This window comes from Diospyros lotus, chromosome 7, assembly GCF_014633365.1.
Source record: "Diospyros lotus cultivar Yz01 chromosome 7, ASM1463336v1, whole genome shotgun sequence".
Taxonomy (NCBI): Eukaryota; Viridiplantae; Streptophyta; class Magnoliopsida; order Ericales; family Ebenaceae; genus Diospyros; species Diospyros lotus.
Window position 1 is genome coordinate 3749795 of NC_068344.1, and position 105440 is coordinate 3855234.

A 105440-nucleotide genomic window follows, 5' to 3' on the forward strand; every position below is an offset into this window, starting at 1 on the left:
TTTTGGTTATATGTTGATGGTATTCTCATACGAGATGGGTATAAATAATCCTTGGACCTGAGGTTGTCATGGTCATCTCATAAGAAGACCGGTATGCTTTGACATTGTTTCGATGGGTCTAGATAAAGGTTGCACGTGGGCGATCGTTGGGCATATCGTGAGGCTTATGGAGATGGGTGTATAACCAAGATGGGACTCGTCTATCCCTTGATAGAGGATGATGTATCTAAGGCGCCTTCGGTGGATATTCACTTTAAATCCATGGTCGTGGTGAAAGAGATCAATAAGGACTTATCGATTCACTTTCTATTAAGTAAAGATATCCGTATGACCGAAGAAAAACTCATGTGATCATAATCAAGCAACACATTTCTAGACTTGAGATCACATAAGATACATTGACGAGAGGATCGAATTACATAGTAACCATGCTCGTGAAAGGTTATTTGCAGATTATGAATCATTCTGAATAATTGGGTAGGCGTGACGCCTTGTTAGAGGACAATCTTGTCTTATGTGTTCGTACCGACACATTGTCAATATATTCGGAAGCCTAATGACTCATACGCAATAGGCACAGTCCCTAGCTTAAATCAGGAGAGCGGACGTATGGTTAAGTGGGACACTTTGGTACGAAGTTATGCCGTCATAGGTTCTCACGGAAAAAGAACAAAGAGACGTAATGACGTTGATATGATAAGGGGTTGTCATAAAGGAAAGAGTTTCCTAAAATGGTAATTAATTAAATTAGGAAGGAGTTTCTAATTTAATAATTTTTTATTTGTTGGAGTGGCAAATAGGAAATAAAATATATTTGGGCTTAAATTAATATTTGGACTAAATAAAGTATTTGGGTCAAATATTAAATTAAATATTATATTTAGACTAAATTAGATTTGGACCAAATATTAAATATTATATTTGGGCTAAATTAGATTTAGACCAAATATTAAATAATAAATATTTGGGCTTGAATTAGATTTGGGCTAAATATTTTATAAATGGATTTGGGCCACTAATTATATTTCTAGTTGGACTAGAATAAGCCCATTTAAGATTCTAGTTGAACTATGATTAATGGGCTAGCCCAATCCATTAGGGTTTAAGAAACCCTAGGATGTAACTCTATAAGTACCCCTTTATGGGTTGCCCAAACTAGTGATTATTTTGGTATAGTTTTTCAAGAGTTGAAAAACAATTGTTGTTCACTCTTCCCTGTTTCTTTTTGGCATCGATTTGAAACGTGGGTGTTCTTTTCCATCCATACACAAGCCGCAAAAAAGAATGGAGCTAGCACTCCTATTCCGCTCTCCTTGCCAACGGACGATTACCACATATCACGAGTTAGAGGCTAGACACTTGGACAAATCGAATCTGCAAAAGATTCGAAAATCTAAAGGTTAGATTTATTTTATTTGTATGTTAATGATTTGATTTCGATGTTAATCCAATCGCAGGGATCTGGGTAAGGTTCAAAAATTTTTGAACTACGCTGTTTGCCCTAGAGCGATCTTGCTTTACTTTCAGTAAGTACTTCTCTTGCTACTCATTTCAAGTTAAGTAAAGAGCAAAGCCCATCAACAGAAAAAGAAAATGAGGATATGCAACGAGTTCCTTATGCATCTGCTGTTGGAAGCCTTATGTACGTAATGGTATGTGTTACGAAAAATTGGGATAAAAAATAAACCAATAATCAAACCAAGAACCACAAACACATGTACACAAAGATTTACGTGGAAAACCCTATTAGTGTAGGTGCTCTAGACCCAATCAGATTGGGCATGTTATACACTGACAATTGTAATCATGTTTATTATTTGAATAAGGAGTTGTTCAAATTCACAAGTCATTCTATTAGTTTCTTGTTATTATTGTAATAATCGAATAAAACTAGGTAGACGTACATATGATGTATACTGTGATTAATCTATAAAGACGTGAGATGATGCATCACAGTTTCTAGACATCATTAAACGTCCCAAGTCGTAGAAATGTCAAGAATGGACATTGACAATTGCGGTAAGACTTGTATGTGCTATGTTTTTGCTATATGATAGCAATGGGGATCTCACACCCATAGGCATGGGGATGACTAGACAAGTACATAGGTGACCAATGTTGGAGAACGTGTCACTAGACATGACTCGCCATGAGAATCCATTTTTGTTATATGTTGATGGTATTCTCATACGAGATGGGTGTAACTAATCTTTGGACCTGAGGTTGTCACGGTAATCTCATAAGAAGATCGGTATGCTTTGACATCGTTTCAATGGGCCTAGACAAAGGCTGCACGTGGGCTATCGTTGGGTATATCGTGAGGCTTATGGAGATGGGTGCATAGCCAAGATGGGACTCGTCTATCCCTTGATAGAGGATGATGTATCTAAGGTGCTTTCGGTAGATATTCACTTTAAATCTATGGCCATGGTGAAAGAGATCAATAAGGAGTTATTGATTCACTTTCTATTAAGTGAAGATATTCGGATGACCGAAGAAAAACTTATGTGATCATAATCAAGCAACACATTGCCAACTTGAGATCACATAGGATACATTGACGAGAGGATCGTATTACACGGTTACCATGCTCGTGAAAGGTTATTTGCGGATTATGAATCCTTCTGAATAATTGGGTAGGCATGATGCCTTGCTAGAGGCCAATCTTGTCTTATGTGTTTGTACCGATACATTGCCAACATATTCAAAAGCCTAATGAGTTATACACAATAGGCACGGTCCTTGGCTTAAACCAGGAGAGCGGACGTATGGTTAAGTGGGACACTTCGGCAAGAAGTTGTGCCGTCGTAGGTTCTTATGGAAAAAGAACAGATAGACATAATGACATGGATATGACGAAAAGTCATCATAATGTAAAGAGTTTCCTAAAATGACAATTGATTAAATTAGGAAGGAGTTTCTAATTTAATAATTTTCTATTTGTTGGAGTGGCAAATAGGAAATAAAATATATTTGGGTTTAAGTTAATATTTGGACTAAATTAGATTTGAGCCAAATATTAAATTTAATATTATATTTAGACTAAATTAGATTTGGGCCAAATATTAAAATAAATATTATATTTGGACTAAATTGGATTTGGGCCAAATATTAAATATTATATTTAGACCAAATTAGATTTGGGTTAATTATTAAATATTATATTTGGCCCAAAATATTTTATTTAAACCTATAAAAAGATTTGGGCTATTTAATTATATTTCTAGTTGGACTAGAATAAGCCCACTTAAGATTCTAATTAAATTAGAATTAATGGGCTACCCTAATCCATTAGGGTTTTAGAAATCCTATGATATTTCTTTATAAATATCCCTTTATAGGTTACCCAAAATAGTAGTGAGTTTTGGTGTCGTTTTTCAAGAGTTGAAAAACGTATTGCCGTTCACTCTTCCCCGTTTCTTTTGGCATCGATTTGAAACGTGGGGATTCTTTTTTCGTCCATACACAAGCCGCGAAAATGAGAAGGAGCTAGCACTCCTATTCCGCTCTCCTTGCCAACAAATGCGTGCTGCGTATCACGAGTTAGAGGCCGGACACTTGGATGGCTCGAATCCGCGAACGACTGAAAAATCTAAAGGTTAAATTTATTTTATTTGTATGTGAATGATTTGATTTCGACATTGATCCAATCACCGGGATCGAGGTAAGGTTCAAAAATTTTGAACTACGTTGCTTGCCTCGTAGCGATCTTGCTTTACTTTCAAACCCAAATCGAGAAAAAAACATAGCCAGAAAGAACAGAATATCACTAATCAAAGTTGGGAGTACAAATGTGAGATGGCGCATTGAATATAATGCCTTGGGCACCTATTTATAAACACGGGAAACTTTGTTTTGATCAGAAGATGACTCGTGAGGATATTCCTCCAACATGAGATAAATCTCGAATAAAAATAAATTTATCATCATCATAATCTCGGTTAAACTAGGATACCCAATCATAGATAAATTAGGATTTTGAGTCATAATTATCACAAATCTCCACCTTAACTCCAAATCCACGCAATGCTCATACTTTGCAATAGGCAAGGACTTAGTTAACATATCTACAGGATTGTCTTGAGTGCTAATTTTCTTCACAGTAACTTCACCACGAGCAATAACATCCCGAATGAAATGATAACGCACATCAATGTGCTTCGTTCTCTCGTGAAACATCTAATCTTTGGTAAGGAAAATAGCGCTATAACTGTCACAATAAACTGTATTGTCTTGAAGATTATCACTAATATCACCAATCAATCCTTTCAGCCAAATAGCTTCTTTGATAGCTTCAGTAATTACCATATATTCTGCTTCTATAGTAGATAGGGCAACGATGGACTGTAAAGTAGCATTCCAATTTATAACATAACCACTAATAGTGAACACATACCCAGTGAGTGATCTTCTCTTATCAGGATCACCTGCATAATCAGAATCAACAAAGCCAATAACTCCATCTCTAGTATTTCTGTACTGTAAACCAGCATCAGTGGTACCACACAAATATTGAAGATTGGACTGCCTTCCAATGTTCTTTACCAGGATTAGCCATGTACCTGCTAACCATGCTCACTGCATGAGCCAAATCAGGGTGTGCACAAACCATAGCATACATGAGACAACCACTACGTTAGAGTATGGAATCTTCGACATCTTGTCAATTTCATCATCAAACTGAGGAGATAAGCTCGATGAAAGCTTAAAATGTGCAGCCAATGTAGTACTCACAGGTTTAGCCTTCTGCATACTGAATTTATTTAAGACTTTCTCAATATATCCCTTTTGAATTAGATATAATTTACCTGCCTTTCTGTCTCTTGAAATTTGCATTCCAAGTATCTTCTTTGTTGTTCCCAAATCCTTCATCTCAAATTCTTTATTGAGTTGAGCTTTCAATCTCCTTATTTCATCCTTATCTTTTGATGCTACTAGCATATCATCAACATATAGAAGCAGATATATAAAGGACCCATTCTTGTTCATTTTAAAATAGACACAACTGTCATAACTGCATCTATTAAAATTGTGCTTAATCATAAAGGAATCAAACCTTTTATACCATTATCGAGGAGACTGCTTCAGGCCATATAGAGACTTCTTCATCAAGCACACATAGTTTTCTTTGCCTGAAACTTCAAAACCTTCTGGTTACTGCATATAGATATCCTCATCAAGTTCCCCATGTAAGAATGCTATCTTAACATCCAACTGTTCTAATTCAAGATCTTGAATAACCACAATACCAAGTAATGCTCAGATGGAACTGTATTTCACAACTGAAGAAAATATATCCGTGAAATCAATACTTGGAACTTAACTGTACCCTTTAGCTACGAGCCTAGCTTTGTACCTCTATTCTTTAACTCCGGGTGTATCTTCTTTCTTCTTGAATATCCATTTGCACTTAACTTCTTTCTTCTTCTCTGGTAGTTTCGTCAATTTCCAAGTACCATTCTTGTGTAAGGATTCCATCTCTTCATGCATCGTTGTAATCTATCTCCCAAATTCATCACAACTAACTGCTTCAGAATAAGTGGAAGACTCTTCACTATAGTCAAAATCTTCAGCCAGACTCAAAGTATAGGGAACAAGATCAGCTTCACCATACCTTTGAGGCGGTTTGAAATTTCTTTTGGGTTTATCCTTAGCAATACAATAATCTGATGGATTGACACTTTCTTTCGGGCTTGACTTAATCTGAGATGATGACTGCTCAGAAGTTTGACTCATGTCAATTTCAAGCTCCACCTGAATATTAGAACTCTGACTACCTTAACGCCAGGCTTATAACCAAGGAAGATGCACTGCTTAAACCTTGGTTCTAATTTTCCATTATCAATATGAACAAATGCAGGACATCCAAAAATTTTCAAATTAGAATAATTTGAAGGAGTACCTGACCATAACTCTTTGGGAGTCTTTTTATTAATGGCAAATGAAGGAGACTGATTAACTAGAAAACATGCTATATAAGTAGCTTCTGCCCAAAAAGATTTAGATAAACCAAAATTGGATAGCAAACACCGTACCTTCTCCATCAAGGTTTTATTCATCCGCTCGGCTACACCATTTTGCTGTGGTGTACCTGGAACTGTCAAATGCCTTAGAATTCCTTCTTTCTTGCAGAAATCATTAAATTCACGTGAACATCTAGGCCATTGTCTGTGCAGAGACGCTTAATCTATCTGTCAGTTTGCTTCTCAATCATCGTCTTCCACTGCTTGAAAGTAGCAAAAACATCACTTTTGTGTTTCAAAAAGAATACCCAGACTTTTCTAGAGAAATCATCAATGAAAGTCAACATATATCTAGCACCACCTGCAGAGGGTTCTCTGGCTAGACCCCAGAGATCAGAATGGACATACTCTAGTATACCTTTCGTATTGTGAATGCCTTTAGTGAATCTAACTCGTTTTTGCTTATCGAAGACGCAGTGCTCACAAAACTCCAGTTTTCTAGTATTATGCCCTTCAAGAAGTCCTCTTTTGTTCAATTTAGCCATACTTATTTCACTCATATGTCCAAGTCGCATATGCCATAACTGAGTGATGTTGGTATCAAATAAAGAAGAAGTAGAAATAGAAGCATCACTTGTAACAGTAGAACCTTACAGAACATACAATCGACAATATTGTTTTGTGCCTTTCATCATAACAAGAGCACCTCTACTGACCTTGATAACTCCACCTTCACCAATGAACTTATACCCATTTGAATCAAGAGTACTCAATGAAATAAGATTTCTTTTAAGATCGGGAACATGTCTGACATCAGTTAAAGTTCGGACAATACCATTGAACATCTTAATTTTAACTGTCCCAATGCCAGCAATTTTACAAGAAGAATCATTTCCCATCAACACATCGCCAGAAGTCAAAGTTTTATATGTCGAAAACCAATCCTTATTAGGAGACATATGAAACGTGCATGCTATGTCGAGGATCCAATCTTCACTAGGTTTAAGAACCTCATTAGATACTATCATAAGTTCCCCATCACTACTCTTATCTTCAACAACATTGGATTCACCGGAATTTCTACTTGTTTCCCTTTTTGGTCAGATTCCTGTCTCTTAAGTCTGTTTTGCAACTTATAACACTCTTTCTTTATGTGTCCCTTTTTCTTGCAATAATTAAAGATATTTTCTTTATTCCTAGACTTGGATCTTCTTTTCCCTTTTCTATCATTTGTTCTTCCTCTAATCAACAAACCCTCCCCCTAATTTTCAGAAGTCCCTATTAATTGCTTATAAATTTTTTTCTTTCAAGAACAAAGTATCATAAACTTCATCGAGGGTGAGAGTATCACAACTATAAAATAGGTATCTCTAAATGTTGAATACGAGGCCGATAGAGAACATATGAAAATCAACGCCAAATCCTCATCATCATACTTAACTTCTAGGGACTCCAAATCAAAAATAATTTCTTTAAAGATAGTTAAATGGCTTTCAGTAGTCGTATCTTCACTCATTCGATGAGAATATAGCCTCTACTTGAGATGCAACTTACTAGTTAAGCTCTTCGTCATGCATAGCTGTTCCATTTCAACCATAGCTCAGTAGTGGTTTTTTCTTTCAAAACATCTTGCAAAATTTGATTCGATAAATGCAGATGTATTTGAGACAAACCCTTATGATCCTTACACTGCTTTTCCTCAGTACTCTATGTTTTTAGCATTTTGTCAAAGCCCAATATTGCATCATCTAAATCCATCTATGCCAAAGTTACATGCATTATAACCTTTCATAGTGAGAATCTGATATTCTGATCTAGAACGGGAGGTGCTATGGCACACACTAAGAGTGGGGGTGAGTTGGTTATTTTAAAAACTTAGTTTGAAACTTGAAATCCTTTTAATGGAAATGCTAGCAATGATAAATAAACAAAATAACACAAGGACAAGAGAAGAACACAAAGGATTTATAGTGGTTCGGCTTAACCCAAGCCTAATCCACTACCTTAGCTACTCACTAAAGATTTTTCAAACCATCCATTAAAACCCCCTACTTAAACCAAGTAGGTCCTCTAGTCCGAGACTAGGAATTACAACCTCCCACTCAAATGAGCCCTCTAGCTACACAAGTTAGGAAATACAAGAAATGTACAATTGGAGAGAATCTAAGAGATGAATATCTTAGTTATATTGTCTCTCAAAAATGATACAAGGCTTAAATGAATGTATACAGATTAAGATCACAGCCTTGAAGAGAGAAAATATAAGCACAGTCAATGTAAATAGAAACGAGTATAAAATGTAAGCTTAATTCAATTCATTCTCGTTCATTAGCCATCTCTTGATCTTGCTTGAGTTGTATATATAGGCTTCCCAAAAGATTGAAGAGAAATGTAGCCGTTTGTGACCGTTGGGATTTGAAAAACTAACTGTTGGAAGCTTTCTGCGAAAAGAGATAGTCGACAGAATATACTGGATAGTTGACTATATTTTCAAGTAAAACTAAGACATAGTCGACAGACAAGAAAGCATAGTCGACTATCTTTGACACAAATTTTTCATAGTTGACAGATACAAAAATATGAAGAGGATTTTGAAAATCATGAACAAATATAGTTGACAGAAGAAAAGCCATAGTCGACTATCCTTACATGATAGTCGACAGAGTGAAAAATAGTCGATAGAAGCTTTAAATAGTTGACGGATCAAACCAGCATAGTCGACTATCCTTATGCATAGTCGACTATTTTTAGGCATAGTCGACAGCATTAAACCACATAGTCGACTATCCATTTGAAAAGATTCAAAACTTAACAAATCTTCATTTTGATGCTTTTGAAAGCAAGTTGAGATTATCAAAAATATATTTTGAAACAAACCACACTCAACCACACTTCAACATTCTCCTATATAAATTTTCATAACTTTGCTTCAAGGAGATTTAAAGATTGTTTTTCACAAACTTATCCATAAATATTTACTCATAAAGATTTAGAGATTGATTTTCATATAGTCATTATCAAAACCATTATTTTATTATCCAAGAGTAAAATATCAATCTCCCCATTTTTGATGATGACAAAACAAATATGAAAATCAATTTACTCATTTTATCTCCCCCTTTTTGTCAAAATCAAAAAGATTAATACTCCCCTTTTTTGGAACATACTGAGAGCAAATAAAAAGAGGCTCCACCGAAAACCAAAACCTTATAGAAATCATTCATTAATTTAAGCATACAGTCAAAGGCAAACATTCATTGGCAAGAGTAAAATGTCAATATTTATCCATATTTCAGAAACTCGAAAGCAAACATCCAAGACTGCCAAGATAAGCATACATATATCAAAAGATTTGTTCTCCCCCTTGATCAAAGCATAAAATTTGAAAATCGTAATTTGAAAATCATTTTAATACTATAACTCCCCCTTAATTTTACAAACTAATCATGGAGAGTTTAGGGATAGAAAATATACCACCAAGATTGAGTTTAACAATCTTTCTTAATCTTGGTTGGCAAAAAAAATGAACATCTTTTGGAGTTAATTTTCTCTTCATGCTTGATACATCCATACAAATTTTACTTTGAGTTCCATTTAGATGTCAAGAAACCTGCAAAAAGAGATCATCCACAAACTTTTTGTGTCCAAACCACTTTGGGTTCACCAATGTTAGCATAGAGTTCCTTCTTAGGAACCCAAATTTGTTTAAACTTATGTGGATTGTTTCTTTCAAAGCCTTTGTTTCTAAAATGATACCAATAGCTAGGATGTGAAGTAAAAGATTTTTTATTCCTTTTTATGAAGATTATTTGCTTTTTATCCTTATGCACATTTCTCTTAAAATGAGAATTTTTAGGTATCAAAACATCCTTGGATCCTTGGGGTTTAATATTGGAAACAAGTAGACACCTTAGTTCCCTTTGGAATCCATTTCAAATTAGGACCACTAGATGATTTCCTTTTAAAAGGACAACAAAATGCAATGTGGACTTTCTTGCAACAGTAAAAACATTTAACGTCATGAGAGGTCTGTGAAGGTGAGCTTTTGACATTAGCTCTTTGACTATTGAAATTTTGAACACCTAGTTCATGATCACATGAATTTGTAATCTCTTCTTTTAAAATGGATCTCTCATTTAATGCACTGTTCGAGGATTTCAATTCAAACTCTTCCAAAACTTTTTCCTTTAAAAATTCTTTATTGGAAGTAATCAAATATTCATTCTTAGATTTTAAAACTTGCAATTCTTTTGACAATAATTCTAATTTCTTTTGAACAGTTTTATTTTTCAAACATAGCTTTTCAAAATTTTCATATAAATCATTCAAAGCATTTAATAACTCTTCATTTGAAAAATCATTCTCACTGTCATCATTATAAGCATACGAAGAACTAGACTCAAGATCAATAACAATAACACGAGTAGAAGTAGAGGTTACCTCATCTTCTTCATTTACCATGAAATATATGTTTGAGCTTTCTTCACTAGAGGCACGGGAACTTCCTTTCTCCTCTATTTGTTGATGATTCAATGAATTTTCAACCTGTGAATTTTCATCAACTTGCTCACAACATTTGTTAGAAAGATATAATGAATCAAGAGTGTTTAGAATATCTTTAGCATTGGAGCATTTAGAAACTTTAACATAAATATCATCACTTAGGGCATGTTGTAAAATATGCATAACTCTAATATTTAAAGAAAAATTCATTTTATCATGATCATCCCATTCTATCTTTGGTTTTAAAATAAAACCCTTTTCCACAATATACCACAAATAACAATCAATGGATGTCATGAATACAAAAATTCTTTTTCTCCAAAAATCATAAAATGAGCCATCAAAATACGGTGCCACATTTATAGGATAACCTTCTTTAAGAGTCATGGATCTCTCCTCAGGTTGTTAAACCTTGAAATAAGGAGTTAGACTATGATACCAATTGTTAGAACGGGAGGTGTTATGGCACACACCAAGAGGGGTGAATTGGTTATTTTAAAAACTTAGTTTGAAACTTGAAATCCTTTTAATGGAAATGCTAGCAATGATAAATAAACAAAATAACACAAGGACAAAAGAAGAACACAAAGGATTTATAGTGGTTCGATTTAACCTAAGCTTAATCCACTACCTTAACCACTCACTAAGGATTTTTCAAACCATCAATTAAAACCCTCTACATAAACCAAGTAGATCCTCTAGTCCGAGACTAGGAATTACAACCTCCTATTCTAACATATTGTACTTCAATGAAGCCATTACAAATTTTTAGATAATTATCAGATATTAATAATAAGAACCCAATCTAAAAATGGATCAGAAATACCAAAATTGGGTAAAAATCTAGGCAAAGAACCAAATCTGATCTGGCGGGTCGGATCTGGCCAAGTGGGTCAATCTCTGGGTTGAACCCAATTTGAGTTCTGAGTTTGTTGGAGGCTTCAAGCTTCTATTAATGGCAGGCCAACAATAGTGGAGGAACCCCAATGGTGACGTGGCTATTGCTGATGGCGGCTGAGGCGTTCATAGCAATGGCGGTCAAGGCCGCCGGTCAAGTCGACGGTAGTAGGTGACAGATCGGCAGACTACAAGGATGGCGAGGCGGATGCTGCAAAGGCCATGTGATGGCGGCGAAAGAGGCAGCCGAAATAGAGCAGAGACGAACGGTGGAGATGGAGGTGAACGGTGGTTTCGGGGGTCGTCAATCGCGAAAGCACAGGTGACTGGAGGAGAAGCGGACGTCGGTGATGAGGTTTTAGGCAGAGGAGGCCGCGAGTAGGAGGGTCGGTGATGGGAGAGGCTGGAGCGCGATCGTCGGCGATTGGTGGAGGAGATCGATGGTCACATGATGGTCGGATCCGGTGCTTTAGGTCAGCCGTGGAGAACAGAGGCAACATGATGCAGGGGAGGCGGCTCGTTGCGTTGGTTGGACAGCGGCGAGGCAATCGATTGCGAGGAAGCCCACAACCAGGTAAAGACGAACGGTGACAACAGTGGAAGTGGACGCGGTCGACAACGAAGGCAGTGGCGGCCAGGTGTTGGTGGCGGCGTGGCTGTGGGCGGCGGTTGCTGCTTTGTCTTAAACTAGTGCTAGGCATTCAAGGAAGAAGATGATACTGTGCTGCTACTTCTGAATTTCTCTCTTTTTTTTTTTTCTCTTTCAAATCCAACGGCTTGGATATTGCAACCGATTGATGGGTTTAATCTAACGTATCTGATACCACTTTGTTAAGAAAAATTAGGATCAACAATAAACCAATAATCAAACCAACAACCACAAACACACGAACATAAAGATTTACGTGAAAAACCCAAATCGAAAAAAAATCTCGGGCAGAACAAATAGAATATCACTAATCAAAGTTGAGAGTACAAAAGTGATATGGAGCACTGAATCTAATGCCTTGGGCACCTATTTATAGATATAAGAAACACTATCCTGATCATAAGATGACTCATGAGGATATTCCTCCAGAAAGAGATAAATCTCGAATAAAAACAAATTTATCATCATCATAATCTCAGTCAAACTAGGATACCCAATCATAGATAAATCAGGATTTTGAATCATAATTATCATAGTATGTACTAGACCAGATATAGCACATGCTATTGGCACTGTCAGTAGGTTCCTTTTGAATCCAAGGAGGGAACATTGGAATGCGGTGAAGTGAATCATGAGATATCTTCGAGGAATCGGTCATTTGAAACTTTGTTTTGGAAATGAGAAACACATTCTAGTTGGCTATATTGATTCTAATATGGTTGGAGACATTAACACAAGAAAGTCTTAATCAAGATATTTAATCACTTTTCATGTAGAGTAGTTGCTTGGCAATCTAATATACAAAATGGCGTGGCATTTTTTTACTATTGAATGATAATTCATTGCAATAACTAAAGCAAGAAAAGAATTACTTCGGATGAAGAGACTTAGGCAGGAACTTGGTTTTCGTCAAGAAAGGTATGTCCTATTTTGAGATAGTCAAAGTGTTATTCATCTTGGTAAGAATCCAACTCTTCATGCTAGATTAAAACATATTGATGTAAGGTATCATTGGATACGAGATGTTCTTGATAATAAGTTATTAGAACTTGATAAGGTTCACATTGATGATAATGCTTCTGATATGATGACTAAAGCATTACTAAGAGAGAAGTTTGATTTATGTTGTTCTATTGTAGAAATAGCAAAATCCTCCACATAGTTGAGAGGGGGAGAATTGTTGGGTTTTTGGGTCTCTTTCTTTGTGGACAAACCCAAAATTTTTATTTTTATTTTTGGCCCATGATTAAGAAGCCCAAGGCCCTTTAGGGTTTCTAATTTTTTAGTATAAAAGGAGTTAGTGTGTGTGTGGGTAGTTAATTATTCCAACGTGAGAAGAAAGGAGAGAAAGAAGAGAGGGTGTAAAGGAGTGCACAATTTTGATCAAGGCACCATCTGTGGTTCGATTTTTCTGATTTTTGTTTAGTGTGTAGAAGAATCTAGATCTTCATTCTATACGATAGAATTGGTAATTTGAGGTCTGCAGCTCCTGTTATCGGTCTCCGAACATAAGGTCTGTTGTTTGGAATTTTTTGAGTTAAAGAGCAGCAAATAGCTTTCGATCGTCTGCAGTTTAAGGGTCATATGTGGTTTGATTTCTCTAATTTTTGGTCAGTTTGTAGAAAACATATGTAACACCTTAGGCGAATCCCACATTGGCCATGAAAATGGGGGATGCTGGGCTTATATGTGTGGAGGGTTCTCTACACAGTAACATGTATTTTGGGATTGAATCCTAGAGTGACAAAATCGGGGATTGGTTGCGACCTGAACCGGATAATACGTTACTGTGTGGACCCTAGCCATTATAGAGTGGTATCAAAGTCGCCCCTAAACCTCTGAGTGCGGTGGTGGGGTAAACCTCAGCGAGGATGCTGAGTCACTAGATAGGGTGTATGTAACGCCTTAGGTGAATCCCACCTCGGCCATGCAAAGGGAGGATGCTGGGCTTATATCTGTGGAGGGTTCTCTACATAGTGACGCGTGTTTTGGGATTGAATTCCAGAGCAAAAAAATCGGGGATTGGTTGTGACCTGAACTGGACAATATGTTAATGCGTGGACCCCAGCTATTACAACATATGGTTCTTCAATCTGGATGGTCAGATTAGCGGTTTGAGGTTTGCAGCTCTGGTTATTAATCTCTAAATAGAAAGTTTGCAGTTTGAAATTTCTGGGTTAAAGAGCAATGAACCGTTTGTGGTCATCAGTAGATTGAACAGTCATCCGTGGTTTGATTGGGATAATTTTTGTACAGAAGATAGAGGACATTTGGGACTTCAATTTGGACGGTTAGATTGTTTATTTGAACTCTACAACTGCAGTTCTGAGCCCTATAACATCAGCCTATTTTTGGTGATATCTCTCTAGCCTTTCTTTGCATTATGTTTTGGAGTTGTTCATGATAGCCAGTTGATTTGAGGTTGTGTACCTACTATTACTAATGAACAAACACTTATGGTTTCTCATTAGTCATAGTGGAATTTTTTAGAGTGGACCATTAGGTCTCCTGATTTTTATCCTTTCACATTGAAAGAGATTTTTCACGTTAAAAATTACTTGTCCCGTGCGTTGATTGATTTGTTCTTGCGTATAGGTTGTGGTGTTTGTTATGTTATTTTGTTCACTCCTAGCAGGTTCAATCAGACAGGGAGAGTTGATGAGTGTTTGGTTGCTCTGTCTCGCCTATCAATAAGAAACAACGTACCTGATGCGATGACAGCAAGCAAGATGAATGTCTCTCGATTTCTTCCTTCTAATGGAAGCTAAAAGAAATAGAAAAAAGATAGGTGAGAGACGAGAGACGAGAGGAGTAATCTTTTAAGGCAAGGTCTAGGTAGAACAAATGGATTGAAGACCGTATCAAGGAGGCCTCGAATGACCAAAAACTTGTCACTGAGTACTTCACTTTTCCTTGAACATCACCAAATAAAGACCTTTTATAGCCCTAAGGCTGCCCTTGTTGATGGAGCCTGACAGATGACTTCATTTATCTGCAGATTAGTTTAAAAAAAATGGTATAACAAGGTTAAACAAACTTCTTACAGAAATTTCTCTACTAAACATTTTCATGCTCAAGTAAATCAAATAATCTGATCCCACTCAACCGAAAACTTAAAAAAGTAACTAACTATTCCCTTTTTTTCTTTTTCAATTTTACTTTAAAAAACCCAGAGCTCCAACATGTTCATATAACAAGCCAGGTCTATGTCACCAAACTATTCAATGATGCAATAATTCATTAACATCTGATAAAATAATTGTGGGGGGAGCAAGAGAAGGAAAGCCTCTCTAATATTCCTAATACCCAAGAAATTACTTTCATAGTAGCTATATCCTAAAAGTAACCACAGGCTAGTACTTGGCTTTCAATCTATGGATAATGCTATGAGTAATGCTATTCGGCCCGAAGTGGTGCCCGAAGAAGTGCCACCCCAGAATCTCGCGATAATTCGAGACGAACTTATTGGGAAATCTCGCGATATGGAGTGAGCCCAAAAACCCAATATTTCAAATTTTCGACCCCCTCCCCCTCTCACTTTGGCCCTAGTTGAACGACCCGATTCCTCCCTCTTCGGCCCCCTCCCCCTCTCACTCTCACCCTGGTTGAACGACCGTATCCCTCCCTCTCCTTGCCCATCGCCCGCTCCCTCCCTCTCCTTGCCCCTATCTTTGTTGTCCTCTGTCTCCATACTGGCCTTGGGTCTCTTTCTCCCTGTCGGTCGTCGATCACTCTGTCTCTTCCTTCACTCTCGCCCCCGCTGAAACGATCGTCTCCCTGTCATCGGTCTCTATCTACCTGCCAGCCGTCACTTCTCTCACTCTCGCCCGCACTAAAACGACCCTCTCCCCCCCCCCTCTCTCTCTATTGCAACAGCTTCCTCGCCTCCTCCATTGCAGCATCTTGCATTGTATCTGAAGAAAGTAAGTCAGATCTTCGATCCGAGCCGTCTGATCTTCGATTCAAGCTGTCGATTTTCGATCCAAGCGTATTTTCAAGGTGTAAGTGGCCCAGATCTAGTTTGCAAGCTTCAATTTATTTTCTGTTTTTTTATTACATTATATTTATTGTAAAATAAGAAGGTGCTACTTGGGGTTATTGCTAGAATTGTGGTATGCAAGATTATTTGGGTTGACTGAAAGTTTTAACTGTGATTTATGGGGCATCTTTGTGATTTATTCTCACTTTGATACTCGGCATACATCCATGATTTATATATAATTTTTATTTATAGGATTCATGAACCCCTTTTGTTTGATATATATTTATTAATACATTATGGGTAAGCAATTTTTAATTTGTGTAACATCACTAGTAAAAGTTTAAGATGGAACTAACGTACTGATCATTTCTATCAATTAGAAAATTGTGCCATATGTATGATACTAATCTCCCATGACAAATTTATTGAACTCTTTTGTGTTTTTGTTTTTCAATTTTTATGTTTATGACAATACCTTAATTTTCTCTATCTTGATTTAAACAGTATACCCTCTAAGCCCGATCAGTAAGCTGTGTGTGATAGCATGTCATTAATTTAAACCCTAAGACTTCTGGACCAACCCTAACTCCCACTAAGCAAGCTACTACTTAGGTGATTTTCTTCTAAAGCCACAATCTTTTAGATTTTGGGAATTTGATTTTTGGAATTCCTTTTACTGTCTCAGGATTTATGGCTTCTTATTTGGAAATGGATGAAGCTTCAATTAACTCATGTAGTTCGCATCAGACAATTGTGTGTAAACACGGTGTATCTGTAAAGTGCTACACATCTTGGACTAAGAGGAATCCTGGAAGAAAATTTTTGCGGTGTCAATTCTGGAAGGTAAATTATTTTCTTATAAATGTATAAATTGTTAATATGAATGAAATTAATTGATGGATGATTTGGTGGACAGGATGATGATTGCAGATGGTTTCAATGGATCGGTGATGAACGCACATCTCGTGAAAAAATATTATGTGGTGTATTGTTGGATAAGGTGAAAGTTTTAGAAAAAGAAGCCAAGGTTTTTGAAGAAAAGGCTTTAAGAAAAAAAGAAAAGTTATTGAAGTTTAAGAAAGAACATAGTTGTATTGTACAAGAAAATATAAAATTAAAAATGAAACTTCTAGAGTTTAAGACAAAAGAAAGTAGGTTTGTTAGAAGTATGATAGTGTTAGGATTGAGTTGTTTTTTGTTCAGTTTATGGGTGATGAAAAATGACAGAAGTAGATTTAGGTATTTAACTTTGGTATAATTATGTACTTGTAATGTATTGTTTAAACTCAACCTCAATTGCAAGGGTTTCTTTTATCGTATGTGTAATTTTGGTTGAGATTTGTTTAGGGGTTGTGTTTATTGTTCGTTGGTAGTAGTGGCCTCTATTATTTATATTTGTTCTATTTCATTTTTGTTGGGTTTCCTACCAAGTTTCCTAAGCGGGAATATTGTAACCTTATGGCATTTGAGTCCGCAAGAAAGTATTTAGGTACAGATGCAGTTAGTTCAAAGAGCACCATGGGATGTTTGGATGATTCTCAAGGATTTGAGACTTGAGGTCCTGAGGGCTTTTGAATTGTTCCTTTTTGGCGAGTAGGAATGGCTACATCCCCATATAATGACAATCAGGACATTTGCTCTATATGAGATTTTTCCAAATTTTGAACACTGCACTGCTCATCTGGCCAGGTGAACTGCCAATTTTTGCCATCGGATCTCTGTATTAATTGCATTTCTACTGCTGGATTTGAGGGAACGATGTGGACAGTGAAGCTGACCCATTTTGTTAATCATTTTCTCATTTTGGCAAAATCTGGGGGCAACTTCATCAATAATTAATGGTTTAATATGACATTGTCAATGGCATGGGTTATGCCTTCTTATACCTAAACCATAACTAATTAGCTGACTATTTAAGCACATACGATGCAATCCCTTGTATAAAAACAGTTTTTAAGAACCAAAACTTGATCTAACATTGAAAAGCGGAAGAAATTAACATTTAATTACATTTGCTTGAATTTATTCCGGACATCCGATCGAATTACTGCAAACTAAGCAAAACCAACACCGGCGAAACCTACTCCAATGACTAGCAAATAAACAGTTTAATTTGGAACCATATATTTGCAAGGCAATCCTACAATGACAAGTCCATCTGTTCCTTTTGTTATACACCTCATTTCATCAAGATAACAGAACATTAATTGTCCCTAACACACTTCAATCTAAAAAAAACTAGATAACAGAACATTAAAGAACCTGCATGCAAGCACAACCTATGCAATAATATGCTCTGTTCTTAGCATATGAACCCCAAAAAATACTGCACTGACAAAGTTCAACAAATCTCCAAGAGCTTGCATTAGATAGCCTAAACTGACCAAAAATCCCAACTCAATCCCAGCATTACGAGTTTGAGCATCACATCGTGCTCGTAGCACCTTTTTTTTTTTTTTTTTTTTACAGTAAATTTAATGCAATAAAAAAAACAAAAAATAACAATATCAAAAGAAAGGCTACATGGAATGAATGCCTCAAACATCCGGTGGGTTCTTATCAGGCCGTGGATGGGGCGTGTACACTGGCATAAAGGGCTGAGCCGTATCAAAAGAAGCCTGCAAAAGAAAATAGTAAGCACCAAGATATAACCTAAATAAACATTCGAAAATTTAAAAAATGACAACGTAGATTATTACCCAAATGTCATCCAAGTACTTACCATTAATTCTGAGTACGAGATTGATGTCAAACCGTGATACTGTCCTTGTGTAAAACCTTCACTGAATGCTTGACCGTCTTGAACAATGTTTTGCATCGGGGCATTGCCTTCATTTACTTTCGAGGATTCCACCTAGACATCAAACGAAAGTAACAATCATTATAATTGAGAATTTGAGCACTACATTATTAGGTAATTTTAAAAAAATATTAGAGCATACATTCGCTTTCTTGGAACTCCTTCCCAATGGCACCTTCTTTGCTTTCTTGGAACTCGTTTCCAATGGGCCCTTCTTGCGAAACTTCCTAGGGGCTCCCTTTGTCTGCGAGCATCTTGGATCCAAAATTTGCACGCTTGAAGCTGTAGCTGCCTCTCCAGAATCTAGAAATTGTTCTTGCACACTATCTTCAACATGTATATTACTACCACAACTAGACTTCGTATTAGATTTCCTCAATGCAGTCAATTGAGATTCCATCCACTCCAGAGTTGCCTGGGTACTATCTTCATCATCTGCAACCACGTCTGCAAGCTTCACAAACACACTGCACAGCTTATCATATCTTAACTGACTAGGAGTACTAATCCAACTATTGTAATTAATCTTCACTCTTGTGTAGGATCTACTGACATCTCTCCTCCATCGCCTTAAGATATACTTATCAGGAAGTGATCTGATACCATCTCGAATCAATACTGTGATGATATGTCTGCATATTATTCCCCTAAACTCGAACATGTGACAACTACAAACAAAATTGCATTTCTCTTTGTCAATATCAACTAAATATTTTGTCTCCTTGAATCTTTCGTCAAATATAATATCTTCGCGCACCTCGTATCTCGTACCAAGCGATCCCTCCTTGATAGACACAACCTCGCAATACATTTTCCCTGTGAACTCATTTTGAAACTCCTTGAATTTTGAGATTGTGTACACTCTTGAAATTGTTTCTCCATGGGATACCTCGATACGCATGGAACCATCTGAGAAAATGACTTAACGTCTGCCTGAAACTCTTTTTCAACTTTAGACCTCAATGCACGCTCATATTGTTCAACAAATTGCTTCAATGAAGTTTTTGAGTGTACATAACCATCGAAAAATGCATTCATGCTCTCACTCCGCTGGGTTGTTGACATCTCTGCCCAAAAACTAGTTTTCAAGAAACATGGCACCCAATGAGCTCTTTGTGTGTATAGTCCAGACAACCAATCGTTGTCATGCAGTGCATATTTCTCAATCATTAAACTCCAACCTTGCTCGAATACTTCAGGACTATGTGATTCGTACACAACATCATGTACAGCCGAAAGAATTGAAGCTTTGTAACTATGGTTACCAAACTTTTCAGGCAACTTCTTTAGTATGTGCCACAAACACCACCTGTGCTTCGTGTTAGTGAAAACTATCTCAATTGTATTTTGCATAGCCCTATCCTGGCAGTGATTATTCCAGTGGGAGCTTGATCCTCCATGCACTGAAGCCATGTACTAAACAACCACACAAAAGTCCTAGTGTCCTCGTTCGAAAGAAGACCACATCCAAACAGCGTCGACTGCCCGTGGTGATTTACACCAACAAACGGAGCAAATGGCATGTCGTACCTATTGGTCAGGTATGTGGTGTCGAATGTCACAACATCGCCAAATTCCTTATACGCTTGTCTACATCTATTATTCGCCCAAAATACATTCCTCAATCGACACTCTTCGTCCAAGTCAACACTAAAGTAGAAACCCGAACAAAGGGCTTGCATTTTAGAAAAATACGCTTGAATAGCAGCAGCATCTCCTTCCCCAAATCTTAACTTTCTCACCTTATCAATGTAATTTCTACAATCATTTTCCACAAATGTCAGATTCTCATAGCCACCAGCCTCAACAACAGTTGAGTTATAACTTTTCTGTAGCGAGATTCCAGCTATATCATTAACTTGAAGTTGTCGTTTCACCTGTTCGTTCACCTGTCTATTACATTTATACAACCTAGATTTGCTTGGACTTGTTTCATGGTTATGCTCAAGATGGATGGTGCTTATTTTCCATGTTCCTAAAACAACCAATATGGTTGTGATCTTAGCTTTACACCCTATTCGAATTGTTGGTTGAGGCTTCAGAGAAGTGCTAGCTTGACTAGTTCTTTTGCCTTCTCGGCTACATGCATAAGTCACATATCTTACGACCCCATCCTCACCCTTCTTTGAATTCCTTTTTTTTATTGGAAAACCCACATGGTAAGCATATCGTTTGTAAAATTCATAAATTTCATTATCATCATTGAATTTCATTCCAACCTTAGGGACAAGATCATTGTATTCTCCTACTACTTCGTTATTTAACGGAGGACCCTCATTATCTTGGCAATTTTCCTCATTGTCTTCGGCTGATTCCGAAAGCACACTATGATTCACTAGATCAAAACAAGGTACAAGCATAAGAGAATACAATGTTACCTATATCATTTGCATAAACATTTTGTTTTTCTTATTTTAAATCACTAATTTTCTCATACATACCTATGTTACTCATTGGGGCTTTCCTTCGTCTCCTAAATTAGAATTGATTGCCTACAATGAAATTAAAAAAATTATACAAAATCAATACTTTATTAGAAGTATAATATGGTACATGAATATATATAGAGAAATAGAAACAATGGAGACCAACAATAGAAAAAATGTTAGACATTTTAGTCATCTTTGTATCTGATGTGTGCTAAACTCTTTGTATCTGTGTGCTAAAGTCTTATTCATGTTAGATTATTCATGTGCTAAAGACATTTTAGTCATTAGCACACATTTTAGTCTTTGTATCTGATTTGGGCTAAAGTCGCAACCCTGCTCATTTTAGTCATATTTGTATCTAATGTGTTCTAAAGATGAAGTCGCAACCCATCACATTTGAATAATCTTTGTATCTGATGACTAAAGTCTTTTAGACACAAAATGTGGTCTAACACAATAGAAACAATGTCTAATACATCAGATACCAAGACATCACAACCCAAATATGGACTGCCAGTCGCCACCAGCCACCGTGGCCGGTGGTTTCTGGCGGTCATAGGCAACCACCAGACACCCAAAGGCCAATCGACCAACATACCCAAAAACCAGCAAGTTCCAACGGCCTAATCTCCCTAGATCTAACATTAAAGTCTCGGCCAAAGCAAAAAAATGCGTATATACGTATATAGGATGGATGTGTGCTCGTGACTAAAATGTCTAAAAGACTTACCTCCCTGATTGTAGATCAGAGCCAATGGAGCCGAGAGAGGGCCGGAGATGAAGTCGCACGGACGGAAGAAGACGACCTTTCTTCGATCCGAGAAGAAGGGTCACACTACGGCCGGTTTCGTTTTGAGTGATAGGGGGGTCGATCTAGAGAGAAGAAGAGAGAGCAAGTAAGAGAAGGTAGTGAGAAGAGTGAGAGACTTCGCGATGAATAGAGTCGAACAAGAGAGAACGCACAGACACAGAGAGAGAACAAGTGAGAGAGAAGAGAGTGACAGCTTGAGCGTCGGAGGGAGGGAATGACTCAAATTTGAACAAGGGCATTTCTGTCACTTGGACCATGGGTGAGATTGTAATTTCGTTTCGGGATGGCACTTCTTCGGGCACCACTTCGGGCCGAATAGCATTACTCTTACTCTAATGCTATTGGTAAATCGTAGGCTACAACCGAGGCTACCGAATGAATTTTAATTTTTTTTAAAATCATTTTCTTTTACTATTCCCAATATAATGTTGCCTGCCCACCCTTCCCGCTCGCTACTATTCCTCCCCCATGGATAGTCCCCTCACTCTCTCTCCCGTTTACTGTCTCACTCCATCCCTCTCTCTCTCTCTCTCTCTCTCTCTCTCTCTCTCTCGCACGAAAAGGACCTAGATGATCTAGCCGCCCTACCCCGCCATCGTCGACCGCCGATCTCACCGCGCCACCCTACCACCACTGCCCGTCTATCTCGTCGCCGCACCCACCCATCTTCGTTGCCCATCAATCTCACCACTATAAGTCTTTTCTCTCTCTCTCTCACCTCGCCACGCACACCCACCGTCATTGGCCCACCCCTATTCTCTCTCTCTCTCTCTCTTCGTCGTACCCACCCACCGTCGCCCCCACCCACTGTTCGATAGTCGTTCCTGCTATCGTCGCTCTGTTGATTGCTGTCAACAAAGCCTTTGTAATGTGGGTATGGTTTGGTTGCTAATACCCTTAAAGATTCCTTCTTTGGATTACTAATTTTGTCGATCGATAACAAAATGACTTGTAACTAAGAAAAACTAGTCAGGGGCTTGGTCTAGCCTCTTTCTTCGCTAAAACCTCCAAATGAAATACTTTTTTCCTTTTGATGTTCATCATCATCGTCGATCTTTTAATCAAATTTGTTGCGTGCCAAGCAAAACCACTGCTAGAAAAGAGCAACATTAAAGAGATAGTTGATGGTGGGCTGAGAGAGGTTACGATGCAGGGGAGATGAAGCGCGCCATGCTCACTGCATCGACATGCCTGCATCATTTGCTCACTATGAGGCTAATCATGAACTAGGTATGGAGTGTTTAGCCTCATCTTATCTGATTCATAAGAAGTTCAAATCAATAGACTTGTTGGATGGATGTAGGTTGTGGACCTATTAACCACGAAGGAGGACGACAGAGCTGAGGGAAAAGGCTGCGGGAAGGAGAACAATGATTTTGGATGCCTGTAACATGAAAGATTACCCTTCCGTGGCCTATCTCAATTATCTGCATCACTATAGGCAGCTCGTTTTGGAGTGAAGAATGGTTCCCATTTCCAAAAATCTGGGTCTTAGTGATTTTTTGATGTTATTTGTTGATAGCAAAGAAGCCTCCATTCACATCAAAGGAATATGGGGAGGAGGGCATGATGTTGGAGCTCTTTGAGCATGTAATGGGCTATGGTCATGGTTATGGCATGTGTGAAATCAAATTAAGTTATTATTCATTAACTTTCACTTTTATCATGTAAAATATCTACCTTCTTTTCGTCTCCTCTTTCTTTGTAATTTAGATGAAAATACTTACATGAATGAATCAACAACCCTAGATGATAATTTGGTTGAATAAATGTCTATGTTTTAAAAGACTTCAATGTTATTTCGCTTATTGTAGCCTTTCGTGGGATGGACTTGCAAGATCTTAGTTATTACTTATTCTTTGGTATGCTTATCATGTTCCTCTTACTCTGCAATAAGTGATTTAGGATTGAACTGTGGCTTTTTGGGCATTGTGTGTCGTAACTATAACACTAAATTGAGCAAACATAGGCCAAGATTAGGCCTCCAACTAAAGGTAATTTCATATATTGGTATAATCAAATTGCTTAAGTAATCAAGCTTACAACAAATGTAATATGCCCACCACTGGTAATGTCATCTAATATTGAAACAAATGGATAACTCTGTATTATTGAAACAACATATTTCTGAAAAGAGTATACGAATAATTAATTACATTACTCCATAATATGAAATGAATTACATTACAGGGATTCTAGCTTTCAAGTACTAAATTCACACACCAAAATATCAAAATGGATCAATAGTTGTGCAAGAATGTTAAGGTTGTGCCTTCGATCAGCCTTACATTCAATGTTTCGCTGTGCTTACTCAACCACAAAATAAAGCCCCGGTGATCTAGTTCAATGCTCCTTTGAACAAACAATTCTGTTTGTTCAACAAGAATTAGGAAGGCTAGCCAAAGATGCCAAGTTTGTTTTACAGTGCATTCAACAGAATAAAATAAGCTTTTATTTTTCCACTTTCATTACAAGTAACAAGAACATACAATAGTTAGTGATCCAATTCAAACCCCATAAACAATTGAAAAGAACTTGGATTAAACCAAAACTGACATGGCAATTCTAGCAACTAAGAGAAGCAAGCCCCAATTGAAGCATGTCTATCTACATTCCCATGATCCACCATCCCCCATTAGTCCACTGATCATCAGCCTCTTAAACTCAAACCTTAGAGATCAAACAACAAAATGAGCCTAAACATACATCCATCTAGGAAAACTAAATTCACAAAGCCACACCCATAATCCACAAATCTAAAAATAGCTTCAAAATTGATCAAGTTAGCACTTGAGTTAAATCAAAATTGCATCCCCTAAGCTGAGTAATCAAGCCTATCTATGGATTGGATCAGGCTTGCACCGACCAAACACCCAAAATTAATTTTTAGGGTTTGAAAATTGGTCGCCAAGTTGTGCGCTGTGACGGGGTTGGGGAAGGGGTGTCGGTTGGCGGCAGTGGCTTCCAACCACTGTTGTTGGAAGCTGCTAAGCCACAACTATTGTTGTTGGGGGATTGGGCTCTTCACATGAAAAAGGAAAGAGAAGGGGAAGAAGAATAAGTCGTAGGGATGAAAAAGAAACTACGCAGTAGAAATCCAACGAGGAAGACGACGCAAAAAAGCCTAGGAAGGAGATAAGATCAAACATGGCGTTCGACAAGGCACAATCGAACCAAGGGAAAGTAAGGGAATTAGAGCCATGAACCAAGGTACCAACAACCTTAGCCATGGCGGACCCCTAAACCAACGAAATTGACAAAATGGTGGTGCAAGGCTACTATATTTACCTGCGATTTTTGGCCACCCACAGAGAAGAGAGAGAGAGAGAGAGAGGTCTGCGCGATACATATATCTTGCAAGAGGTTGAGGGGGGGGGAATCATTGCTGACATGGAATAAAGGAAAGGAGGTGGACCGCGACTGCTACTGAGACACTAAAGGTGAGAGAGAGAGAGAGAGAGAAGGCTTAGGGGGGTGCAACGACAAGATCGATGGGTAGCGACGACAAGTGGGTGAGGCTGCGAGATTGATGGGCAGCGATGGTAGGGGATGATGCGATTAACGGGCAGGATTGGGGGGGGGGGGGGGGGGGGGGGGGGGTGACAGTGGGGTGGGCGTGGGCCGGTCAGATCATCTGGGTCCTTTTCGTGTGTGTGTGTGTGAGAGAGAGAGAGAGAGAGGGAGAGGGGAAGGAATGAGATAGTGAACGGGGGAGAAAGTAAAGGGATTATTCGTGGGGGAGAAATAACAGCAGGCAGGAAAAGTGGGCGGGCAACATTATATTGGGAATAGTAAAAGAAAAAGATTTAAAACAAAATTAAAATTCATTCGGTGGCCTTGGTTATAGCCTATGGCCTACCAATAGTATTAGGACCATGCTATATGGACAATTTTATGAGTGCGAATTTCTTCACTCCTTATGGGGGTGGACATAACCCCATCAGTGGGGTTAAAAAAGTAATATTTTTTTTAAAAAATAATATTTTATCTTTATGTTAAAAATGGTAAAAACTACCCATATTTAAAAAAAAAAAATTATTTTTAACTACTTTTTTGAAAAAATCGTTTTCAATCACTCAAATAAATTAATCGCTGAAAACAACCATTTTTTAGTTTTGACTCAATTTTACCCTTGTCAATTATTTTTGTAAGTCTGTCATTTTTTTATAAGTTCTAATCCATCCAATTTTAATTCTGTCATATTTTCAGTTAAGTTTTAAAAATATTTTTTTTAAAATATGATTAATTTTTGTAATTTTCAATATAAGAATAAAATATTATTTTTTAAAAAATGGATTATTTTTTTAACCCCACTGACGGGGTTACGTTCACCCCGTTAAAGAGGGTGAATAAAATCGCACTCCAATTTTATCGGGACAACTTTTTTGATAATGCTAAATATCATGAGATATTGGGATTAAAATATCGCGATAACTTCAATTGATTATCTGCCTGCCAAAAGCATATTATTTCCTCTCCCAAAAATACCCTCACGGCGAAAGACCTACTCGTTCCTGCCAAACCCATTCCATTTACTCCTCTCAAAGGAGTGCGATTTTGTTCACCCTAAAAAACGGGGGTGATGGTCACCCTCGTTATTTTTAGACTTAAGGATGACGGAGGGCAAGGTAGGGAAATATTACCGCCCAAAATTTTACCCCCCCAGGCAGCCAAATATTACCGCCCCCCCTTCCCTCCATCTGGGTCTCTCTCTCTCACTCACTCTCCTGCTCCCCAACAATAGCACCGGCGTTCTCACCAGCATCACCACCGACGTCGGACCTCCGGCGTCCCCCCAGCAGCGGCGTCTCTCTGTTCTTGCCCTTCTTCAGGTAAATGTTACTTTAGTTTTTTGTTTGGAAATGCTCCGACGTCTCCCTGTTCTCTTTTAACGATTTGCTTTCGTGCATCTTTGATTTTTTGACGTTGTTTCACTCGTTTTCGTGCATCTCCGAAGTCCTATTCAATATTTAAGTTTACAGTTAAGAACATTGATTCAATTGGCTTACCAGTAGAATATTACTGAATATTTAGTTTTCATGTTCATTGGAGCAATTTCTCGGAGATGGAAGCCACTGTCTTATATGTATAGCTCAAACAACTACTTATACTTTTGTCCGCTAAACTTGAACCATTATTTTCTGTTTGAAAAATTTTGTGGTTATTATGATTTTTTACTCTTTCTTGAAATATGATATATGTACCCTTAAAATTTTCAGATGTATAATGACGTAATGGGTAACAAGATGCTGACTTGAATGTATGTTGCAGAGTACTTAATTAAACTTTTAAAGATTATAAGAAATAAGAAAGAATGTGGAACTTGCCCAAAACCTAAACTATATCCTCTTAATTTCTATTTATCATTCGATTACCATTGTATGGGCTTATGTTATCTACCCTCTCTCTCTTTCTGCTTCCGAACATCACCTTAGTATGTTTCATCTGAATATCAAATTCATAACTTATTCTCTTTGCAAACATTTGTTGACTGTTATCAATCTTCTTTCACTAGCACTGACAACATTCTATGATTGTTTGTGATTATGGAAGTGCTATTCTTTTAAGTATCAAGTGCTAAAAAGTCACAAATGCAGTTTATCTCACTATTTTATTTTCTTTCATTTGTTTAAAACATACAGCCTAGTTTGTCATAGTTAAAGACTTGGATTTTAGTGATGGATGCAAATATCACTAGTTCTTGTGAGGGAATGAGTATTCAAGACTTGAATTTTAGTGATGATGAGAAATCTCCTATAGTTGATGAAGGATATGGGGTTTCAAATGATCAGTTTGAAGAGGATATAAATTGCGAGGTAGATCCAAAAATTGGAATGACATTTGACACAACAAAAGAAGCATATGATTTCTATAATACATATGCAAGGCGAGTTGGCTTCAGTGTTAGGATATTAAGAACAAACAAGAATAGATCTGACAAAAATAAAATCCAACGGCAAGCACTAGTTTGTTCATGTGAGGGCACTTCCAAAAAAATCAAGACACTTGGAAAAAAAAAAAGATATTCGGCGATTTGACTGTAAGGCAAAATTTGTGATTAAACTGGTTCCCGACGATAAGTATAGACTAATTGAGTTCAAATCGGAGCATACTCATGATCTTGTCCCACTTCAGCATTCCCATTATTTGAGGTCTCAAAGGAAAATCGATTTTTCACAAGCTGAACTTATGAAGAAAATGCGTTCCTCTGGAATAAAACAAGGACAAATTTTCTCCTACATGTGTGAAGAAGCTGGTGGAGCCCAAAACCTGAATTTCACAAAAGCTGATTGTAACAATTTATTGCAAAGAATACGGGCTAAATTTTTCAAGATGGGTGATGCCGAATGTCTCCTTGAATACTTCAAACAAAAGAAAGGGGAAAACAAACATTTTTTTTACTCTTTTCGAACCCATGAAGATGGTGAGATATGCGGTGTATTTTTTTGTGATGCAAAATCGAGACGAGATTATGGGATATTTGGTGATGCGATATGTTTCGATACAACATTTCGAACAAACAATTATGATATGTTATGTGCACCAATTGTTGGTATCAACCATCATGGGCAAACATCAATTTTTGGGTGCGGTCTACTAGATGGTGAAACAATTGATGCGGTAATGTGGTTGTTTACTACTTTCTTTGAGGCTATGGGAGGAAAAAAACCGAAAAGCATATTTACAGATCAGTCTGCAGCTATATCAAGTGTTGTTGATACGGTATTGCCTGAAGCCCACCATGGATTGTGCTTGTGGCATTTATGTCAAAATGCTGCAAAGAATTTGAGTAATAATGGATATAAAACATTTGCACCACAATTCAAAGCTTGTATTTACAATCCAGAAACAGTTGAAGAATTTGAACAAAGTTGGGACAAATTGCTTGAAGATAATGGGCTAAGAGGTAATGAGTGGTTGCAAAGAACATATAAGTTGAGAAAGAAATGGGCTCAAGTGTATAGTCATTCTCACTTTTGTGCTGGCATGACTACTTCACAGAGAAGTGAAAGTATCAATAAGTTTTTGAAGGATTATTTTAATCATGGTAGAATTGTTCTTCGGGAGTTTGTAAGTCTATACTCTAGGGCCATGGATAATGGCCGTGAAAAAGAAAGGGAGGCTGAACATTTAACACAACAAACAACACCTAATTTTATTTGTAATTGGTCTGTAGAGCGTGAAGCAGCAAAAAAATATACAAAAAAAATATTTTACTGGTTTCAAGAATGTATTAAGCAAACCATTGATTTGTCATTGGAATTGGAGAATGATGATGGAACTATTCGTACCTATAGAGCTAAAGAGATTGAAGGTCGAAAAAGGATTTGCACACTTACATACAACCACTTGGAACAAACAGTGTCATGCACATGTAAAAAATTTGAGTTCGATGGAATCCTTTGTTCGCATACATTGAAGTTGTTCCGCCACTTAGAGTTCAAAAGTTTACCTCCTGAATACTATTTGAAAAGATGGACACGAGCAGCTACATATGAAGTTATTTGTGATCCCATGGGAGAGATAATTCCAAATGACAACGATCCAATGCTAACAGCTCATTATAGTGAGTTATCACATATTTCACAAAGAATTGTGTCCAAGGGTTCAAGGTGTATTGATGTTTTTTCATAAAGCAAATCACTATTGGTAGAAGTAGAAGCAAAGATTGACACCTTTATAGCCTCCGATGAAGATGTGAACAAGAGTATTCGAATCGACACACATCATAAATCGGTATCAAACATGCAGCAGGAGGCACAATTAAGAAAGCCAACAAAAAGACGCTTGAAAGGCCAATCTAGCAAAAGAATTAAAGGTCCATTGGAAAGCAAATCACGAAAGAATAATTCACCAAAAGTAATGGGTCAGTTGCTAACCAAACCTACTTGTATACTTGCATTAATATATTCATTTACACTCATTTATGTTTGTGATAAAGAAAAATAACACGATGTCTTTTGAAGATGGCATGACAGGTAATAGGGATGCAGGCCATGTCATGACTGGAGGAGCCTTAAACTCTAATCATGTTGTAGAGGCGGTAAACAACGATCTTATTTTTATAAAGGAAATGTTTGTTGTTAATTCTCCTTTTAATTACGCTATTTTTTGTGAATGATCAATATTTTTCTCTTATATTTATGTAGGGAGTGTTTGGAATGGTGCAACAAGGATATTGTAACAATAATAGTTGGCAATGGATACATCTAAGAGACACACATCCACATGCAAGCTTACCACTTCAAGGCATGTTTCAACCGTGGAATGTTACAACGTCTCAACAAAGGGAATTCCTCTCAAATTATTTCTTAATGTCACAGGAGGTACATCAATTCTAGATGTATTAATAACCTATTTTAACTTGTAGGTCTTCATATTGAGAACACTTTTCTAATAGACTTGTTAACATAACCCATGATATATATACATATATAGGCTTCTTCATTACAAATGTTTGCATCTCCGACAATAACTACAAGCCAACAAGTTGTGAGTTCGTCAACATCAAACATTATGAAGTAATCGACATTGTAAAAAGCAGTGGTTCACTAAGTGTAAGTTACTAAGTGTAAGGTTAGTTTGTTTGAAAACTCAAAAATTCCTTGGAAAATCTTTCTTTAGCTTTGGTTTTGTTCAGATTTTGAAGTTGCTAGTGTGAACTAAACAACGCATCCTAAGCTTAATTGGGCGAGGCCACGGAAAAAGAAACCTTCTTCTGCCATGCAGCGTAAGTCCGTGCCTATCCGCAACTTGTTTGTTGCAAATTTTTCATACGAAATCACGGATGAGGATCTTAAGGAGTTTTTCAATTTTGATAATGCCAATGTTGTTTTTGCAGAAATTATATTTCATGAAAATCCAAGGTCTGTTGGGTATGGATTTGTATTCTCCATTTCCAAGGAGGCTGAAGCTACTCCCACTGCTTTTGAAGGAAAGGTATGTTTTGGAGAAGTTACTCGTGCTTGCCTAATTTGTTCTATAAGATGTCATTTCCCTATATTGTGCTGCTTATCTTCTTTTATTTATTTATTTGTCGGTTCAAAGCATATTAGACTTTGTCTGCTGTGCAAAACTTTATTCTTGAGCACCTGTTTTATAACAGTTATGTATGGGAAGACCAATTTGAGTGGCTCCTAGCAGAAGATTTTTGAGACAAGCAACGAAAATGAGTACTCAATTGGCGAATGCGTCAAATAAACCAAACCCTGATGCTGAACAAGCAGAAGCCCTTGAAGCTTGATGGTGAATTTTCTTGGACAGTTTAGGTTTTTCAGTTTTTTCTTTTGAGGTTGTAAAAGATACTAAGATATGTGTAACCAGTTATTTGTTTAATTAATGTATGCCCCCACTCACCCAAAAATGGGGGTGGGAGGACTCCTTTTACTCCAGTGTAGTTTCTTTTTTCGGGGGACTATCCATGTATATAGTAAGCATAAGATTGATGATCATTTCTACCTTTTGTTTAGAAACAAAATATGCTGCATTCACTGTGTTTTTTAATCTGTAATGTGACTTTGGTGTTCTATTTCCTCTACTGGAACAGAACAGGGGAATTGCAAACTCCAAAAGGAGAAAACAAGAATCTGATACAGTTGGTTATCTGTCTTCCCAATACTTGGGTAAGAATATTTGTAGTGGAACTGATGTTGATCCTTCAAAGCCAATAGCCCAAAAAAGGAAGTTAACATTGAGCGTGTTAATTGAAATCTCATATAATATTTTGTGTACATTGAGTTAACTTTCTTTTTTGCTTTATTATTAGTAATTTGACATATGGTGTAATTTTTTTTTTTTTTTTATCAAAGGTAAATGTGTATGGATCAAAAAGTGTACAAGATATCACTGGGCATACCTAGGTGTATTGATACAATGACAAGACCCAACGCAAAAGCCAATGGCCCGCAGACGCAGTGAATAAAAACATACAATACAAGGCCATGTTTACCTTGTATCCTCAGGTTTTAGTTCAGTTTGAGGCAATTGCTTTGTTTCCCGGGTATGCCCGGTGTACATTGTACATTTTGATCTATATATTTACCTGTTGATAAAAAAAAAAAAAATACAATACATATGGCATAGCAGGCTTAAATGCATTGTGTTGGGCAGCACCATTTATCAGATTTGGATTGCTCGTAACCATCTTAATTTTGAAGGGCTTCCTGCCCATTCGGATTGGTCGACAAATAAAACATGTTGGTCGACCAAGTCATAAAGAGAACATGTCACTTAGTCGACAAAGACCATAACAAGGAAAGCAGTTAGTCGACCAAGGGAACCCATCTGTCGACAGACTCAAAGAGTTAGTCGACCAAGGGTTAAGGTTAGTCGACCAAGATTTAAGGTTAGTCGACCAAGACCGCAACATATATACTGTTAGTCGACCAATGCTTATAATCAGTCGACCAAGACAAAAACAAACACACTGTTAGTCGACCAAGGCTTGATGTTGGTCGACCAAGTCAACCTCTTCAGAAAATAATCATAATGCTTAGAAAACCACACTTGTTAAGAAACACTTGAGATCTTTTCAACTTGTTGGTCGACCAAGTCAACTTCATTTCGTTTTTCACAACTTCATGAAATTGATTATAGATGTATATAGCTTAAATGTGTTTCCCCCTTTTACATTTTTGTCATGATCAACAAGAACAAAAAATGTGTCATGACAAAACACAAAAAAAATCAATTTACATTTTTTCACATAATTAAATGTGTCTCCCTCTTTTTGTCATGATCAACAAGAACTATGAAGAAGTGATGACTCCCCTCTTCTTAAGAAGCTACGCTGGATAAGGGACAAAATTCTGCTACAAGCTGGGTCTAATGATGCTGCCATAGCTCGCTTAGATAGCTGGGTCAACAATGGTCGCTTCTTCATCTCGGCCGCTTATAATTTCTTTCGCGACAAAGGCCCTTTGAGGGTTTGGGCATCTGATGTATGGCACCCGAGTGTGGTGCCTAAGCATGCTTTCACCCTTTGGCTGGCTGCCAAAGCAAAGCTTCTTACGAGGGATAGGTTGCTTTATCTTAATATTGACAGAAATTGTGCACTATGTGGGACTGATGTGGAGACCAACAGTCACCTATTCTTTCAATGCCCTTTCAGCAAATCAGTTTGGGGCAGCATCCGTGAATGGCTGGGACTATCGAGGCTCATGAGCACTATTCCAAGTGCTTTAAAATGGTTAAAGAAAGAAGCTCGAGGATCATCGTGGCAAGCCAAGGTCAACAGGATTGCTCTTGCCTGCACTGTTTACTACCTTTGCAACACAAGGAATAGGAAGATTTTTGAAGACAATATGCCTTGTATTGATTCTGTCATCTGTAGGATCAAAACACAAGTATACAGGGTCACTTTTACTTTGTATCCTCATGTTTTGATTCAGTTTGAGGCCCTCTCTATGGGTCACTGATTGTTTTCCTGGGTATGCCCAGTGTACTTGTACAGTTCTTTTGATCTTTATACATTTACCTTTGATAAAAAAAAAAAAAAAAAAACAAGAACTATGAATGAAAAGACTCCCCCTTACGATAAGGCTGGATAAAGGTAACAAGAGATGCTTCATTGCATGAAATAGAAACAGGCACTATGCATGATGTAAAGTCAGAAGACATGCATACAAATAAAATATTTCTAAGATTACACATTAAGCTGAAGTACCAAAGAGAAATACTCGAGAGCTAAATGTCTGACAAAAGCAATATCTAAGAATCAGGGGAAATGGAAGAAGGAGAGGATGGATCTGATGGATGAGGAGAAGCAGACGACAGAGATGCGGATGAAGTAGGATGAGGAAACTGCCTGTGCATCATTTGCACTAAACTTCCCAACTGGGATGACATCTCCTGCTGCTGCTGATGCAAGCTCTGCAAATCAGCTCTGACTTCGTCCCTGAATTCTGAGAAGTTATGGTCCACTCTTGCAATATCCAATTTGAGATCTGCTAGCCCCTGAATGACTGTCTCATATTGAGAATCCACTGATGGTCCTTCAGATGTTTTTCTCTTCTTTTTCTCATTATTCTCTGCCTTCTCATATCTTACCCAGTCCTCTTTCACCCTGTGATATCCAATTCTAATAGCTGTGTTTCCGGTGATGTGTTGAAATGGAGATAAGTAGGTTTTTCTCTCATTGTCCAGATTGCCTACATCTTTATCCAACAATTCACTAATAGCCATACCATAGGGCAAAGTTCTATTTTTTCCCGAAAATGATTCTATCATCAAGTGGATCATTAACAGACACAAATTTGGCCTTCTCTTTTCCTTAATGCATTGTAACAGCCATAAATCCATTCTAGTGACAAATGAAAAACTGCCATTTCTAGGATATATCATCTAGCAACAAATAAGATGTAAGAGCCTAGTGTTCAAATCCATCAGGTTTGTGTCAGTGATTCTATTAGTGAGGGTGTCATCTCCAGTGACTTCTTGACTAGCCTTGACATAATCCTGGGTCCAAAAAGCATAATCTTCACCATCCAAAGGAATTCCAAACTTGTTATGGATCACAAGAGTAGTAATTTCAAATTTCGTATCCCCTATATTTGTCTTGAATTTGTCATGTGATTGACGTTTATGATACGAATTGCTGGCATTTGAATAAAAAGCCCTAACTAGATCCTCATAGATACTTCTATGGATAATCAAAAAATTCCACCAACCAAATTCCTTAAGGGTTTCAATATATGGAAAACCAGTTGATTGCAAAAACCCTATATCCAAATATCGTCCTGCCATAATTTCCCTGGATTCAAGATTAATTGAATACCTTTCTTGTTGACTTGCTGAGATGAAAGGACATATTTGAGGCATAAATGGAGGCGATGGATGGCTCGAGGATGCAGTTTCCTTGCCTTTCCGTTTGTCCTTGCCCGGATTCTTTGTTCTGGCCATGACAAATGAAATAGATGCACGTGTCGTCAGATTGTCGGAGACAAATGTACGAAGGAACACCGATGAGATGAAGGATGAAAGGAGAAATAGCCGAGAATGGAGAGAAATCACACAAGGGCGGGAAGAGTTCGATCAAGGGAGCCAGATAGAGGAAAAATCGGCCGGATTTAAAAGAAAAACTAGGGTTTCGAATGCGAATGGTCGCCTAACCCTTAAATAGATCGACCCATTTGGTCGACCGATATCGAGTGCTTTGTCGACCAACAGCATTAAAAACGCACACATGGTCGACCGATGCTATGATTCTGTCGACCAACAGAATACAAAATATAGACTTGGTCGACCAATGCTAGTATTTTGTCGACCAACAGAATACAAAATGTAGACTTGGTCGACCGATGCTAGGATTCTGTCGACCAACAGAATAGAAAATATAGACTTGGTCGACCGGTGCTAGGCTCTTTGTCGACCAACAGAATACAAAATATAGACTTGGTCGACCGATGCTAGGATCTTTGTCGACCAACAGAATACAAAATATAGACTTGGTCGACCGATGCTAGTATTCTGTCGACCAACAAAATACAAAATATAAACTTGGTCGATCGATGCTGTTTTTGTTGACCAACAGAATAAAAAATGCACGTTTGGTCGATCAATGCTAGGATTCTGTCGACCAACACAAGACAAAATATAGACTTGGTCGACCGATGCTAAAATATTTGTCGACCAACAGAAAAGAAAACATATGCTTGGTCGACCGATAGATGACATTTAGTCGACTAACTTATAAGTTTTGTCGACACATAGAGATGGTTTTATCATATAAAATCTCAGACAATGAACACTTTGTCGACAAATTATCTTATTTTGACGACAAATTATGATAATTGGCCGTGGAACCATTTAAATACATATAACATTTAAAAAAATGATTTTTAGAAGAGTATACAAACTTAGAGACCATCAGTCATGACATAAGTAATCATAATTAACTTCTAAAGAATTCAAAATTTTATTTATGAAGGGGCTCCGATTTTTCGTTGGTCGATCCGATAGTGTTTTGATGCATAATGACACATACGGCGTTATTACAAACTAAAACGGCTTATCTGCTGTTATGGTCATATCTTCCTTGTCTTCGATTATTCGTTGCCCAAAAAATTATTAATTTGGTTATAATAACATCTTTAATAGAGTTTGGATGCTTAGTTGTGATCATGATCTCGACAACACTCATTTCGGCCTCTTACGACATAAGCGGCGTTTGGTGAAACTAAAACGACTTATGTACCGTTATTGTCATACTAGCCTTCAACTTGATTCCATCACCTGAAAACATCTAAATTTTGCTTAATTGGAATAAATGTACTGATTTTTCCAGTGTAGAACTGATCCGATAGTGTTTTGATGCATAATGACACATACGGCGTTATTACAAACTAAAACGGCTTATATGGTCATATCTTCCTTGTCTCCGCTTATTCGTTGCCCCAAAAAATATTAATTTGGTTATAATAACATCTTTAATGGAGTTTGGATGCTTAGTTGTGATCATGATCTCGACAACACTCATTTCGGCCTCTTACGACATAAGCTGCGTTATGGTGAAACTAAAACGACTTATGTACCGTTATTGTCATATTTAGCCTTCAACTCGATTCCATCACCTGAAAACATCTAAATTTTGCTTAATTGGAATAAATGTACTGATTTTTCCAGTGTAGAACCGATCCGATAGTGTTTTGATGCATAATGACACATACGGCGTTATTACAAACTAAAACGGCTTATCTGCTGTTATGGTCATATCTTCCTTGAGATAATGCATTTCACAAATGATATTGCATTCATTATCATTTAACCATGCATAAACATGAGTTACAAAATAACTTATAAGACAAAATAAATGATGTATATAGCTTATGTACCATACATAAACATGCATTTTCCACGTCGAGGATAGCGTCAAGAATAACTTATGTGCCATTATTGTCATATATATAGCTTGCTTCTCGCTTTTTACAAAATAAATATGTAACAAAGTGTCAAAAATATGTCCACAAAATTGCCCATAAAACAGCTAAGTTATGGCAAAAAAAGGCTAGCAATGTGACAAATTTTACATTAGCAATGATAGAAGCAATTTTACAAAAGAAATTCAACCATACTATCTGAGCTAAGGGTCAAAATGCCATGCAAAAATTTCAGCTGCCATTTTTACCCTCCACATCATCATATGTTCAGCCTGAACAAGACTCAGATCTAGTCCTGCTAATGAAAATTCGATGAACTTCACTGTAAAAAGCCCACAATCAGATCTGCAAAGCAATTGAGAGATATTTTTAGTCAAACAATCAACGCACACAAACCAATGTTTCGCTAAAAATACTTACCCATTGTTTTGTTCAGGAAGTGGTCTGACCCTTTTATACTTTAGCATTGATGTGTTGTAGTTCTCATTTACGTGTAGTTTCATAAGCCATGGTATGACCATCCGTACGGGCTTCATGTAATTGCTAAGCTGGGCATCATGTACACTACTCGGTAAGCTATCCAAGATGTTGATTTGTCGCTCTTGCAGGTCGACCTCGATTGCAAACCAATGTGATCTCGGGATACAATATGGAAGATAAAGATAACGACAAATACTCCAAGGTTTTCCTAGACTAGGAATTACCCCTTTGACGTAATTAACCAACTCTTTGCCAAATTCATACTCCAAATTTTTCCTACCAGGATTCCCCATTTCATGGTAGGCCTTCTTCACAAATTGCCAAAATCCAGAGTCCATAATGGCACAATCTTGTCGAAAGAGTTTTTCATACTTCACTGCTCGCTCTCTTATATGAAATAATGCCGAATCCACATGCTGTACGTAAAAGCACAATTAATAATTTGAAATCAAATATTAACAGATAAGGGACAAAATTCTGCTTACGTCATTAATAAGCCACCCGTTCTCATTAAGCAAATCATCAAAAAAATTCCTCCGAACGTCACAGATTGCTAATGGCATATCGTCACTGTATAATAGAGACGATAGAAAAATCAAAACTTCAGTGAAGACCGAAGAGCACTAGGAGAAGGTTAAGAAGAGAATACATTACCTTGGTGAAGCTTTTTCCAACCACTTTGTGAGATCATTGACTTTTGCAGGATCCACTTCTCGAAACGGTTCAAACACCTTCACATTCAACAACTTCCTTCTCTTTAAGGGATTGGTGAATGGGGAACACAATGCATGTGCTCTCCTCTTTCTCCTATGCCCTCTTCCTTTAGGTGATTTATCATCCATATCATCCTCAACAAAAATAACACAACATTCTCCCACTTCACCTATAAATTGGGTAAAACAATATTCAGTCGACAATCATTTCATACATCAATAGTTGCTTTCGTATTCAATTTACAAATTACATACATTTAGTGCAACTTTCTGCAGGCTGCTCTGGTTGATTTGGCATCACAAAGTCAACAGGATCTTGCTTATCCAAATTGTGCTCAAAATCTGTGATCAACATACGAGGCATTCGTTAGTAAACAATTATGGCAGTTGAAGGGTTTGAGAGCTTGCCTGCGAAATGAGATCAATCAAAATTTAATTATTTTCAAGACTTTGCGAAACGAAAAAATAAACCAACCCTCAAACACATGTTCTTCCTCTTGGCCCTTGTAATCTTCACGGACATTGCTTCTTTCTGACTGAAACCCATCTTTTTCAACCAACTGGAGTAACCTATCAATTTTGGTCTCCATCCGATCACATCGGCCTATTAACTGATCAAATCGATCTGTTATCACACGTAGTAGCCTCCTCTCAAGTTCTTTCATTTCTTGTCTATCAACCTGAGTTACATTATTATTATGAGAAGAGGATGGTCGATCGCATGGCTGATGATGCATGGAAATAGATGGTGCATCTTCATTAGACTCTTTTCCTCCATCTTCATTCAAGCTGTTATCCACTCTGGAATCTTCTACATCATCAAGAGGGGTCATTCCCTGCCAAAATTCTTCGTCAGCTTCTTTCAATGTAGGAACTAATGTGCGATTTACCTTGACCTTCCTCATTGTAATTTCATATTCTAAAAACCTATTAACTTTTTCTCCCTCTCGCATAGGCTGCTCAAATTCCCACCCCAACATTCTTGGAATTCTATCACCTTCTAGTTTGTGAGCAAACTCCTCCCCAAGACCGGGAATTGCTTCCAATGCCCAAATCTGTAGAAAGGAAAACATTTCTTACAGTTTACAAGTTATACAAGAAAAGAATTTCTTACAGTTTACAAGTTATACAAGGAAAACATTATACAAGAAAAGAATTTTGAAAACCATTACCATGATTGCAAATGGAAATCCATGAAAGTTGTATGGATATCGATCATTTTTTCCACATTGCTTCAACTTTTTCCCCAAATCACTTTTGAATATCGCAATTGTATATTTATACGATCTCTTTCCCCAGGCGTAGTTGTTGAATCGATCTAGATCATCAACCAAATAAAACCACCACAAGTTCAAATTTGTATTCTCTTCAGTGGCCAACAAAACATATGCCAAAATTAAAAGAAGGCCCAGCTTGAACTTGTCAGGCTGATCACTACATTTTTGGAACACACTCAACAATTGTTTTCTCGTTATTTTTCCTTTATTCTTCTTGAAGTGATTCTGCAAAAGATGGCATTGTAGGCCTAAGCTCTCATCCTCAAATTCCAATTCTCCAGCTTTAAGGCCTGTAACTAAAGTGAACTCTTCGAGCCCAAATCTTGCAAGCTGGTTTCCAAATTTGAACCATACTTCATTCTGTTTGGAGGTCTTGACCGACCTAAGAATCAACTGGTGAACCATTTGCAGAGCTATTTTCGTGTTTGCAACATTTAATAAGTGTCCAAAGCATGATTTTGTAAAAAAGTCTTTGTGTTCGGCATCTAAACTGTAATACACATCATAAATCATTTGTATCCTACATCGGTTGCTTATTTTGCCACGTACCCTGTCTTTAACATCAACTACATACTCCATCTTTATGTTCTGCAGAACACAAAAAAATAAATAAATAAATACATCAATTTTAGGTCTTAAAAGCAGTTAATATGTATAGTTGACGAATCATATATAGTTAACTCACAAGTGAATAAGCTAATCTTGTGGATTTATTAGATAAAAGTTGGTCTGAATTTATTTCCTTAGAAGTAAGTTCTAATTTTACTGACAAATTAATAAAAAAATAGAATAGTTCCATACCAAAGTGCAAGTGAATCCTGATTACAAAAATAGAATAATGACAGATGATGCACATGTGTTCTTCATATGAACTGCATCCTTAGAAGTAAGTTGCACTTTTATTTTAGTTAACAGTGCTATGCAGTTCATAGGTAACAACCAATTGTGCATAATTTCCAAGTTTTGGGTAGGTGTCTGCATTTTTACCCATGCATTTCTTTTTACTGTTTGTTTGTAAAATAAATCTATGATCTATAATATCCTTTCATAAGTCAATAGGGTTGAGTGAAGATCATTGCATTACTAGATTGACTTGCAATAAAATTTTGCTAGGTTTTCATCTACTTAATATGTGTGATGGTAGGGTACCCTAATAAAGTAAACTCTCATCGGCAATCTTAGCCATCAATTATGCGTTATTATCATTGCTGTCAAAAAATTTTAATAAAGAAACCCTCTAAAAGGAAAATTTTATAAGATGCCTACAAGGCCAGCTATGTTATATGGAACATCATTTTGAGCAGTAAAGCATCCATATGTGCAAAATATAAACGTAATAGAGAAGAAGATGTTACGGTAGGGGTGTAGCAATACAAGAAAAGATAAAACTAAAAATAAGGTCATTCATTTATAACAAGGTTGGAGTAGCTCTTATTGACATGCTCTTTTACCCATTTGTGAAGAATAATGCAGATTGCCTGTTTTCAAGTGAGGGTAGATAAAATTATGGTGAATTCTGCATTACTGTAGTTCAAGAAAAGTTTGGATTGCTTTGGTGAAACTCTCCTGTCAAGTATGAACATGTAACTAACAACATATCAAGAATCTCACAATGTGGAAAGTATGAAAATGTAAAGTTGCTGATCCTGTTATCTCACCATCTATTCTCTCATTATAGTTCTATTAGTTCTAATTAGTTTTGAAAAAGACCATCTCTGATTACAAAAGAAACAAAAACAAAAAAGCAAAACAACTAATCAACATTAATTGTAACATTAGTTTTATACGGTTAGAGTCTTAATTGTAACATTACATTCCCTATTAAATATATATTAATTGAAAATTTTAAGGGTACATATATCATATTTCAAGAAAGAGTAAAAAATCATAATAACCACAAAATTTTTCAAATAGAAAATAATTGTTCAAGTTTAGCGGACAAAAGTATAAGTAGTAGTTTGAGCTATACATATAAGACAGTGGCTTCCATCTCCGAGAAATTGCTCCAATGAACATGAAAACTAAATATTCAATAATATTCTACTGGTAAGCCAATTGAATCAATGTTCTTAACTGTAAACTTAAATATTGAATAGGACTTTGAAGATGCACGAAAACGAGTGAAACAACGTCAAAAAATCAAAGATGCACGAAAGCAAATCGTTAAAAGAGAACAGGGAGACGTCGGAGCATTTCCAAACAAAAAACTAAAGTAACATTTACCTGAAGAAGGGCGAGAACAGAGAGACGTCGCTGCTGGGGGGACGCCGGAGGTCCGACGTCGGTGGTGATGCTGGTGAGGACGCCGGTGCTATTGCTGGGGAGCGGGAGAGTGAGTGAGAGAGAGAGACCCAGATGGAGGGAAGGGGGGGCGGTAATATTTGGCTGCCTGGGGGGTAAAATTTTGGGCGGTAATATTTCCCTGCCCTGCCCTCCGTCATCCTTAAGTCTAAAAATAACGAGGGTGACCATCACCCCCATTTTTGAGGGTGAACAAAATCGCACTCCTCTCAAAGGCCTGCTCGCTCCTCTACAAACCCGTCGTCGTGCTAAACATTGGGCCAGACATTCGTTCAATTGTACGACCTCCAACCATGCGACAACAACTGGCGCCTACCCCGTATGACCATCCCTACCAACAAGGTTAGACTTTGTCTCTGTGTTATTTTGATTTTCCTTTTTTTTTAAATGATAAAACCCACCAGCGACCCTCCAATTCTATCACCAACATGTTTATGTTTATCTTTGTAGTTTTGTTTTTATTAGTTTAAACCCTAAAATCACCGGTGATTATGCAGTGTACCCTCTTCAACCGGTGACAATGTTAGGATTATCTGTGTTAGTTTTGCACTGTATGATGATGATCATTTACGGAAACCATAACTGACCCTTTGAAACTGGAATATCGATAACATAACCCACTCGGATGAAGCATGTGGGGTGGACTTTGTGTTAGAAACCGGGCAATCGTGAAGTTTTGATTCTGCCTTGTTTGATCCGTAGAGTCGCAAATACGAACTCCTCCAAGTCGGTCCACACGATCGATCATTTTCACGAACGCCTCGAGTAATGCTAGTAACCCTAGGCACCTTTGAGAGATCTGAATTTCTCTTGTTGTTTTCCAGCTTCTTAAGTGACATATTTATAGAGTAAAAAAAACCTTAATTATGCCTTTGAAAAACCCCTAAATGATTTAGGTCACGCCCATAATCATATTGGGCCGAATCTCTCTTTTAAATTGTGGAACGGGCTCCACCTAAGTGTGTGACCCCTTAGATCCACCATTGGGGTAGAAGTAGGCCAACTCTATTGGGCTATATGAAGCCCAACTCATTAAATTAATTAATCTCTTTAATTAAACTTATGGACTTCTTAATTAGCACATCTTATGAGCTTCTTAATTAAACTTTTTAATTAATAGTTTTAGAATTAATCAAATTAATTCTAAAACCCTACATATCATGGTTAATGTCTAGCAACATGCAATGAATACCTAGCCAACGATGAAAAACACGAACCTTTTCAATTGCAAATACCGTGCAGTAAAATCCTTTCATCAATTTATGTCCCGATTGAATTTAGGGTATGGTTTTATGACGAAACCCTAATCATTCAATAACTATGTATCCATTCCAGATTTATGACTTGATAAGTGAAATCAAAACACCTTTTGATTTCCACCTCACCTTGGCCAAGGATTTCCTCAGTCATGAAATCATCGGAATACATAGGACATCTTCTCATCTTATCGATAAGTGATGAATCCTATTTTGACATTCATAAACCTTCATATGTGATAAGGTTACGCCCAGTGATAATTTGTTAATGACTCAATTGGAATCCAAAAAGAACCAAAGCGTAACTAATCAAATATAAGACTACCATGATGTCTCAAGTTTAAGGATCAATCTGCACTATTACAACACAGAAATTCCAATTCAAAATTAAAAATAACCATTAGGAATTCTATAGCGGGTCAGTTCAGTGTATTTATTCTTATAATAAGCACCCACATATATGCACTAGTGTCCCCACACCAATGTCCATGAAACGAGACATTCTCCCAATTGAGCATGCATCATATGTGCTAGTCTATCCGAGTTATTAGTGTCCAATCCTAATAACTCTATGACTAGGAACATTTAAGATCAAGGCTTGTAAGGAATATGTTTCATGATCGTCATCTCAATGCACGACCATATTCCATGAGCCTATTTGATTTATGGACTTTGTCAATAATGGATTACAATAAATAATGACAACCATCAATGACAAACAAAAACATAAATGCCTTGCAATAATAATTGATTGTTCCTAAAGAATCAAAATGTAAAGTACGATCAATTACATGTAAATATAATTGGCTTGTGGGGCATAACTCTAACACTTTGTTGGCGGACTTAATCGATCATTTAGCCTTACACACTGTTGGCAGACTAGATAATCGATAAAGTCCGCCAACATAATTCTGTTTGCGGACTAATTGACCTATAAAGTCTACCCCATGGTCTCACAGTCTTGGGCAGACTTCATAGATCATTTAGTTCGCTAACAAACTACTGGAAGACTTTATCGCTTGTAAAGCCCACCAGTTGGCTTGTTGGTGGACTTTTTCATTGATAAAGTCTGTCAACTTTGATTTATTTGCATAATTATACTGAATAATTGATGCTTATGTCTTTTTTCCTTTTTTTTGTTTTATTTTTTTGGGTTTCACAAAGATGGATGACCAGCAGAGTAGGCAATTCACTTATGTTCACGATAGTAGGGAAGTGCTAGCCAAAGCAAAAGCTATTACACACTATGGGATTAACTAACTTAGCCCAGTTGAACTCGCTCTTGCCTGATATAACGTGTTGGATACATTTTTGAAGGGGCCACTAGGACATTTCTTGTAAATCCCTTTGTCCTTCCAAATGTCTGCATCACAACTGATCTATCGATCGTACTTCTAAGGGAGGTAACATTCCCTGGTGCTCGAGATGATGAATTGTGGTTTGAGATTGGTGGCAAATTGTATAGGTATGGGAAGTAGGAGTTCATCCTAGTAAGTGGACTTCGATTTAGCCCAATCGACAAACAAACCCTAGTAGCGAAGCCCGTGGGGGATGATAGTTTACGGGTACGACTATTCCCAAGTCTACAGTTGGTGTGTGTTGCTCACATCAAGTCCGTACTCACCAGAAAGAATCTAGCTACAAACAATGTCCTTAAGATGGGATACATTGCTTTGGTCAACATGATATTACTAGGCTGTGATGAGCGAAAAAATGTGCCTAATCTCTTGTGAACTATGATCAAAGATTTAGAAGCATTTAAGGCTTTCCCTTGGGGTATGTACATATATAGTCAAAGTCTATATTTCCTTCGTTGGGCAACTATTGCTGACAAGTTGCATAGTAAGGTTGGGAAGAAAGTTAACATTTATGGCTTTGTCTGGACATTTCAGGTACAATTTGTATATGAATTGTCTATAATAATTATTGTTTTGTTATCTTATGTTTTTTGTAGCTTAAACTTTTTTCTATCAATAGTAGTGGCTAATTGAGACATTCCCATGGGTTTAAGCCAAATGGGCCAAAAGAGTACCTGATGCAGTCATGATTCCAAGGTGCAAGAATTGGCTATCTAGCAAAAAGCCAAAAAGAATCAATTACGTTGAATGTTTTAATAAGGTAAGTGTGTCACTTTTTAAACTGGCCTATTATCATATCTTAAGTGGTTTTTTTCATGTTTGTAATTTGGATATGCTAACATTTGTAGGCAAAAGGTTTGAGAAAAACGCTCGAGCCTATAGAGAAAAAGCAAGAGACAGTATTTTGGAGGTCTTTTAACCCCATGCATTCAGTCGGGGTTAATGTCTTTAAAAATGAGCACGAAGGGGGTGATAGCTGATGATAAGGTTGGATGTAGGAATGGCAGGGAAGAAGGTAGGGAGGAGGTGGGGGAAGAGGATGCAGCTAAGGATGATGATGCAACCAAGGAGGGTGGGCAAAGGGTGGAGAAGGAGGAGGAGGAGGAGGAGGAGCTTCCGCAGAGAAATGATGAAGGCAAGATTGCCCGAGAGTAGGCATCGTGGATAAGATGAGGTTGGGGTAGTCCTTTTTGTTTCCTATGGCAAAAAAATGTTTGTTTGTAAGAGTTTAATTGCTTAGTTTTTTTTTTTTTTTTTTTTGAATATTTTAGGTCACCCATATGCTGTTAACTCGAGTGTTAGAGAAGTTGGATAGCATTGACACTCGGTTGAGGTAGGTTGAGAGGAATCAAGAAGCATTGTTGGCTAAATGATGCAAGCCTGATCAGCAACGAGATCAAAAGGACTGTACATGCCATTTTGGAGTAAGCCCCAAATTTTTTATTATACCTTTACATATGATTTTGAAATACTACAATTTGTTAATGATTGATTGAAAACAGTTGCAGTAGAAAAGAAGTGGTTTTGCTGGCGAACGCTCTGATTTTGTTTTGGTTGGCGAATACTTTGATGAATTAAATGATCAGCAGCGAGATGTGGATGACCAAAAGTCTCGTTCTGGATTAAGCCCCTAAACTTTGATTATACACCCTTACTTCTTATTCTTCATACTTTACTGGTTGGTTAATAATTGTTGCTGCAAGAAGAAGTGGTTATAGACGGCAGACAAAAGTTGCGAGCATAAGCACCCTCATAATATCGTCATCCACCATTTACTGATCCGACGTGACGGAAGAGGATGAAGAATAAGGTCAAGTTGGAATGGATGAAAGTGGACCTGATAATAGACTTGACTTCACAGCAGCCTGCGACAACAAAGGGAACAAGACTTGTTGGTCCTCCTCTGGACATAATAACGAGCTTGGAGGAATTAGAGTGTCCCCTTGAGGGGTATACTCAGTATATAAGTTCAAATGATGACATCAGGTAATTATAAATAATCGATTTTTTATTTATTTACATTGGTAATGCATTCTCACCGTAACTATAATTGTTGGTTAATTATGGTCGTAGCACTGGTTATGTGCTCCACCTATTGTCGTTCCATCTCCGTGAGTTAGAACACACGGATGGTTGGTTGAACTGATACCACATTGACATGTTTTTGTGTTGTCTCCATCGAAGGAGAGATACAGAGCCTTGTCCTCTATATGATACCAAATAAGCAGTGATGTCAACTACGTTCTTTGTAAGCATCACATGTCATTTTACTTTGTTATTTTTTTTTTTCACTTGTCTTGTGTGATTAATGCCCAACATTTATATTGCAGGGGTTGTATCCAAACTATAGTAAAAAAAGTACCCTAATTACTGAAGCAAATGTCCCATCAAAGTGGGACAATTATGTCTTAGGGAATACTGATGATATACCTTAACAACAAGTTAACTATGTAAGTCTTGCTCTGATGTTGTATAATAACTTTAGTTTTAATGATTGATTCTAGCTGGTTTACTCTATGTTATTATGTTACTTGTAGGTCTTACTCCCATGTAGTGTAACTAACCAACACTGGATTCTCGTAAAAATTTGCCTGAGTGAGATGAAGGTTGTCATATGACTCCTTAACACATAATGATGACAGTAGGACGTCCAGGTTCAACTTCATGAAACCATTTGCAAGCCTTCTACCCTTGCTCCTAATGCGCAGTGGATATTATGATAGTAAATCCACACCTGTGCCCAAATACGGACAATGAGATGTGGAGATTGTTGATCCGAGCAAGGTTAACATTCCACAGCAACGAGACGAGTATTGCAACTTTTAAATTATCATTTACTTCTAGCTAAACAGTTGAATACATTAAAATGGTGAAATTTTCATTAGATATTTTGACATTGAATTTTGTTTTGTTATTTCTAATGCAGTAGTAGTTGAAGTTACTACATAATAAAATACGTTGAGGACATTTTGAGGCACAAAGAGGATCGTTGGGTGATTGATCAGTTGTTGGATGATGCTATTGCCTTCCAGAAGAAAATTGCTTATTATTTGTATACAGTTAGTAAAGCCATTCTTGAATGATTTTAACACTTGTAAGAACATACTTGTAAGTAAAGCCATTGAATGTAAGTGGCATTATATTAGATAGATCTTATTGTGAGAACATAATGTGTTTATAGGATTGCAAATTTGTGTTAGGGTGTATTTTAGATGCGTGTATGTAAACAGGTCAAGATGATCGTTGGCGGACTATAACGTAAATATAGTTCGCCCACATTGTAACATTGGTGGACTTCATCTGCCCTAAAGTCTGCAGAATTAGGGCAGACTGGACTACATTATGTAACCTTGGCGGACTTTGTCTTGTATAAAGTCCGTCAGGCATACTTTGTAGCTGATAAAGTTTGTCGGGTATAGAATTAGTCTGAGACATTGTTGGGCAGACTTCATGCATGACAAAGTCCGCCCGTCGACGTTGGTAGCGGACTTTATAGCAGATAAAGTCCGCTAGGCATTGAATTGGTCCGGGACTTTGTTGGGCGGACTTCATGCATGACAAAGTCTGCTCGTCGACGTTGATGGCGGACTTTATGGCCAATAAAGTCCCCAAACATTGAATTGGTCCGGGACTTTGTTGGGCGGACTTCATGCATGCCAAAGTCTGCCCATCGACGTTGGTGATAGACTTTATAGCCGATAAAGTCCGCCAGCATTTGTGTTCCATGAAATAGTTCGCCAAACTTTCATTTTAAGCTGTACACCCCAAGAAATGACTTCAAAAATGAAAAAAAAACAAAAACATGGTACAAACACAAATGAAGAATGCTTCAATCTATTTTTCTGTACGAATGCTTATCAAACATAATAATGCTTCTCAAACATGAGCTCATTTAGGGACGCAAGCGGAAACACACTGAACTCCAATTGACTTCAAAAATCTAATTGGCTGTCATTGGGCTATTACGGGTACATTGGCATAAAGGGTAATGGGTTCGATTGGGTCATGCCAAAGGTAGGCACAATTGGCATTCCATGAGCAACATTCCAAGTATGAAAGTGAGCAGCCTACAACTAAAAAGTATGGGTAGAAATTTATATTTAAACATAAAAATAAAAATACAAGTACTTCATTGATCAAAGTACTTACCATCAATTGATGTGAGTATGAGCTTGGTGTAAACGCATGATATTGTGCTTCTTGTAAAAAGGCTTGATTGAATGCTTGAACTTCTTCAACAATATTTTGGCTCAAGGCCTTGCCTTTGTTTGATCTTGACGATCCCACCTAGACATCAATTGAAATGACAGTTCATATTATAGAATTCCATTACAATTGAGAAAAAAAAAATACATTCGCTTTCTTCATAGTTATTTTCCAATGGGCCCTTCTTGCGAAGCTTCTTAGGTGTTCTTTTTGTCTGCAAGCATCTCGGACCAAATATTTCCTCGCTTGAAACTGTTACTGCCTCTCCATTAGGGACTTCATCTTGCACACTATGCAACACATATACATCACCACCACAGCTTGGCTTTGAATTAGATATGCCCAATTTATTCATTTGAAATTGGAGCCACTCTTTAGTTTCCCAAAATCGTTCTTCATCGTCTGTTACCTTGGCAAAGTCACTGTAGAGTTCATCATATCTTAATTGGCTAGCTAGGCATGCTAATCCATCCGTTGTAGTTAATCTTAACCCTTATGTAAGATCTACTGACATCTCTTCTCTATCAACATAAAATATACCTATCAGGAACTGATCTAACACCATTTTGTATCAGTATTATTATACAAATTGTTCCCCTAAACTCAAGCATGTAACAACTACAAATAATATCACATTTATGTTTCTAAAAAACCATCGAGTATATTTTTTCGTGGACTCTTTGTTAGACAAAATAAAGCAATACATCATCCCAATAAACTCATCTTGAAACTCTTTGAATTTTGCAATTTTGTACACTTGCTGAAATTGTTTTTCCATTACATATTTTGATGCACAAGGGACCATCTGAGAAAATGACTTAGCGTCAGTCTGAAACTCATTTTCAACTTTACATCTAATTGGTTGCTCATACTGTTCAATAAATTTCTTCAAGGAGGTTTTCGAGTGTACATATTCATCGAAGAATGCATTAATACTCTCACTCCGTTGGGTAGTTGACATCCTTGCCCAAAAACTTATTTTCAAGAAATATGGGACCCAACAGTCTCTTTCTCTATAAAGTCTAGACAGCCACTCATTGTTATGCAATGCATACTTATCAATCATTGAATTCCAGGCATGTTTGAATTCTCCAGGACTTTGTGATTCATACACCGCCTCGTGTACGGTAGAAAAAATAGAAGCTTTACAACTGTGGGGACCAAATTTTTTAGGTAATTTCTTTAAATATACCATAAACACCACCTATGTTTCATGGTAGGGAAAACAATCTCAATAGCATTCTGCATGGCCTTATCTTGATCAATAATTATTCCTACAGGGGCTTGACCCCCCATGCACTAAAGCCATGTACCAAATAGCCATAGGAAAGTCCTGGTGTCCTCATTGAAAATTATACCACATCCAAGCAATATAGACTGTGCATGGTGATTCACACCAATAATTGGAGCAAACGACATGTCATATCTATTGGTTAGGTATGTGGTATCAAATGTCAAAACATCATCAAATTCCTTATATGCTTCTTTACGCCTATTATCAGCCTAAAAAACATTCCTCAACCGAGATTCTTCATCCAAATCCACACTAAAGTAAAAATCCAGACACAATAATTGTATTTTTGAAAAGTACAATTGAAAAGCAACAGCATCGCCTTCCCCGAGCCTTAACCTTCTCAACTGATCAATGTAATTCCTACAATCCTTCTCCACAAAATTTAGGATCTCATATCCACCAACTTCAACAATAGCTGAGTTATAACTTTTGTGTAGCGGAATTACAGCTATATCATTCACTTCTAGCTAGCGCTTCACATGTTAGCTCAATTGTCTGTTGTATTAATATAACCTAGATTTTGATAGACTTGTTTTATGATTATACTCAAGATGGACCATGATAATTCACCATTTTCCTAAAACATTTGAGGATGCTGTCATCCTACCTTTACAGCCAAACTTAATAGTTAGTTGAGGTTTCAAAGAATTTCTAGCTTTACTATTTCTTTTCTCTTCTCAGCTGCATGAATACTCCACATATACTGCCACCCCATCATCACCCTTTTTGGAATTCCTTCTTTTAATAGGAAAACCCACATGGTATGTATATCTTTTGTAAAATTCAAAAAACTTCATTCTCGTTATCGAATCTCATTCCAATCCTAGGGACAAGCTCATCGTTTAATGCAACACATTCATTACGTTTGATATTAGTGTCGTTATTGTCAATGAAGGTTTTGTCATTATCTTCAATTGATTTTGTAAGCATTATATGATTCGCTACATAAAAAGAATATAATGTTAGCTACAACCAGTATGTTTTATAACTTTGAGGCAGGCTTAACAGGTGATAAAGTCTGCCCTAATGTGTTAAGACGGGCTTAACAAGCGATCAAGTCCACCACAACATGTTGGGGCGGGCTTAACAAGCGATCAAGTCCGTCCAACACGTTGGGGCGGACTTGATCAGTTGTTAAGCCCGCCCTAACATGTTGGTGCGGACTTTAGCACTTATAAAGCCCAACAACATGTTTGTTGGGGTAGGATGGCGGACTTTAGCACTTATTAGGCCCGCCCAACGTGTTGGGGCGAACTTAAATAATGCTATAGTCTGTCATGCCCTCATCGTTGATTAAGTTTTGGCGGGCTTCTTGGACTTTAGAAGCTATAAACTCCGCTCGGGAGGTCTGAGTCATATAAAACATCATATTTCCCCAAAAAACAAAAACATGCATACATACCTTCATTACTCATTGTTAGGTTTCAAACGTTCTATGAGCAATAAAATCTGAAAAATGCAAAACGAGAAGAAACTTAAACCAAAAATCCAACAAATTAGCTCAAAGCGAGGGGGTGAGAAATACTTGAGAGTGGGATTTGAGACCGACAAGTAAGAGAGCGTCATGCAACCCGCCACCAGGCGTCTGACAAGAGAGATCCCTGGAGACAATGATAAAGAGAGTTGAGGCCAGCGAGCTAATGAGAGCACCGACGAGAGAGAGAGAGGGAATTTATTTCACTAGGAAATCTGGAGGGTAGTCACGTAATTTGATGTGCAAGGGTAGATGTGTTATTTTGCGGCATTATTGCCCAAATTGTCGCCGAGATTGGCCATCTAGCATTTTCCATAGCATTATCCTTCAATCTATATATATGGAACATAAAGAGATCCAGCTTTCTCAAGAATATCATGCAGTGAAGCACCAAATAGAATGCCATCCATTGTATGGTCTCATAAATCTTGCAATAGAGTATTAAAAGGCTAGCCATTGAAGGATTCAGTTTTTCATCGTACAAATTGAATTTCTTTACAGAGAAACCACTAATGGACCAAAGAAAACTTGGTAAGAAACACTTAAAACATGACATGGAATATAATGGGCTTACAAAAAATATGTCCATGGGTAGAAATGGTAAGAGGTCTGGAATTTAGGTAGCCAACCCTACCACCTAGTGGGCTTAGGGATTGTGATTGTTAGTATTGCATGCTGGAGCATTAAGCAACTGACTTGAATGAATGTTCATAAAATTAACATTCGTCCTACTAACTACAATGGAAAAAAGAAAAAGTATATAGTATGACCAACTCCAAAAGACAAAGGAATTAGGTAATTTTAAGTATAAATGGATACAAGATCCACATAAACGTCAAGAAAAATCAGAGCTCCATTAAGCAAGAAGAAGGTGAACAGTATTAATGTGAGGAATAGGATACTCCGGATGGACAACATTAAAATGTATTGAACTATATGCAAACGATAATTCTACGTAGACTTCAACTTGAGTATTCCAAAAATGATTATCTTCAGTTCACAAGATGACATCCAGATTTTAGACTTCGCAATACATATACCAGAACTGGGACCAGTGTGTTGATTTCAGATATTTTGCAATACATCTTTAAGCAACAAAAAGCATCTCAAATATAATTTTTCAACTTTAGGTATTTCGCATTTCCTGGGCATGTGAAATCTACATATGAGAATTTTAGTTTTCTCCAATAAAAGAAAATACAATTACCATTGCTGCAAAAGTAGGGCTTTTTTTTTATAAGTTACAAATAGGCTAAGCAAACAATTCACATTGATCTTTGTCAGTGCCACCAGGATCTGATAATTAAGCAAAAAAAATTTTGAGTTCGGACCATATGCCTGATTGGATATTTGCATATTTCAAACAAATAGCAAAGGCTGTCTCCTTATGATATGAAATAGCTACCATAATCAACATTTTCAAAGAAGTTATCTTCAAAATGCTTGATGAAGATCGTGTTCATAAGAAACTATCGACGTATTTTACGCATGGACCAAATACAAGTGAAGTCTTATACTCCCCTGTATAGCGGCCCTCTCCCGTAGTAATTGCACTCTAGGTGACGTACTCCCAGATGCCTGCATCATCAGAACTTACCTCTAAGAAAATAATTTGAGTAATAATTGGAAATTAGTATTTCAACCTTTCTTACCTTGTACTCGCTGATATCATCTCTAACAGAGCTAAGAAGCTCCACGTGTTCTCTCATTGAGTTTATGTTTCCCTTTATTCGTCTAAATTCCTAAAAGAAGCATATGGCATTCAGTGAACAGGAAGAAGCCATAATCCATAAGCCAAATCATTAACAAAGAGGAAAAATTGCCATTTAAAGCCATAATTGCAATACCCCATATTTTTGTGATGATGTCACGTTATTTAGATGAGCTTGGGATACCAAAAAATTGGCATGAGAGAGTAATAAGTTATCGAATCGACTGCAGGGAATGCCCTGAGACTTAGATATCAAAGGAAAATGATATGGTGTCGTCAAGCATCCTGAGATAAGATTTATGACATCAAAAGAAATCAGATCAAAGAAGATTTTTGGTGTAGCTATAAGTCGGCCTGAAAAACTGAATCAACGGCAGGGAACGTCTCAAAACCTAGATTTCTAAAGAAAATGGTATGAAATCAATGAGTGTCTTAAGGTAAGATTTATGAAGCCAAAAGAAATCAAATCAGAGGCAGTTTTTGATATAACTATAATTCAGGCTGAAACATTGAATGGTCGTAAGGGACTTCCAAAAAGTGGGTGGAACCCTGAAGGGACTCTGTTTTTATTTAAGGATCAACCCTGAAGTGGTATCGGGATGAAACAAAGGTCTTGTAAGGACACTAGGGAAAAACGTACTTTTCAAGTAACTTAGAATTATTAATTTTGAATTTTAAGTAATTGATGATTATTAATTCGAGATTTGAGAATTGTGCAAAGTCTAAAATGAGATTATGAAGTTAATTAAGGTTAATTGTGAGGGTATGACCTTGGTTAATTATGAGGAGTAATGAGGTAAGGTGTTAGGTATGGGCAAAAGTGAGTTGGTAAAAGTAATGATGGCATCAATTAATTAAAAGTATGGTGAGGTGAGGTGAGGCATGGTGAGATATGGTGAGGTGATGAGAGGTATGGTGAGGTGATGGTGAAGTGACGTGAAATATGGTAAAGTGATGTAAGGTATGGGGTAAGGTATGGTGAGTAAGTAAGAGTTATGATGGTGGATCTCAAAAGTGTTTCATTTTAGCTTTGTATCACTTTGGAGTCTAATCCTATAAATAGGGCCATGGGGGTTGTTCTCAAATCATTCAAAGTGAGTTTGAAGATTGAAGGATTCTAAGGTAAGGATCTTATTCTTAAGGCGCGTAGTTTGGGGAAAAGCTTGTATTTTCGAAAATGTTGGAGGGACTTCATCGAGGTGAGTAAAATTTCTCGTAAATTTACATAAACCATGATTTGTTTCGATAAGTATGAGGATGCATAAGGAGATGTTATTTAGAGAAAGATGAGCTTTATGGAAAATAGGAAATATTAGAGAAAAATCCTAGAAAATAAGGACGTTGATTCTTATTGGAAATTATTGGCCAGGGGGTGATTTGGCCAAGTGATTTGGAGATTCGTGCTAATTTTGAGGAAAATCGCCGTTAGGGTCAAAATCATCTTTTTTCCAAGGTGAGTTTTCTCAGTACTCTTGCTCCTATTGCATAAGATATGTTTTGTGAGTGATTCAATCCAGTTATTGTGCATATTCTTATTACTTTTGATCACTCTTGATTTATTGTGAGTGGTTCTATCCTAAAACTGTTTGTTTCCTATGGTTATTCCACAAATTTCTGTTGTTCTCATGCATTGAAATCATGTTGCATATATGAAATACGTTTTCTTGGAAAACATATGATATTGGCTTTCAAACTGTTGCATTTAAATCTGTGTGGCCCCTTATTCGTTGAGAGACCCGAAAGCAAAAGCTAGATATCCCCCGAGAGGAGCTATGAGTGCGCCATCGAGAAATCTCTCATGGGGAAGACCATGAGCCTAAGGGACAACGTGTGTGGTACTTTGCATGAATTCTATGAGGTTGGGCAGAGGTGAGATGGTTCGGGACCTCCCAACAGGCGTTATTTGTGAGCCATTTAAAAAGCTCTTGTTAGAGGAAGTTGACATGTTCAGAGGCACTTTGGAATAGTTCTCATTTTTTCTCCATTTATTTTATACTTATTCATGCATGTATATAAACTATTTTGGAATCCTCGCTAGAAGTTTCATCTTCTAAACTTTGTCCCTGGGATATTCAACGTCTCAGGCGAGACACTAGAATATTCCCCATTCCAGGTGAATCGAGCTACAGTGGTTGAGATGTAATGGCATGAGGTGACGTGTCTGATAGGTTATGGCATGATGTTTTTGGTAGTTTGTTTCTTCATGAAGATTCAGATATATTTTTAGTCATATTGAGAAGCTTATGTTCTATTGGTAAATAGTCTCGTGGAATGAAAGATCGTTATGTATTTCGAAGAACGTTTAAGAAACGATCATGTAAAATTGTTATGTTGAATAAATGGTACAATTTGTTATGATTAAAGTAAATTCGATTACGTACCATATTAGGTTTCGATTCATGTTTCCACATTTATAATGATATGTTGGGGGATTTTCTTTAAAATACGGTACTTGAGGTGTTAAGAAATGTTTCGTGGAAAGAGAATAGGTACTTTTATGTTGAACCCTAGCATAGTGACATGCCAAAAAAATTTGGGGTGTTATAGTCGGTATTAGAGCGAACTTATTTGGAGACTTAGAAAACTAATGGTTCATAGAATGAATCCCTACTTAGAGATTCGGGGTTGTCTACTGTTATGGCCGGGATGATGGCCCAGGGGTGGCCGCTGATTGAGACTTTTAGCCTGATATCGGTGAGTATAGTGCTGAAGGGTTTGTTTGTCCAAATAGTTGCCATGGGGATTTAGCTAGATCTGGTGAACGAGATACGAGAGACATGTGTGGATGACAAGTGTAATTGTCTATGGATTGATGGGCGTAACCAGCCCAAGGGTTCTAATTTTTGGGATGCGAGATGGCATTCTCAAGTTTTGGCGTAGGATGTTCATGCCTAAATGTTTAGATATGTGTGGTCATCTGTAAAGAACCACAGTAGGAAATTCTGTGAATAAACATGCTCGTAAGCATTGGATGTGTAATAGTGCAAACTAGTGTGTTTGTTGAGGATTGAATTGATCTATGATTGAGGCGTTCAAGTAATGAGCTGTGTTTTGCCTTAGTCATTTGACCAGTCTAGTGCAAATTTCAAGGACAAAATTCTTTTAAGAGGGGAGAATGTAATACCTCATATTTTTATGATGATGCCATGTAATTTAGATGAGCTCGGGATACCGAAAAATTGGCTTGAGAGGGCAATAAGTCGCCGAATCGACTGTAGGGAATGCCCCGAGGCTTAAATATCAAAGTAAAATGATATGGTGTTGTCAAGCATCCTGAGAGAAGATTTATGGCATAGAAAGAAATTAGATTAGGGACGATTTTTGGTACAACTATAAGTCGGCTTGAAAAATTGAATCAACGGCAAGGAACGTCTCAGAACTTAGATGTCTAAAGAAAAGGGTATGAAATCAATGAGTGTCTCAAGGTAAGATTTATGAAGCCAAAAGAAATCAAATCAGAGGTTGTTTTTGATACAACTAAAATTCAGGCTGAAAAATCTAATGGTCGTAAGAGACTTTAAAAAGTGGACGGAACCCAGAAGAGGCTTTGTTTTTATATAAGGATCAACTCTGAAGTGGTATCGAGATGAAATAAAGGTCCTGTAAGGACACTGGGGAAAACGTACTTATGAAGTAAATTGGAATTATTAATTTTGAATTTTAAGTAATCGATGATTATTAATTCGAGATTTAAGGATTGTGTAAAGTCTAAAATGAGATTATTTAGTTAATTAAGGTTAATTATGAGGGTATGACCTTGGTTAATTATGAGGAGTAATGAAGTAAGGTGTTAGGTATGGACAAAAATGAGTTGGTAAAAGTAATGATGGCATCAATTAATTAAAGGTATGGTAAGGTAATGTGAGGTATGGTGAGGTGATGTGAGGTATGGGGTAAGGTATAGTGAGTAAGTAAGAGTTATGATGGTGGATCTTAAAAGTGTTTCATTTTAGCTTTGGATCACTTTGGAGTCCAAGCCTATAAAAAGGACCATGGGGGTTGTTCTCAAATCATTCCAAGTGAGTTTAAAGATTGAAGGATTCTAAGGTGAGGATCTTATTCTTAAAGAGCGTAGTTCGGGGAAAAACTCGTATTTTCGAAAATGTTGGAGGGACTTCATCGAGGTGAGTAAAATTTCTCGTAAATTTACATAAACCATGATTTGTTTAGGTAAGTATGAGGACACATAAGGAGATGTTATTTTGAGAAAGATGAGGTTTATGAAAAATAGGAAAAAATAGAGAAAAATCCTGAAAAATTAGGACGTTGATTCTTATTGGTACTTTGCATGAGTTCTACGTGGTTGGGCTAAGGTGATATGGTTAGGGATCTCTCAAGAGGCGTTATGCATGCACCATTTAAAAAGCTCTCGTTAGGGAAAGTTGACATGTTCACGAGACACTTCAGAATAGTTCTCATTGTTTCCGCATTCATTTTATACCTGTTCATGCATGTATATAAACTGTTTTGGAATCCTAGTTAGAAGTTTCATCTTCTAATGGACTTTATCCCTGGGATATTCAACGTCCTAGGCAAGACATTGGAATATTCCCCGTTCTAGGTGAACTGACCTGCAGTGGTTGAGATGTAACCGCACAAAGTGACATGTCCGATAGGTTATGGCATGATGTTTCGGTAGTTTGCTTCTTCATGAAGATTCATATATGTTTTTAGTCATATTGAGAAGCTTATGTTCTATTGGTAAATAGTCTCATAGAATGAAAGATCGTTATGTATTTCAAAGAACGTTTAAGAAACGATCATGTAAAATTGTTATGTTGAATAAATGGTACAATTTGTTATGATTAAAGTAAATTTGATTACGTACCATATTAAGTTTCGATTCATGTTTCCGCATTTATAATGATATGTTGGAGGATTTTCTTTAAAACACGGTACTTGAGGTGTTAAGAAATGTTTTGTGAAAAGAAAATAAATACTTTTATATTGAGCTCTAGCATAGTGACATGCCAAAAAAATTTGGAGTGTTACAGCAATAAAGGCACATGCATAGGCAACAACATGGGATCGTCTAATAGGCACACGTAGTTATCTTTTGATAAGATGCATTATATAAGAACCAGCTATAAAAATCAATAACTAGATTTACAATCAAAACCTATAATGATTTTATGCAAAAGAAAAGGCCCTAGGAAATGTGTAATGCAGCAAAAAAACCCACTCATACCAGATCAAATACAAACTTAACTTTTTGAAACAGGAATTATGAGATTAAGATATGTGTCTCCATCTCCTGCTATTTTTTGACTATAGGTCATTACCCACATTCTTAAAAACTGTAACTTCACTAAAAACTATTCTTACAGGTGGTATTTTCACAAAATGGTTGCTATATATAATCATGAAACAACCTTTGCACAGTTGCATTCAAGATCCAAACTTGCAATTGTAAATTGCACTTGCATTTCGAGACAATTTGGTATTTTCCTTTTAGCTTAAAGACAATTTCCTCTTTCACCCTGTCCAGCCAAATGCCTAGATTTGTATATCATTACTTTCCTTGAATTAAAGGACAATGCTATACGGACAATTTTCTCAAGATAACTTGGTTAACAATCTGAATTACCGTGATATTTTGGCGTCAAAATATAGCAAGCATATGAATCGCTCTCCCAAAAATTAAATGACTGCCAAAAACAAATTAGTTTCTCTCCCAAAAATACCCTCACAATACATCCGCTCTCTGCCTCTTTCTTCTCCAAAGACTCGCTCACACTCTCCCTCACAAACCCCACACACTCTCTCTCTCTATCTCCATTCAAAGATTCGCTCACTCCCTTCCTTACAACCCATCTACCTGCCTACCGTTGGCCGTTCGACCCACCTACAATACGACTGTAAGCTTCCGGCGACTACATTATGCTACCGCACCCGTTTAACCGCCGGCAACGTTAGGATCGACTGACTTTTTAGTGTGTTATTTATTTATTTATTTTTTTACTAATACCCCCACTCCTTCGACTGATATCCATGTTTTTTGTCTTTTTTTGAGCAACAAACCCATTACAGTGCGACCCGCAGACCGTACGACCCCCCTAAGCCGGGCGAAGACTTCACCGTGCTACCGCACCCGTTCAACTGCTGACAAGGTTAGCATCGACTGAGTTTTAATATATTATTTTGTCTTTTTTGATCATTGGAAGACAAAGCATGTGGCTGGGAGGAAGACGAATGCGTTGGGCGGACTTTACAGTCTATAAGGTCCACTCAACGGATTTAATTTCTTATTAAATCTGCCCAACGGATTTTATAGCATCTTAAATCCACTGGATGGACTATATTCCTCATTAGTTTCGCCCCGGCAGACTTAAAGGAATATGGTTCCCCCAACGCATTTAAGTCTGCCCGGTAGACTTTATACTTGTTCAAGTCCGCCCGGTGGACTTTATGCTCATTTAAGTTTGCTTGGCAGTCTATATTTCTCATTAGGTCCGCCTAGGTGGACTTAAAGGAATATGGTTCGCCCAGCGCATTTAAGTCCGCCCGACAGACTTTATGCTTATTTACGTCTGCCAGGCGGACTATATTTCTCATTAGGTCCGCCTTGGTGGACTCAAAGGAGTTTTGTTCGCCCAGCACATTTAAGTTCGCCTAGCAGACTTTATACTTATTTAAGTCCGCCTGGCGGACATTATATGTGTTTAAGTCTGCCGACTGGACCTTAAATATATTTAAGTCCACCGAGCGGACTTAAAGTGTATTTAAGTCCATTGATTTTCTACTCTACCCAGCTTCAAAACATTTAAAGTGCGCATATTTTTCAATCGTTTATGTGTTTACTACTACTGAAAATTGTGTATGGGATATTGCAATTAGATGCTTAATGTTGTTTTTTTTTTATTATTTTTGCTTTTACAGATGGATCATTAGTAAGGTAGGCAACTCACTTATGTTCACACTCGAAGGGAGACAAAAATACAAGCTACGACACATTGTGGGATCTACCAACTTGGGCCAGTTCACCTTGCTCTAGCCCATTATAACGTGTTGGATACATTCTTGAAGGGGCTATTAGGACATTTCTTGCAAATCCTTTTGTTCCACTAATACTTTGCATCACAATTGATCTATCTAGTTCTTCTGAGGGAGGTGACATTTCCTAGTACCCGTGACGATGAAATGTGGTTTGAGATAGATGACAAGACATATAAGTACGGGAAGCAAGAGTGAATCTTAATCAGTAGACTTCAATTTGGCCCAATCAATAGGCAAAGCTTGGAAGCGAAGCCCGTAGGGGATGATAGTTTATGGTGGCAACTATTCCCATATTAATAGTTGGTGTGTGTGCAAAACTTACATTCCATACTCACCAGAGAGAATCTCGCTCCAGACAATGTCCTGAAACTGGGATACATTGTTGTGGTCCACATGATATTACTAGGCCATAATGAGTGTACAAATGTGCATGATATCTTGTGGATTGTGATCAAAGATTTACAAGCATTTAATGCCTTCCCTTGGGGTACATACATATATAGTCAGAGTCTATATTTTCTTCGTCTAGCTACCAGCATTGACAAGTCTGAAAAAAAAGTCAACATTTATGGTTTTGTTTGGGCATTTCAGGTACAATTAGTAATTTATTGAATTACATTACATTATTGTATATGAATTAGTTTACCTTAATTGAAGTAGTTTACATTATTGTATATGAATTACATTACATTACATTACAGTAGTGGTTGATCGAGACATTCCCATGGGTTCAAACAACATGTGCTGAAAGAGTACCCAAGGTAGTCACCATTCTCAAGTGCAGGAAGTGGTTATCTAACAAGCCAAGAAAAATCAAGTACGATGAATATCTTAATACGATAAGGAAATGTCGAGCCAAGATCTGCTGTCTTAAAATGTTGTCTCATTGGCTGTCTCTCCAATAAAAAATTGCCACGTCATCAAATAATTAAACCCAATCAAATTTGCTGCGTCTTCAACGTAACGGCAGCAATTAACGCCATCTTCCAAAACTGCTCTCTAGACTTTCTTCTTGCCATCTTTGTACCTTGCTTGACCTTCTTCTAGTCGTCATCTTCTTCCACCTCAAGGTCCAGCTTCACAATCACTGGCGTCGGGCGCCACCTTTGCCTTCTTCCCAGAAGACGATCGCTGGCACACCAGCACCAAAAGACGATCAGCATTGCCATCTCTGTCGTCAACCCAGATCTGGTTGGGATTCTCTACCAGAGCCCGCAACGAAGACATCTCGGCCACGTTCGAATGATTGTTCCAAATATCGGAATTCATTTTGAAGGAGTTGTGGGCATATTGCTGGGGTGCTTTGGGGAGGAGATGAGAGATGGGGAAGTAATGCACACCAGGTGTTTGAGGTATGAACAAGGTATAAAATTTCTTAATTAATCTTGTTTTCCCATTTTAAATGGCAGCAAAAATTATTGTCTTTTACAAATTTGTCTTTGTGCTTATGCTTGTATTTATGGATTTTATGTCATGGTTCAACTAATTTATGATATAGAAACTAAAATAGGACCAAATCAATAATCTTTTTTATTTTGTATTGGTTTTTGCAGGTTATGGAGGCCAATAATTTTATGGAACATCAATCTCGTAGAAAATTGGATTTTTGACACCACAGGTTTGTTGCTCTTTACTGTAAATGTTTAGCGTTTTTTATATACTTTGGATGTTAAAGGTTTGGATTCATATTGTCTATGCATTTTTATTGGCAGAGACACATCAGTCAACTTCATCATTTCAAAGATTTGGAGCATAGAAATTCACAGAAGCATGAAGAAGACTTGAGGTTGCTGGTTGCAGTTGATGTTGCTGGTTGCAAGTTTTTAAACAAATACTTGTTATTAAGTAGTACATTAATGGCTCATTTTCCATTGTTTGCTAGTTGTATAAAAACATAAACATTTGTGAGTAACCAGCAACATCATTTATTTACTGGTTACATATTTACATTTGTGTGGGTTCTTTTGTCTGCTCCTAATCTATACATGTACAAGTGTGGGTTCTTTTGCTGCTCCAACCCATAATCACAATCTCACAAGCAGCATAATCAAGAACTAGCCCTTTCTCATTGCGTAGTTCATCAAAGTCCTCCGATTTTCCATGCTTGCTATGTACTTCTAGTAAAATGTTGTTGTAATATTGTCTGGAGCCACTCTGAGATTAAGCATTACATCTAAGAGCATATTAGCATTTTTCATCTAGCCTTGCTTGCATAGCCCGTTCATAAGCACATTATAGGTTGCAACATCAGGGATGCATCCATCACTCAGCATCTCCTTTAGCAACTTGAAACCCATTTTTATATCACACAGAACACATCGATGACCATGGTAAATGTAGCATCGTTGGGCCGCCTCACTCTACTGTCCATTCTTGCATAGGCCATTGAGGAGGGTGTTGTACATAATTAAATTAGGTTTCACACATTTCCTTAACATCTCATGATACATTTCCACAGCAAAGCCAACCCTTCCATGTTCCCATCAATTAAATTAGTAAAAATAACATCATTTGGCACCAATCCTCTGTCACACATTTCATCAAACATCATCTAATCTACTATCCTTGCAAAATCCATTAATCAAGACACTGTAAGTATAGGCACAACCCTTTTTAACCTAAACCCTTCCTCCAAATTTCCCAATTTACAGTAACCATCGTATTAAAACTAATAGCACTAGGCCTCAAATCCCACTTCCCAATTTGATAAAAAATCAACTGGGCTTCTTTCATTTTACCTTCTTTGCACAAGCTGTTGCATCAAAATGTTAAAGTTGCACACTTTAGGAGGGTACCCACAATCCAAAATATCCGAGTAGAACGCCTAAGCTTCTGCAGGCGAATTCGACTTCATCAACAAGTCAAGAAGACGGCCACAGGCTTGAAACGTGACGTCAATTCGATGCTTGCGGACCAAACGAAAGGACTGAATCACTTCAGAGACAAAGCCAGAATCAACATAAGCGTTCATGAGAGCATCGAACACGAAATTGGATTGGTGGGCGGCTCTGGCTTGGAGAAACGATGCGAAAGCGGAAGCAGCGGAGTCCTTCCCCTTTCGAGAGACAACGAATCGGATGAGATCTTGAGCCTGGGAGTGCATTTGATGAGCGAAGAGGAAGGAGGCCATGGCGCAGTAAGAGTGGAGGGTGTGGCGGAAGGGGGATCGAGAAGAGAGCCATGTGAAGGTCTGGAAAGCAGTTTTGGAAGATGGCGTTAATTGTTGCCGTTAAGTTGAAGATGCAGCAAATTTGATTGGGTTTAATTATTTGATGATGTGGCAATTTCTAATTGGAGGGACAGCTAATGGGACAGCATTTTGAGGCAGCAGATCTCGACTCGGAAATGTCACCTAACCTGAACTAGTATCATTTATTTTTTTGATATATAATATTTGGCTATGTTAACATTTGTAAGTAGAAGGATTCAACGAAACACTCGAACCCACTGAGGTGGAGTGGGACACTACTTTTTAGAGGTCTTTTAACCCCATGATAAGGTCTTTTAACCCCATGAAGTTTACAAAAATGGGGGCGGGGCGGAGGGGTGATGATGATAAGGTTGGATGCATGGAGGGTGGGGAGAAGGGTAGGGAAGAGGTGGAGGCAGGAGATGGGGATGCAGGCAATGAGTGGAGGGAGGAGGTGGAGGCAAGGGAAGAGAATACAGGCAATGAGTGGAGGGGGTGGAGATAGGGAGGTTGGGCGAGGATGAGGACACAATCAAGGAGGGCAGGCAGGGGGTGGAGGTGGAGGAGGAGTTGTTTTTTCGTAGAGATAGGATGTCGAAGGCAGGACTGCCCTCGAGTATGCAGCGTGGACAGAATGAGGCAATGGTATGATTATTACCTTTCTTTTTTTGTATTAAAGGCAAATGTTCGTTTCTATTTGTTTTTTAATTTTGTAGATCACTGAGATGCTAACTTGAGCACTTGAGGTGTTGCAAAGTATGGGCACAAGGTTAAGGCGAGTAGAGAAAGACCAAGAAGCAAGAAACAACAGGGTTACTCAAGCGTTTACGTTGTTGGAAAGCATTGACAGTCGACTGAGGCAAGTAAAGAAGAATCAAGAAGCACTTTTTCTGATATACGCAGCCCGACTATCCCCGAGCCTTCAGATCATACCAATGTCTTTGATGATCAATGGCGAGATGAGGAGGACCAGACATCCCATGTAGTGGTATGAACCAAAATTTATATTATATCTTTACATATAATTTTGAGATACTACCATGTTTTAATAGTTTTTAAAAATGGCTGTAGGAAGAAAAGGTTATGATCGGCGAACACGCCAATGTCTTAGATGATCAAGTCCAAGATGGGGAGGACTGGACAAGCCATAATGTAGTAAGCCCCGAATTTTCTATTATTCCTTTATGTTTGTCTCTGAAATACTACCATATTTTAATGGCTGACTATAAACTATTGCAGGAAGAAGAGGTTATGGCCGGTGGACGAAAGTTGCAACCACGAGTACTTTCGCAATATCATCGATCACCGTTCATTAACCCTATTCAGAAGAGGAGGAAGAAGGACAAGTCCTAGGGGATAGATGGTGTCAGCGTGGAGTTGTCGCTAGACTTGACTTTGTTGCCACTGTCGATAACAGAGGTGGCAATATCGGATGGTCCTCCTATGGACAATGTAGCTGGGTTGGACGATAAAGGTCCTCCAGAGGGATACACTCAGTATATGAGTTCAAAAGATGAAATCAGGTAAGCATAAATAACTGGTACTTTTTTTATTTACATTGGTAATGCATTATCACCCTAAAAGTAATTGTTGGTTATTGTAGTCGTGAAACTGGTTATATGCTCCATCTATTGCCATTCTACATCTGTGAATTAGAGGACATGGTGACATGGTTGTCTTGGTATCACATTGACATGTTTTTGTGTTGTCTCCGTTGGAGGAGAGATATAAAGCCTTGTCATCCGTATGATAAGAGCTATGCAGTGATGTCAACTACATTTTTGGTGAGTACTAAACACATCACATCTCACCCTAATTTTTTTTTATAATTTACATTTCTATGTCGTCCAGAGTGGGATAGTTATATTATTTACACTTGATGTCAACTTGCAGGCATCATATATTGAATTGAGTAAGAAAAGTATATCGTTTATTGAGGCAGATGTCCCACCAGAGTGGGATAGTTATGTCTTAGGGAATACTGATGACATCCCTTGGCGGCCAGTTGACTACGTAAGTCAGTTTTAAACTTTTCATGATTGATTTAGTTTTCTCTGAGATTGTTCTTTGAGATTTGTTGTTGAATGGTTGTAACAATATGGTCGTGTATGGCTGGTTGTATGGTTAGTGTTGTTGGGAGAACTTAATTCTTATTTAGGTCTGCTTGGCGTACTTAATGCTTAATATGTATTAAGGTCAGCCTGGTGGACTTAAATAAGAATAAAGGTCTGCCAAGCAGACTTAATGCTTAATAAGTATTAAGGTCAACCTGGCAGACTGAATTCTTATTAAGGTCTGCCTAGAATTAAGTCTGCCAGCCTGACCTTAATACTTATTAAGCATTGATGTAACACTCCAAGATTTTTGGACGTGTTTTTTTTTTCTTCAAAACTTTCCTATCTCAAATGAGAATCACATACATCCAAAAAATATTATAGGATCAAAACCTCAAATGAAGATCTATATAATAAAACACGATAGTTTTTGAAAATGTCTCAAATGGGAGACATTTCAATGGCTAGGATCAATTTCTGATGGATTGATGGTTGGGATTAAAAATTTTCCCGCCCAACAATTCCAAGCTCTGCCTCATTTCATTTCTCTAAAGCCATCAAATCTCACGCAATCAAGCTCTCACCTCTCACACTCTCTCTCACCTCTCACTCTCTGCATCACTCAAGCTCTCACCTCTCTCTCTCTCTCTCATATCATTCAAGAGTGGTCCGCGGACAAACAAGAAGTCGACGAAGTCCTTTCCAGCCTCCGTGAACACCACCTTATCTGTGGTGGTGTCTACTAGAAACACATCTGGGAGGTTGCCCGCGGCGGCGAACGACTGATGGTGGCGGCCTCTCTCTCTCTCTTACTGACCCACTCATTCTCTCACTCACAGCCTCTCTCTCTCTTCCTCTCTCTCACAGACCCACCATCCTCCCTCCGCCGTTCACTGCTGCGGCCAGATCTCAGTTGCTGTGTATATGTATGTGTGTGCGTGATATGTGTGTGTCATGTGCGTGTGTTCTGCAAGTATCTATGTATATATTATGTATATGTGTGTGTTATGTGTGTATATATCTATATATATGGGTGTGTGCGAAGGCGTGTATGTGTGTTTGTGATGTTTGCTGTGTATATGTGTGTGATGTTTGTTGTGTATATGTATGTGTGTGTTGTGTGCGTGTATCTGTGTATATATTATGTATATGTGTGTGTTCTGTGTGTATATATCAATCTCTGTGTGTGTGTGTTTGATTTTTTGTTTGGTTGATTTTAAATGGAGGGTAAGAGAAATGAGAATGAAAGTTGGATTCTTGGCTCTCTGTGTTAATATGTGCATTTGAATTTGCTTAGGGTGAGTTGAAAAATGGAAGTTGGAATCTTTTCCTTGAAAGTTTTTCTTTTGGTTTCATTTGAGATATTGTTTACAAACATACATACAGTAATATACATACATATAATATAGACAATGTGTTCGTCTTTGTTTTCAACTTTTATCTTATTATTTTAATTATAATTGGTGTAAAACAGTAATATATGGATAATGTGTGTATATAGTTTCAATGCATATAGTTCCTTTAGTTGAGAAGGTCAATAATATAGCATTTTAGTTGAGCTATTTTAGTATATTGATAGCTATAATCTTTAATTAATTTGAAAGCAACGATAAGTTGTGGGATGGTGGGAAAGGAGCATGGTTGCCTCTGGATAATTTTGCCTTTTGCATGCCCTTTTGTGCAGAGAGAAGATGGGGAAAGTGGGTATTTGTGAAAAGAAGAGAGCCTTGCAAGTGGGTATTTGTGAAAGGTCTCATGCCTTCGTACAGGTACTCACTCTAACTTAGTGGATGCTGACCCACATGCCCAACCCAACAACTACTATTTGTTAATATAATATAGTAATTTTTTACTGTTTTCTTTAACAAAAAAGTATTATATAATTCGTTTTCATTTTAATTTAATACAAATGTATTATATTTGTTAATAATATTAATACAAATATATTTGCCATATATTTTCATATTGTGTTTTATATTTTAAAACATATGTTTATTTCTACAATTTGAACTATATTTTTAATATATAAATAGTAAATACCATCATATAAGTAGTAAATACCATCATACATTAACCATCATACAATTTGCTCATTTTATTTAATTGACATTCCTTAATTAAATTTAACTAATTGATTAGATCGAATTCATACATTCTCTTTTTTTCTTAAAATTTTAAAATAAATTACGTAAATATTAATGTGTTTTGGTCTATTAACAAAGTTTTAGATAAATTACAAATTTTTAGATAATGTATTTTGGTCTATTAATACAAGGGATGCCATTTTTTTGTTAAAGAAAGCAGTAAAAAAATAAACCAAAGATATTTTGAAGAACAGTTATTTTGGATGTCTATTTAAAAAAATTTCTCAATTGGACATGATTTTTTTAATTTTCATTTTATGTAAATGTATTTTTTGGGATATCTTTATTTGTTGTAAATGAATTTTTTGAATTGTGTGGATATAAAGAAATGATGATTTATGAGTTATGATTTACAGATATGTAAAATTGTTTTATATTTAATTTATAATTTTAATGTTAGATTTTGCTTTTCACCTTTATTTCATATAATATAGCTTTAGTTTTAATTAAGAATTTTTTTTGTAAATTTATTTTTAGTAGAAAATTAAATTTACATACTATACTCTTAATTGTAAACAATTAAAAATTGTCTCTTCATAAAATAAAAATAGAATTATTTTTAATGTAGGATGATTTCTCTATTTTTTAATTTTAAATTTAAAATGTCACTATTTTATGTTAAAAATAAAATTATTATTATTATTATACCTTAAAAACTTAAGCCTAAAAACAAGTAAATCCTTTATAAAGACCCAATTTGCCCATAAACCCACTTAACCCAACATCAATGGTGAATCAAATTGGAAAAATATTCAATCTAATGGTAATTTTAAATTATCTAATTATATATTATTATGTAACTAAACTGTGAATATATGGCACCAAAAAATAAGAAATGTTATTTTATTTTTAATTTTTTCAAAACTTATTAATTATCATGTGTCAAATTTTCACATTATGTCATCTTATTTAAACTGTTCTTACCCATGTGTTGTAGTCAATGACAGTGGCAATAGTTGAAAGTTTAAATGTTTTTGCACTGAATGTATTTTAGGAATTGTTTAAAAAGAAATTGAGAGTAAGGGTGATTTGTTGTGGAGTTATTTAACAAAATTGGTCTAGGAAGGAAAAGACCGTTTGTTTGGAACTATTTAAAAAAAAAAAAAAGGACTGCTTTAACATTTATATGTAATATAGCAAGAGAGTTTATATATATTTTTTTGTACATTTTTAAGGAAGTATAATATTCTATGTTGTATTTTAAAATTTTTTGGTAAATCTTCACTCTCTATGACTTTGTTATCTGTTGAATTTTTTTTTTTTTTTGCGTAAATTTATGTTTGGACTTTCGATGTGATAATTATTCATACTAGGTTTTGATTTTTTATTTTAATTTCATTTCTATAAAATTGTGTTCTGATTTTAATTTTATCATTTTAATGTGATTGTTAAAATACATTTATTCTAACTATTGGGGGGGCTTGCGGGTGAGACGGCAATGAGGGGGGGCGGGAAGGAAAGACAACGGATGGGGGCAAGGCGTTGCGAGGGTTGGTAGGGGGGCGATGGTGGTCCGAGATTACTCGCAAGCCCCTAATGGTCGCTGTCGAGGGCCCTTCAAGCCCCCGACCAGCAACGGTTGGGGGCTCCAAGGGCCCCCGGCGACGTCTGGTATGTATTGTTTGATATTTAATTTTTAATTTAATTTGTTCAGATTCTAGAGCACTGATGTGCTTTATTATATAGATTTAGTAATTTTATTTCTTTTTATTATAAAACGTTAACAAGTATATAATAATTTTTATTTTTATTTTTTGTTCAGTGTTTATAATTTTTCTTTTTTACAATATTAATGAACATTATTACATTTTAATCTTAATATTATTTACATCGTGCCTTTAGGCATGGGTATACGCTAGTACATTAACATTACTCAAACACAAGTCATATTACATAATATTCGTTCATCTCACAAAGTTGAAACATAAGTTTCTCAACATGATTATTACATCACTGGGCCTTCGAAAAATGCATCAAAATGCCAAAACATGCAAAACTTCATCAGGCACGATGCTTTGTGCCGCTATGCATCATTCTCATGGTTGCAAACCCCCTCTAGAACGTTTGAAGGTTCCAGAGGTATAAACCAGGTTAGATGTTGAATCATCTAAGTAAGGTTTTATATGACGTTCTACCCTTGTGTTTAGTTTTGATGATGAAAAACAATACTTTGTTCTATCCCCAAGTTATGAGTCAAGTCTATGGTTTTCAACAAAAATCAATTTCAAGTGCTTTGTTAAAATGAAAACCAAAAAGATTTATGATTTTCTATATCAGTTGGAGATTTGCAAAGTCAAGTATTTAGTCTTAAATGAATCTTCTAAAATGATTTTCGAAATAGCTTTGAAGTCGTTGGTCAAGATAGAGTTAAAATTGTTTTATGGCAAAAGACCAACTTGAACATAAATATGTTTGATGAAAATCCAATCTTAAGTATGAAAAATCATTTATGTTAATCTCATATTTCAAAATAAGCTTTCATATTTTGAAACATACATGAAAGGTTTTGGTTCGAAATTCAAATGTCTGAAAAATCCTTTAGTTCATGCATCATGTTTCGAAACTCCTTTTGGTAAGGTTTCAGTATTTTTCTAAGTCTAGAAGATTAGCACCTTATAAGGAGACATATAAGAAAATAATTTCATTTTGGAAAACTATTTCTCGGTATTTTGATAGCTTCTATCAATTAGTGTTAAAACGATTTTTAATGAATTTTTCAAGAAATAGAAAGTGTATATCTTGGATGTGGTAAAATCGCAAAATCCTAAATTTGTACTAAAATCCAAATTCTACTTTCTTATTCTTATGGATTTTGATTTTCTAGATATTTTTATTGAATCCAAATGGGGAATATTTTCTTATTTATATTTATGTATTAAAGTAAATGGAAGGTAAAATATAAATAAAATAAAATGAGGACATTTACTTGTGTCGACCAATGCTCTAGCATCTGTCGACAGGCAGAATGCCTGCACAAGGAACTGTCGACCGGATTAGATGATCTGTCGACCGGATTTTGAATTCTTGCTAATTTGTCGACCGTTTGTGTTGTAGAAACCCCCAACGGCTAGTTTTTCCACTCACCCAAAGTGCTCTTCCCACTACCAACGATAAGATTCGTGAATGGGCTCTCAAGGGACTATAAATACAAGTCAAATGGGTTATTCAAACCAACCAAGAGGATTGATTTCAAGCTTACAAGTGTTCATTCTTTCAAGAGCTTCATTGTTTCAATTGTGCTTCATTTTTCTCTCTAAAGGCTTTGAATATCATTTGTATTATCTTGTTCAAGCCTTGTATTTATATTGAGAGATCTTGTAACTAAGAGTGTCTACTCTTAGATCCTCTCTTTTGCATTATTCTTGGTTTTCCTAGCAAGAGTGCTAGGGGACTTGCTTGTTGAAGCAAGAGGTTGTATTTCCTAGCAAGATAGCTAGAGGGCTTGCTTGTTTAAGCAAGAGGTTGTAATTTCCTACCTTGTTGCTAGAGGACCTATCCAGAGAGATAGAAGGTTTTAGTGGATTGATTGAAAAATCCTTAGTAAGGAGCTAAGGTAGTAGATTAGGGTTGATTTAAGTCAAACCACTATATATCATTATGTCTCTTATTTGTTTGTGCTATTTGTTTCATTTATTGTTCCAAGCATTTCATTAATCACTTACACTAAAATCTCATTTTTCATCAAAAGGAGTTTCAAGTTCAATCAATTTTTTAAAACAACCAAATTCACCCCCCTCTTGGTGTTGGTGCCATTGCTATTCAAATCTAACATTATAGAATAATGTGCATGATATGCAATATGCAATATGCAGCATCCTTGGCCAATCATCATTTACTTACAAGGGCGAGATGTACTTTCAACATCTATGATAGATCAGCGATATTATTGCGATATCATTTCATAGTCTGGTCAAGCATGTAGTACATGTCGAGAAAATTGTGAATGTTCATATGCATCACATAATATTATATGAATGCAACCTAAATGCATGAGGCATCATAATAACATGATTAATATGGCGATTGCATGGTTAGTTCAAGTCTAGGCAAGTATAGGGTAGTATTATTTACTCACCTTGCAAAAAGATGATTTTGTCTTTAATGTCGGTTTACCTCAAAATTCATGTTGGACTTCAAATCTTGCTCGATTTTGAGCCTTAATGTACCCTGGGAATCATAATGCTTAGGAAAATCAAATTTCTAAATTTTCCTAATTTTCTCTTATTTTCTTTTCCAATAAATACCTCCTCAAATAATTTTCTCAATTTTGCTCCACCATAATTCATAAATTAATATTCCTAGACCTCAGAAATTTTCTAGAAATTTTCCAGATTCATATCCTATTTTTTTCCTATTTTTCCATAACACTTAAAATTATAAAATAATTTATTTATTTATTATTTTTCATAAATTTTTCCACAAAAGCCTCCAAAATAAAATTACATATTTTTATAATTTTTTTCATATTTTTCTCACTTTTATTTTATTTTTATTTCATTTTTTTTCCTGGACTGGGGGTCATCTTCTCCGGTGAGCTGTTTGCCGCCAGCAACCCCCCGGCCACCCCCAAACCTCCAAACAACCACTGTCCCCCTACTCCTCAAAAATTGGAAAATGAATTGTTTCTTACCTCAAAACGAAGCTCGACCATTCGGCTCCGGCGGGTTGCGATTTTCCGACGAGCCAAGTTTCCTCGCTTTCCTCTACTCCTTTGGCCACCAAATCCTCCAGATTCGATCCTTGCTCCCCCAGGAACAAAAGCCCCCTACTTGCACCCTCCAATTTCTCCAAGAACTTGAGGATTTCGAATGCCAAATTTTTGAAACCTTTAGCCCCTTTTATAGCCACTTTCGGTCGCCTCCTCGGCCAATTGACGGCCAAACCTTGGCCCCCCCCGACCACCTTTGGCCACTGCAACCCCAAAACCACCTCGAAAGCTCCTCAAAACCGTTCGCCGCCCCCTAGTTTTTCGACGGTTGCTTTGTCGTTTGACACATTTTGGCCGACCATTTTCTTGGCCAATCCAGCCACCCATGGTGTCGCCACGACTTCCAGCCCTTGGGGCCTCTTTAGGCAGTCTTCACGTGGTTGGAGGGGCTCTGGTCGGCAGCCACAGAGGCTGCCAGCCACCTCCGGTAGCTTTACAATTTTTTTTTATATATATGTATATATATATATACACGTACATACCTATTTATAAATTATTTAATACATATATATTTTGATATATATATATATATCAAAATAATTGTTTTGTACTTATTAACATTATCATAACGTAGTATTTTTTTTTTTATATCTATTTACATGAATAGCACATTTCAATCAATATATATATATCATGATAACATATTTCATATTTAATTAATACCCTTATACACATAGAAATTATACATTTTAACATATATACATAATCGTTATATTACAATTAAAATCAATAATAATAACATACTAAAATGTTAAATTTAAACATGTATGTATATCATATAAATTAGTAATATAACACACATATTTATATCACATATACATAAATCAACAATAATATAATATGAATCATAACATCAAAGGTGAATAACATATATACATACTAACTAACATAAATAATATTAATGAATCAAATTATTATATTGTATCAATATTATAACATATCTAAAATCAAAATGTTGGAATTTACACACATAAACATAATATTTTACATACTAAAACAGTTTTTTAAAATTCTTTTTAGGGCATTACAATTGAGGTCAGCTTGGCAGACTTAAAAATGCATTAAGTCCGCCAGGCCACTAGATCTACACCTTCAATCAGTTTTGTTGCGAAAGAACTCTTTCCAAAACAGAAGGTTAGAACAAAATATAAGCAAAACCAAAGAGATATTGAAAACAACCAAGAACACAAAAGAATAAACAATAAAAGAAAAATCCTGTAAAATAGCTTTTCAAGGCTCAGATCTAGATCTGTCCAGATTGTACCACCTAGGTAACTCCAAAAATAGGGACACCAAGCCTCACGGAAGCACTCAAGAAACAAGCCACGAAAACCCCCAAATCGGAGTCCAAAACCCTCTTGGCTAGAACACCAAAACTTCTCCCAAAAAACCACACAGGTTACTTTCACAACAAGATCCACCAAGGGACAAAAACGATCACAAAGATATGGGACGAAGAGCAGTACCAGAAAGCTTACCTCAAAAGGATCTGCTGAACCAAATAAATAGAGGCTACTCACCAATCGACCAAGGGCTTCCAAAGGAAAGGAAGACAACTACCATGAAAAGGAGATCTGGTAGAAAAGGCAAGAACCAACTCACGAAGATCGGCCATCAAAAGGAAAATATCGGGAGAGCAAAGTGAGAGATGGAGAGAGAGAGTTCGGCCGTCAAATAAGAGTAAAGAAAGCAGAAAATAGGCTTTATGTATGACGATGCTAAGGTACGGCCGGGGGGCCATTTGGCTTGGGCTTGGGCTTCCTTAAGCCTTGAGCAAATGGGCTCAACCCATTTCTCCTCCAAAGACTTAATTAAGGGCTTATGGCCCGACTTTTTAATGGGCTGCCAATGGGTGGTACGAAAAATGAACGGTACTTCAATCCTTGGTCGAAGCCTATGAAGATAAACCCGAAAAGAAATTCGTCATAGCCTTGGGCCTCATTGGGAAACAAAAAATAACAAATCTCCACCTGATTCCCAATGAGGTCAGCAAACACAAACAAAAAACATATGCAATAGGATGCAACAAAATGCAGATAATGCAACAAATGCATAAGCAATTATCAAGTAACCTTACCAATATTAAGTAGATCTAGGCAACTTTTAAATTTAGCCATAGGAAAAATTTTAGTTCCCATATTAGCAGGATTATATTCAGAAAGCACTTTTCCAATTTAATAATGTTTTGAGATACAATATCACGAATAAAATGCAATCTCACATCTATATGTTTGGTGCATTTGTGAAAAATAGGATTTTTACATAAGTGAATTGCAGATTGACTATCAGAGAAAATGGTCACATTTTCATTAAGAACACATAGTTAATTTAGTAATCCCTTAAACCATAGGGCTTCCTTAATAGCCTCTATAGCAGCAATGTATTTAGACTCAGTGGTAGAGAGGGCAACAATATGTTGAAACTGAGACTTCCAACTAATGCATGATTCACATAAAGTAAATACATAGGATGATGTAGACTTCCTATTATCTCTATCACTAGCATAGTCTAAATCAGTAAACCCTTTTAATCTCACATTATTGGACTTATGCTTATATATTAATCCTACATTATAGGTGCCTCTTAAATACTTCAATAACCATTTCACTGCTTCCCAATGATAGGGACTTGGGTTTGTCATAAATCTACTAAGAGTACTAACTGCATAGGCTAGGTCTGGCCTAGTGCATACCATAACATACATGATAGAACCTATAGCATTTGAGTAAGGAATTCTATTCATATATTCCTTTTCTTCCTCATTATCAAGAGATTTATCTTTAGATAATATGAAATGGTTCCTAAAGGTAAAGATACTGATTTACTATCATGCATGCCAAATCTTTTTAGGATTTTTAACACATATGTTGTTTGATGCAAAAATAACATAGAATTTGACTTATCTTTTTCAATTTCCATACATAGGATCCTCTTGGCCATTCCTAGGTTTTTCATGTCAAATTCTCCACCTAATGCAGATTTTATGCTATTTATCTTTTTAACATCAGGACCAATAAGAAGTATATCATCAACATAAAATAAAAGAAACACACAGTCATTTCTATTTTTATGCAGAAAATACAAGCAATGATCAAACTCACTTCTTTTAAAACCAATTGATTTAACAAAGGAGTCAAAACGTTTATACCATTGTCTTGGGGACTGTTTTAAACCATATAAGGATTTTTTTAAGAAACGCACAAAATCTGATTTTCTTATCTTCAAAATCTTTGGATTGATACATAAATTTTTTTTCTTCTAAATCACCATGCAAGAAAGAAGTTTTTACATCTAGTTGTTCAAGTTCCCAGTCAAAATATGCAACTAATGCAAGCATGACATGAATGGTGGTGTACTTAACAACCGGTGAAAAAATCTCATTATAATCTATCCCTTCTTTTTGTGTGAATCCTTTGACTACTAGCCTAGCCTTAAACCTTATTGGTTCTCTATCAATTGTACCCTCCTTAACCCTATAAATCCACTTGCAACCTACAATGGACTTATCCTTAGGTCTAGGGGCTAATTCCCAAGTTTGGTTCTTGTTGAGGGAACTCATCTGCTCTTTCATTGCTTCTATCCATTCTTTTGAATATTTACTTCCTATGGCTTCCTCATATGTGTTAGTCTCATTTTCAGCTAGGTCTTGATAGCTAGCATAGGCTAATTCGAAATCTGATGCTAATCTTTGAGGCAACCTATGAGACCTTCTTTCCCTATCCTAGCTAACTGATAATCAGGAACTGATGGCTGGTCATTAGGGAATTCTTCTACTATTTCTCTCTCCTCATCTATTTTAGGCTGATTTTGACTCTCCACTTCACTAGAGGTTGAAGAAGTGTTCTCCACCTCATATGAGTTTATAGGAGATTGGGTGCTTGAGTTTTTCAACTCTTCTTGAGGACTCTTGTCCTCACTAATTTTGTCACCACTAGGCTTTGTACAAGGCATTTCTGATTCATTAAATGTGACATCTTTACTAACAATAATTCTTATTCCCTTTTGGTTTCTATCCCATAGCCTATATCCTTTGACTCCCTCAGGATATCCTAAGAAAACACATTTCCTAGTTCTAGGCTCTAATTTTCCCTCATTTTGATGAGTGAAGGCAGCACAACCAAAGGTTCTAAGAATTGAATAGTTGGCACATTTTCCATGCCATTTTTCATAAGGAGTATCACCATTTAAAGCAGCTGAAGGAGTTAGATTAACTAGGTAACATGCAGTCATAATTGCTTCTCCCCATAATGACTTAGGTATATTTGAACTAATCATCATATACCTAACTTTGTCTAAAAGGGTCCTATTCATCCTCTCAGCTACTCCATTCTGTTGAGGAGTATAGGGGACTGTTCTATGCCTACTAACTCCATATTTCTTGCACAAATTATCAAAATTAAAATTGTAAAATTCTAAACCATTATCAGTCCTAAGGTATTTTATCTTCTTGTCAGTTTGATTCTCTATTTGAGTTTTCCAATTTTTAAAACTTTTAAAATTTTCAAACTTATCTTTTAAGAGAATAACCCAAACTCTTCTAGAGTAATCATCAATTATAAACAGAAAATACCTATTACCACTTGATGTGGGATTTGATGCTGGCCCCAAAGATCTGAGTGAATGTATTCTAAGGCTCTAGAGGCTCTATGAACATTAGAGGAGAAAGACAACCTATGATGTTTTCCAAGGATACAATGATCACAAAAAGGGATATCAGACACAAAATCTTTCCCAAAAGCACCTTTATCACTTAGCAACTTAAGCCTTTTGACACTCACATGTGCTAACCTGTTGTGCCACTTGATAGTGGCATCAGGATTGATTAATGCAATATGGGATCCTAGATTATTAATTACCTCAGCATTTAATACATAAATCCCATTTCTCCTTACCCCTTTACAGACTACCATTGCTCCTTTAAACATTTTTAACACTCCATTTTCAATTTTTCCAATAAGACCACTCTTTTCTAATTCTCCCACTGAAATTAAATTCCTAGCTATTTTGGGTATATATCTAACATCTTTTAATTTTAAGACATAACTAGTGTCTAACTTAATAGAGATGTCTCCTACCCCAATGATTTTATATGCTAAGTTACTGCACACTATGGCATGCCTACCTTCAGATTCATGCAGATTTTCAAACCAATGTTTTTGTGATGTAACGTGAAATGATGCACCTGAATCTAAGATCTATTCATGCATGTTTGATCTAGCAGCAACATTTATTTCAGTGGAATCAGAATCTAAGAGCATGTATACTTCACTAGGATCATATGAGGTTACTACATTAGCTTCTTCTTGATCCTTACCCTTTTCTTTATTTTTATTTTTCTCTGCATAACAATCTTTAATAAAGTGCCTAGCTTTACCACACCCATAGCACTTTTTACCTTTCCCTCAGTTTTTGGATTTGGACCTACTTCTACCCTTTTTCTTACCACCTCCCTCTTGATTTTTAGATTGGGACCTACCTCTCATCATATGGACCTCACCATGTCTTTTCTCATGTTTAAGTTCCATTTCTTTACTTCTTAAGGAATCTATAACAATTTCAAGTGTTAATGTATCCCTACCATACTTAATGGCATTTTTTTACCTCTTTATAGATATCTGGAATAGCATTTAATAAAATCACAGCCTTATATTCTTCAGATATTGTTTCACCACAATTAGTGATATCTTGAACTAATTTGTTGAAGACATCTAAATTGTCATCTAGATCCTTAGAGGGGTCAATCTTAAAACTGAAAAAATTTTCTAACAAATAGAGCTTATTTGGTGTGGACTTCTTCACATATAATTTTTTCAATTTTTCCCATAACTCTTTAGTTGTGTCAAGTTTTCCTACTTTTCTTAACACTGAATCAGAGAGATGTAAGATTATTGAAGTGTATGCCAATTCATCAGCTTCTAGTTTTTGTTCTTCTTTAGTACCTTCAGGGTATTTACCATCCATGACCTTAGATACTTTCTGTTGTACTAAAATTCCCTTCATTTTTTGTTTCCAAATTGAAAAGTCCCCCTTCCCATTGAAAACCCCCAATTCGAAGTGTGTGGTCATATTCACCAAGTATATGAATTTCACATAGAATATGCAACCTAATTAAATTGATGCAAACACACAGTTTTAAAGATTTAATTCAGGCAGCATATTTACAAAGGGATGATAAACAGAACTAGAATAGGACTAAACAGGGATAGAGAAAAACGGATTTACAAAGTAAATAGTATTCTAAACTTGTTTTACACACAGCCAAATAACTGATATCACAAACAACAAATTATTAGGATTCACTTCAACAAAGTATATATTGACAAACAAAAAATTTAGAGAACAGTAACTGTAGAACAAACAACTCAAATAAGCTGATACAAAATTTACTGAGCTAGATCTCAAGAGTGAGATCTAGAGTGAAGTTGGGTCAGATCTCGCGGACCTGCCGGCCTCCACGCGCCAAAGTCTGCCAACTACACGAACCATCATTGGCCGGAGAGTAGACTGGCACGCGTGGGTCAAGGCGAAGCTACTCTGACGAACGATCACAGATCTGGGGTTGGTTTACCCCGAATCACTCACTGCACAAAGCAATAAGAGTTAAATGATTCGGGTTCCAACATAAACCCTAGAACCACTTACCGAGTAAATTGATCAAGAAAACCAGAGTGGTTTTTCGTTTATGTTTTGATTTTGCACAACCCAGGAGCCACACGAGGCTTTGATACCATTTGTTGCGGAAGAACTCTTACCAAAACAAAGGGTTAGAACAAAATATAAGAAAAACCAAAGAGATATTGAAAACAACCAAGAACAGAAAAGATTAAACAATAAAAGAAACTCCCTGTAAAATAGCTTTTCAGGCTCAGATTTGGATCTGTCCAGATTGTACCACCCAGGTAACTCCAAAAATAGGGACACCAAGCCTCATAGAAGCACTCAAGAAACAAGCCACGAAAACCACCAAATCGGAGCCCAAAACCCTCTCGGCCAGAACACCAAAACTTCTCCCAAAAAACCACATAGGTTACGTTCACAGCAAGATCCACCAAGGGACAAGAACGATCACAAAGATATGGAACGAAGAGCAGTACCAGAAAGCTTACCTCAAAATGATCTACTGAACCAAATAAATAGAGGCTACTCATCGATCGACCAAGGGCTTCCAAAGGAAAGGAAGACAACTGCCATGAAAAGGAGATATGGCAGAACAGGGAAGAACCAACTCATGAAGATCGGCTATCAAAAGGAAAATATCGGGAGAGTAAAGTGAGAGATAAAGAGAGAGAGAGAGTTCGACCGTCAAATAAGGGTTAAGAAAGCAGAAAAGGGGCTTTATATATGACGGTGCTAGGGCACGGTTGGGGGGCCATTTGGCTTGGGCTTGGGTTTCCTTAAGCCTTGAGCAAATGGGCTCAACCCATTTCTCCTCCAAAGACTTAATTAAAGGCTTATAGCCCAACTTTTTAATGGGTTGCCAATGGGTGGTACGAAAAATGGATGGTACTTTAATCCTTGGCCGAAGCCTATGAAGATAAATTTGAAAAGAAATTCGTCATAGCCTTAGGCCTCATTGGGAGACAAAAAACAACAAGTTTAATACATGTAACGTTATGTAATTCCTGCAGGTCTTGCTCCCATGTAGTGTAAATAATCAACACTGGATCCTCGTAAAGATCTGCTTGAAAGAGATGAAAATTGCCATCTACGACTCTATGGCACGGTCTGATGAGAGTAGGGCGTCCAAGCTTGAGTTCATGAAGCCATTTTAGAGCCTCCTACCCTTGCTTGTATTGGGCAGTGGATATTACAAGAATAAATCTGCACTTGAGCCCAAATACAAAGAATGAGAGTTGGAGAATATTAATCCGAGTAATGTGAACATTCCACAACAACCGGACGGGTATTGTAACTTTTATTTTCTAATATTGAATTTTGTAAGTTGAATACATTTTATGTTGTCATCTAGTAGTTTGACATTGAATTTTTTTGATTTCTAATGCAGTAGTAGCTGCGGTTGTTATGTAATAAAATATGTCGACGACATTTTGAGGCACAAAGAGGATTGCTGGGCGACTGATCAGTCGATGGATGATGCTTGTGCCCTCAGGAAGAAAATTGCATAATATTTGTATAGATATAGTAAAATTGTATTAAATGGTTGAGATTGTTGTATATATTATTTGTACAGATACAGTAAAAGTCTTGGAAATTATAGGTCTTCAATGGTTGTGTATGGTTTTTGTTTTTCATGCAGAGGCAGGTCCAATTATACATTTGTACAAGTAAAGTTGTTAGTGTTGGCGCGGCGCGACGGACTTAATGAAAGTTTACGTACGTCGGGCGAACTTAATACACATTAAAGTCCGCCAGGCGGACTTAATAAAAATGTGTTTTTTTTTTTTAAGTAAGAATTTAATAAAAAAAAGTTAAGCACACTTAATATTAAAGTCTACCAGGCAGACTTAATAATGTTTAAAGTCTGTTGGGCAGACTTCATATACATTAGAGTCCGTCGGGAGGGATTATTATTTGAGCACTTAATAATATAAAGTCTGGTTGGCGGACTTAATGCACATTAAAGTCTTCCTAGCGGACTTAATTTATATTAAAGTTCGCCGGATGGACTTAATAAAAATGTTTTTTTTAAGTAAGGATTTAATAAAAAAGTTAAGCACACTTAATATTAAAATTTTCCAGGTGGAGTTAATAATGTTTAAAGTCCGCCGGGTGAACTTCATATACATTAGAATCCACCGGGAGGGATTATTACTTGGGCACTTAAAAATATAAAGTCCGCCCGACGGACTTAGTAGATATTAAAGTCGGCGACAGACTTAATAAAAATGTTTATTATATTTTCTTGAAGTAAGGATTTAATAAAAAAGTTAAGCACACTTAATATTAAAGTTTGTCAGGCGGACTTAATAATGTTTAAAGTCCGCGGGGCGAACTTCATATACGTTAGAGTCCGCTGGGTGGGATTATTACTTAGGCACTTAATAATATAAAGCCCGGTTGGCGGACTTAATAAATGTTAAAGTCTGTAGGGAGGACTTATTTGGGCGGACTTAATACCATGTTATGTTTGCCCGATGGTCTAAATAACGCATTAAGTTCGCCTAATGAACTTTGCAATTTAAAAAGCTGCATCAAACAGAGAAATTGTAGGAGATTTACAAGCAGAATTGACACAAACAACATTCAATGGCCCATGGGCACTCTGTGAGCAAACAATATAAATCATTTACAAGCAGAATTGACATTTTTTTGACACAACATTCAATGCTTCAATATAAGCAGAATTTACACAAACTATTCAATGCTTAATGATACTGCCACAAAATATTACAAACACAAACAATGCTTCTCAAAACAAACAAAAACAATGCTTCAAGAATTTGGTGGGTAGTCCTCATGCTGTTGGTGGGGCGGGTACATTGGGGTAAGGAACTGAGTCATTCCAAAGGTAGGCACCATGGGCACTTCATGAACATTCATATTTTGATAGTGAGCAGCCTGTAGCTGAGATTGTGCAAAATTTAACAATAATTACAACACATTTACCTGATACTGTGCATCTTGTGACACCATTTGATTGAATGGTTGAGCTTCTTGAACAATATTTTGACTCAGGGCCTTGACTGCCTTTGATTTTGAGGAGCCCACCTAGGCATCAAATGAAAGTAGTAGCCCATTATAATCATATTTAACGTAAGCTAAAAAAAAAAATACCTTCGCTCTTTTCGTACTTGTTTCCAATGGGCCCTTCTTCAAAAGCTTCCTAGGGGCTCATTTTGTCTGTGATCATTTGAGATTAGTTGCCCGGAATCGTTCTTCGTCATCTGATATCAAATCTACTAACTTGGAAAAGTCATTGCACAGTTCCTCATATTTTAATTGGCTAGACGTACAAATCCATCTATTGTAGTTGATCTTGACCCTCATGTAGGATCTACTGACATCTCTCCTCCATCGTTGTAGGATATACCTGGTAGGAATTGATTTGACACCATTTTGGATCAATATTGTTATAGCATGTCTGTAATGCCCCACTCCCACTTACGGGTGTTACTTGGGAACAATTACCCGAATTGTCCACCTGCCTGGCCTTTGGTGAAGGGTGGACCATGTTTCAAGACGAAACGCCCTAGGTGGAAACTAGGCTCATCCTTCCTTTCCCTCAACCCCAGGATTCACTAGCAGAATTGGGCTTCAACCACACCGCATTTGGTTGAAAAGAAAACTCATGAAGATGCCCAACCGCCATTTTCTTATTTATATTTAATTCTTTTTCCATCCAAGAATTTTACCAGACTCTGTAAAAATCACCATTTAAACCAATCCATTGATTGATTACCAATTTGGAGAAAAAAACTCATAATTTTCAATTTTTCAAAATTTTGGCATTATTCTCCAAAATGCCCGAAAAATCCCATAAATTTGAAAATTCCTCTGGGGCCCAAAATCAATTAAGAAATGCCCCATAATCTCCCAAAATTTCTAATTTTTTTTTAAAAAAATGGTCAGCGGGGCCTGTTGGCGCGCCTGGGGCTCGCGCGCGGCCGCGGCAGCCCTGCCCGCACGCAGGTCTGCTACCACCTGCTTCAATTTCATTTTTTTTTTCTTGGGCCTTCCTAACCCAAACTTCCCAGAAAATAAATTAAATAAAAATACTTCACTTTCGTTTAATTTTTTTTCTCTATTTCTCCATAATTAAGGCTTAAACAACACTCTTGATGGTTCCACAACAACTCATACCAAAAGTGAGATTTAACCTAGGCTTCAACATGCCATAAGCCATTATCTCAATTCAATTTAAAATCAACACTTCAAAAGAAAATACACTCATAAACTTAGGCTTTAACAAGCCATCACCAATCAAATAATTTTACATTTCTTAAATCAACACCACAACCTAAGCTTCCATAAGCCATGAATTTACAAGAAATAAATAAACACCATGAGCTTCCAACCACAAGCTTGCAACTCTTCCTTTTCTCTTTTGACATAAGAACAACCTATAAGGGGAGGATAAAACCTCATGAGCCACAAGGCTCAATAAGGGTGCAATGAACATAAGTATGAACAAAAACATAATATGTGATGCCAAATGCATGTATGCAACATGGTTAGGGCTTGCACATCCTCACAACCACCTTAGTTTGAGGCTTTAAACTACCCTACCCCACACAACCTCATGGCCATAGGTCCTTGAGCACAAACAACATGCCAATGCACACACTCAAAGTTTAAATACATACTGACAACTAGCAAAGCCACCATCCCATGGGGCTATCCCTTACCTTATTCTTTTCTTTGAAACTTCAAGAATCTCCTAGCTTCATTCCCACTCTTCTCCTTAAGAGCTCCTTAAAACAAAATTTAAAAAAAAGAGCTAAGCTACCATTAAAAGAAATGGAAGAAACTTACACAAGCCTAAGGAAGAATACTTACATTCTTCTTTTTCTTCTTTCCTTTCCTTCTTCTCTTCATTATTTCCTTTATTCTTCATTTCTTTTTCCAAATGACCAAAGGAAGACAAGACTTCCTTACTTGCCATTTTATACTAGGCCTTCATATTTCAAGAATGAATCTAGGCCATTCACAAAAAACACAATCCTTGTGCTTAAGGGAGACTTAATCTCAACCGTCCATTTCAAATAAACCCATCCCTTCTCTTGGAGAAAACACAAGAAAGCACAATCCATGTGCTCCACTCTTTTTAAATCCAAGCCTTTGGATTTTCAAGAACCATCCACCACCCTTGGATCAAGTCCCATAAATAAATTTCTTTTCTATTTATTTAATTTAGACTAACTTCAAGACAAGCCTTGAAAGACATAATCACTTTCTTTTCCATTAAAGAAATTCTCTCCAATTTCACACCATTAATGGATGACTAATTTCTTTTATTTCCCATTTTCTTTTTAGGCAACAACATCATGGCTTGCATTTAATGCTTGAAAGATCATTAATTCACCAATTTGAATTTCATTTAAATGCCTATTCTTGCTTCACAAGATTATGCCATGTGTCACTAACCACCATCTCCCAATTTCTTATTTCCTTTTGGATTTTCTTCACTTTTCAAGAGAAGATCTCAACCTTCCATTTAAAGCACAATCCAAATGCTTTGCTAGGATTTAATCCTAGCCTTCCACCCTTTTTAACTCATGATCTCCTCCATTCAAAAATCAATTTTTTTAAAGAAAAGAGATTCCTTAATTGAGTTGGCAATCCATGCTAACTTGAAGGATTTTATCTCATCCATTAGATCATTTCTTTTTTCAAGAATAATCCTCCACCCTTAGATCATCTTGAATTTCCATTTCCTTTCACATTGAATTAAATCTCATATTTTCCAAAGCATTAATGGTGACCATTTACTATTTTCATTTGGATTTTCTTCAATCCACATAATCATGCCTCTCATTAAATGCTTGAAAGACCAATTTCAATTATTTTGCATTTAATTTAATCTCTCCATTTATACTTGAACAAGGCTTTGCCAAGTGTCATCCCTAGACACTAACCTTGGCTTCCAAGTTTTCATCTCATCCTTCCATGTGGCATTACCACATTTATTCACCAAGTTAGGGAAAAATAATTATTTTCACAGATAATTGAATATCCACCATTTTCGCAATATTCTATAATTAAATTCCTTTATGAAATTAATCCCAAAATTTTCAAAATATTCTTTGTGAATTTATTAACCCCATATATCTCCACATAAATACAAAATTGGGATTTAATTCACTTACATACCTAATTCCACATAGGAATTATTTCCAATTTACCAAAATACCATTTATTGGACTTCACTATCCAAATTACCAAAATACCCCTCTCATAAGGCACTCTCATTCTCAAGGATCCATCACATTCTCAAGGGTATTTTTGAAAATTTCACACTTCCTTTCTTATTCTCTTAACATCGGTTACACCGAGTGTTACAATGTCGGTAAATTATTCCTCTAAACTCGAACATGTGACAGCTGCAAACAAGATCAAATTTATCTTTTTAAAAAAGGACTAAATGTTTTTTCAATGACTCTTTTGTCAAGTATGATATCTTCTCGAACCTGATAGCTCATACCCAATGGTTCCTCTCCAGTGGACATAATCGTGCAGTACATCTTCCCAGTGAATTCTTCCTAAAACTCTTTGGATTTTGCAATTGTGTACACTTCTTGAAATTGTTTCTCCATGGGATACTTCGATATATGGGACCATCTGAGAAAATGACTTAGCATCAGCCTTAAACTCTTTTTCAACCTTACACCTCATGCCTGCTCATATTGTTCAACGAACTACTTCAATGAGGTTTTCGAATGTACATATCCATCAAAGAATGTGTTGATATCCTCACTTCGTTGTGTAGTTGGCATCCTTGCCCAAAAACTAGTTTTCAAGAAACATGGGACCCAACAGTCTCTTTCTCTACAAAGTCCGGACAACCAGTTGTTGTCATGAAGTGTATATTTCTCAATCATAGAATTCCAAGCGTGCTTGAATTCTCCAAGACTTTGTGAATCATACACAACATTATGTACAACTGAAAGAATATAAGCCTTATAGCTGTGGGCCCCAAAATTTTCAGGTAATTTCTTTAATATATGCCACAAACACCATTTATGCTTCGTGTTAGGGAAGACTATCTCAATAGCATTTTCCATGGCCTTATCTTGATCAATGATTATTCCTACAGGGGCTCAACCTTCTATGCACTGAAGCCATGTACTAAACAGCCACAAGAAAGTCTTGGTGTCCTCATTGGAGATTATACCACATCCAAGCAATATCGACTACCCGTGGTGATTCACACCAACGAATGGAGCAAACGGCATGTCATACCTTTTGGTCAAATATGTAGTGTCAAATGTCACAACATCACAGAATTCCTTATATGATTCTCTACACCTACCATCAGCCCAAAAGACATTCCTCACCCGGCATTCTTCATCAAAATCAACACTAAAGTAAAAACCCAAACAAGAGGATTGCATTTTTTAAAAGTAAACTTGAATAACCACAGCATCGCCTTCCCCAAGCCTTAACCTTCTCACTTGGTCAATGTAATTCCTACAGTCCTTTTCCACAAAAGTCAGGTTCTCATATCCACCAGCCTCAACAACAGCTGAATTATAACTTTTGTGTGATGGAATCCCAGTTATATCATTCACTTCAAGTTGGTGCCTCACATGTTGGCTCAATTGTCTGTTGCATTGATATAACCTAGATTTTAATGGACTAGTTTTATAGTTATGCTCAAAATGGACCATCATTATTTTCCATTTTTCTAAAGCATCTGAGGATGCTGTTATCCTAGCTTTACAACCCAACCTAATGGTTGGTTGAGGCTTCAAAGAGATGCTAGCTTAACTATTTCTTTTCCTTTCTCAGCTACATGCATACCCAAATATATGGGTAAATTACATAAACACTCATCGAAGTTTGCAAATGTAACTAATAACTCACTGAACTTTAAATTGTTACTATTTACTCATTAAACTTTATTTAACGTTAACCATCTATCACTCGTTATAACTCTATTTGACCTTGTAAACGGAAAACGCTGACATGGCTAATAGAGTCCGAAGTGACTAACGAAAAATGCTTATGTGGCTAAAGAAGTTAACATACACTCACTGAACTTTTAAAAATGTTACTACTTACTCACTAAACTTTGGAATAAATTTAACACTCACTCACTTAACTTTAAAAATGTAACTACTTAGTCACTAAACTTTGAATTGTTACTACTTGCCTATTAAATTTTACCTAACAACAACCATCCATCGCCCGTTACATTACCGTCTGATTTAAAACATATTAAAAGTTTCTTGTATCCATTTGAGATCACTTGCTACTCAAATCAAAAGCTAACAACTGAACAAATGATTCAAATTAAAAAGACTTTTAATGCAAACCAAAAGCTAAAAAAATAAAAATAAAAAGAGAGAGATACACTCAAATCATTGGTTCATTTTTTAAAGACTTTTGGTTTGCATTAGATGTCTTTTTAATTTGAATCATTGGTTTAATTGTTAGCTTTTGGTTTGAGAATCAGGTGATTTCAAATGGATATAAGAAACTTTTAATATGTTTTAAATCAGACGATAATGTAATGGGGGACAGATGGTTTTCATTGGGTAAAATTTAGCGAGAAAGTAGTAACAATTCAAAGTTCAGTGACTAAGTAGTTACATTTTAAAAGTTAAGTGAGTGAGTATTAAATTTATTCCAAAGTTTAGTGAGTAAGTAATAACATTTTTAAAAGTTCAATGAGTGTATATTAACTTCTTTAGCCACGTAAGCATTTTTCGTTAGCCACTTCAGATTCCGTTAGCCACATCAGCTTTTTTCGTTTGCAAGGTTAAACGAAGTTATAACAGATGATGGATGGTTAACGTTGAATAAAGTTTAGTGAGTAAATAGTAACAATTTAAAGTTCGATGAGTTATTAGTTACATTTGCAAAGTTCGGTGAGTGTTTATATAATTTACCCCAAAATATATTACCACCCCATCATCACCCTTCTTCGAATTCCTTCTTTTAACAGGAAAACCCGCATAGTATGCATATCTTTTGTAAAATTCAAAAACTTCATTCTCGTTATCGAACACCATTCCAACCTTAGGGATAAGCTCACCGTCATCATTTAATGCACCATACTCATTATGTTTGATAATTTCCTCATTGTCAACGTAATTTTCATCATTCTCTTCGATTGATTCCGCAAGCCATGTGGGTCTTCCTGTTCAAAGAAGGTACAATTATATTAGAATATAGTTTTGTTAAAAGAAGGAACAATATTCAACAGCATTCTGTTTTTCTTGTAAAATAAGGTAAGTAAGCAAAAACAAGAAAACATAATACAATATGCATAAAAATCTGTAAAGCTCAAGGGTAAGTAAATACGATTTTGATGATAACAAAAATATTTTTATTATATAAATGTATTTCTTTCTCATAAAAAAAAATATTTGAATTAAAAGTGGGCTCAAAGAGTAAATTTATTTTGAATTAAAGATGGATTGTCTTTAGACATGTTTCTTTATTTTGATCATTTATGTCTCAAAAGTTTATGTTTGAATTTTTATTTGTTGATAAATGCATTTCTTATTTATGCAAAAATTATATTTATTTTGAATTAAAAGAGAATTGCTTTTAAACATGTTTTTTCTTTCTCATACAAAAAATAAATTTATTTAGAATTAAAGATAATTGGTTTTAAACATGTTTTCTCTTACTCATGCAAAAAGTAAATTTATTTTGAATTAAAAGAGAATTCTTTTTAGACATGTTTTCTTGTTTTAATCATTTATGTCTCAAAAGGTTACATTTGAAATTTCAAATTTTGATTTAAAGGAGAATTATTTTTAGACATGTTTTCTCTTACTCATGCAAAAAGTAAATTTATTTTGAATTAAAGAAGAAATGTTTTTCGACATGTTTTCTTGTTTTAATCATTCATGTCTCAAAAGCTTATATTTGAATTTTCAAATTTTGATTTCTCATACAAAAAGTAAATTTATGTTGAATTAAAGGTGAGACATGTTTTCTTATTGTTTGAGAAAGGCTAAACATTTTTTGAATTTCAAATTTTATATTAACATTTTATTTAATGGCTAGTGTGTTTCGAAGATGTATATATATAGAGTAAGTATGAAGGCTCAAGGTAGAACAAACTTGATAGAGCATTCAAACAAGAGTGAGAAGGTTCGAAGTGCTAGAAGTGTGCTGTCTAATGGAATTCTCAATCGTTGGTGACTTGTTTGTAATTGTCTCTGGTTATAAGTTTATTATTTTTACTCACTTGTTGTGTAAGAGGATTGTATTTGCTAGTAGTGTGCTAGTAGTTCTTGCTTAGGTAAGGGATTATATGTTGGTTCTAACTCTAATTAAAAGCTAGTGTTGATTCTCCCTAGTAGAACCTCAAGCTAAGTCTTGAGAGAGAGGATTAGGGTCTTTAAAGCCGAACCTCTATAAATTTCTCTTGTTTTATGTGGTTGTGTGATTTTACTAATTTCAATCCTATTGCAATCACCACATATTAAGATCACAAATTTAAGAGTTTTCAAAAAAGCTAAAATTATTAATTTTTGAAAAACCCAATTCACCCCTTCTTGGGTATTTTTCTGGGCAACAAAATCTAAGTCCGCTTGGCAGACTTGAATAACTGTTAAGTCCACCCGGCAAAATATAAATAGTTGTTAAGTCTGCCTGGCGGACTTTAATATTATTTAAATCCGTTGGGCAGACTTAACAGTTATTTAAGTCCGTCAGGCGATCTTTAATATTTGTTAAGCGGGCCCACCCGACCTTCATCACCAAAAATGGTTTCCTACTACATTGAAATGTAATCTGCAATAAAATTTGAAAAACACACAAGTTACACATACCCACTACAAAAAAAAAAAAAATTGATTTTTAGCGGCAGTTTTTTTTTTGCATTTAGCGGTGGTTTTAACCGCCTCAAAGTGATTTAGCGACTGTAACACCTAGGATTTTTATAGGAGTAATCTTTTTTAAAGAAGATAAGATGGATTCAGGATTCAAGAAGGAAAAGGTATATTTCGGGCAAAATATAATACGTTTTAGGAGATTTCGGGCAAAAGTGTAATTTCTCAAAAATAATTGGAGATCATTTTGGAGTCAAGAATGGTACCCAAAGGTGCAAGGAGCATTACAAAAATCCTTAGGAATGGAAGGATAGCATTTTGAGGGCCAAAAATGGGATTTCCAAAAGTTACAAAGGGTAAAAGTGCAATTTATGAAAATTTTGAGGGACTAAAATGCAACGAATCCCCCGCGCCCATCTGGCATTGCCAAAATAGGTGTTGAGGTCAATCTGTCCTTAAGCTTTTGGAAACTTTCCTCACACTTGGCAGTCCATTCAAACTTGACATCTTTGCGAATGAGCTTCGTTATTGACGAGGCTATTTTTCAAAATCCCTTCACGAATCTTCGATAGTAGCCTGCCAATCCTAAAAAGCTTCGCACCTCTGTCACATTCATTGGCTGCTTCCATCCCTTGACAGCCTCATTTTTTGCTGAATCTACCGAGATTCCTTCGGTAGAGATTACGTGTCCGAGAAACACGACTTGGGGAAGCCAGAACTCGCACTTCGAGAACTTAGCATACAACTGGTGTTTCTTGAGAGTTCCTAGCACCACCCTTAAGTGCTCTTCATGATCATTCTCATTTAAGGAATATATCAATATATCATCTATAAACATGATCACGAACTGATCTAGATAGGGTCTGAACACTCTATTCATGAGATCCATAAATGTCGCTGAAGCATTCGTTAACCCAAATGGGATCATGAAATACTCAAAATGGTCGTACCTTGACTGCAAAGATGTTTTCGGAATATCTTCAAGCTTAATCCTTAATTGGTAGTATCCCGACCTTAAGTCAATCTTTGAAAATATCTTCGCTCCTTGCAATTGATCGAACAACTCATCGATTCTCGGAAGTGGGTACTTATTCTTTACCATAGCTTTATTTAACTGACAGTAGTCAATACACATCCTCAAGCTTCCATCCTTCTTCTTTACAAATAGCACTGCCTCGCCCCACGGCGATGTGCTCGGCCTAAGGAATCCCTTATCAGTCAATTCCTGTAGCTGGCTTCGTAATTCCCTCATTTTTGCCGGGGCCATTCGATATGGAGGAATAGATATCAGTTTAGTTCCTGGTACTAGCTCGACTAAGAACTCGATCTCTCGAGGTGGTGGTAGTCCTGGTAGATCTTCTGGAAATACATCCTCATACTCTCGTACTATTCGCACCTCCTTGAGCTTTGGTACCTCTTTCTCTTCCAAACGAGCATAGGCTATACATCCATGAGATCCCTGGCTTATCAACTTTTCTGCCTTCCTGGCCGAAATCATTTTTCCATTCCTAGGGTCACCCTGTCCCCGAAATTTGACCCACTCCCCTTCGGGTTTCTATATGGTCATTACCTTTCTTCGACAATCTATACTGGCGTCGTATTTGAACAAGAAATCCATTCTTAAGATTATGTCGAAGTCATACTGTAATGACCCGATAATGGGTCAAGATTATTTTGCTATTTTGGTATTATTTTTATGTGTGCTATATTTTGGGCATGAATTGATTTAGAGGATTAAAGAGATGCATGTGTTGTGCAAGTTAAAAATTAAATAAAAGTTGGGATATATCGAATATTCTAAGTCAAAATTTGTGAGCTTGAGTTTAGAAGATAATGGGATTATAGATTGGGTCCTTGTGTGTGTAATATATGTGTATCTTGCATTTAATTAAATCAATAACAAAAATGGAAGAAAGGATGTGTGGGGAATTTACTTATTTGTGTAAGGGAAAATTGTGGAAAGAAGAGAAGTATATAAGGGTGCCTTAGTGTGAGATCTCTTCATTTTCCTCTTCCTCCGTTCTTCTCTTCTCCTTGTTCTCTTCAATCCCTAGTTTCTTCTTCTTCAAATTGGTGCTTCACAAGGGGTTTTGGTGGCTGATTTTAGAGGGCTTTCGGTTGGAATTGGAGGCTTGGTTCGTGGCTTCCTTCCTTCTCTCAAATCATCCATTAATCAAGGCAAGTTCCTTCTTCTTCTCCTTCTTTGTTTGTGCAAGACCCACTTTCTTCTTTCCTTATTTCTTTGTAAATCCATCTCCTTTTCCTTGGAGATGTATATTAGAATCTTTTGGTGGCTTTTTTGGCCTTGAATCACGTATCTTCTAAGTTTTGTGTTCTTGTAAATCTTAATTTTCGGATCTCTTAATTTTCGGCCAGATCTGCGCATGCTATACTCTTAAAGGTATAATTTTTTGTGGTTATATCCGATTCGAGATCCGTTTGTTTCTGTATGAACTAGACTTGATAGGTTTCGTTTTGATATATATATCGAATCATTTGGCTTAGAATTGAACCTGGAGTGGCCTTGTTAAACTCTGCCAAAACAATCCCGTAAGTCACTGTAGCACGCAGTTTACAATGTTTCAGTTTTCAGGGTATAACTTCTTGTGGTTATATCCGATTCGCAATCCGTTTGATGCTATAGAAACTAGACATCATAGGCTTTGATTCGGTATATGAATTGACTTAATTGGAATGATTTCAGCCAGTTATAGCCTCATCAATTTCAGTCTTAAATCTGGAATTTTCTGCTATGATGGAGATGATAATTTTTGCCTATGTTGTCATGTTTAATCTTGTTGGTATCCTTAAATACTTGATGTATTTTATTCAAAAGCCTCAATGGGATTTTGATTCATCCTATATTTTTGTGAAATGATGCATTTTCTTGATTAGGGTGTAGTTCATGCTAGATGTTGGTGTTATCTTGCTTATAACTGGGATTGTATTAATGTGGAAATACCGAAGTATTGCATGATATATGCACATATATATTGGCGCACTTATTATTTTGCACTTTGAATTTATTGTGTGGGGAAAGGATATCCAAAGCAAGCTTGGAAGGCATTTGCCTGTCCGTGGGAGCCTTGGCTCATAATGCTCGTCTGGTTTAAAGCCAGAGTGAGGGTGGACAATGGTTCACATTATATTTGTTTATACATATGGATATATGGTTGTGACACAAAAATTCATATTTGATGCCATATTTCTATTTTATATTCGATCAACCATTCCTTTTGTATATACTTGCTGGGCCTTATGGTTCATTTTGTTACTCCACATCATTTCAGATAAAGGTAAAGCTAAAGAGGGAGCCGGGCCTAGTGGTGTATGAGTTCAAGGGATAGGTTGTTTACAGAGTCGTTCCAGCCAGAAGATCTTTGGGAGTTGGTTTTTAGGGCTTGCGGAGTGGAGTTGTTTTGTTATTACATATTTATATTGCCATTTTTATTTCGTTGTATGGGCAGCTAAGCCCTAACTGGATTTATGTAGTGAGTATTATGGTTTGTATGTACCATGTGAGCATGGTTAAAATAAATGGGATATGCGTGGTTGTTTATGTTTTAGTTATTCTATACCCTTCATTTCATGACCTCCTCACGGATCTCCTATGCTAGCGGGTGCTCCAGGTGGTGGGCCGTGACAGTTTGGTATCAGAGCGAGGTTGGGACGAAGGGAGACTTTGTACACATAAGCGTGTTGGGTAGAGATAGGGGTCTACCTTATTTATATATATTTTGCGAGCTTACATTGGAAATTTGAAATTTGATGTTATCGGTGTAGGAAAATGAGCACTCGGAGTAGAGGTCGTGGTCGATCTATACCTACACCTGCACCTATACCCTCAGCATCAACTCAATCTCTAGGGGAGCCTAGTGGGAATTGGCATCAGGAGATGGCCGAGTTGAGAGGGACTATGCTAGGGATGCAGAGGGCGATAGAAATGCTTACTGTTGATCGTGTGGGGCAGGAGCAGGTACATCAAAAGGCCGTGGAAAATCCAGTTGAACAAAATATAGGCCAAACCCCTAATCCTGAGGTTCATGGAGTGGACAATAATAGTGGAGGTCAATTGCTCAAGAACTTTATGGCTCTTCGACCCCCAGTATTCAGTGGATGGACAAATGTTACAGTTGCAGAGAAGTGGATGAAGTCGATTAAGAAACACCTTCGAACTATAAGGTGTGCAGATGCTCAGAAGGTACAGTTTGCAACTTTTCTATTGACAGGTGATGCCAAAAGATGGTGGGAGATTGCCAGTCAAAGACTTAATAATAGAGAGCCATCTTGGGTGGAATTTCAGGAGATGTTCAATGAGACCTTCTTTCCCTAGTGGATGCAAGAGCAGAAGGTATACGAGTTCATTGAGTTAACCCAGGGTAACAAAACTGTGGCCCAGTATGAGGTTGGGTTTATCTCATTAGCCAGGTTTGCTACCGAGTTAGTATTTACTAAGGCTAAGAAGGCAGCAAAATTTCAACGGGGCCTACGTGCAGAGATCCGACATGCATTGGAAGATGCTTTGATCGCTAATTACCCCCTTATCCTTTAGAGGGCTTATATGATTGAGAGAGATAGAATTGAGATGGGGATTGGTCCAGTAGCATCAAAAGGAGCAGAATCCTCGTAGGGTCGAAGCAATGATAAGAAAAGAAGATGGGATGTAAGTTTGGCAAAAAACACCTCAGAAATTCCATCATGTAAGACGTGTGGTAAGAAACATAGGGATCCTTGTCGATTTGCAAAAGGAGGAGTCTGTTACCTTTGTGGACAGACAGGTCATATTCGAAGGGATTGCCCCCAGAGTCCGGACGCAACCTCAACTGGAGACGTAACATGTTATCGTTGTGGTGGGAAGGGTCATAAGTCCAACACATGTTCTACGCCGTCTCAGTATGGAGGGCAGAGACTAGGGAGTCAGGGGCAGAGACCTAATCAGAGATCTATAGTGTCTAAGGGTCAGGGAGTAGCTCCTCAGCCAGCTTTACCATGGGCTCAGCGTCTAGCTATTACCGATAAACCCCATGTTCAGGGGAGAGTCTTTGCACTAACGACAGCAGACGCATAAAAGGGAAATGACACAATTTAAGGTATTCTCTCTCTATATGGCAACGATGTATGTGTACTTTTCGACACGGGGTCTACTCATTCTTTTATTGCACCCCGGGCAGTATGTCACGTATCTACTCCTAGGATTTCATTGCCATATTATTTGATTGTAACTACACCGGGAGACATAGCCTTAGTGGGTAGAGAGATATATAAAAATTGTAAGATCATGGTGCATGATAAGGAGTTACCGGGAGACCTGGTGGTCTTACATATAGAAGATTTTGATTTAATTTTGGGTATGGATTGGCTTTCTCAACACTATGCCAAGGTTGACTGTCATAAGAAAATAATTCAATTTGAGCCACCTCAACAGCCAACTCTAACATATCAGGGAATTAAACCAATGAGCTCTACCCCCATGATATCGGTGATGAAAGCAGAGAGATTAATACGTCATAGTTGTGAAGCATATCTTGCTTTTGTGACCACGGGTATGGGAAGTAAGTCGAAGGTAACGGAGATACCTGTGATTCAGGATTTTCCAGATGTGTTTCCTGAAGAGTTACCGGGGTTGCCGCCTCCAAGAGAAGTTGAGTTTTCAATTGAGTTGATGCCAGGTACTCAACCTATTTCTAAAGCCCCGTACAGGATGGCTCCTAATGAGTTGAAAGAACTAAAGGCCCAGTTGCAGGAGTTGATTGATAAGGGTTTTATCAGACCTAGTGTTTCTCCTTGGGGAGCCCCAGTGTTGTTTGTGAGAAAGAAAGATAGGTCAATGTGACTGTGTATAGACTATCGGCAGCTGAACCAAGTGACCTTAAAAAATAAGTATCCTCTTCCACGTGTGGATGACTTGCTAGATCAGCTACATGGGGCCTCAATCTTCTCTAAAATAGATTTAAAATCAGGCTACCACCAAGTGAAAGTTAGAGAAGAAGATATCCATAAGACAGCTTTTCGTACCCGGTATGGACATTTCGAGTTTGTAGTAATGCCATTTGGATTGACTAATGCTTCGGCAGTATTTATGGATTTGATGAATCGGGTCTTCGGGGAGTATCTTGATTGTTTTGTTATAGTGTTCATTGATGATATTTTGATTTACTCCCCTAGTATTAAAGAGCATGAAACTCATCTCAAAATGGTTCTGCAGCGACTCCGAGAAAAGCCATTGTATGCCAAACTCAGCAAATGTGATTTCTGGCAAGAACAAGTGGGTTTTCTTGGGTATGTAATTTCAGGAGATGGGATTTCAGTGGACCCCGAGAAGATTAAAGCCATAGTGGAATGGACAAGGCCTATTACAGTAACAGGTATTCGAAGTTTCTTGGGTTTGGCTGGCTATTACAGGAGATTCATCGAGGGATTTGCTCGACTCTCCTTGCCCATGACTAAGTTAACAAGGAAAGAAGTAAAATTCGAATGGAATGAAGCCTGTGAAAACAGCTTCCAGGAATTGAAGAAGAGGTTAACCACGACTCTGGTGTTAGCTATTCCAAGGAGCGGAGAGAAGTTCATTATTTATAGTGATGCTTCACATGCAGGATTGGGGTGTGTATTAATGCAGGATGGACGCGTAAATGCCTATGCCTCAAGACAATTAAAGAAGCATGAGTTGAACTATCCCACTCACGACCTGGAGTTAGCAGCATTTGTTTTTGCTCTAAAAATGTGGAGGCATTACTTATATGGTGAGAAGGTGGAAATCTACACGGATCATAAAAGTTTGAAATATCTTCTCTCCCAGAAAGAATTGTATTTGAGACAACGATGGTGGGTGGAGTTATTCAAGGACTATGATTGTGAAATTCTTTACCATCCGGGAAAGACCAATGTGGTGGCTGATGCATTAAGTCGTTGTGGGGCGGCAATGGTGAAAATGATGGTCCATGAATGGAGGCTATTAGAGCATATGAGGGAATTATCCATTTCTTTCTCAGAAGAGAGACAGGTGATGAGTTGTGCATACTTGAAGGTACAGTCTAAACTAATTAACCAGATTCGAGTTCAACAACCCAATGATGTGAAGTTGGCTCAGATTTTGGTAGAAATTAGGAAATTTACTCTAGGTTATAATCAAAGGGACGACGGCTTGTTATTATTTCAAGGAAGGATTTGTGTACCAGCAGATGAGGGCATAAGGCAGGAAATTCTATCTAAGGCTCACAAGGCATGATACACTATTCATCCGGGCATAACAAAGATGTATCAAGATCTTCGCCATCAATTCTGGTGGGAAGGTATGAAGAGAGATGTGGTAAAATATGTTTCCCGATGTTTAGTGTGCCAACGAGTAAAAGCAGAACATCAGAAACCAGCCGATCTGTTACAACCATTGCCAATCCCAGAATGGAAGTGGGATCACATCTATATGGATTTTGTGATGAGTCTACCTAAAACGGTGAGGGGATATGATGCTATATGGGTGATTGTAGATAGACTGACGAAATCAGCCCACTTCTTACCTATTAAGAAGACTTCTCCTTTAAATCGATTAGCAAAACTGTATATTGAAGAAATTGTACGATTGCACGGTGTTCCGACAAGTATTGTATTAGATTGAGACCCTCGATTTACGTCACATTTTTGGGGAGCTTTACAAGATGCCCTAGGATCTAAATTGAAGTTCAGTACTGCATTTCATCCACATACTGACGGACAGACTGAGAGAACCATTCAGACCTTGGAAGACATGTTGAGGGCATGTGTATTAGACTTTGGTGGCAGTTGGGATGATCATTTACCCTTGGTGGAATTCGCTTATAACAATAGTTACCACTCCAGTATTGGAATGCCACCTTATGAGGCACTATATGGCAGGCCATGTAAGTCGCCAGTGTGTTGGGAAGATATGGGTGATAGAGCGTTGTTGGGACCAGAAATTATTGAGCAAACTGCGAAAAAGATTCAGACCATTAGAGCTCGAATGAAAATGACTCAGGATCGACAGAAAAGCTATGCAGACAAACGATGACGTAACTTAGAATTTGCAGTAGGGGATCATGTACTGTTGAGAGTGATGCCCGTAAAGGGGGGTGCGTAGATTTGGCATTTCAGGGAAAGTCAGTCCCCAGTACATTGGCCCATTTGAGATATTGGAACGAGTAGGGTCCTTGGCCTATCGCCTAGCCTTACCTCCCCAGTTAGCCGATGTTCACGATGTTTTTCATGTGTCGATGCTGAGGAAATATGTGCCGGACCCTCAGCATATTATTGATTATCAAATGATTGAGGTTAGGGAGGATGTGTCCTATGAGGAATTACCCATTTGTGTTGTGGAACGAAAAGAAAAAGTGTTGAGAAATAAAACGATCCCTTTGGTGAAAGTTCAGTGGCAACGTTATTCGTTGGAAGAGGCTACATGGGAACGAGAGGAAGAAATGAGGCACTTATACCCCCAGTTATTTGATTAGTCAGGTATGAATTTGGAGGACCAAATTCTTATAAGGGGGGGGGGGGAGAACTGTAACGACCCGATAATGGGTCAAGATTATTTTGCTATTTTGGTATTATTTTTATGTGTGCTATATTTTGGGCATGAATTGATTTAGAGGATTAAAGAGATGCATGTGTTGTGCAAGTTAAAAATTAAATAAAAGTTGGGGTATATTAAACATTCTAAGTCAAAATTTGTGAGCTTGAGTTTAGAAGATAATGGGATTATAGATTGGGTCCTTGTGTGTGTAATATATGTGTATCTTGCATTTAATTAAATCAATAACAAAAATGGAAGAAAGGATGTGTGGGGAATTTACTTATTTGTGTAAGGGCAAAATGTGGAAGGAAGAGAAGTATATAAGGGTGCCTTAGTGTGAGATCTCTTCATTTCCCTCTTCCTCCGTTCTCCTCTTCTCCTTGTTCTCTTCAATCCCTAGTTTCTTCTTCTTCAAATTGGTGCTTCACAAGGGGTTTTGGTGGCTGATTTTAGAGGGCTTTCGATTGGAATTGGAGGCTTGGTTCGTGGCTGCCTTCCTTCTCTCAAATCATCCATTAATCAAGGTAAGTTCCTTCTTCTTCTCCTTTTTTGTTTGTGCAAGATCCACTTTCTTCTTTCCTTATTTCTTTGTAAATCCATCTCCTTTTCCTTGGAGATGTATATCAGAATCTTTTGGTGGCTTTGTTGGCCTTGAATCACGTATCTTCTAAGTTTTGTGTTCTTGTAAATCTTAATTTTCGGATCTCTTAATTTTCGGCCAAATCTGCGCATGCTATACTCTTAAGGGTATAACTTTTGTGGTTATATCCGATTCGAGATCCGTTTGTTTCTGTATGAACTAGACTTGATATGCTTCGTTTTGATATATATATTGAATCATTTGGCTTATAATTGAACCTGGAGTGGCCTTGTTAAACTCTGCCAAAACAATCCCATAAGTCACTGTAGCACACAGTTTACCATGTTTCAGTTTTTAGGGTATAACTTCTTGTGGTTATATCCGATTCACAATCCATTTGATGCCATAGAAACTAGACATCATAGGATTCGATTCGGTATATGAATTGACTTAATTGGAATGATTTCAGCCAGTTATAGCCTCATCAATTTCAGTCTTAAATCTGGAATTTTCTACTATGATGGAGATGATAATTTTTGCCTAAGTTGTCATGTTTAATCTTGTTGGTATCCTTAAATACTTGATGTATTTTATTCAAAAGACTCAATAGGATTTTGATTCATCCTATATTTTTGTGAAATGATGCATTTTCTTGATTAGGGTGCAGTTCATACAAGATGTTGGTGTTGTCTTGCTTATAACTTGGATTGTATTAATGTGGAAATACCGAAGTATTGCATGATATATGCACATATATATTGGCGCACTTATTATTTTGCACTTTGAATTTATTGTGTGGGGAAAGGATATCCAAAGCAAGCTTGGAAGGCATTTGCCTGTCCGTGGGAGCCTTGGCTCATAATGCTCGTCTGGTTTAAAGCCAGAGTGAGGGTGGACAATGGTTCACATTATATTTGTTTATACATATAGATATATGGTTGTGACACAAAAATTCATATTTGATAACATATTTCTATTTTATATTTGATCAGCCATTCCTTTTGTATATACTTGTTGGGCTTTGTGGCTCATTTTGTTACTCCACATCATTTCAGATAAAGGTAAAGCTAAAGAGGGAGCCGGGCCTAGTGGTGTATGAGTTCAAGGGATAGATTATTTACAGAGTCCTTCCAGCCAGAAGATCTTTGGGAGTTGGTTTTTAGGGCTTGCGGACTGGAGTTGTTTTGTTGTTACATATTTATATTGTCATTTTTATTTTGTTGTATGGGCAGCTAAGCCCTAACCGGATTTATGTAGTGAGTATTATAGTGTGTATGTACCATGTGAGCATGGTTAAAATAAATGGGATATGCGTGGTTGTTTATGTTTTAGTTGTTCTATACCCTTCATTTCATGACCTCCTCACAGATCTCCTATGCTAGCAGGTGGTGGGCCGTGACACATACACTTCTAGCAAAATTAGATCAACTTGAAATCGAGCATCACTTAAACTAATTTCGCATTCTTCTATCACCTTTGAGGACCTTGTACTTTTACCCATGGGCGTCGAAATTATTATCGGAGATTCTATAAGTTTAGTCTCTACCCCTAAATTTGTAGCCAAAGCATATGACATAAATGAATGTGTTGACCCAGGGTCTATCAATTCATGAACAGGGGTATCCAATATGAAGAGCGTACCTTGCACGACTGCCGGATTTGTCCCCACATCTTCCTTGGTGAGGTTGTAGACACGTCCCTGACGAGTCCCACGAGCCTTTCCTGCCTTTTCAGTTAGCCCATCTGCTTGTCCAAGTCTTGGCTTCTTCGGGAAATTACTTGAATAGTGCCCTGGTTGATTGCACTGGAAACACACCACCTTCGACAGGTCTTTAACTGGAGGTGTTTCCTTTCTCTTGTGGCAATCCCTACTTGTGTTCCCTTGCTTTCCGCAGGAATAGCAGATAGATGTTCCTGCTGAGCATTTCCTCCCCAGATGGCTCTTTTTGCACTTGAAGCATTGCTTGCTGCCTTGGGGATTTTTATTTCTGGATTTCTACTCCGAGTCCCCTTTTGTTTCACCAGACCTAATCTGCTTCACTTGTAGAAGGTTCCTCTCCGTCGTCAAAGCTTTACTTAAAACTTCCTCACATGATTCGATCGACCATGTGCTCAAGGCCTGCAGCAGATCCACCCGAAGTCCTAACATAAACTTCTATGCTTTCTGCCACTCATCGGTATCATACATTGGCATGTACTTAATGAGCTGATTGAATTTGGTGTCGTATTGAATCACTGACATTTCTCCGGTTTGCTTTAGGTTTGCAAACTCCCAGCTCTTCTCCTGCCTCCAGCTAAGCGGGAAGTACTTATCATTGAAGGCCTTCTTGAATGCCTCCCAAACTGATACTGGGGTCTCATCAGTTTCCAACCCTTGCCTCGAGCGGGATCTTTGCAACGCTCGCTCTGTAGTCTACCACCACTTCCTAGCTTCTTCCTCCAACATAAAAGTGGCACAATTTACTTTGTCCTCGTTGTTGAACTGGAGATGTCAAAGAAACTTCTCTGACTGCTCTAACTAGTACTCGGCCATGCTGGGGTCATCATGGGGCTTCCCCTTAAACGTTGGCGGTCGCTGCCGCCGATACTATTCCAGCACATTTTCAGTGTGCCTAGGTGGTCCTTCTCTGATTGCGTGGGTCAAAAGATTCTCTATAACCCTCTCGATGCAATCCAAGCGTCCTTCAGGAACTGATGACTCCATCTCTGGTTCTCCCGTTTGGATGCTACTACTGTAGCGGCGACTCCTACTGCTTCTTACATCTTCTATTCCCTGATTGGGGCTGATAGGAGTCATATTCCTTTGTTGTCTTGTGGTTACCATCTGAAAGACAAGATAAAATCTCATTCTACGAGAATTTCTTCAAAAAAATAAATTTTATTTCATAACATTGTATATAACATCAATTATGAGAAACATAAGGCACACATCTAAAACACTGGTAAGCGAAATAAGATCGTCCCCGATTCTTTTCTATGGGCTGGCAGACTTCCAGACCCAAGCATCATCGCTTGTTGTGTCATCCTCAGACTCGACCTCGGGTCCTTCGAGATCGTCGTGCACCATTACTCCTTCCTCTTTATCGTCTGAGCTAAGGTAGCCGACGCCCATCATATTGGCATCGACTGCCACCATATCTTCCCAATCTCCATCGAAGTCAAACATTTCTTCTTCCTCTTGTCCAATTTCCTCGTACATGTTGAGGGCATGGTCACAGAACTGCTGACAATAGAAGAACAAGGATGCATAGTTGCCTTGAAGGCGAAGCCCTTCGGCTAAGTCTCTCCATACTCCTTCCATATGATCTATCAGAAAATCGACTTGGGCATTCATTAGGCTTAGCCGCACGAAACTGCTCGGTAGCACATCTCTCAGAATTCCTTCGAGGAGGTCGAGGCGACCGAAGACATCCACCATAATTGGCTCATTATCTGCCCATCAGCTGATCCAGTAGGTCACCCAGAACTGCTCGAGATAATCGTTTTCCATGCTGTCATTGAAAAACCAGTTAGATTTTCTACTATTCATCGGGAATAGTAGCCATTTAGTGTTTTGTACACGAATAGTACACCAGGTAAGTTCTTAGGGAAGAGAGGTGGGTCACAATGGACACACTTAAATACCAAGTCTTTCCTTAGCCAGAACTTTCCTAGACATGTACATTTCAGTACAACACACTTAAGTTCGTAACTTTTAAACTTCAATCATAAATCTCCTAATCTAAAGATAGGGATCCTTAATCTAAGTTTTCTAAACATCGAGTTCATAGATCCCTAAAGATCTATCCTGATTCTTTAAATAGAACTTTGGCTCTAATACCAACTGTAACACCCTGCCTTCCAGGGCATTAATACATGCTAGGATTTTTTTTTTTTTTTTACATCAAACATAAATCCTCAACATAACTTTTATTTAATAACACTCCCAAATATAGTAAAGGAATGATACACTTTAAACATAGCGGAAGCAAGATCAGAACCTGTAAGAAACCTTGAAAATATAACATATGTGGGTACATACATATCGTTCACCCAACATAACATTACAGACAATATTAACATCTAAGCAATACATCCGAATAAAATAGATAGTCCTAGTCCAACATGGGACCCACAAAATTTCCACCACGATCATGCCTCAATTACTTCATTGCCCTTCCGACTGCTTGCCTCACCTGGAACGTGGAATATTCCAGAGACATAATCCAATATTAGAAGATACAATATTCTAAGTGAGGGTTAGATAAACATGAATGAATGATGCATGGACATTTATAAACATATACCCATAATGTAACTTCCCAGGCCCACCAGCCTGGCATGGAACCCTAGGCAGAATCCCGAACCTCTGCGGGATAAGCCTAACATTGTTCCATTAATTACCCTAGGGGAATTCGGCTACACTCTTAAGGTAATATCCCAATCCCATGCACGAGCTTCAATATGACAAAAATATCGTGTCGTGCATATTTTACGTTTTCCCATGCAATAGTATATGAACGAAAATGATCATAACATATGAAAATATAATGCATAGTAAGGAAATCATATCATACATGAGTTATAGGAACAAAACCACTCATCTTTCACAGTTATCGGGATATCTCAAAAAGTGTGCAAACTGCCTCGATTTGCGTGCCAACCTTGAAATTTGCACCAAATATTTCACCTCACTTCCCAAAGCACCCTAGGCAAGATATTTATTTAAATAATCAATCAAACCTATTTTTCCTCAATTTTCTTGCCTTTTTCTCAATTTTTCCTTACTAATATTCCAAAATAAATACCTACACATATTTTTCTCCAAATATTTTTACATAGAAAATTCTAAAATATTTTTCTAAGATATTTAAAAAAAATTGCACAAAAAACCAAGCCCGCACGTGCTGGTGCGTTCTAGGGCGAGTGAGACTGGCGCGTGGACCCCACGCGTCAATCATCTTCTCCGGCCACGACTTGCCGGAAAATTGCAAAATTTATACCAAATGAAAGCCTATGCCAAGTCGATCACAAAAGTACCTGAATAGGCTCGAAAGGAGGTTCGAAAACAGGTCAACGGAGGCCTTGAAGTCTTGGTCAGGCGGTCCGCCTAGGGTTCCGACGAGGCTTCGATTTGCCTTCATTTCTGCTCTGTTGCTCACTAAATGCTCCAGATATGATCTTCAACCTATGGGCAACAAAAGCCCTCTATCCTTGCCCCTCAATTCGTTCAAAATAATCTTTGATTTGAGCCTCTAACTTCTGAAAATTTCGGCCATTAAGAGCTCTATTTATAGGCGAATATCGAGCTTCGAAATGGCCTTGGATGTCTTACCCACTGCCTTAAGCGTTTCCTCCTCCCCCAGATTGACCCGAAATCAACCTCACCCGACCAAAATGTCGTGTTGCAGGTCGCGACATTATTGCCTGCGATCTGGCCGGAACTTTTTGAAAATCTGGCCATCCCGGTGCCCGATTGCGGCTCATGATGACTCCTACGAGATCCCCGACCATCCATCGTGCTAGCCCATTGCCTGAAACGGCCGGCCAGAGATTGTGCACCACTGTCAAAGGCCATGGCCGAATTTTTCTTCTTTTTGCACTTTGGCCCTTCAGTTTCGGTTTTTCCCATTTTGGCCCATTTCCTCACAACCCCTACTCTTTCCTTAATTGCAATTGAGCCCCTTAACTTCCAATCTTTCCATTCCCTCTTTGAAACTTTTGCAAAAAATGTCATCTTAACCCTCCTTGGGCAACTTTGGAAAATTGCACTTAGGCTCATTTCTTCGTGTTGGATTTAAACCTACTTGTTTCTTCTTGAAACATCTGAAGGGTTGTTCTACTTGATAAACCAAAGCTTCCCATAGCTTCCGTCATTATTTCGAGAGTCTCCTGCGAGAATTCGGTTTTGCAGCTTAAATGGCAGCTGTATTTTTGCTGTACCGAAAATTGTTCCTGATTGCATTTCTTTCGATCCTAAAAATCATGCCTCGAGATGCTTGCTAGAGGCGTTCCTATTTCTTTAGACATTTAAGCTTTAGGGTACTCCCTTCTGCCAATTCGGTAAATTTTTCAGGCTTTTTAAATACCTAATTTTCCCGAATCTCTATTTTTTTCTTTAAAATAATAACCCAAAGTTCTTGGGTATTACACGCATGGGTCCCCTTATGGAGGTGCGTGAGAGTGCGTTCGGACCCCTCTTGACTTGAAATTTTACATAATTATCCCTCTAATTATTCCCTACAAATCTATGTAAAAATATTCAACTTTGGTTTTACGAAATATTGTGTTTTATGCAGAACAGTCTAACCGATAACCGTGAACAGTACTGGGTCAGGTAACTTTGGTGGGTGACTCCTACTCTTTTGGACTCTTGCATCTCTTACATGTACTTTCATTTTGGTGGTTGCATATCATTTAATACCGTTGGTTCGCATTTTTATACACTTGGACATACATCACTATATTCATGGCTAGTGGCATGAGATGGGTTGAATCATGTACGTGGTCTTGGACCACACCATCCCAAGTCAAGGATGGTTATGGCTTTGTAATAACATGATGGCCCGCGGGGGTGATTGCAATGCCCTGGCGTCACTACCATCGGGTTACTTCATGACATACTTCATAATGCATTTGCACGCACCACCAATACTAAGTCATTCACTTAGATATCAATATCTAACTTGGGTGTTTCATACCCTTGGAACATTCCACGTTTCAGGTACCCTGGGAGTAAGCAAAGGCAAAGAGGAACTGACTACTTAATATTTCTCTTATTTTGTTTACGTTCTAATGAATCAAGTCGTTGTAATCAAACTACTAAATGACCCTTTAAATCTACTACCAATTTCTATTCGGATGTCTTGTG

At 37.2% G+C, this 105440-nt stretch overlaps 1 protein-coding gene, 3 long non-coding RNA genes and 2 pseudogenes across 4 annotated transcripts; 3 read left to right on the plus strand and 3 right to left on the minus strand.

Moving 5' to 3' along the window:
- Nucleotides 1-14653: 14653 nt before the first annotated feature.
- LOC127806373 (Golgi SNAP receptor complex member 1-2-like) lies at nucleotides 14654-57587 on the minus strand (annotated as a pseudogene).
- Nucleotides 30478-31414, plus strand: LOC127806667 (uncharacterized). Its single transcript, XR_008024464.1, has 3 exons — nucleotides 30478-30592; nucleotides 30676-30765; nucleotides 31141-31414. It is a non-coding gene; the product is annotated as an uncharacterized LOC127806667 (long non-coding RNA).
- LOC127806666 (ubiquitin-like-specific protease 1A) lies at nucleotides 37012-37752 on the minus strand. Its single transcript, XM_052344086.1, has 2 exons — nucleotides 37331-37752; nucleotides 37012-37255 (listed from the first exon to the last, which is right to left on the minus strand). The coding sequence occupies exons 1-2, from the start codon at nucleotides 37726-37728 to the stop codon at nucleotides 37114-37116; spliced, it is 540 nt and encodes a 179-aa protein (XP_052200046.1). The 5' UTR covers nucleotides 37729-37752; the 3' UTR covers nucleotides 37012-37113.
- Nucleotides 57588-61106: 3519 nt separating the features above from the next.
- Nucleotides 61107-61786, plus strand: LOC127806946 (uncharacterized). The gene is made up of 3 exons (XR_008024539.1): nucleotides 61107-61339; nucleotides 61530-61594; nucleotides 61689-61786. It is a non-coding gene; the product is annotated as an uncharacterized LOC127806946 (long non-coding RNA).
- A 550-nt stretch (nucleotides 61787-62336) lies between these two features.
- On the minus strand, nucleotides 62337-63348 carry LOC127806374 (putative pentatricopeptide repeat-containing protein At1g09680; annotated as a pseudogene).
- Nucleotides 63349-98386: 35038 nt separating this feature from the next.
- Nucleotides 98387-99914, plus strand: LOC127806011 (uncharacterized). The gene is made up of 2 exons (XR_008024318.1): nucleotides 98387-98534; nucleotides 99646-99914. It is a non-coding gene; the product is annotated as an uncharacterized LOC127806011 (long non-coding RNA).
- Nucleotides 99915-105440: the final 5526 nt, after the last annotated feature.

Excerpts from the sequence above, each read along its gene's own strand:
- LOC127806666 (XM_052344086.1), bottom strand. The coding sequence starts at position 37,728 with ATGGACTCTGGATTTTGGCAATTTGTGAAGAAGGCCTACCATGAAATG. Across the intron at positions 37,256-37,330 it reads CTTCCTGAACAAAACAATGG|ATCTGATTGTGGGCTTTTTA; the intron begins GTAAGTATTTTT and ends ATTGCTTTGCAG.